This window comes from Anoplophora glabripennis, unplaced genomic scaffold (genome assembly GCF_000390285.2).
Source record: "Anoplophora glabripennis isolate ALB-LARVAE unplaced genomic scaffold, Agla_2.0 scaffold41, whole genome shotgun sequence".
In the NCBI taxonomy this organism is placed as follows: Eukaryota; Metazoa; Arthropoda; class Insecta; order Coleoptera; family Cerambycidae; genus Anoplophora; species Anoplophora glabripennis.
Genome location: NW_019416901.1, coordinates 1,477,326 through 1,586,180, shown reverse-complemented (window position 1 = coordinate 1,586,180; position 108,855 = coordinate 1,477,326). Strand labels below are relative to the sequence as shown.

At 32.9% G+C, this 108,855-nt stretch overlaps 14 protein-coding genes across 17 annotated transcripts in view; 8 read left to right on the top strand and 6 right to left on the bottom strand.

The window, feature by feature from the left end:
- Window positions 1-1,055: 1,055 nt before the first annotated feature.
- Window positions 1,056-6,929, bottom strand: LOC108917179 (beta-1,4-glucuronyltransferase 1-like). Its single transcript, XM_018723662.1, has 3 exons — window positions 6,393-6,929; window positions 2,261-2,839; window positions 1,056-1,472 (listed from the first exon to the last, which is right to left on the bottom strand). The coding sequence occupies exons 1-3, from the start codon at window positions 6,927-6,929 to the stop codon at window positions 1,263-1,265; spliced, it is 1,326 nt and encodes a 441-aa protein (XP_018579178.1). The 3' UTR covers window positions 1,056-1,262.
- Window positions 6,930-9,593: 2,664 nt separating this feature from the next.
- On the bottom strand, window positions 9,594-13,237 carry LOC108917194 (beta-1,4-glucuronyltransferase 1). Its single transcript, XM_018723679.1, has 3 exons — window positions 12,757-13,237; window positions 10,554-11,132; window positions 9,594-10,130 (listed from the first exon to the last, which is right to left on the bottom strand). Exons 1-3 carry the CDS (start codon window positions 13,231-13,233, stop codon window positions 9,930-9,932), a joined length of 1,257 nt encoding a protein of 418 aa, XP_018579195.1. The 5' UTR covers window positions 13,234-13,237; the 3' UTR covers window positions 9,594-9,929.
- Window positions 13,238-15,749: 2,512 nt separating this feature from the next.
- LOC108917177 lies at window positions 15,750-20,108 on the top strand. The gene is made up of 4 exons (XM_018723661.1): window positions 15,750-15,824; window positions 15,959-16,129; window positions 16,480-16,677; window positions 19,734-20,108. The coding sequence occupies exons 1-4, from the start codon at window positions 15,750-15,752 to the stop codon at window positions 20,106-20,108; spliced, it is 819 nt and encodes a 272-aa protein (XP_018579177.1).
- Window positions 20,109-20,216: 108 nt separating this feature from the next.
- LOC108917226 (heat shock 70 kDa protein cognate 2) lies at window positions 20,217-32,197 on the bottom strand. 2 transcript variants are annotated; one of them, XM_018723720.1, is made up of 5 exons: window positions 32,095-32,197; window positions 26,611-26,796; window positions 21,692-22,205; window positions 20,666-21,633; window positions 20,217-20,589 (listed from the first exon to the last, which is right to left on the bottom strand). In XM_018723720.1, the coding sequence occupies exons 2-5, from the start codon at window positions 26,782-26,784 to the stop codon at window positions 20,365-20,367; spliced, it is 1,881 nt and encodes a 626-aa protein (XP_018579236.1). In that variant the 5' UTR covers window positions 26,785-26,796; window positions 32,095-32,197; the 3' UTR covers window positions 20,217-20,364. The 2 variants fall into 2 exon arrangements, with proteins under 2 accessions (XP_018579236.1, XP_018579235.1); XM_018723719.2 differs by lacking the exon at window positions 32,095-32,197 and having other exon boundaries at window positions 26,611-26,908.
- A 116-nt stretch (window positions 32,198-32,313) lies between these two features.
- LOC108917227 (small lysine-rich protein 1) lies at window positions 32,314-36,284 on the top strand. Its single transcript, XM_018723721.1, has 2 exons — window positions 32,314-32,395; window positions 35,927-36,284. Exon 2 carries the CDS (start codon window positions 36,030-36,032, stop codon window positions 36,282-36,284), a length of 255 nt encoding a protein of 84 aa, XP_018579237.1. The 5' UTR covers window positions 32,314-32,395; window positions 35,927-36,029.
- A 1,753-nt stretch (window positions 36,285-38,037) lies between these two features.
- LOC108917198 lies at window positions 38,038-40,806 on the top strand. Its single transcript, XM_018723683.1, has 6 exons — window positions 38,038-38,130; window positions 38,464-38,595; window positions 39,153-39,386; window positions 39,865-40,000; window positions 40,071-40,255; window positions 40,411-40,806. The coding sequence occupies exons 2-6, from the start codon at window positions 38,467-38,469 to the stop codon at window positions 40,648-40,650; spliced, it is 924 nt and encodes a 307-aa protein (XP_018579199.1). The 5' UTR covers window positions 38,038-38,130; window positions 38,464-38,466; the 3' UTR covers window positions 40,651-40,806.
- A 4,492-nt stretch (window positions 40,807-45,298) lies between these two features.
- Window positions 45,299-50,820, top strand: LOC108917203 (myosin heavy chain kinase D). Its single transcript, XM_018723687.1, has 6 exons — window positions 45,299-45,387; window positions 48,114-48,233; window positions 49,016-49,249; window positions 49,878-50,013; window positions 50,149-50,309; window positions 50,380-50,820. Exons 2-6 carry the CDS (start codon window positions 48,117-48,119, stop codon window positions 50,614-50,616), a joined length of 885 nt encoding a protein of 294 aa, XP_018579203.1. The 5' UTR covers window positions 45,299-45,387; window positions 48,114-48,116; the 3' UTR covers window positions 50,617-50,820.
- Window positions 50,821-52,737: 1,917 nt separating this feature from the next.
- Window positions 52,738-56,668, top strand: LOC108917209 (transmembrane protein 135-like). Its single transcript, XM_018723695.2, has 9 exons — window positions 52,738-52,931; window positions 53,047-53,180; window positions 53,479-53,602; window positions 53,691-53,836; window positions 54,041-54,134; window positions 54,332-54,499; window positions 54,641-54,781; window positions 55,373-55,539; window positions 56,513-56,668. Exons 1-9 carry the CDS (start codon window positions 52,767-52,769, stop codon window positions 56,601-56,603), a joined length of 1,230 nt encoding a protein of 409 aa, XP_018579211.1. The 5' UTR covers window positions 52,738-52,766; the 3' UTR covers window positions 56,604-56,668.
- Window positions 56,669-57,917: 1,249 nt separating this feature from the next.
- On the bottom strand, window positions 57,918-70,388 carry LOC108917207 (protein obstructor-E-like). The gene is made up of 4 exons (XM_018723693.2): window positions 70,244-70,388; window positions 59,210-59,437; window positions 58,892-59,080; window positions 57,918-58,837 (listed from the first exon to the last, which is right to left on the bottom strand). The coding sequence occupies exons 1-4, from the start codon at window positions 70,281-70,283 to the stop codon at window positions 58,524-58,526; spliced, it is 771 nt and encodes a 256-aa protein (XP_018579209.1). The 5' UTR covers window positions 70,284-70,388; the 3' UTR covers window positions 57,918-58,523.
- A 17,352-nt stretch (window positions 70,389-87,740) lies between these two features.
- LOC108917235 (regulator of nonsense transcripts 1 homolog) lies at window positions 87,741-97,446 on the top strand. The gene is made up of 9 exons (XM_023455653.1): window positions 87,741-88,084; window positions 88,141-88,371; window positions 90,507-90,686; window positions 90,769-90,981; window positions 91,038-91,429; window positions 92,102-92,756; window positions 93,665-94,080; window positions 94,525-95,502; window positions 96,729-97,446. Exons 1-9 carry the CDS (start codon window positions 87,905-87,907, stop codon window positions 96,772-96,774), a joined length of 3,291 nt encoding a protein of 1,096 aa, XP_023311421.1. The 5' UTR covers window positions 87,741-87,904; the 3' UTR covers window positions 96,775-97,446.
- A 3,648-nt stretch (window positions 97,447-101,094) lies between these two features.
- LOC108917228 (poly(A) RNA polymerase gld-2 homolog A-like) lies at window positions 101,095-105,749 on the bottom strand. Its single transcript, XM_018723722.2, has 6 exons — window positions 105,283-105,749; window positions 105,026-105,191; window positions 103,046-103,331; window positions 102,432-102,600; window positions 102,104-102,376; window positions 101,095-102,053 (listed from the first exon to the last, which is right to left on the bottom strand). Exons 1-6 carry the CDS (start codon window positions 105,695-105,697, stop codon window positions 101,596-101,598), a joined length of 1,767 nt encoding a protein of 588 aa, XP_018579238.1. The 5' UTR covers window positions 105,698-105,749; the 3' UTR covers window positions 101,095-101,595.
- Window positions 103,485-104,686, top strand: LOC108917231 (ER membrane protein complex subunit 3). Its single transcript, XM_018723726.2, has one exon. It carries the CDS (start codon window positions 103,711-103,713, stop codon window positions 104,443-104,445), a length of 735 nt encoding a protein of 244 aa, XP_018579242.1. The 5' UTR covers window positions 103,485-103,710; the 3' UTR covers window positions 104,446-104,686.
- Window positions 105,750-106,909: 1,160 nt separating the features above from the next.
- On the top strand, window positions 106,910-108,681 carry LOC108917229 (sialic acid synthase). 3 transcript variants are annotated; one of them, XM_018723724.1, is made up of 5 exons: window positions 106,910-106,992; window positions 107,284-107,445; window positions 107,606-107,945; window positions 108,002-108,228; window positions 108,295-108,681. In XM_018723724.1, exons 2-5 carry the CDS (start codon window positions 107,320-107,322, stop codon window positions 108,649-108,651), a joined length of 1,050 nt encoding a protein of 349 aa, XP_018579240.1. In that variant the 5' UTR covers window positions 106,910-106,992; window positions 107,284-107,319; the 3' UTR covers window positions 108,652-108,681. The 3 variants fall into 3 exon arrangements, with proteins under 3 accessions (XP_018579240.1, XP_018579241.1, XP_018579239.1); XM_018723725.2 differs by having other exon boundaries at window positions 106,936-107,085; window positions 108,002-108,123; XM_018723723.2 differs by having other exon boundaries at window positions 106,939-107,085.
- The window catches only part of LOC108917232 (probable U3 small nucleolar RNA-associated protein 11), an 872-nt gene continuing 627 nt past the window's right edge, over window positions 108,611-108,855 (bottom strand). The window contains exon 1 of the mRNA XM_018723727.2: window positions 108,611-108,855. This exon is cut by the window's right edge and continues 627 nt beyond it. Coding sequence (XP_018579243.1) covers window positions 108,684-108,855 — 172 coding nt within the window. The 3' untranslated portion in view covers window positions 108,611-108,683.

Genomic DNA, 108,855 nt, shown 5'->3' with positions numbered 1-108,855 from the left:
AAATATTTTGGGGTGATGCTTACTCTTGCTTGGGGGTGAAAGTGGAGGAGTCAAAAATACCAGCAAAGAATGTCCCCCTTTAATATAAAATCGACGGGTCTGAGCGTTTTTCTACAATCTTGACGCAGCTTCTGAAAATGGCTCTGTTTCGTTCTCATTTGTCCACCCTGTATTTTTCTCTCACTTTTATATATTAGTCATAACAATAAAAAATATTGTTATAGCCCTAGAAATAATTAAATTTATACTTAATGGCACAGAAGCATAGAAGGATCACATAAATTTTTATGTTTTAAATTACGACTGTGTGGTTATGTAGGTGTATGTAGGTAGCTTACAACTTGCAATTCCAAATTACGATTTCTAAGTTGAAGTTACTCCTTACTGATACGACAATAATAACATTAAACTGTCGAAACGAATCTAAGCTGGTTTTGCAGTTCCATAGATCACATACTCGATATTTTCAAAAACTTGCAGTGAATCTTTCGGGTTCCTGCGATCAAAGTAGTCAGATAAAGTCTCTGTAGTCTTCAAAAATGTTAACCCAATGTCTCCAAGGAACCCTGTACTTTTCTGTGCTATAAATAGGCTTAGTGCGGCGCGAAGTTTAACAGGACCGTAGTCAGATTACTGTTGACAACGGACAGTATGAGAAATTGTTGAGGCATGAACTATATATTAATATATTTGCAGGAAACTCCTGATATGTACCAGATAAAACTTTACATATGTTTTCCAAAATGGTTTTCAGCAAAAAGGCATATAAATTTGTAAATTCATAAAAAAGATGTTTTCCCTTTCGCCAATAATGTACTAAAAATCTATTTATGGCCTGTGGTCAGTATAATAAACTCATGAAATCTATTTTTTCTTTATTTTTTGGGTATTATACCACTTGCAATTTTTTAAATTAAAGCATTTTTAAATTTTACATGAAAATAAAAGTTTTTTTTAAACATATTTAGTTTTTTTTTGTAAAGTTATGGAAGAGAGGACTTTTTCCAAAAATGACGGCTTTGAGTGATAAAAAAAACAAAATTGGATGAGGACAATGTTATATTAAACCTAGTACAAATACATATATCATTAAACATAACTTCTCCCCAATTTTAGGATTTAAATCCGTAATCCCTTAAAAATATAAATATTACAATAAATATTTAGGTAACTTATGTAATATCACAGTTTTTGAATCTCGAAAACTCGAGTTGTCATCACAGGAACTATTTCAATAAATACATCCCATGTTAATACTATTTTTAAAAGACATTGTGTATCTTGCACTTTTTATTTGGCCCGAAAATGTTTTGCATTTCTTTCTGGATTTTTCGTAGAATGTTATCGTTCTTCACGACCTCACTCATATGCTTCATCACTTGAACTTTTTTCTTTTTAACTCCTGGTTTGTGGATCAGGAAGGCATTGTCCAGAACCATAAAATCGTAATCATGTATACACAGGGCGTAGACCTAAAAAAGGACAACATCGATTAAAGACAAATTTAAACATGAATAAATGTCTGAATGTTAACCCCCCTCTATAACCTTCAAGATTTTTTAATAATATTGAATACAATCCGGTAACTTTGTGGTATACTTTTTTTATCCATGTTTTATCCAGTTCCACCTATTCCTTATTGCATACTCTACGAATATTATTGCTAAATTTGCTTTGTCGGCAACATACAATACATCTATTTGTAAAGCTTGCTGCATTACAGTTCACAATTCTTTAAATTTTGAGTATCTGTGTTTTTCATGTTTTACTGCATAATTTGGTAAGTAACGGGCAGAAAATTCCGAGGAAAGACAAATATATAATATTTGTGTTTACATGACTTAAAATTTTCCATCATTTCTAATCTTAAATAAATATTATTTAATACTGTTACATTCAATTCGAAAAAGCTTAAGATATTTATCAAATATAATTCTAGGAAACTATATTTTCATATGTTAAAAATCGTAATATAATAAATATAATCAGAAAATTCCTTACATATGTCGTTAACATCGACAATAATATCACTAAAAAACAAAAATTTGTAGTAAAATGTAAATATTTATATATCATAACCTCACACTTGAGAAGTAGCTGGGTTATTAGAGAACAAGGTACTGTATTGTAATTTCGATAAATGAACTTGGGACTACTTCTTTAGACTAAACTTTTACATAAACTAAAAAAGTTATTCTAATTAAGTTTTTTCAAAAAAAAAAACAGAAGAGACGTATTTTTCGTAATGTATGTAGTTTACCTGAGACATTTTGTTTCCCTGCCCCTCCCAGTTTAGTCGTTCATCCCATAGTGGCTCCCTGTGGGTACAGACGAAGAAAGGTTCCCAAATGTTATGTGGCCCTTGTCTCTTCGTCACGTTAAACACATTTAAATCTGAAGATTCTTCCGCATTTAACCACTCGCCCTGTCCAGGAATTTTATGACACGGAGTACAGACGCCTTGGTGAAACGCAATGGCATTTTTCTCCTCAAACATCTCATGTAAATGTGTCTTATTTTCTGGCACCTTCGAACCTGCCCGCACCTCAAAAATAGGCAGCACGAACACATTCTTTGCGTCTTTTTGCGCGTATTCCGGGTGCTGTCTGATGAAAGCTAGAAACATTGGGATGAAGTTTCTGGTGGGGTAGAGTTCTATGTCCGAAGGGAAGACGAAATGAGTTTGTGCCGCTGTTCTTGCTATGTTCCTAGCAGTATTTATGGGGTAGGTAAGGTTGTTTTTTTCTTTGTACATGTCATTGTCTTTTAGTACTTCGTACGGAGGTTTCAAGTTGCAGTCGAAAGTGTCTTCGTAGATATCGACTAGTGATGAGTTTTCCTGTAAAAAAATAGAGCGTCTCAAAATCGCACCTTGCCTATTTTGCGGTTGAATCTTTTTGAGAAAATATATTTTTCAAAATTCTACGTTGTACACCTAATACTGTATATTATGGGAAGCATATTTTCAAAAATTTCCAAGAAAAATGTATTTCTTTATATTATTTAATATACCTATAATAGGTATTTATATTATTTTCGTTTCTCATTTGTTTGGTCTTCTCTGAAACAAAATTACTAAATACCGCAAATTTCGATTAAAAATGATATCTTGAGGATAAGGAAATAAAAATTATCATATTCATTTAACTGCTGTTCATTTGATCAACTTTAATAATTTAATATAACAACATAAAAAAAAATTACCCAACCCAATCTTCATATAGAAACGCAGAGTTGTCAGCAGCGAAATACAATCTAGAGAGAGACAGTAAGGATCAAAGATGTAAACAAGTGACAAGTGATATGATATAGCTGTGAGTCACGTGACGTCATTTGTAAGTCTATACCTACCAATTAGGTTTGCATTTCATTTTAAAATTATAATATAGAACCTAAAATACAAGGTCATGTGATTGGAGGCAATAGACCTTTTTAGTAGTGACGTCACATACGCCAAATAATAGGCAACCCCGTAGTCCATATTGACATGAAGGATTTCTAAGTTTTTTACTAGATCGATTTTCGACCTTATGTACTTTGGACATAATTGCCGAAAAAATGTCTTCATTGTCATGACCTTTATGACGATATTCTGGCAATATTAGAAATATTTAAGAAGTTTCAAACCCCAGGTGACAAATTAAAGGAATTATGGGATTTACATATTTAAATTTATTGACTTTTATAGTAAGTAAAAAATTAAAATTATACCAAAGTTACTGAGCATGCGCATTAAAGATAATTTCATGTAAGCGAAATAGCCTCGCAACAGGATATCATTCAAGAAAAGTTTGGTTGTGGTTAAGAGTACGTCTATAATAAACCACTTGAAGAAATAAACACTCGATGACACAGTACAGCACCAAGAAAAAAAAATACTTAGTAGAACTAGAAAATGCCAAGATTAAACAAAAGAAGAGAAAATACGCAATGATGACAGCGATGATATATCAAATTTAGAAATATTCTTGCGGGTTACCTAAATATGTGACGTCACACTAAAAGTGTTCTATTGAAACAACTTCTTTGCTAAGTGTAGAAGTGCATCTATCTATATAAAGGTTATGGAAGTTAAGTTTGGTTAAGTATTTTTATACATACACAGAGCTCGTAAAGTTTGGAATAAATTCGAAAAATCGTTATTGAAGGGTTTTGACAGGAAATCCTCGGACACGTCAACTTTAGNTCATTCAAGGAAAGTTTGGTTGTGGTTAAGAGTACGTCTATAATAAACCACTTGAAGAAATAAACACTCGATGACACAGTACAGCACCAAGAAAAAAAAATACTTAGTAGAACTAGAAAATGCCAAGATTAAACAAAAGAAGAGAAAATACGCAATGACAGCGATGATATATCAAATTTAGAAATATTCTTGCGGGTTACCTAAATATGTGACGTTACACTAAAAGTGTTCTTTTGAAACAACTTCTTTGCTAAGTGTAGAAGTGCATCTATCTATATAAAGGTTATGGAAGTTAAGTTTGGTTAAGTATTTTTATACATATAATAATTAAAAAAAAAAGACAACAGTAAGTAAGTATATTTTTTACACTATTCCTTAATATACTGCAGAATCTTAAAGTTTTTACAGTTACTACTAATCCTAGTTATCTTTAGCATTATGCTTTTAATAGTCTATTAAAACAATTTCCTGTCTTATCATTTTTTTTAAGATAAGGTGATCCTCCAATGTTTGCTTTTCTGTACTAGTAACTTTTTTCCACAAAGTAAACCAATGTGAGAAACGTAATATTTACACATAATAATCATGTATCTATACTTTTATTTTATTTGAAAGTAAATTTGAAAACCAATCTTATGATTTTAGTTTAGATAACGCTAATGTAATGCATAATAATAACTGTTTTTTTTGCTCAGCATAACTGCTTCTGTATTAGCACCAAACAGCAGTTAAGTAAAGCCTTTATAGTAAGACTTAAAAAACTAACATGTTTTTATGAAAATTGCAGCCAGATCAAGAATCATAACAAGCCAGTTGTTCGTAGCCTTAGAAGGATGTTATTCCGCAAAAAATTAATTAGATTTAACAGAATAAGTTTAATAAGTAGGAAATATACAGGGTGTTTCAGAAAGACCTCCCAAAATTCAGGGGGTGATAGTACGACAAAATATAAGATTTTTTTGTCTTATGAACTATATGTCTATCTCCTCTTGTTTTCGAGATACAGAGCGACAAAATAAAATAATTTTTTAAATATAATTTTTACGAAAATTTCCGAACGGTGCGAAATATTTTTATGAAACTTGGTATTGTGGGGTTTTTAAGGACGCCAAATACGCTGATGTAATTATTTTTTGGATATTTCATAGAGGGCACTAGTTACCCTACATTCCTATTACATTTTAGGTTCTAATTTTTTTAAGGTTAGGTTTTTTACCATTCGGGCTCCAATTTCTAATGTACAATTTTATTTTCTAAAAATAATGTACTCTTGTTAGAACTTCCTAATGTGTAATGTTTTTCCTAGAGAAAAAAGGTTTTTAATTGAACTCTTACAATAATACGGTAAAGAAAATAAGTGACTTTTCTCAAAGTAGGCTTATCTCAAAACTTATTGATGGATGTCTCAGAAACAACGCATACACTCTCAGAAATATTTTAAACTCTAATTAACTTTATTCCAAAATTTTTGTGATTGTAATGACTAATTACAGTCACTAAAATTTTGATATAAAGTTAATTAGAATTTAAAATATTACTGACAATGTATGCGTTGTTTATGAGACATTCATCAATTAGTTTTGACATAAGCCTATTTTGAAAAAAGTTACTTATTTTCTACACCGTAATATTGTAAGAGTTCATTTAAAAGCCTTTTTTCTCGAAAATCGTCCACATTAGGAAGTTCTAACAAGAGTACATTATTTTTAGAACCTAACCACAAAAAAATTAGAACTTTAAATGTAATACGAATGTAGCATAACTAGCGCCCTCTATAAAATATACAAAAATAATTAGACCAGCGTATTTGGCGTCCTTAAAAACCCCAGAATACCAAATTTCATAAAAATATTCCGCACCGTTTGGAAATTTTCGTAAAAATTCTATTTAAAAAATTTTATTTTGTCACTCTGTATCTTGAAAACAAGAGGAGATAGACATATATTTCATAAGACAAAAACATCTTATTTTTTGTCGTACTATCACCCCCTGAATTTACGGGAGGTCTTTCTGAAACACCCTTTATACGTGATTAAAATTTTAATAACTAAAGTCAAATTTTCAATTTCTGAACGACAATGACGCTTCAAAAATATATTTTCTATTATTTACTCCCATTTGAGTTAAATATCAGCCTTTTCCAATACAAAAGTTTAGAAGAAACCTCGGTTTTTTCAATTAAAAAGTTCTAATTTGCTAACCTTACCTTCTCTGGCATGTGCTCGAACTCAAAAAACAAATGAAACGTCACAAATTCGCGTACAAGTGGTGTGGTACAAGTCCTTAGGTACGCTATACACTGGAGGGTTGTAAAGAAATCGGACCCAGGCGCGTACAACGCGACACTAATGGGTCCCTCCCATCTCTCCACCAAAGGCACAACGTTATCCAGAAACCTGTAATCCCCAGGGGATGTCAGCGTAATGCTATCCCCACACTTAAACCTAGTTTCCGCCAATACGTAATTTTCGAAAACTAAGAATTGGCCTCTTTGCTTCACTTTCTTCTCGAGTTCGACATCTTCACACTCCACTATGGCCTCAATCGTACTCCTAGCCACGCTGATGTTGCCAACTTCATATGAAGGACAATAACTGGAGTTCAAAACTGTGCTTATTGCTAAAATCGACGCGATAACCAGAGCAAAGCCGATGTTTATACGTCTGTTAAAAAACATTGCGCTGTGCTTATGGGACAAGTATAAAAATAAAGTGTGCTGCGGTATTCTTAGCTGGGATCTCATCGTGAAGTAATCAGATAAGTTATCTCAGAAATTTAAGAGAAATCGTTATTTCCAAAAATAGGATCTGCAAACTATTGTAACAAAAAGTAAAACTGAAGTAGCTGTTTACATAGGAAGCTATTTTTGTTCAGTAATAGGCGGCTGAGAAAATATTTAAAATGCGGTGTGATTTAATTATAGTATAAAAAAAAACAAGTAATCAAAACAGTGGCATAAAAATGCCAATTACATCAGTGCTCTTTAAAGAACTACACACTAGCCAGTAGTCTTCAATGGGCTCTGTACTTTTCCGAGTGTTATTATAAATTTTATAGTATAACCTTATGTATCTAGGATTTGGGTTTAGGGCTTCTAGATTCAATATTAATTAATAAAAATGAGGTACCGGTATGTTTTTGAGTTTCATACATACTGATATTATGAAAATTCTTCTAATTTTTCACTAAATTTGCTTCTCCGGAACAATTTGCATATCGTAACTTATCTTCATCTTTCGGCAGAGTCTTCAATTGTCCAGATGTATTTAGCGATAAGGCAGTTTTATATACCTTTGTTATTGATCTACTATTATCTAGATTGGAAAAATATTTAAAAAATTTCGACAGACTAATTTGTTGACATTATTTAATATTCCATTTTATTAGATAAAAATTACAATATAAGTTTTGGGAATATTGCTGTTAGACCAGTGCTTAAGCCTTCAAAAATGGTAAAAAGTGAAAAAAAATTATAGTAGGATGAAACCCATTGGAAAATGAAGAGAATATAACAGAAATGAAAGGAAAAATAATTTACGGGCGATCTGTGGTCAGGAAGGGGAAGGGGGTGAGTTTTTAAGGGTAAAAAACGGTTTCCCTTGATTTCCGGAAAAACTACAAGTCTTATGGAAAAAAGTTAAATGGCAAAGTTGTAGGTAATAAAAAGATCTACAACTTTTGTATTTACACTTTTTTCACATAACCTCAAAATTTATGTGAAAAATTCAAATAACCAAGTTTTTGGTTTTTTATTTTTATCTTTTAAAAAAAAATTTTTTTTTCACGAAATTTGGTGAAAACTTACCTATTTATGTCCCAAACACGCTGTAATTTTTTTGATTTGAAATATTTATTTTTTCACCTTATTTTTACTTAATATCGAAAAAGCACCCTAATTTTCAATCGAAAATTCTCACGTCAAAATATCTGCTTTTTTAAAAACGTCGGTGGGCTTTTTCTTCGTTGAAATCTCTACTTTCTGATGGTGTAAAAAAAATATACATTACTATGGTAAGTTTTCTCAGGAAATGCAAAGAAACGAAAGAAGATTCTACAACTTTCTCAAAATATTGTAGATGTCTTATTAAATATTAACTTTATTAACTTATTTGGTTGTTAATTATAATAGTATATTTCGACTTGTAATTTTTTTGTTTATCAATGTAACATGGAATCTTACGTTTTTCGAGTAATTAAAGTGTAAATTTTAATAAATAGCTCAAAATTGTACATAATGATTAGAAAAAAATTTTCGGATTCTAGTTCGTTTCTTTGCATTTCCTGAGAAAACTTACCATAGTAATGTATATATTTTTTTACACCATCAGAAAGTAGAGATTTCAACGAAGAAAAAGCCCACCGACGTTTTTAAAAAAGCAGATATTTTGACGTGAGAATTTTCGATTGAAAATTAGGGTGCTTTTTCGATATTAAGTAAAAATAAGGTGAAAAAATAAATATTTCAAATCAAAAAAATTACAGCGTGTTTGGGACATAAATAGGTAAGTTTTCACCAAATTTCGTGAAAAAAAATTTTTTTTGTAAAAGATAAAAATAAAAAACCAAAAACTTGGTTATTTGAATTTTTCACATAAATTTTGAGGTTATGTGAAAAAAGTGTAAATACAAAAGTTGTAGATTTTTTTTATTACCTACAACTTTGCCATTTAACTTTTTTCCATAAGACTTGTAGTTTTTCCGGAAATCATGGGAAACCGTTTTTTACCCTTAAAAACTCACCCACTTCCCCTTCCCGTCCTCAGATCGCCCGTAAATTATTTTTCCTTTCATTTCTGTTATATTCTCTTTCTTTTCCGATGGGTTTCATCCTACTATAATTTTTTTTGGTTTAAACAATAAATTATTATAGAAAATCTGTAAATAATAGATACGCCGTCTATTTTTTCTATAACTGCCATCAATTTAAATGGTTTATAGTTGAAGACAATTATTTATGTGGCATGTAACATAGCATCTTTTAATGTAAAATTATCTAAACTTTATAACCTTCTTTTACGAACATATATCTTGCATTTTAAATTTTTTAACCTTTTTTTAATACTATAAATGTACTTTTATCATTAAAACTGAGACATGTATTGTGCTTTATTGCAATAAAGTATTATATTTCGATATTTAAATTGATTTTATTACTTTTAATAAATGGCGTTCAGTAAGTCTCAAGTCAAACCAGTGGATTTTAGATATGTCGATTTATCTCCCTTAAAACTTGTGGCGACACCACTACAATATACTTATTTTTTTTAGTTTTTTTTTCTTCTTGGTACAAACTGACAATGTGTAAAGGTGATCCATTTAGAATTTTCGAATTATTTATTGTTCATATTTAGTATTGATCAAGGTGTTTTTTGTGTTTCTTTTAAATACATAAAAATAAAAGTTTTTTCATTATGAAATTTTTTAATCATCCTACTCCCTAACTTCTAGGCTTCAATTATAAAATAAAACATAAGACTGGATGAGGAAAATGTTACAAATATTAAGCACTGTACAAATATCGTTAAACATTACTGATAAATAAATCTCATTAAAATCAACTTCAATTCACTTTTATAGTCTATAATCCTTCAAAAATAAAAATATTGTAATAAATATTTACGAAATACATGTAATATCACAGGTTTTGTATCTCGAAAACTCGAGCTATCATAAGAACTATTTCAATAAATAAATTTAATAAATACATCTCCCGTGTTAACTCTATTTTTAATTCACTTGTGTATCAGTGTATCTTGCAGTTTGTATTTGGCCCAAAAATGTTTTGCATTTCCTTTTGGATTTTTGACAGCATTCTGTTATTCCTTTGTATCTCCTTCATATGCTTCACCACCTGAACCTTTTTCTTTTTAACACCTGGTTTGTGGATCAAGAACGCGTTGTCTAGAATCATGAAATTGTAATCGTGTATACACAGGGCGTAAACCTAAAATAAGGACAATATCAACAAAAGGCAAATATAAACAAGTAAAAATTTTATCTGGATGTTAGAACCCTCTTGGTGAAATAGCAATCTCATATGGACTACCATTTTTGATTTAATTCTAATACAAAGCTGCCTACAATTCGACAACACTGTAGTAGTGTAGTATCATTGGATAAGTAAATACTTACTACTACTTATAAATTTACTTATACAATGGTAATATATATTTTTTTGTACCTAAGTTTCTACGTATTCTATTATTGCTTAAATATGCTTTGTCTGCAACACACAATACATCAAATTGTAAAGTTTGGTGCATAAGTTTTAAATTTTGTACAAGTGTTGGAGGGACGTGGTTACTTTCATTAAAAAAACGTAGAAATTTCACCACAGGATACTTAGAACCGTGCGATTGAAAATTACCTGACACATTTTGTTTCCTTGGCCTTCCCAGTTTAGTCGTTCATCCCACAGCGGCTCTCTCTGGGTGCAGACGAAGAAAGGTTCCCAAACCTTATTTCTCCCTTGCCTTTTCGTGACATTAAACACATTTAAACCTGTAGTTTCTTCTGCATTCAACCACTCCTCATGACCAGGAATTTTATGACACGGGGTACACATACCTCGGTGAAACAAATTGGCCTTTTTCTTCTCGAACATGTCGCGTAAATGTGTCTTGCTTTCTGGTACTTTCTCATTTGTCTTCACCTCAAAAATAGGCAACACGAACACATTCTTTGAATCTTTTTGGGCGTATTCCGGGTGCAGTCTTATGAAAGCTAGAAACATTGGGATGAAGTTCCTTGTGGGGTAGAGTTCTATGTCCGAAGGGAAGACGAAATGAGTTTGTGCTGCTGTTCTTGCTATGTTCCTAGCAGTATTTATGGGGTAAGTTAGGTTGTTTTTTTCTTTGTACATGTCCTTGTCTTTTAATACTTCGTAAGGAGGTTTCAAGCTGCAGTCAAAGGTATCTTCAAAGATATCGATCAGTGATGAGCTTTTCTGTAAAAAAAAATAGTTATTAAATGTTCTGTGCTGTTCTTAAAATAGCTATTAAATGTTGTTTCGATGCTGATGTTTGAAGCTATTTTTCTGGGGTCGAATCTAGTTTTGAAGAAAAATATATTTTCGAAATCCTAATGTGTATATACGCAACATTCGAATCCTGCTCATTAGTTATAACACTGTAGGTATAGTGTTGTGATAATATTAGTAAACAAAATATCCCTCTTATTTCTCCCTTTCGCAATTGTAATATGAATGATTAATAGAAGGTGCCTATAATAAATTAAAATTACCTGAATCACACCAAATTGCGCATTGCTGCACTGCACTGCTGGGCAATTTATCAACCACTTGTCAACTACTGAGATTTATTCCCCAGTAGCCCAATACAACGGTGGTTGTTTTCCTTTGCCCGCGCTCGCATTCTTCAACTGGGCGTATACATTTCTACCACTCCCACGTTTAGTTCAACCAGACCTGTATATGGTATGGCTAAATAAATATGGGAACAAGTTTTTCAAATATTTCAATGCCGAGTTGCTGTGTCAGCGACTGAACCTGGTATGTACCTGTCAACCTCTTGGTTCTTCAACTGATATCGGAAAGACTACAATGCGGTATTCGAAGTCTATAATATTTCTGGGAATCATTTGTTTACGAAATTTGAAAGAAAAATATATTCACCTTTATTAAAATTGCAGCCATATAAAAAACTATATCAGTCCAGGTGTTCCCAGTAATGGGAGGTATACAGTTGGGTCCTAACCACAAAAAAATAGTTCCAAATGATTTCACCAGCCTGCGTACTTAAGGGGATGTTAACCCCAAAAGCTAAACATACTGTATAAAAGTATAAAACTTTACCTGATGAGAATTTTTCAAAAAAAAATTTTTTTCTCGGTATTTGAAATATTCACGACTGAAAAAAACAATTATTTAATTATTTTTTTTTTGATATTTGATGACTATTTAACGCGAGATTGTGAGAAAAATAACGCAAAAAATTGTTCCATTTTAATCATTAATTGATGTTTCAGGAGAAACAAACCTGCTCCTTTATTTTTTTTATAAAACTATATGTATTTGCAAAGTAGTCGCTGTCTTTCCAACACAGCGGAAAAAAGAAAACTTAGAAAAGCCCGTAGGAATATGGTTTAACTCCTTCCAATATGCCACGGAAGTCTTATCTCAACACTAAGGTTTATCGGGTAAGTGGTGTTATTTGAATTTATCTCAGTATTTTATCCTCTACTTAGCCTTGCTCTTTGGTAATAGTACTATGTTGCGACATATTTTCTGTAAACATATTAATATTTTAATTCGTAATCTGATTACGGTCCTGTTAATCTCCGAACCGCACTAAGCCTAATCATTAGTTCATGAGATATCGATAATAAAAAAAATAGGTGACCTTTCACTCAGTAGCTGATATCTCAATGAGATATAATCGTACAGAAAATAAAATAAAATCAAATTTAAGCTGATGAATTAGGCTTTTTCCTCGATACGACCATTATTCATGCTTTTAAAAAATCACTAAAAATTTTTTTAAAGTTTTCTGATGTTTTATTATTTATTATTTTTTTTTGCTGAGTAGTATGGAACACTATACATTTCTTACCTCCTTTGGCATGTGCTCGAACTCGAAAAACAAATGAAACGTCACAAACTCGCGTACAAGAGGAGTGGTACAAGTCCTTAAGTACGCTATACAGTGGAGGGTTGTAAAAAAATCGGACCCAGGCGCGTACAACGCGACACTAATGGGCCCCTCCCATCTCTCCACCAAATGCACAACGTTATCCAGAAACCTGTAATCCCCAGGAGCTGTCAGGGTGATGCTGTCCCCACACTTGAACTGAGCTTCCGCCATTACGAAATTCTCGAAGACTAAGAATTGACCTCTTTGCTTCACTTTCTTCTCAAGTTCGATATCTTCACACTCGAGTGTGTCCTGAGTCGCACTCCTAGCCACGCTGATATTACTAATGGCTAGTTTATATAAAGGACATTTACTGGAATTCAGAACTGTGATTATAGTGAAAATGGACGCGGTAACCAGAGCAAAGCCAATGTATATACATCTGTTAAAAAACATGGTGCTGTGCTCACGGGACAAGTACAAAAATAATATATGCCGTGATGTTCTTAGCTGGCGTATCATCCCGAAATAATCAGATAACTTATCTTATAAAATTACTCGAAATCGTTAGTTGTAATAACTGGATCTGCAGAGCTACTGCAATTAAAAATAAAACTGAAGTAGGAAACAGTTTTTTTTTTCAATAAATGTTTAAAATGCATTAAATAGTTCTGCAGGTACTTGGTACTTGATGATAAGCAAGGCATAATTGAAACTATCTAAATCACTTACGTATATTAGTCAACTTATAGGACTTGTTGCTGCAAATTTCGTCTTGTAACTAAAAATGGCGACTTATAACACTTAATTACGTGTTATAAGTATGATTGCGGGTTATAACTTTTACATAAATGCCTTTGGAAAAATTCATAGGTGCAGTTTATTACACAACCACACAAAAAAAAGTTGTCTGTACTTTTCATGCGACGTATGTTATCCGTAGTATTTTTATCTCCTGATCATGAATCCGGTGTCAGAATTGAGCTATCACGGGAATTTCCTAACCTCAAAAAACAGGTCAAAAATTGCAAAAATTCACGAAAAAGTGCTAGGAAAAATACAAAAAATTGTTTTCTATATTTAAATGTTCATTTATATGGTTATATTTTATCAGATCTCGAAATAACGTGAAGAAATCTGCAACTGCGACTAAACCTAAATAATGCGTATCTACCAACAGACGATTCACATTCGGCAATCGAACTCATTATTTATATGTATTTTACTTTTACGCAGATGCAAATACATTTATTTAGCCGAATGATATAACAAGATAAATATTAAACTCGAAAGAAGAAACCTTATTTTGTCTGTACTGGACAATCTACAAATCGTAACTTATCTCCTTCTTTCGACAGAGTTTTCAATTGTCCAGATATATTTAGCAATAAGGCTGTTTTATACAGAGTGAATCACAAACGGTGACCAAAAATGAAACCTCATATTGTTTGGTGAATTTTAAGGGGAATCTTTCGTATAAAGTTTTTATCTAGGACGCTTCGTTAAAAAGATACAGGGTGTTAAACTTCAAAAAATATTTTTAACTTTTTTTAAATAAAATTCACCAAAGAATACGAGGTTTTATTTTTGGTCGCCGTTTTTGAATCACCCGGTATACTGGCGCCTATTTTATTGATCTTCTGTTATCTATACGCAAAATACCTCAAATATTTCGATGTACTCTAATTAGTTTTCGTCATTTAATATTACATTTAAGTCAAAAATTACGTAAAAATTGCAATTAAAGTTTTGGAAATAATGTTGTTTTTATGAATTATTTTTTTAAATAAATTATTGCAGAAAATGACCTTTCAACATTTACAGATGTCACAGGCTCATATCTAAAATAGTCGAAGGTTTTAATATATGGTAGTTTTACTAATTGTGGCGACTCATCAACTACTTCACATTTTAGTAAGTCCACTATCCGTATCATTGTACAATAACAGTCTACATGTCTGCCTCTGATGTGAAGCTACGCATCGATCAATTTATTCGGTACGTATATAGCATCCCCCTAATGCCTGCCCTGAAGTGTCGGTGTACAAACCAGGTTTTTTGCTGAGAGACGTTGACTGTGTACTTAATTGTCGTTTGTGCGTGTGTGAGCAATCATATTAGAAATTATCTACTCCTTATTGCATGTTTTCTTCCGTAAATATTATGTTTATCAATGTACGGGACAGACTAATATGTCACTGATGAAATTATAATAGATGCTTATGTATATCAAAAGAAAATTTGCAAAACTTGTGTAGATAAGGTATATTCTCTGTATCAAATAAGTTTTATTGTATGCCAATTGTGTCCCCTGTATTAAAGGATCAAACTTGAATTGACAAAAGCTATATTTATAAAATTGTTGTTTCAATGGATTACTTGAAAATTTACGATAAACGGGAAGAAATATGTAATCCGTATAATCTCTAATTTGATAACTTGACATCTTTCACAACGTGACTAAGAAACTTGCCCGTTTTCGTAATCATCTATTTCTACTCTAAAATTATCCAAGAAATTTGATTATTTTGCCTTTTTTTCATCAATTATTGCTATTTTTAAACATTGGTAATAAATTTAAACTTTTTTAACTTACAGTATATCAATTCTAAAACTTTTTTCCTCTTCAATATTCTTCCAAAATGCATAGGTTCCAAGATATAAGTAAAAAACTCAGATAAAATAGGTATTTTTTAAATTTTTTTAAAATTTTTGCAATTTTGAAAATGTTCCGGACCTCGCCCAGATCTAGGGATCTACACTTTGATTATGTGAGTTGTACTGAAGATAATCCAGAAAAAATTTGCAAGCCCCCTCTCACATCCACCTCAAAACAGATCCGCCCTGGTAATAGGTAGATTTGCATACATTTCCAACTGTCCCAATCTGAACTGAGTCTGTGACGGCTATGAAAACAAAAATTTGTTTACAAAATTTTGACATTTAACGTGTCGTTTCCGAGATTTTGCGGAATGTGCGAAGAAGACGTTGCATTATCAATGGAAACGGAAAAATCATCCTTCGCTAAGCAATGTGCAGCTAATAAGGTAAAATCACATCATCATTATTTCTAAATGTATTAAAATACGACCAATATGTGTCACTATATTAAATTAGACTTATGTCTGCATTAAGCAGATGGATTTTACTCGGTGATTGAAAATGTTCTGAATTTCTTTAGGGATATAGCCAAGATGTGGAAATTGTTCCAAACCGAGTTTCTTTTGGTCATTCAAAGGAAAAATATCAAGCGCAGTACAGTGGTGTGCGTGAAAATGATGTCGTAAATGAAGAACCCATTGATTTGACAACTTTTAGCAACAAACAGACGAGTAGTCATATGAAAACTGAGGTAAAATTTCAGAATTAAATCATTTTCGTTGAACGTACCAGTAGCTATAATGACTTGAGGGTTAATATGTAGTACATTTTTTTAATTAAAATAATTGGGGAAATAGTCAAACAAAGATGGTAGGTAACAATATTACTTTTTTATTAGGAAATTTCTTGTGATGTGCCACACCCTTCCCAAGAAGTTGTTGTCGGCCAAACTAGTGTATGCTATCCAAAAAAAAGACGCAAAAGGAGAAAGTTTGCTTACACAGCTGACGGGAAACTTGTTTTAGTGAGTAAAATTTGTTTCCAAGCATCAGAAACATATTAATTGTTTCTCCTTTTTTTTTACGGGTCCCCAACGATGAGACCCTCCAATCTCCGGCCTCGTTCTCGGAGTCCAAGCAACTGGAGATCTTGAAAGCAGCCAAATCTCTATTCTCCAAGCGCACCAGAACTTTGTACCATTGGATGTATCCCAACGCGGCGAAGCCCCAGATCAAGGCAGCCGTAAGCAGCTCTTGGGAATCCCTCGGCGCGCAGGAAAAGGATTTTTACATTTCTCAGGTGAGGATGTTGCAAAATCTGCGTCATTGAGTTTCGTTTAATTAAACAATTCATTGAATTGAAGTATTAGGCTACTTAGAAAAATGGTTATCATTTCGACAACAAATCGATGTTATTTGCAAATAAACCGCAGATTGCAAGACAGATTGCGTCTGACTCATACTGATAAGATAATCATAATCATTATTAGTCACCTTATAAGCCAATCAATAGAGGTTTTGTTTGTGACAGAAATACTAGTAGCAAACGGACTGTGCCAACAGATAAAAGACAGTCCGTAGATATGCTGATATGTTTCCTACTCCAATTTGCCATTAATTAATTTTTTATAAACATTTTTAAGCAAAAAAAACATTTTTTTAGTTTTTTGCTTATAAAACTTAAACTAACGAAGCAATCTGAATGCTATACAGAAACAATTTGAAGAGAATCGAAATACGAATAAAACGAGAGGTTGATCGTTTTAATTGTCAGTGTTGCGAGAAACAACTACTCCGAGGGCTATATGCCCCTACCGACATTGAATTATACCCGCAACACCTAGTGCAACAGCTAGGATCGTTCGTCAGTTTAACCCACCAGACACAGACCGGTTTGGGACTTATTAGTCCTCATCAGTGGGCTATAGGTGAGACAACCGACGAACGATCCAGCTGTAAAAAATGCAGCTTATAAAAAAACAAAAAGAGTGACGTCTGAAGACCCAATAGAAGCGGAGTAATAGCTTGTTGAAGGTTGGTTCGTATTCGTCAAACGCCAAAATTGAAAGTTTGAATGTGAAATAACCAAAAACCAATGCATTTTTCAGGGAATACTCATAGAACCTTTTTTAAAGTACTTGGAAAAACCTTTATTTCTATTTTTTATAAAAGTCCCTAGCATCAAACCTAAGCGAGTTATGACGAAAATAAAGTTGGTCCTTATTGTTTTTGGCGACAAAAAACGTGAAAATCACCCCCTAATTACCACCCCAATTGAAAAAAATCGTTACCACTTTACAATTTACTTTATTTATATACTTGTAATAAGCTCTAGAAGTTTGACTGGTTTAAAGTGCTTAGTTTTGAAAAAAGTTCAGCTTGAAGTGAAAAGAGAATTTTTTATTTTTGGAAAAAATTGTCTTTTCTTCAAAATAACTCAAAAACTATTAATGATACGCAAAATTTTGTAATGTACAAAATCATAGGTTTTGCTTTCTTGAAAATTTTGATTTTTTTATTTCTCTGTATGATAAAAATTAAGTAAGATATGGCCGTTTAAAATTTGCATATGTTCGTAAATAGCAACTTGTTCAAGCCCTTTCAGCTCAAACCCTTACAAAAATAAGGGCTAAAAGAAAATTTAACTTACTTGATCTTATAGCCCTTGAAGAAACCTACAAATGGTTTACATTTTTGATTTATTTATATGTTATCTGCAATAAAAAGTAAAATTTTGTTATAAAAATAAAAAAATTTAAATCGATATAAAAATAAAATTCTTATTTTCCCTATTTTGATTGCAAATTTTAATCAGTAGGGTTTTTTTAAGGTTTGATAAAATAAATACATTACATTTTAAATAATAAAAAGATTGTATTATACTATTTTGAACTAAACAAATTTTTTAACTACAGGGTGTTCCTAAATAAGTGTCGCAACGGAAAACTGTAAATTCCTTTTGAAGAGAGGAACATATTTTTCCTCTTCCATTTTTCTCTCCGGGCTTTCGTTTTCGAGATACACGGTGTCAAAACTTTTTTTCAGATTTTAGCCAATATCTCAGGAACCGTTTGAACTACAGGACTGAGCTTTTGTACATAGATTACCACTATTAATAGCTACTTGTTGCAAATGTTGTCAAATTTAATTAAAATTGTTAATTATTACTACCTATCTTTTGAATCACAAAAGATTTTCGAAACGTTAGCAAAATGTTTTTGTTCATAAAAAGTCATTTTTCTTGAAAACGGTTGACTTTAGAGCAATGAACCAAGAGAACTCTTTTTGTGCAAAATTCATTGGCGCTTCAGAATTTGCTGGCACATGTCAATTTTTCCAGTGGCGTAAAAGTTAGGGGGGGAAAATCCTGAAGATACCTTAAAATCTCCAAAAAAAACAAAAACAAAAACAAAAACACAAAAACAAAAACTCAGTCCTGTAGTTCGAACGGTTCCTGATATTGGCAAAAATTTTAAAAAAATGAAAATTTTGACACCGTGTATCTCGAAAACGAAAACCCGGAGAGAAAAATGGAAGAGGAAAAGAATGTTTCTATTTTTAAGAGGAATTTACAGTTTTCTGTTGCGACACTTATTTAGGAACACCCCGTATAATTGTTCGATGTTTTGCAATGGGTGGTTTTTATAAGGGTTGAAACTTATAAATAAATAATAAAAAATTAAAACAATAAAGAAATCTTAATTTAATATCACTATATGATTAAATTATTCCAAGTTAAATTTTCAACATTATTTTTTAATGATTATTGTCATAGGGGGTAGTTTTTAGGGATTGACAATTTTCAATTCATCATAATTACTTATTTAAAGATGATTTCAACCTATTACACGCTCGAATCTATAATTATTTTCGAATAGGGGTAGTTTTCATCCCTAAAAAATAAAGAGCAGCACCCGGCACAGGGTCAACCTTGAAGTAGAGGGTAAGTAGACCCTAAATCCAAATTTTGGTGCAAATCGGTGCTGTTTGGGAAAATTATACAGGTAACGCCGTATTTTACCTTCGATGACTGGACTATAACTCAGATGACGTGGCTGCCAACTAGGCTTGCCAGGTCTCCGGGTTTGACCCGGAGTCTTCGGGTTTTGATGGTACATCTCCGGGCTCCGGGTTAATATGTCATTTCTCCGGGTTAAGACGTCCTACCCCCGAAATTTGTTTTCCTGAGAGATCTGATTGTTTTTTTTTTAGACATCAATTTTTTTTTTGGACATCAATTTCTCCGGGTCTGTCATGAAATAGATCTGGCAACCCTACTGCCAACCCATTCACCGACAAAAACCAGGTCAACCTGCTAACCAAACTGGCAACACTAATTTTCCGTTATTTCTCAAGGTTCTTGGCAGGTTCGGGTTCCCCCAAAGCAGCCTCATGGTGAACCCCCAACTTGGAGGCATCAAAGAGCTACCTCTAATCGCGGAAACCTCTGAAACCAAATCCAAGTCCCGCGAGTTGCAGAGCGCGATATCCAGCATAATGCCGGAGAACCCGATGCCTCCAGAACTAGGTCCCAACTCCCTTACCTTCGAGGAGTTCGAGGAAATCAACGAGCTTACGAAGAAGCGCCGAGGAAGACCACCGGGTAGTTCGAACAAAAAGAACAAGTTTAATTTGAACGGTGGTGCTTTGGCTCAGGATTTTAAGGACGATCCGGAGTTGAGTCAGGAGTTGGAGCAGTTCGCCACTATGTTTAATTTAAATAAAATATGAAATTTTAATGGATTGTGTCTTCTGAGTGTATTCTGTGGTATTTATAATAAAGGAAATAAATTAATTAACATTAAAGTCAGCAGGTTTTTATTTTCAGTAAAACTAAACTTTGCAAATGTACACCTTTATTGTGCAATAAATAAATAAATAACAATTCTTTTATAGTAAGAAAGTTTCAAGAATGTATCCAACATGTTTCCCCTACCAAAAAATTAAAACAAAAGTATATTCGTCTAACCTTGGTTCTGTACCTAATCTAATCTACTTCTTCAACTGTTGGTCCCTTAGCACCTTGAGCTCCCTGATGCAGTTTCATCATGATGGGTTGGCATTCTTGCTGTAATTCTTTCAGTTTGTCCTCAAACTCATCTTTCTCCGCCAGCTGGTTCGCATCTAACCAAGACAAGGCAGCAGAGCACTTGTCTTGCACCACCTTCTTGTCGTCTTCGGTCAGTTTTTCCGCGGGAGCATCTTCAACGGCCTGAAAATTAAACAATATATTATTTTCTTGTCATTACTACCAGTTATTTTAAAACTGTCATGTTGTTTACACTAACCTGTTTAGCGTTGAAAATGTATCCTTCCAACTGGTTCCTAGCCAGGATCCTCTGTCTCTGCTTGTCGTCTTCAGCAGCATATTTCTCAGCTTCCGCTAACATGCGATCGATGTCGGCTTTGGACAACCTGCCCTTATCATTGGTTATGGTGATTTTCTCAGATTTGCCCGTGCTGGAGTCTTTAGCAGAAACATTAAGGATGCCGTTGGCGTCCAGATCGAACGTAACTTCAATCTTGGGAACGCCTCTAGGTGCGGGAGGTATGCCATTGAGATTGAAAGTGCCCAATAGGTTATTGTCCTTGGTCATCGCTCTTTCACCTTCGAACACTTGAATAGTAACTGCGCTTTGGTTGTCAGCGTAGGTGGTGAAGGTTTGTTGCTGTTTGCAGGGTATCCTAGAGTTCCTTTCCACTATCTTCGTCATGACACCACCAGCTGTCTCAATGCCAAGAGAAAGAGGTGCCACGTCGACTAAGAGGACGTCTTGAATTTGAGAACTGGTGTCCCCGCTTAGAATGGCAGCTTGGACAGCCGCGCCGTAGGCGACGGCTTCGTCTGGGTTGATGGACAAGTTAAGAGGCTTTCCACAGAAGAAGTCTTGGAGCATTTTTTGAATTTTTGGAATCCTTGTGGAACCACCGACAAGGACAACGTCGTGAATGGCGCCCTTGTCCAACTTAGCGTCAGCCAAGGCTTTCTCTACTGGTTGTAAAGTGGATCTGAACATGTCCATGCAAAGTTCCTCGAACCTGGCCCTCGTCACCTTCGAGTAGAAGTCAACGCCGTCGTGTAAGGCGTCTATCTCTAGACTCGCTTCGGTGCTGGATGATAAAGTACGTTTCGCTCTCTCGCAAGCCGTCCTCAACCTACGCAGAGCCCTTGTGTTGTTGCTAAGGTCTTTCTTGAACTTCCTCTTGAACTCTTCCACGAAGTGGTTCACCAGGCGGTTGTCGAAATCCTCACCACCTAAAAGTGTATATAATTTTAGCACCATGCAAATTTTTAGGACGTGGTTTTATCTTACCCAAATGTGTGTCACCAGCAGTCGATTTGACTTCAAACAGCGACCCCTCGTCGATAGCAAGGATAGACACATCGAAAGTTCCACCACCAAGATCGAAGATAAGCACGTTTTTCTCCCCTTTGAGATTCTTATCCAACCCATAAGCCAAAGCAGCCGCTGTTGGTTCGTTGATAATCCTCAAAACGTTCAATCCTGCGATAGCACCAGCGTCTTTGGTCGCTTGCCTTTGGGAGTCGTTGAAGTAAGCTGGAACTGTGATCACGGCATCAGTCACCTTGCCTCCAAGGTAAGTCTCCGCTATTTCCTTCATCTTCGACAGCACCATGGAGCTGATTTCCTCAGGGGCGAACTTTTTTATCTCCCCCTTGTACTCCACCTGGATTTTTGGCTTACCGCCGTCGTTGACCACTTGGAAGGTCCAGTGCTTCATGTCTTCTTGGATTTTAGTGTCGTCGAAGCGACGGCCGATCAGTCTTTTGGCATCGAAGACGGTATTCTTGGGGTTCATCGCCACCTGGGAGAAGATTTTGTCATTGTTATTATCTTTGTTTATTATGATGATAATAATAATATCATATCGTAAGGTTTGTACCAGAAGTCAAAGACTTGTGTGGTGAGGTGCGGCATATTAGTATTATTAACCCAGAAACGACTTTCGTTGGTAAATATCCGCCATTATAGAAATGCAGAAGTGATAAATGGTAAAATATGTGCTTTATGATGGCTTCAAGTACTAAGGCAAATTTTATTATTGGTTCATACAACCACTATTACATAAGTCCAGGAATTTTAAATTATTTTCATCAAAAATGTCCATAAACATTAACCACCAAGGTTAAAGATTATAAAAAAGCGGAATTTTCGAAAGTTGAGTAAATTGTGTAACTTGGTGTCTGTTTTTCCAACAGGCTGGCACCTCTCCAATCGGCTTTAATGGTGGCGTGATGAAACGCTCTCAATATAGCCAGGTTGTTTACTTTTTATGAAATGGAAATCTATTTTTAGAAGCCAAGTTGTTAATTTCATTGTAAACATATGTTTCGTATTTGATCTAGAAGCTTTAGACTTTGGCTTCTGTTATTTTTCAAGTGCTATCGTATGAAATTCGTCTTGTACTTGACAAAAAAAGGTACACTAATTAGGTTTACTAAAATCTTAATAACTACTATTTTTATTAAACAGGTAAATATCTTTGTATGTCTTTTTTTTAAATAGATAATGGAAATATTACCCTTTAAAACGGGTGGTAGAATATATCTTGAAATATCTTAAAAACTATTTCGAGATATCTTATTCAGACTTTAAACTTAGATTTAAGGCATTTTTTTAAATTTTCAGTTCAATTTATCAAAATTAAATAACACTTTCCCCTATTGGTCTAAATAGGTCAATATTTTATAGTTATTGCATAAGTCTACCACTTACACAACATGCCTACTGAGTAAATTAATCTCCAGTAGCTCTAAGACTAATAATAAGTTTAAAATATTAATAAAATATCTCGAAAGACCATATAGATATCTCAAAAATATCTAATATCTGCCGCTCTCCTTGCTTTATTATTCATTTTCGAAAAAAAAAATTGCATAAAAAGTAACAGTTATTTTTTACTATCCTTCCTTAAAATATCGAGAGGCAATTTATGTAAAAAAGCACTATTGAACATTATTTTTTCAAGCTTTTACCATATACTTATTTCTCTTTGTTTGTCAATAGAATATAACAATAATTTTTTACGATTTTAACGAGAAATAATGCTAATAAAAATGATAAGTTAAATTCCAATGTCCAATGTCAATTTTTGTAATAAATCAATCGTCTACATTTTGTTTAAATGCTTTCTATATTGTTGATTCTGGTTGCAGATGTAGTTTCATTTTCAAATTGGTCGCCCTGTTACAGTGTTGCAATTGGTCCCATTCCAACTGACATTTACATTATCGCGGTGACGACTTGTTGAAAGTGAACCGAGTCCAAGATTTAAAAACCCATAGTTCAGCGTTGTGCAAACATTCCTCCTCCTTATTTGGACAAACAGCATTTATAACTCTGCTCCGACAAAAATTGCCAGCCAAATATGTGTATATTACAGCGGCTTGACCAAATTACAGGCGCGTATGGTGCTTGCGAAACTCAAAACTAGACTGACTTTTTAAAAAATTATGTTTTTTAATGGAGTCAAGATAGATTTTGACTTCGCGAAAATTACGGAAAGAGAGAACTTTTTATTTTTCGCTTTGTAAAGTTGTCAGAGACAACATATAAAAAGTTACCAACTGTAGAGTGTACGCTAAATTATTTATTTAACAAATTAGTCACAAAAATTTAAATAAAAGAAAAGTCATCCAGCTATCAGAATTTTATGTCTTTAAACTTGAGAAAAAAAAATATATATAGTACATACGTACAAAGTTACGTCATTCTATAATTTTGTACAATAATAATAAAATAGCTGTCATTCTTTTAATTTTTAAAATAAATATCTGTAACTTTCACAGATTACTCTTCAAATGACGATTGAAACAGTGAGCGATATGGAAAAAATCTTAAAAATTTAATTTGAAAAATATTGAGCCCAACATATTCAATAATTTTAAAAAATCACAAATTTGACTTTTTAGGCCATACTTTATAGATCAAAAACTATAGTTGTAAATGTGATATTAAAACTTTATGAGAGCACTTTTTAAAGCTTAAAATCTCTACTTTAAGATGGTGCATTTTATTTTTCTTAAAAAATTGAAATAATAGTTGAAAAACAAAAAATAACAAAAAATAAATATATTTCATGAAAAATCCATGAAATTTATTGTTAAATAAAGTTTAATAATGTACAAAAAATTTTTTTTTGTTTACGAAAACCATCAAAGAATTAAGTTAAGACCTTAAAAAAAGTAAATCCAGCGAAAAATATTTTTTTTATTTATAGTAATAGGTGGAAAATTGTTATAATAGCAAAAAAATAACGTTTTTTGATTAAGTGATTTAATATTCATTTTTAAAAGGTATATTCTGTATCTTAAATTGTGAATATAAGTTCGAAACCTGCTCGGTGAGTACCTATAGTACGCACATGGTGTATACTACTACATAGAAATATGTATATACTTGCGAAGGGGAATTCTGAAAGTTGTGAGCACACCAAATATTTTTTTGTACAGTTTTATTTATTTTAAAAGCGTTTTTCGTTTATAAGAATTTAATAATTATTATTATAAATGGTATAAGAATATGATTTTTATGTTTTCGAGTAAGCTGCAGTTATCAATGTGTTAAAAATTGTATTATTCACATATTTTGTCCATTTTGAGGTTATACTCTCGTACACTGGTAATTCTTTAATGTAATATTATTACTTAATATTACAAATAATCTTCAGTTTGCATTTAAGGTATTTATATTCGTTTCTTTTATGCTAAACCTGTAAATGTATGAGTTTAAAATTTATATATGAATATTGATCCATTTTTAAAATAATTAATGAATAAATATATAACAGGGGACGTTGATTTTGATTTTGTAATTTTGTATTTAAAATCAGTGTTTTTTTTTCAATTTTATTGGCTTAAAGTTTAATTGCCCAGTAATTTTTGAAGAATAATTATTTTGTAATAAATTTATTTTTTAAAAAATAAAACATATTTTCATTAAAATCTCTTTAGCCGTTTATAATTTTCATTTTTCGAACCTCTATATTACAAATATGAACGAGTTTGATTTAAAATCAATAATTGTTAAATAAATTGTTTAAAATAGTCGGCCATATTGGATCAGCCATTTTGAATTTTCAAATTTTGACATCATATTCTTGTTTAGCGACGTCAAAAACCCCTATATTACAAATCTAAGCGAGTTTGATTTAAAATCAATAATTGTTAAATAAATTGTTTAAAATAGTCGGCCATATTGGATTAGCCATTTTGAATTTTCATTTTCCGACTGACTTCATATTCTTGTTCAGTGACATTGAAAACCCCTATGTTGTCAATATGAAAGAATTCGATTTAAAATTCATTGATTTATTTTAAATGTTCTTAAAAAACTACTTATTATTGTTTAAACAATTAAAAAACAATTAATGTACAAAAATAACTTTTTTATAATACTTATCTCCAAGTAATTTCAAAGGGTTTTAGGAAAATCCATGCTTCCCATAATTATTTCGAAATAATGCGTAATTTTAAGGTATCTGGACTCCACTAAAGTTATTTTTAATGGAAACCATAAAACAAAGGAAAAATATGTTCAATTTTATTATAATTGATATTATTTGTTTCTGACTCATGTTTGTCTTAAAACATATGTTTTTCCTTCGAAATTTTTCATAATTTAGAAATTTGTAGATCAACGGGATGTCTATTGAAAATTCCAAATAAATTATGTCATAAATCTAATAATTGTAATCGTAAAATTTAAGGAATTTTCTAAAAATAATTTGGTAACAGCGCACCTAAATGCAAAATTATTTATAGCACTATACGCTATATAGAGTGTTCCATTAAAAATCAACCAAGTTTATGAAATGTCATACTTTTGTATACATCACCATAAACATCTGAAAATTATTTCAATATACAGTATTTTTATCCCCTTTATCTGTCTATTATGCTTCAGTTAGTGGCAGGTAATAAAAATTTTGAAGGTTATGTTATATTAAAAATTAAGTTGCCAAAAAAATTATTTTACAGAAGTTGTTGTTTCTGGAGAGTTAAATGTACGGTTAAAATTGTGGCGCTTATTACAGGGACGCCCAGTATAATATAAATTTGAGAATAAATATTGAAATTATCGTAAATTTTATCATATTTTTCCCAACAACGTTCTTCTATGTCTCATAATAACTGAGACCCCAACGTATCTAAGTCTGGATCACTCTAGAAAAAAGAGGATATTCGTTCGCCTGCCAAACCGACACTCACCTGGCTCTTGGCGGCATCCCCGATAAGCCTCTCCGTATCCGTAAACGCCACATAGCTGGGGGTTGTCCTGTTGCCCTGGTCGTTGGCGATGATCTCCACCTTGCCGTGTTGCCACACACCCACGCAGGAGTAGGTGGTGCCCAAGTCGATGCCGATGGCCGCTACCTTACCCATCTCAACTTAAAACTACGGTATTACAACTATAATACTGAAATTCACGTTCTACTCGTCTGAAATGTGTGGAATTAATTTTCAGTAAACGTACAGCTTATATCTATAGAACACTGGAACTCCCACCGAAGTGAGTGGATTCCGATAGGGGAGAGCGGGACCGCACGTAGGAAGACAATGTTCGAGATACTAGAACTAGTATACTTGAAACGTCAAACTATTTATTTGGGGCAGAATTTTAGTTTTTGTCTGTTTGTTTGGGTATTTGTAAGCCCTTGCGTCAAAAGCATCACCATTGGTTGTTTTCGTGAAATTATTTTTACCTAACCAAATTCTCATAATGAATTATCGTTGAAAATCAGCAATAGTGGGAGTGATATCGAAATGTTAATGCCACAAGAGCCTCAAATAAATTGTTACTCGTAAAATCAGTAAAAACGTACGAAAAATTTTACTCTCAGTTGAATTGGATAGAAATAAGTAAGAATTAGAATTTACTTTTAATAATATAATATAATATATATATAATAAATACTAATTTACTTAGAAAACTGTTTGTTCATAGCTGGCATCTACCTTCGATATTATGGAAGCTTATACAGTTCAGTATAATAGTTCAGACAGTATCTGTTTCAAAAAGTCCATATTTGCGTGAATCGTATATCCACGGAGATTTTTGGCTTTTTGGCTTTCAAATATCACTAGAAATGAAAATTTTTCTATGTGCAAAAATAACGTGGGCTTAACATTTGGTGGCACAATATGTTTAAAAAATTCGAAAAATGTTATATTTGTCTTCCTATTTAATTAAGTATCTTTTCAAGAATTGATTTTAGGCGAAAATGGAAGAGGAAAAAAATGTTTGTAATTAAATAATTTTTTACAAAATATGACTAGTTACAAATCGAATGAATCATGATTTTTATTGTAAAAATCGAAATAATCGCCAAAAATGGGGTTAAAAAACATTATTTTTTAGGGAATTTTTTTGGGGTCTTTAAATTAGGTGAGGGATCTTTATACTTGGCTTAAGAAAACTTCATGTTATGTAGAATCATCACACCAAATTTCATCAAAATCGGTTTGATAGATTTTGCATAATCATTTTGCAATCAAAATTTTGAAAAAATATTTGCAAATTTTCAAAATTTTGCACAGCACAGCCCTTAGATACTTGAAAATTTAATCACATATAGAAGGGTTCTCAAGCTTTCAAACGCTTTTTGAAATATTCGAATCCGTCAATTAGGAGAGCTCTGGCGCTTGTTTAAATATTGGTCGAATTTTTGTGCTTATAAACAATTAGAATAACTGTGAATATTCAATCAAATCAAATTTTTTAAAGCAGGTTTTAAAAGTTGTTGGAAAAACGCTTCTTTAAAAAATAAAGTTGACAGCCCTTCTACATGTGATTAAATTTTTAAGTATCTAAGGGCCTTGGTTTTTGCTGTGCAAAATTTTGAAAATTTGCAATTTTTTTTTCTGGATTGCAAAATTATTATGCAAAATCTATCGAACCGATTTTGATGAAATTTGGTGTGATGATTCTACATAACATGAAGTTTTCTTGAGCCAAGTATAAAGGTCCTATACCCAATTTAAATACCCCAAAAAAATTCCCTAAAAAGTATTGTTTTTTAACCCCATTTTTGCGATTTTTTCGATTTTTACCATAATAATCATGATTCATTCGATTTGTAACTAGTCATGTTTTGTAAAAAATTTAATTACAAACATTTTTTTCCTCTTCCATTTTCGCCTAAAATCAACTCTTGAAGAGATACATAATTAAATAGGAACAATAATATGACATTTTTCGAATATTTTTAACATACTGTGCCGCCAAAAGTTAAGTCCACGTTTGTTTTTTATGCGCATAGAAAAATTTTCATTTCTAGTGATATTTGAAAGCCAAAAAGCCAAAAATGTCACCCAAACCAAAACAGATACCGCCTAGTCTATAAGTGATATTGGATCAGCCCTTTTAGTCAGTATAATTTACAAAATAATATTTATAAATTTGACATAGCAGTACCTGAATATCTTTTTTTAAGACAATATCAAAGTGACATGTCACTTCTAATATTTTCAGATGAAAATTTGCAAAGCTTGTACAAACTGTTTTATTATTATTATTATTCTTTACTTTCTTGTTACAATTTTATTTCTACGAAAACTCTCAGTTGCCTTTTACGTTCATTTTTTTTAAATAAATACACCGCCAGCTGTTTTGAAATCTAACCAACTTCCATATCATGCAGATTGTAGAACCAAATCGGTAGATACGTTGCCCCGCTCGCCCGCTAATCGCGTTTTAAGTAGGCCGAGACATCGAGAATCTTTTCGCTTGGCATCGGACCCGGTCCAAAAATATCCTCATGATTTATCCGAAAAAAATATTTCTGCTTTATCAGTTTATTTGCGTTGACGTTGATATTTTTCTAGAAGGGGGTAAAAATAATTGAAATAGTAAGATATAAGGCTTACGTCAGTAACATGGCAATATATCCGTCGCGTTGCGCGGCAAAGTGGAATAAATTAACCTTTGGCAATATTTACAGAAAAAATAAAATCTTGCAAATATAAATCTAAATGAATACGCCAAAACTATGTGACCTGAAATGTCTTTCTGCAAATCCTGTATAAATATGGAATCACGGTATTAAAAAGGATGTTGACATACGAACGGGTCATTTTTCAAGGGTAGCATCTTTGGCTGCAAATAAATCGGTTTAGATTGAGTTACAATTTTGCTGAGTTTTTTAAAAAATAATGTCTAATTCACTCTCTTATTAAATTTGCAGTTAAAGTAAATAATTTTTAAGATTTAGACTAACCTTTCTGTATTAAAACGTCAATGTCTATTGAGACACAGGTTTTTGAATGCGATACAGCAAAATAAATTTATAGGTTGATCTTTAAATGGGGGTGATTTGTCCTAAATTGAAAAAAAATAATAATTCATTCTCGTAAATTTCGCAAAAACTTTAATTAGACCAGAATACCTCAAAATATATACTTAGTAAAAATTTGTATCAGTTGTTCTAATATAGCCCATTCTTTTTCGAACAAATAAATAAAAAGTTCTATAAACATGAAGTCTAAAATCAAGATCTAGCTCCCAAATAAACAAATTTTATTACATGATGTACAGACCACTATACATATAAAGAATTCAACTGCGGTTTTACTATATCGATAAATTATTGGTACACACCAAGGATTGACTTGAGTCGTGATGGAAAATTACAAAAATTTATTGAAATATACAGGGTGGGCCATTAGTGTGAGAAAGTAAAATAACTCCCTTGTTATTCATAATACAGAAAAAAAGTTTATATAAAAGTTGTACAGAATCAAAAAACTTAAAGGACAAAATTAATTTGAAACGTACAGGGCGATTAGTAAAAACGGGACACGATAAATATTACATATAGATTTCTGAGAAAATTCTATATATGGCAATATAAACAGTTTAACATTTTAGTGCGGGGTTGCCAAGTTATGTAGAAAATTCTTCTAATTTTGGAAAAACATGACCTCGAAGAAGTTGTATTAACTTTCAACTACTAACACTTGGAGCAAAAATATTTGACATAGTTATAGACAAATGTTAAGTAAAGAAAGACTCCTATATTAGCTAATATCGATATTTTATGCAGGGTAATTTTTATAATTCGATCATTTTTAGAAAGTTCAAACTTGATTTTCTAAAATCTTTCAAACACCCTGTATTTTATTGTTCTGTTTTATTCACATATCAGTCCACTTCAACTTTTATTAAGTATGTTCTACACCTAAAGTTGTTAGTTTTTAAGATATAGCAACATTTCTGGAAGAACCTCATTTTTGTTATTTTCGGTCGCACGAAATGGCTTTAAAAAAAACTGTCATATTGTGTCAACTTGCCAGTTCATAATTTATCATTCCATTTTGAGTTAATTTTATTATTTAATATTTATTTGTGGTGTTCTATAAAACAATAAAAATTAAGTTTTTTCAGAGATGTTGCTATATCTTAAAAACTAACAATTTTGATATAGAACATGCTTAATAAAAGTTGAAGTGGAGCGATATATGAATAAAATAATAAAACTACGAAACAAATTTCCAGTTTGTTGAATGAAACTTATTATTGGCTGTGATCTAGAAAAAATATTTTTTTTTAGTTTTCAATGATATATGACTTTACATTTGTATATTTTACCGAAAAATAAATCTTTAGGAATAAAAATAAATCTTCCTTAACAATGATGTATTGTTAAATTGACACGTTAATAGATATTATATACAATATAAGTTTATGGCATCTAAATTTAACGCAATATATTATTAGATTATCTAAATATAAACGATTTTCTCTTTGGTTGTAAACATGAATTACAATGTGTGATAAAACAAAATATATGTGTATAGTAAGCAATAATTTTAGCTAGAAAACAAAAATTTCTTTTAGCAGAAATGTTTGGAATTAGTAAAATAAGAGAATTTTGTGGATAGGTTGTACCTTTAATTGTCCCGATTGTAGGTCAATAACATGATAAGTAAGAAAAAACGAATGAAATTCAAATACTTTGTATTAAATAGATTAATTATTAAAAAAATAAAAATGTAACGATTTTAGGTTTATTTAATAAAATATAAAAAACAAACATTTTATTTGAAAAAAGTTAAAATAGAATAACATTAGATTTAAACAATTTTGATTCGAATGATTTTAATCTTCTAAACTGAGACATTTATGTTTTAACTGAAAGATATTCATACTGTTTGAATATTTTTGGGTGCTTTGCCATCTGTAGCAACATAGGAAATGGGGAAAAGAAAATATTCAAGATTTAAAAGATATTTATTTTCAAAATTGAAATCTAAATTATTATTAGCTTTGACTTGATTTAAAATAAAATTTATTTCTGAAAAAGTCTAAATGTTCAGTGTGAAAAATCTTAAAATTTATTTAAATATCAATCTGGAATTTAAACGCTACCTAGAAAACTGTTTCACTGTTGATTGTCAATAGATTATGAAATAACAGATAAGGTTTTAGAAAATATGATTTAATATTTTCAAACTAATAAACGTATCTTTTATTAGAAACGATGTGGAAAGATTCTGATAAAATAGAAGTTAATTTTATTTCAATGTTATCAAGTAATTATTGATAGGACTGCATTTTATAAAAAATAAGGAAAACTATAACAATAATATGAGGTATAATATGAAAATAACGTACTTCTCTTCATTGAAGTCCTGTTTTTTGTCTGTTTTTGCTCTGTCAAATTTTTGATAAAATCTAAAAGAAATTGAACTTACCTAAGTACTGCCCAGTTTTCCTTTACATGTTTTTGACAAAAATTAGCTGCAACATTGCGCGATACCCCCATAGCTCTCGAACCTTTCTCCGCGTTCATCTTTCCAGCAACCTATCGCCCATAGAAACCAAACAGGTATAGTGCGCCTCATCCAGGTCCTTGGCTAAACATGTTTATTGTTTACAACGTTTATTTCTGGGACATTATTCACACCCGCACTAATTATAGTCCGAAAACAGTATGCATTGCATAAAAATCGTTATGTGTTGACACTTGCAGCGTATCTACGTGCTACAAGAAAGGTTAGTTTGTTTTTCAGAAAGTCTAAAAATACGGTGGTAAATCTTTTGTTATTTACTAAAGACGAAAAAACACGTGATAAATATCTGTAAAGACAAGTAAACAGCGTTCGACAGGTCACACCTGGATTTCGAAATTTATTTTTCATAGAAAATAGATTCGAAGAATCTCGACCACCAGAGCGATCGTTTTGGCAACGTCGGGAGAAACTCGAAAAATTTATTTACCACACGCCTAGTTAGAGATGAACGCAGAACCGATTTGAACTGGAAAATTTACAGAAAACGTTATTTTTGGAATCCAAAAATAACTGTTTTTGAGGATATATCTAGAGCGATATTTTTATTGTGGTGAAAATTGTATTTTTAAAGTATGTCTATTTCTAATTTCTAATTTCTTTCAATCAAACCTTATAAATATTAGTCTTATACTTATAACCCATTAAACGAAGAGAAAAATAGGTTAAAATCTCCGAATAAGTACTTTCGGGGGATCCAATTTTTATAAAAATTTGGAATTAAGCTTATTTCACCCTGTATATGAAAAGTTATATATGCGGTTCTTATTTTAGGGGATGAAAACCAGCCCTTAATCTAAAAAACTGAATAAATATAAAAATAGGTGTTGTATAGACTGAAATCATATCTTAATATATAGAATAAATATTGTTTTATATTGTGGGTTATAATTTACGTTATTTTTATAAAGTTTCAACCCTTAAGAACAACTCTTAATGATAAAAATATAAAATTAATAATTTCTTTGACCTTAAAATATTTTTATAGCACATATATTATAGATAGAAATCTTTTCAATGGTTTATGGTATTATAAATAATTTATTACAATATTTCACCTCTTAAAAAACTACCCCCAATAATAAAATATAATAATCCAATAAACAATGCAAAATAAAAATTTTTTTTCGTAATAACTTTCTCCAGATTTACTTTAATTTATGCAATATTCAAAATAATTATTTCTCAACATTTTTTTTCATGCAGAAAGTCATAATTTAAAATTTATATATATTATTTTATTATGTATACCTATGAATACCAAAGTTGTGAATACCAAAAATATTGATTTGCTCCGAAAATTGAAGCGGTAAGGTACCGTTGGTTTTTCAATGATAACTTCCTTAATTTTAAAGCTATTAAGACGATCCCAAAACGATTTTATAGAAAATTTCGACAGCTAAAAGTACTGTATAATTAAACATTTTTTAAGGCATTATTTTTGAAATTTTTGAAAAACATGACTCGTCCTCAACTGCAAACTTCTAACGGCGACATCTCTATTAATTTTTATCCTCCACAAATAAAAAAAACAAAATATGCTTTGAAAAAAAATCTAAACTTTTGTACTCTTGAATATTTTTCATATCTTTTTTATTTTTAAAGTTATTTTCAAAAATATGTTACCTACTTTTTTGGAATTATTTTTTTTTCTATCAGAACGTAATATTTTCAAAAATATGCATTCTAAACCGTTTAAAATTATATAATATATTGTTAGCGCATAACAAATGTAAATTGTAGATGGATTTATTACCTTTAATTTTAAATCTCGTGAAAAATTCATCAGTTTTTGTACTGATTTTTTTTTTCGAAATAGCGAATTAACAGTTTTATTTTGTTAATAACTTTGTTAATATTTATGCTAACGACTGAAAGTCAAGTTCATTTTATAGATTTTTTAAAGTACTTTAAAAAATGTTCTTTGCATTCTTCCTGAAAAATAAATTTTTTTTAGTTATTTTACGTTAAATGCTTCCAATTTAGTTTCCGGCGGACATAAAATTATCTTTAACCAGCCGTATCTCAGCACCTATTGCACCTACATAAATGAAAAAACTCAATGTTTTTCTTTTTCTATAAGCTTCATTTTCTTCGTGATGTTCTTTTTTCATAGAATGTCTATGTTCCGAGTTATTCGAGAAAAACTACTGAAAAACGTCTATCTTTTAATAAAAACTGTACATTTTCAATCACCAATAACTCAGAAAATATTGACTTATCGAAAAATGTCCATAAGATACTTTTTGCTTCAAATTGATTGTTTTATCGATTCATGGGGTTACTTTCAATATTTTAGCTTCCACCCCCTGGGCAAAAGCGCTCATCGGCACTATATAACTTTTGTTTCTTGAGCTATTTTCTACTTATAGTCACATCAATTCCTGGACTAAGTACTAGTAGTATTCACAAAAGATACGATTTGAATTTTGTACTGGAAAATTAAGCCAATACTAAGTATTTGTAGCTAGAAATATACAGTTCTACGAGACATTAAATCTACCTATAAAAAGTACATGTATAGTTACATAACTTTTTTGTCGGGAACAATTCATGTTGTTTCAAAAAATTTGATACAAAAAACATTTTTTAAGACGAAATTTTTGAATATATAATTTCTTATGTTTTAAATGGGGATTAAATGGATTCTTAGTAATAAATAAATAAATAAATATTTTTTGTCTGATATCCTTGAATATTACCTACTAGTTAGTTCTAAATAAAGATATGGTAAAATAAATATTGTATTAAATTCAATGGAAAATATTTAATACCTGTCGTTTTTGTATTACCTGTCTTAATATTTAATAATGAAATTTCAGAAATAATATATCAACTTCATCTTCAGTACCAAAACGCACGTTTTTTTCTTAATAGTGCACCATACATTTATAAATGTATTAGATATATTGTCTGAAATTAGTTATTTTTGGAGCAGTATTTGGGAAAAAAGTAATGAAATAAACCCTAGAGTATTATCAGTTACGTGTTATTTTTATGGAGCTAGTTTTCTTTAATCAAAACCGTTGATAAAGGAAGACAAATATAAAATCCACTTCATTTTATCACGCACTTCAAAATGGAGACGACGATTTGAAAATTAATCTGTTTTGATTATCAAAACCTGAACACTTCGCTATTAGTGTAATAAAATAAGTTATTTTCCTTTTTCAAAATTTTGGATTTATACGATCCAAGTGTGATCCCAAAATTTGTATTTTTCAAATTACTGTTTTTTTTTTGTACAATTTTTGTATTCGTTAATAATATTTATAAGTCGGGACGTATTTCAAATATAACCCTTATTAGATTCATAAGTTGTGCTATAAATACAGTTTTTTAAACATTTTTTCAAAGTTTCAAAGTTCATATACTTAGTATTAGTCCAAAAAACTGTTCTAATGTCAAATTTGTTATATATTCTCCTTAATTTTGCCAATAATACAGAAATATATGCTATTATGATTCAATTCATTATTTTTATAACTTCTACAAAAAACTTTTACCTAAGGTTAGATTAAAATAAATTTATTTATTCGTTTAAATTTTACTTAGAAAGAAGTTATTCACTTGTGGGATATTTTAATTTCGCACAAAGTAAATTTAAAAAAACCGCTCTATAAAATTTCGCTAAAATTTCACAAATTTTAAGTTTCCATTTTACGAGCAACAATTATATTTATTAAACAAGCGGAAACAAGGTATTTGTTGCTACGTCTATAGTCTTCATTCACAGATTTTGTCACCCTAGAAACGGTTTCCAGGCAACTATTGACAAAACATAATAACCCGGAAACTGAATCACCAACAGTAATCACATTCGTTGTCTTTCGTCCCAAATGGCCGGCAAGGGCAAGAAGAAAAAGCCGAAGAACAACAAAAACGGCGACAAGGGCAAGAAAAAGGCTGGCAAGCCGAAAAAAACCGGAGGTAGAAAAGGCAGGTCAAAAAGTGCAAGATGTACTGTGGATATCTTCACAGAAGCAGCGATGGAAAACGCATACACCACTTGTCACAATGTCCAGGACCTGCTGAGGTGGAGGGGGTTTCCTTGGCCTGACGCACAGAAGAAGAAGAAGAAAGGAAAGAAGTAATTTAATGATTTTTATACATATTGTGTGTACTATTTAATATTTAATAAATCTTGCAAAACATACAACATGTGAAATCCGTGTTTTATCTTACTTTGTGTTTTTAAACTAATATTTATTCTATACACACTATTGTGTATACAAATTTATGGTGTAGTAAAAAATATATGGCAATTTGATGCTCAAATGGTGCTGGCAAAAATCTTTAGGTAAAATATGTCAGGAATCTTGTAAATCTTCTTTGTAATCTGTATATTTTTAGTTTTTATTTAATTAATAAACAATCAGTCCACTTATTTAGATAAATATTAAAACTTTTGATATCCGTTGTTTGCTTTATCCAAGTATACATGATTCCTAAATAAATTTTTGGAAATACCATACATTATTACGTTTTGAACTAGGTCTTGCAAATATGGAACTAGATTATCAGTTTATTGCCATTAAGAATAATTTTATATTTTATTTTCAGTCTCTGATGCTTAATAATAAATTAACAGAGAACAGACTGGTTTTATTCAAAAAATGCTTTGATGGGACTATTTTCAAAGAATGTCTTTCACAACAAGTCTATTTTTCTGAACCTGGAGTTAAAAACATAAAAATATCCATTAATTAATCCACACCTAGTTTTAAGAAACAAATCTGTCTGTTTTTCAACTGTGTAGGTAGGTAATGTAAACTCCTAAAAATTTCAGTTTCTAGTTCTCCTTACCAGTGCTGAAAAAATATACCTGAATTACGAGCATATCTCATGTGATCTGTCACAAAAGTACTTTCCAGATGTTTGGCGGTGTTCTAGTAAATATTTTGATGTTATGGTGCTGAAAGCACTGAAATAAACAAATGCGTAACATGGGCGTAACATGAGGCCGATATTTTTGTTACGCTAACGATAGTTTTCAAAAATAATAAACCATCATGGCTACTAACTGGAAGAAGAGGCGGTATATTAATACTGGGTATGCTATTAGTGTAGAAACAACCTATTTTCTGTTGTTTTTTTGAGAAGCTAGAAATATGGGATGCCACTGATTTAAAAGGCACTGAATACAGCCATTTCGTCATATTTTCCTAATTTGAATACACGAAAAATCAGCTTGACAGGGACATTTGATTTTGTGCGTCCTGTGTAGGTACATAAAGAAATAACTTGGATTGGTGACTATCCGGAGAAGGTTCGCGATGCTTCTCCACCTTCTAGGTGCCTGTATGTCGGTGTATTCACAGGAGCTATATAAATTTAGGCGAGGTTTGTACAGGAAGACATACCATCTCTCGAAAAGGACATAAAACCATTGGTCCCTTATTATAAGGTGAGGTAAGTAAAGGATCCCCACCCTACCAGTTGAAATTAACCCAGCTGTCTGTCAAAGTTTGCCATAGAGCTTGTAGAACACCCTGTATAGAGACAATAGAGGCCGAATTAGGTGTTTTGATGATACGAACAATATAATGATAAGCCCTCTTGACTTCCCAACCATCAGAATAGAGCTGAAACAGAAAAACTATTTCTTTAATTTTTCTGAACGGCGTCTATGAAGTCAAAGAAAATTTACAGCGCTAAAATTAACTCTTTGCCGAATAGGTGCGTTCAACCTCTTGTTTTTATTGCAAAACACTACATTCCGCACCAAAATAAATAAAATCAGTATTGTTTTTCGTTATTACGTTCTTATTATTTATGACCCTGAGCTTGAAGGAGGGTGGGCGCCCAAAAATAACCCACTGAAGTGTACAGCCTCCAGCAAAAAGAAATATAAGGCAGCACCGATCGTTCCTAGACCTAAATCAATTTTGAGAATCGGTGCGACTACAGTGGCTAGTGAAAAATATAAATAAATAATCAGTAAGTAAATATTATGTGGTTTAAACGAAGTACGAGCAAATTTTACACAAAATTAGCCGCGAAGTGTGGGTTGAATTTGTTTAATTTCGAACTTTTGCGGTGTTCGTATTAAAATTAAATTATTTAATAACTTCTTTGACAAAACATCACGAGTATTTTTTTGTTTTGTGTAAAAAAAAACGAATAAACATTTGATTTACGGTAAACTGACTTGTGTTTTTGGCTTAAAAATATCTTCATGTCCAAACATTAAAACAGTATCCGCTTTTTCAAAACAAATATTTTAATCGGTATCCAAACGCTGTAAATATTTTATTGATTTCGTTTTCACAGAAAATGTCTGACCATCTTCATCTTCACATTGGCAACAAAGCCAGTGACGATGAGAAGCATAACATGGATGTCAACGTTGTCCTTTACCATAAAGGGAAGATATATACCGGTGGGGATGATGGTAAAATAAAGGTAATTAAATTAAATCACAACTAACGTTAGTGACAATAGGATCAGTTATTTATAATTAAACTAATGAGTAAAATTCACTGTAAAATTAACGTTTAATACAATAATACCACAAATAAATAATTACAGATAGTACGATTCAATTCTTTAGATGAGGGAGATAGGAGATGCTAGATAATAATCACGTCTAGACGGAATACTGTTGATTTAAGGGCTTGATAAGTACTATTTTAATTATTTTTAGGAGCTGCAATTATTTTTAAAATCGTGTCATAAATAGCGAAGCTTGTCTGTGATAAAATCCTATTTAATCCAGAAGCCTTCTGCGTGTTTACATGCGTAATAAATAAATCATTGTTGATATAAGAACAACCTATAAACAGTCAGGGGACTAGATGTAACTAGTTAGGTATTTCAGTGCTTGGAAAAGAATTATCACAGTAAATTTAACATAAATGTAAACAAATTCATTTGTACATAGAATACTTGTCACTCAACTGTTGTAAATAATTTTTTAAGCGAAGTAACGTCGATACAGTCCTTACATTTAAAACTTGTAGGTATGGAACACCGACGTGAAGAAGGTAGCGGAAGTTACGGCCCACCCATGTTCGGTTTTCTCCCTCGCTGGTAGCGACGACTACCTTTATTCTTGCTCCAACGAAGGCACCATTAAAACGTTCGACTTGAACACGTTGAAGGAAATCAGCACAGTCGTTAAAGACGAGAAGACTGAGTACTGGAAACTGTTCTACGCGGATGGTTTTCTTTACTCTGGCGATAACCTTGGAAACGTAAGTATAGAATAGATTGGATCCAATTTAAATTGTTTTTCTAAAGCTCTAAATATCATATACAGGGTGCTCGTACTTGGATCGTTACCCAGATATTTTAACACCCTTTTGAATGTCGCTGTGATGAAAAAACGTTTAACAAATAGCTTACACTTGAACCTTTAACATTTTTTATAATTAAAATCATAACACTTCAGTCGATGTTCACAAAAATGTAATAAAACAGATACTAAGGATTTTTTACATTCTTCTAATTGTCTGGTCAAGTATAAACAGATATTTAAGATTAATTTCTTATCGCTAGATTTAAGTATCTACACGTGGATATTTCCTATATCTAGAGATGATGCAAAGACCTCTTAACATAACTTACTTAACAAGTATTTAACTTTGGCAGTGGTCTACTCTACACGAAAGTTTGGGTGCTCGCTTTTGGACTCCTTCATAGTAACAATAAAAACTATTTCTTCAATTCCAGATAGTCGTTTGGAAACACGGTAAAGAATTGGGCGAAACAAACATTTTAGAACCCATCAAGGACTTGGCCGTTTCTGGAAAATTCCTCTTTACTGTCAAAGACTCAGACATGGTTGTGACAGAGCTCCATCTCGACAGTAAGTCTTTGAACTAACTCATCTCAAACTGTATTTGTTTACATTACTTTCAATTTGAATTTTTTGCCAGATGTTCGTCTGGACGAAGAGCACAAGAGACAGATCCAGTTTGGAACCAGGGCTGTGCACATGGGCAGGTACCCAGTGGCCCTTATAGGCAAGAAATATGCCGCTTGCGCCGACAGAGACGGGAAAGAAATTGTGATTATTGAAAACAACGAGAAAACGAACTTCAAACAGTTCACTAAGATCGAGGTACGTAAAGTTTGTAAACAAAACAAAGACAAACTGAAGTGGAAGAAATTTGAATAAACTTTACTTTTGATCTGACTCACGTTTCGCCTCCCATACGACCATTATCGGGAGACGTCGGATGTTACCGTCCTATTGATATAGTGTGTATTTTTTAGGGTGCTCATGAAATGTTGGTAAACGCCATAGCCGGCTGCGATTACAAAGGCCAGACCCTTTTGTTCTCCGGCGGTTGGGACAAGAAGTTGAAGAAATTCAGGTTCGACGAGGACATAGTCAAATTGGACTGTACCAGTGAAGTAGGCTTCGTGGTCAACTCCATCGCGATTGGTGGAAGTGGCGAAATCTATGCCGCAGGAGGCGAGGGAAACCTTCTCCGCATCGAAATCGAATGGTAGAGCTTAGTTTCTTTAATATTTTTACCGTTAAGGATATTTCACAGCTTGTGTGAGGACTGCAAGGCTATTTTTCTTACATTTTACTTTATTTTAGGTGTTTGTATATAATGTTCTTTATTTTTGTACAAGGTTTTCAATATAACTTTTACTAATAAATTATTCTCTTATATATTTCCTCCTCTTCCCTCTTTTCCTACAATATGGGGGGCTTTAATTCTAATATTGAGGTGTATATTTATATGTTTTATTTATATCTGCTAAATTTTCCAATTCCTCAAAATATCTAAACAGCCTCATCTAAAAATAAACAATATAACAACAAATAAAATAAAAACGCAATGGTATTTTTTTAGAACGCTTACTATGGTCATTTAAATTGAATTTCAAAATAGTGACTATCGACGCACGAATGAAAAGGATATGAGAGACCTAAAGTGACAAAAAAAATTGTTTTGGTATTAATGAGAATCTTCGAACTATATATGCGAAATATAAGAATTTATGCAAAACTTTAAGTTATTCTGATACCAAGCAGCACAATAGTTTTGATTAACAATTCTCTTTATCCTAATTTTTTTTGACAGTCAACATCCCGCAGACTCCTAATTGCGACGCCACTGATTACTAATGCTTACACGAAGCTTTGAGCAACAAATAGGAAGTTACATACTGTTCTTTAGTTCTTTGTAATTTTTTTCTATGGTTTTTGAGGAACTAATCAAATCCTTATGTTTCATTTCCAATATTCAAAGAATTATATTTTGTGATCAAACACGTATTGATGTACTGTAAATGTAAAATTAATAAAATTCATAACAGGAACTTTAAATCAGGCAACCAACAATACAGTGTATTGAAATAATGGTCATCTAAAATAATTATATTTCAAGTGAGAATAAATGTAAAAACTGACTATTCTTCCTTTTTTAATATTTAAAGAGAAAATTAATAAGTATGTTCCAATTTTAATTTAAAATTTTCTGTTTCTATATGTATACATAATGAAGGTAAGTACATATATGTATATAGTGAGGATTACACAGGCCAACAAGGAAAAAATTCCAGAGATCAGACAATACGTTTCCGAAGGCATTTAGCGCGCTGAATCCGAATCTGGCCTCAGAATTGATCCATCACCCTAGGTTTCCGAGATATTCTAACCTAAAAGTGCAAAAAACACGTATTTTTGCTATTTTCAAGGTTATGTAACTTGGCGAAATTTTTTTTTTTCTCAAAACTGAAAATATCATTGGAAACTACTATCTTTCCCCTTCAAAACGCATTTTTTTATTTGTAAAAAGCTTTATTTTTCGCGGAGATATCGTCGGTTAAAGATGATCAGTATAGGTACCTTATTACCATGGCTCGACCTATAACACAATATCATTAAGCGCTACGAGCCTTATATGTCAGGAAGGTTAACCCCAATAACCCAATAACCCAATAGGGCTTGGGATTAACCTTCCAGACATATATAGGGCTTGGGGTTAACCTTCCTGACGATTAGGGCTCACAGCGCTTAGTGTTGTGGGGTTATAGGGCTTGGGGTTAACGTTCCTAACAATTAGAGCTAGCAGCGCTCAGTGTTATGGGGTTAGCCATGATGTAATAATATAACCATACTAGTCATCTTAAATTGACGATATCTCCGCGAAAAATAGAGCTTTTTCCAAATAAACAAATGCGTTTTGAAGGGGAAAGATAGTCGTTTCCAATGATGTTTTCAGTTTTGAGAAAAAAATTTTTTTCGCCAAGTTACATAACCTTGAATATAGCAAAAGTACGTGTTTTTTACACTTTTAGGTTAGAATATCTCGGAAACCTAGGGTGATGGATCAATTCTAAGGCCAGTTTCGGATTCAGCGCGCCAAATGCCTTCGGAAGCATAGTGTCTGATTTCTGGAATTTTTTTTTTTTGAAATTTTGTCGGCCTGTGTTATTCCAGATGATAAATATTCATTCCATTATAAAAAATTATATGAAATATTTATGCTTTTCTAGCAACCTCTACATCAGTGACGGTAATTGACTTCCATATCAGGGAGGGCCGAAAAATTTAGGTAGAAAGTATTGAAAAAAGTCAAATATTACTTGGGTAGTTTTATTTTAAGTGCTATTTAAATACAGGGAAAATGTGTCTAACATTTTTTATAGTCAAAGTCTTCTGCTTTTCTCCAAATTAAACTTTTAATTACTTCTTTATTAAAGTTTGGTATTTCTCGCACCACCGATTTTTCAATAGATAGCATTGCAGATCTTTACAATCTAATCTAAACTTTTACAATCTTTTTAAAAACACACATAGGTAGGCAGAGTTTACATCATACGTAAACAAATTACGTTTAATAAGCAAATAATGCAGTGAGCAACTATCATTTGGTTACTGGCAGTTTAAACAGAGCCTAAGCTACTCCCACTCCTTTTTTCACTGCTGCGCGACTGTAACTTTGACCATGACCACCGTTGTAAACACTTTCCATATTTAGGGGCGAGCCACGAGAGCCCACGAATTCAGTGCTTTTCAAATGAATTTTGCAAGTTGAGCTTAATTAAATTAAATTTAATTTACTTAATTATATAAAAGAATTTTCTTCTTCCTGATATAAGCATGACGATTCTAATGCCACTCGCCACTGCTGAATAATTTACACCTCCCTTTCAGCTAAACATTTTTTAAATGTCTACATCTACATGTCAAAACAAACATTTCAAAAATAGTATAATCTCTTTACAATGACTTGGCGCGATAATTTGGACCAAAACACTTTTTTTATAAGATGCTGTTGACTTCGCAACAATTTTTTTTAAACCTCCAGTGCATTCTACAGAAGAAGGAAAAACAATTCCCTGGGACGTAGCCAAGATTAAGAAACTTTGGCTACCAATGTTATTTTCTAAATCCGTTGTAGAATCGACTCGAACTATGTACTATATTCGATTATAGGAAGACGGTAATTAGTTGAAATAAACAAATTCATTTAAAGCAACTGTCGAGAGGTGGACGACATTATTTTGATGTTTTTTTACACGTCTCAAAATTCCGAACTACCTAAATAAAGTTCAGTGACAAATAAGTAGTCTGTCAAGAGTAGGTTGCAATACGTAGTTTGTTCCTAAGGATTTATACCTCGATAGAACAAGCCAAATTCCCAAAATTTTTTTTATTAAAGTTACCTACATGAAGATCGGATTATTTATCAGTCGAGGACGATTTTGCGCCCGAGCGGAGCTAGGACTGGCAATACAGTCCGAGACTGGTAAATTATACTTAACTGCTGCGTGGTGTATAACATTTTATCTGCTCCCACAGTTCTTTATCATTTTGACATTATTCGAAATCTTGCAAAGTCGCCTTGGTTGTTTGGGTTTTATCGTTTGTCGTTCTAATGAATTTTGCAAACTTACTTTGAACAACGTCAATTCCAAAACCTTCGATGGCATTATTGTAGTTGCAATTCCAGATTCTAAAAATGGTATGTCACCTACAGTTTACAATTACTTCTCGTCTGGGTTCTGTTTCTCACCTAGAAATTCTCAAGAAATATATCAAGATTAGATTAGAAATTAAAACTGAAATTTCACGCTTTTTTATGCGCTATCAAGCAGATAGATGTTACAACCAACCAATCGGCAATAATACCCTTTCTATGATTCCTAATAAGATTGCACAGTTTTTGAAACTAGAACATCCTGAAACATATACAGGCCATTCATTCCGAAGAACATCGGCAACGTTACTAGTTAATAGAGGAGTTGATGTATTAGCAATTAAGAGACATGGTGTGTGGAAATCAGCTACAATTTCAGAAAGTTATGTTGCTGACAGTTTAAGTAACAAAAATGAAATAGCCAACATGCTGTTTTAATGGATCAGTCAGATAATTTAGGACGATATTGCTTATAACCTTTAAACGGCAAGTAATAAAGAAAAATCTCTCTAATTGAGTTTATTAGAAAAAAGAGAACTTTTTAACAGGAAGAAAATATGGGTATGTTTCTGGAAAAAAATATAACTGATGATGTCATTGTTGCGGTTACAATTTCCACTCTGTATGAATATTGTTAAAACACGTTATTTTCATAATCATTGTGGTTTATTCCAGCAAAATATATCTGGAAAATTATTTCAAGAAGTGAAAAAGTCGATTTAATAACCTTAGCTTTAGTTGCTTACTAGATATTGTGGGTATAATTCACTGCTAGTCTGGGCGTTAGTCCGCAGAGTAGTTCTTTCCCACAACATGATTTGTTAGAAGTTTATTGCGCCTACTGAGACATTGATCATGGTACACACCTGCAAATTATATTTATTTAGAGGAAGATTTCACCGGTACACCACCCATATATTTGGACGGAACAGTTTTCTAGGAACACCCGATACCAATCGGTCTTTAGACCCGGGATAGGGTTACCCCATTAAATTTTGGCTGCGACGAACGACAGCTCCAAGAATAGCCGGACCTTAACTATATTGAACCGGGGCATTGCACTTCTGGAGGTCCGATCCAAATAGATGGCGTTCCACTCGAAACAATTGCCGAGGTTCTCCCCCTAGATATCCCCTATGCAGCGCTAGAAGTGAAGTTAGACCCTGGTCTAAAAATAACCGGGCCTGAGGTATATTGGCCGACACGTCGTACAGCACGTACAACAAGGGATTTAAAAGGACGGTGTACACATCTGGTGGTAGTGCTTGATAGAATTCCGGCAAGTAACAATTGAAGAAGAAACATAGCGGTAAGTAGGCCTTTGACTTACATTACTTTTAGTGTTTTTTTTTCGAACTGTTTGTTTTTTTTTTGAGGTATTTGTTTATTTTTTTCTATTCATTCAATAATCGTGCATTTATTATTTGTTGTTTGTTCATTTTCTTTTAATTTGCCTTTAGTTTGAATTTTTTTTAGTTAATTTATTTCATGCACTATTAATTTGAATATTATTTCATTTAAAACTAAAAAATATTCAATGTTTGCTTTGGTTTTCGAGTTAATTTTTAGTTAGTTTAATTCTTTTACTGTTAATTTAAATATGGTTTAATTATTTCATTTTTAACACTCAAAAATATTTAATTGTTTAATAAAACTTTAAAGAAGAAATATATATTAAAGTATATTGTATCGTTGTGGTATTGTACCTTTCTTTTATAGACATTCTTTGATACCTACCAAATTTTTAAAAGAACAACTAAGGTATTTAAAGATTTTAAAATTGTCAAAAGTTGAGAAAAGAAATAACTAACAGGTACTTTTCGTCAAAGTGACCCATTCGAATTTCGCGATATTTCATGTCTATAAAAGTGACATTACATGTAATAGACCCTATATTTATATTTTTCATTTATTCGACAGCTACAAATTCTTTATCAAATAAATATGCTTTCTGAAAATTAAGCAAAGTAATTATTAAAAGATGAAATTGCATAGATAAAGCAACATATTATTTAGAAATCATTTAAAGACAAAAAGAATTTAATAAAATTATATTAATAAAATAGAACAATAAGTAATATTTAATCTAACATCTTTCTATTATCTACTGGAAAGCATTATCATCATGTGAACATTTCTCTCAAAAACCCAACTGGCTTTTGCAATATTAACAAATTAAGTGTTCATAAAGATTCAAAATTAACTTTGACGTAACTTATCTTTAAAAAATATTTTAACAGCGTTTACATTACCATTTTTTTCACTGGTACGTTTTCGATTGGATAAAAACAGAATAAAATAAACAAACTAATTTCAGATTGTTTGAAAAGCTTTTTTATCTTGCAGTAAGCCTACACTTCCCATGAAATATCATGTGATGTTATTTAAATAACGAAACAGGGAAAGTGATGTAGATTATAAACGATCTGTTTTTTCTCATTATTTTTAGAGCCACTATTGTGTGAAGTTTACAAAAACCATATGTACGAAATCCTACTAAACTACGATTAAATAAATATTTGTATTAGTTACGTTAAAATAACATTATAAATATCTTCTCCAAATGTATTTGAAGTAACGTCAGATACGTTTATTATTTTAAAAATGAGGAACTATTGTAATAAAAAAACAATGACTTGATTTTGCCAAATGTTTTTATTACATGAAATATAATACACATTTTTACAAGTGAAAAGAAGAAAAAATACAAAGAAAACACTTTCATTTATCACTTTGCTGATTCATGCAATATTGTCTCAACCAATACTAGTCAATTTTTTAAAACTGAAGCTTGAGCTGTTACTTTTAACCAACTATATTTTCGATCAAAAAATCTGTTTCAAGCTTGATCTCGAAGTAAACAGTTCAACGAATTAATTAAGGTTAAAATTGCCTAAGCAAATTAACAAGCCAACAAATGAGACGGAAATAAAGAGGTAAATATACTTAATAGTTTCTTCTTTTCTCTCATCGCCATCTTGATTCAAATCGGACAAATGTTTTTTTCATTTGTTCGTCTAGTCATAAAATTCTTATTTTTGTACCTGTTTGTTATTTTTCCACTCTGAAATGTGTTTGAATTGGCTAACGAACCCCAAACAAGTCCGGTGTTAATTTTCATTAACTTTCCAGACAACGCGCTAAAAATAACACGTTGGGAAATTATTTTACTCCATATTTATAGGCACCGAAATTTTATTTGTGATTAAAACGATTATGGAAACATACCGACATTGATTGAAAAGTGAGCCACTTATTACGGACCTGAATTTCTGTAATAAACAACTAAGCAAGTTTAAAATATTTTATAGGCTTGTAAATGACCCAGAACATTTTCGTTTGGCAGGGAAACACTTGATTGAACACCTGGCATAGAAATCCAAGGGAAGTTTCCTTCTAATGTCATGATTTCATGATTACACGACAAATATCTGACTAAAGCTAAGTTTACAGAAAAACAATTTCGACAGAACTCCTAGCATGTTAATCATTAAATGTGTTGAAACTTTTCAAAGAATTCTTTGCTATTCTTGTTTCTGACAACTTGGAACAAATGTCAACACGAAATTCAGCCAAGACAAACGAATTAATCATATAACAGTTATATCCAATTTTAAAGTATGTCGATATATATTCTGCAATCACACAAAACTCTGCTTAAGTCAAATGTAAATAATTTTTCCAATAGATCTAAGACATTTTCTCTCAGTGATATATTATAACATTTTTGTAAATATTAGAACACTTTTCTCCCTATATAAACATCTAAAATAACGTTAGTTTACATTATTTAATGAAACACATATTTCATTGTCCAAGATACACTCTATATATCTTTCAGCAGAATTGAAGGTTTACGCAAATCTTTCTTTTTAGACGTAACTGTAAATATAATTTAGTATCTTAAAAATAAAGAAATATAAGACGAACTTATGTAATATGTATATTTAAAGAGAAGCTTTATATTTACTTGCTTTATTTTTTCATAGTTTCAACAATTCACACTTGGTTGCTAATTCAAAACATTTTTTTTAGAAAATGACTCTTCGTGTTGGGTGCAGAGCTGATGATGCTGACAAGCATGAGTTTGATGTAAATTCTTTACTTTACCACAAAGGGAAGTTATACAGTGCTGGTGATGACGGTAGGATCAAGGTAGGTGGTGAAAACTTAATCAAAACTAATCTGTAAAAAAAGATTAAAATATTTCTTTATACAAATAAAGTAACACGGTGTCCCAAACTGTCAAATGTTTGGCAGAAATACATATTTACTGAGCTATTTATTAAAAGTAACTCAAACTATGCTAACTGCAACTGTCTGAAAATATTTATTTTGATGCGATCTCTAGTGTCAAAGATAAATATAACCAACCCTAAACATACAGTGTGAAGATCCAATTTTATATTTATACCAAATTATTGCTTCGTTTAACTGACGAGTAACAATTATTGTGAAACGTCGATGCAAGTGTTTACATAGGGGTCGTTGCACTGCATTCAATAAAACTTATGCTCTAGAACTTGCTGGATAAACTTTGTACTGTATACACAAACCCACTCAAAATAACATTCACCAAAATAACAGGCGATGACTGTTGCCAAGAAATTTCCTTGAAATGCGAGAATTTCTAGAGGTATGCATTAAATATGAAACATTCTGCATCTTTGAACAGATTCATTTGCTTGTACTCATTCATTCATAACAAAAATAATATGTATTGACACATGGACACATTTTAATGAAAAAAATAAAATGTACAACTCTTTTTTTTTGACTATTTCATGTAAAACATATTTGACTAAAAAATTAAGTAAGTACATGTTTTCCTAAAAAAATTTACTAGCTTTTATGCAAACCTGTCATTAGTTGTTTTGGACGTAGATATGTCTTTTATTGTTGGATAGAGACGGATAATATTGTTAATATTCCTCCAGGTATGGGCTTCGGATCTCACCAAGCTGGGAGAAGTCCAAGCCCACCCTTGTTCCGTATACTCAATTACAGCTAGCGATGATTCTCTTTACTCCTGCTCAAACGAGGGTACCGTCAAATCCTTCGATCTGACCACACTCAAAGAAAAGGAAGTCTTGGCCCAAGACGACAAGAATGAGTTCTGGAAGGTCTGCTACTCCAATGGGGCTCTTTACGCAGGAGATAATACTGGAAATGTGAGTAGTAAATGTTCCTAATAATGGTAGATGGATAATATTGTATACCTGACCGTAGTTTTCTATTAAGATCACCTTTTCTTACAATTAATAACGATTGTCGATATTGTAAAAAAGGTACTTTACTCTTGAGCAAAATTTACATTTTTCGACAAACCTCGTATACTACTGCAAAAAATTGAAATCTGATTATAACGTTTTGGGTTAGGCCATGCAGAACTTTTTATCAAGAATACCTTTTTTTCCATAAAACCAATAATAAAAAAGTATCCCATATGGTGCCGACTTGATTGGACACATATTGTATATATATTAGGGGGTCTCCAAAAATGGGTAACCTTTATAATCAAACAGGCTGTATAGACTCGGCTCAATGCAACCTAACTGAGTTAGCTTAGGTATAATATTAGGAAAGTTTTGGAAATTCCACACGACTGGGATCTATAAACTGAATGTTTGTATTTTGGTAATAAAATTTTATTTTAAGCCTTGTGAAACAGTAAAACTCTTGTTATTGTTGGGCATCTGGAGCTATAAATGAAAACCAATCAATTCAGATTGCAAACTGAAAACAATGACTCAGAAACTGTTCCAAATATATAACTACCAATCGAGAAACTTTTTTCAGATCATAGTTTGGAAAGACAACAAAACCTATGGCACCCTAAACGTAGCAGAACCTGTTAAGGACATGGCTGTGTCTGGAAACTTCCTATTTTCCGTTAAAGACACAGATCTTGTCATTACTGACGTCCATCTTGGTGGTAAGTCTCAAACTGTATTTATTTTTTTGGCATATATATTTTATTATTAGCCCTAGCATAATAAATCTGGTAAAAATGGATATTGAAAGGAGTTTTCCGAGTGCAAGAGTTACACTAAGTGCGAATTTCTTACAGGTGAAAAAATACAGTTCGGCACCAAAAAGACCTACGTAGGCAGAGCCCCTATAGCCTTAATAGGAAAGCAACTCTTCGCCTTCGCTAGTAGGGAAGGCAAAGACATTATCGTCAACGAAAACAATGACCAGTCCCATTTCAAACCCGTCAGTAAAGTCGAGGTAAGGAATAGTTCGCCAAATTGACAATTTGACCATTTAAAATGTGCAACAATGTACTACCTTTTTTAAGGGAGCCCACGAGATGATCATCAACACATTGGCTGGTACCACGTGGAACAACAAGAACGTCCTGTTTAGCGGCGGATGGGACAAAACGGTGAAAAAATGGAACATCGACGACGACATCATCAAGCAAGACGGTTCCTGTGACGTGGAGATCGTCATCAATTCCATTGCGATCGGCGATAAGGGGGAAGTCTATGTTGGTGGGGGTGACGGGCATATCGTTCGCATTGAAATTGAGTAAGCTAGGAGTTGGATGACAAATTTATTTATATGTATTTAATTTTTTTAATACGTTAGGTAGGAGATATAGGAAAAGTAAAAAAAATGTTTCTAGCTACCTCAGTGGTAGCCGTAGATGAGGCGGTATTTTAATAAATAGTATTGTCTAATACGTTGTATTTTTAAATGTAGCTTTTATATGTTTTGTAATTAAAAATTACATGGTGTTATTTTTTATTTGTTAGAGCGACGTGAGTGTGTTTTATTTAATTTGTATGGATGATTTAAACAAATGTAAAATTAAATAATAAATTCGATAAAAGTGTCTTATTTTCGTATACAAATAACAGAAAGTCATTGGTTAGTACGAATAAAAGGGATCTTGATCAAGATCTACAAAAAGCAATAGAACCTCTGATTTATTTAACAATATAACATACAGAGTGTTTCTGCAATAACTGCATTCCTTGAAAATGTTGATACCACAGAGTGAAAATCATTATTATTTAATGCCTGAATCCTTTGTACATAGGAGAGTGTAATAATTGTTCTTGTGATACACGCCACACGGTACTGTTAGATGTCAAGGCGCCAATGTCGCGAGTACTGCGCCTCGGGTGTTCCTCATCGAGGTTTTTTGTGCCCTTTTCAAGGAACTTATTTCAGAAACACCCTTTATAGCATATAATTCTGATGGTAAGGGTATTTAGAAATGACCCGTCTATAACAATCGAAAAGGACCAGAAGATCACAGGCCAGTGACTTCACTGTGCACCACAATTGACACAGCAAATAAATACTTCTTCTAACGAAGAGAACGATATATTTCTGGAAACTGCCGCGGAAAATTGCAAACCAATTTAAATGGAAAAGTTTTATTAGCTTCATTTAATTGCTCACTTTTACTTGCTTGTACACGTACTTTGAGCAAATGCTTAGTTTTTATTATTACGAGCCATTGGAATGATGAATTTTAAAATATCTGCTGTTAAGTTTTCAACACTGTGAAATAAAGACGGAGTTATTTAGAATTTGTGCTTGTGGCAATATTAAAGTTGACCTTCGTTTATAAAACAATACTATTAGAATTTATTATAAATGACCATGAATAACATCTATAACTTATAACCGTCTTGTTTCGAAAATAAGAAATTAAATTGAAAATGAATATTCAGCAGAAGAGATAACATCGAAATATTGGTAGTGTAAATTTCAATTATGTCGAATTTATGTATTTGAACGTATTTTTTCCCTCATTTAAACTAAAGCACCGTCAATTAAAATACGTAACTAACTGGTAACAATTATTTGAAAAAAAAAAATAATAGAAATTGTCTCATGAAGTTTCGCAAACGAGTTTCCCAAATTCGACGATATTCAATCTGAGGCAGGGCAACAATAAGAAACTATCTCGCCGAAAGACAAGCCCATATACCTACTAGTTCGGAGCGAATTCATGCCAGAAAAATATCCTAAGGCACAAAGAAGTCAAATTCTAAGGCGAAGATCGCTGTAGGAACACTTTAATTACGTATTCTTCAAATACATAATTTGATTAAAAGTTCCTGTTTTAAAAGGTTCATAATTACTAAAATTAGAGCTAAAATTTAAGCACAACACTATCTTCGTACTCCAAAATCAATACATTTTATTTTATTTACTTAAAAACTGGAAAACAATTGTCTTGAAATTTACTAAATGTTTCACAATAATAGTTGTTTACATTTTTTACCGTAGGACAAGTTCGAACTTATTTGGTTTAACCTTATATATAGGTCACCTTATAAAGTAGGTATGTAATACTATGCTTTATGAATATAACTGTTACAAAAATTGGAAAACAGTAATTATATTTACTCTTTGTCACAACTGTTAAAATATATAGTTGATGTCGATATTATTTGCCAATTAAGTTATGCTTCATATTTATGTCTATTTTTCAAGTTTTTCCATAGCTGAAATTTGACTTGACAATTTAACAAGCTCTGTACAATTATTAACTTGTTAAACATTTTGCTTTGGTCGCCCTATTAAAATCTTTGCATATTTAATTGGTTTGTACAAAGACAATGCTAATAGCAATACATATTCATCGAAGTACTGGATCCAAAGTAACGTAGAAATCTATTTAGTTTACCCTACTTCGGGATATAGGTATAGCAGATTCATGCCATGTCGGCTATCAGTAAGGAGTTATTTTATAGAAAGATCGACAAAAATGCACATTGCAGTGACTTGCATTACTGGGAAAGCAGCTGCCTCAAAGCAGTAATCTCACCTTATTTTGTGTCTAATGTAGTCAAAGGAACTGCAAAGTTTTTCTTCCCCATCTATTTGGTGAGTTCCAAAATATAATCTGACTTTCTGCATATAATTTACTAAAATGCTAAACAACAAAATATGTCCATTTCTGTTCATGCAAAATTATATGAGTTTTTATTGTACTTTTCAGTTAAAGCTAATGATCAACTACAAGAAAATAAAAGATGTAGAATTTATCAAAAGTTTAGTCTTAGCAGAAGGTACTGCCATTTTATATGGTGTTGGCTTGGGGTCTTTAGTGATAGCCACACTTTGCACGCTAAGGTAAATTTTACAGTACCAACATGTATTTTTGTGTTTTCAGATACTTATCCAAAATGTTTATTGTTTTCTCCAAATTTAAAGAGAGACCGCATTGGCCTTGACTAAAAACAAGTGTACTACTAAACAAATTTGGTGCCATTGCTATACATGACTGTATGAATGGGCAAACACACATTTATGAGCGCGTTCATTTTTAGTCATATTTATGAAAATAAGTACAACGAAGACTTTTTATTTAGACTATCTTTAGGAGTAACTGTATTTTATTATTATAACTCAAGACAGACCTATTTTTCAGAAAAATATTTGGGAGGATCCACTATTACAATGTGGTCGTTTTTCCTGGAATAGTCTCCGGTTTATCCTTACTAATTGAAACAAAGGAAAATCAAATCTTGAACACCCTAATATTTTTTAATTCGGTAAGTATCTACACACGAAATCTAAACACTTATACATAAAAATAATACTATTTCTATTTATTTAATTTAACATTACTGTAGATGTCAGTTTGTAGAAACTTTATTAAATGATGTCAACTTTTCGCTCTTCGAAATAACAGAAACTAGGGAAGTTTTATTGTTTATGGCAGTCAGTGCCGTCTTGATGTATCTTTTGGAAAACCGAACAAATGAACTGAACATGATATATTTTTGGTAAGTAACATTAATTTCAAACTTTCCACGTTGTACAATATTATCGTAACAATATTATCGTTGTATTTTAATGTAATCTTGAACTTATTGTTTTAATCATTTAATTGCCTACTGAGGGAAACAAAATACTGTTTCAAACAAAATTACTGGTCACATCACTTTTTCCATATGCAAAAATTATTTTTAATAATAACGTTTTTGTAGGTTTTATACTCCACCCAGGAGGAAAATTGTCGATAAACCTGATGAGGAAAAAGCCTGCGATCATCCCAGCAGCTGTTGGAAGTTTTGGAAAGATGTACGATTTATTCAGGATTTATAAAAGATCTTACAAAACATTTGAGTATTAATTTCTATTCTTCATACTCTACATTTACATTTGTCTAAACAACTTTTTCATGGGAGTTACAAAACCATACTTAAAAAAACGGGATTAATTTTATGCTTATTTCTGCTACTGGTTAGTTATAAACTCAGAAATTAAACAATTTTTAGGGATTCGTGAAATACTTCTCCTTAGGGTATCTTGTAAATGTGGTTCGAGGAGCAATTCCCAAAATAGGAAAGTTAGCTAGAAATCCTCGGACTTTTATTAATTTATTATTGAGCACATCCAATGTTAAATTTGGCCTATTCATAGGTGGCTATGTGGCGGTATACAGGGTAAGATCACAATATTATAAAACTGTAGTTTTACAAAAACTCAAATTTAATTTTAAATTTATGAAATACATGTACTAATTTGTCTAAAGAATGCATTTGAATTGTATATGTTTCTTCATCTCCTGTTCTGTCTTTTCCTAGATGTTAACTTGTTACTTACTCAAGTGGGGCAAAATAAGAAGGAAATTTCACGGTTTATTAGCTGGACTTCTTTCTGGATTAACATATGCCATCTCGCCAAATATTCAAGTTGTAGTTGTAGGAATTACCACAATTTTACAGGTAAAAATGTTTTACACAGAAAAAAAATTAAATCTCGTCAAGAAAATATTAATACATTTTTATGAACGTACTAAGCGAAGACTTGCTTGTATTAAGTAAACTCTTTTGCAAGAAAAAACATTTAAAGGAAGCAATTCAAGATGGTAGTATTCAAAACAATATTTTTTTGTGTAACTATCATTGTTAACAAATTTTATCGAATCTAAAAGAATGTGGATATAGTTTTTGTTGAGATATAACACGGTGCTGCTGAATAATTCTTAATTGATGATTTTGCAGGAAACAACTACTTTGCCTACCACTGAATTATACCTTGTAATCAGCATCATTCGTCAGCAGAACCGTCAGACATATACCGGTTTTGAAGTCATTACTTTAAATCTATGTATGGTCACCGTTAGTCAATGTCTTGGCTTCAATATAATAATAATTTTGAAACCGGTATATGTCTGATGGTTCTGCTGACGTGAGACCCTAGATGTTTACTAGATTTTCGAGTATAAATCAATGCTGATCGGAGCTTTAGTCCGCAGAGTAGTTGGTTCCCGCGGTATCATCAGCTGAAGAAAGAGTCCTTGTCGATATTTTCAGATTCTCTATGCCAAGCTGAGCGATAGATTGAATATAAAGAACAACTTTTGGCCACGACAGCTGTTGTATATGGTCTGCCATGGAGTGCTTTTACACAAGAAGATATTTTACCCAAACCTTTGTTCTTCGTACTACAGTAATATGATCGACGCCTGTACGAATAATGTGTAAGTACATATATTTTGACCAACCCCTTTAATTTTTTTGTTTTAAGAGACAAAAAAATGTGAAATTCGAAAGTTGCACGAATTTACAAACAAAATGACCGCGGATGTTAACTTTGTTAATTTAAATTGAACACCCCGTATACCTTTACATGTTCGGATAGAACGTGCATCTTTTGTATTTCACGTTTTTTATGACTCAAAACAACAAAAAAGTTAAGGGAGGGGGTCAAAATATAGTGAATCACCCTGTACATACAGACTTTCTTATAATTTTTTCATTTAATCGCGTTTTCCACTTATGTACTCATTTCCAGTATAAGTATCTTTTATTATTCGAGTTGACAGTACTGGAAAAAAATATACTGTGTGCACTGAGTGAAAAAGTACAAATAAGCAGTAGCGGCTGGGGGGGCTCTGGGACGCTGCCTCTCCTAGAAATTTTCATGGTAATACAATTTAATTTAAAATTTAGTTTACAATGTTATAATAATTACATTAATTTATGAAACGCTAAAAACACAATGTTAAATTTGTAATGTGCAATCATCACCTCTACATCTCTAAAGTGTTTACAGCGGTGGTCACGGTTAGCGATGCGTAGCAGTGCAAGACGAAGTGGGAGTAGCGCATATTTACTATTCAGTTTGAGCTTTGTTTAGTTTGTTTCTTGTGTATTTTTTAAAAAGTTGTAAAAGTCTAAAATGGTTGTAGGAAATTCAATGGTGCGAGAAATACCAAACCTTAATGAAAAAGTAATTGAAAAGTTTAATTCAGACAAAAGCAGAAGAATGGAATTATACTTGATTTTTTTCCGATACGCTATCGGCGATACCTACTTTGTACCTAAATTTTTCCGCCCCTCCCTGGTATCGAACCCAAGAGCCGCCACTGCAAATAAGTCAAAAACGCTGTAAAATTAGTACAAAGAATACTCCCTTCTCATTGCTAGGTATTTTACCAACGGTTGTTTCAGGATTCCTCAGATATATGAAAGGATTATATCAAAATACTTCTTTGAAGAAATTGGTAGAAAGCACGCCTTCAAGTACATCGGTAAAGCTTAATTTTCAAGCGCAAATTATTTGTAACGTGTATGTAATTAATAATGGCAATAAAAAACAAAAATATATATAACACTTTATTTAGAAATAACTATATTTTACACAAACTATAATTAACTTATATATGAACTATTCACATTACATAACGATGAAGAAACAGAAATTAAGTAAGGAAAGTTCTGGCACTAGCAAATAACGACAGGGTGTTTAAAAATTACTCACCAAAACTAAATTGTAGATCAGAATTTTTATTTAGATATACCGACCACGACTGTTCTATTTTTTTGTGATTAAGCCCATGAATGTAGTACGTAATACGATAGCGTTCCCGGTACCACCCTGTATGAGGAAAACTTTTACATGCAGAGAAAGGTTGCGACACAGATCGAACCAGTGAAAGTTACCTGCTACATACGAGTAAATATGAGTTAGTACCTACTGTGAGAATAGAAATAAATTAAATTTTATTATATTATGCAACGACCTGGGTAGGATCTTGCAAGGATGCATACCCGTGTGAACAATTTTATAATTACTGGTGTTGTGAGACAGCACGTAAAAATTTCTTCAAGTACGAGTGTTATCCCCAGGTATAAGATCGTGACTGTTTCTAACAATTTTTTAACTGAATGGCATTATTCCTTTTTTCTCGAGACAGTTACACCAAACAATGGCACATTACGTTACGCTTTGGTAATATCAATTTTAAAAGCAACAAATATATTTTGTGTAAACTGGGAAATGTTAGAACTAGACTTGATGAGGATGTATCAGAAACTGAGATGTGACCAAAACATGAAACGACATTCCTTTTCAATGCCAAAAGTGGACTAGTTTTCCTGGAAATTTAAGACCTCTGAAGTCACCTCAGGGAAACGAATCTAACAACATCTAAGAACACTCTTTTAGCAATAATTTGATACACCGTTCTTCAATAACGGTAGCTCCATTCGAACCTTGAGTCTACTGGTCTGCCCAGTAACTTGATATATAAACCAAAAATCAGTGTGGACAAGGAAGTAGATTTTTTTGTAGCGTAGTAATAATACATGTAAATATACTTTTATAAATAATAATTACATATTCGTCAATTCTCTTTATAAAAAAATGCTAACGCGACTACCGTCTCTTAACCTACAATTTAAAAAAATAACCTAGTTCCTCTGCCTGTTCTTGGCTTGCACGGGGATAGCCCCGGGAGGAAGATTGGGCAACTCAGCTTTTCCGGGCCTGTNTTCGCCATATTTGATCGAGTTTAAAGAACAAGAAACTCAATTTAAAATTTAATTTTCTATACGGTCATATTTTTTTTGTCCAGGTAATAATTTCTGTAAGCATTTCTCTATAATGCTTGGACTATATAAGATCGTGACTGTTTCTAACAATTTTTAAACTGAATGGCATTATTCCTTTTTTCTCGAGACAGTTACACCAAACAATGGCACATTACGTTACGCTTTGGTAATATCAATTTTAAAAGCAACAAATATATTTTGTGTAAACTGGGAAATGCTAGAACTAGACTTGATGAGGATGTATCAGAAACTGAGATGTGACCAAAACATGAAACGACATTCCTTTTCAATGCCAAAAGTGGACTAGTTTTCCTGGAAATTTAAGACCTCTGAAGTTACCTCAGGGAAACGAATCTAACAACATCTAAGAACACTCTTTTAGCAATAATTTGATACACCGTTCTTCAATAACGGTAGCTCCATTCGAACCTTGAGTCTACTGGTCTGCCCAGTAACTTGATATATAAACCAAAAATCAGTGTGGACAAGGAAGTAGATTTTTTTGTAGCGTAGTAATAATACATGTAAATATACTTTTATAAATAATAATTACATATTCGTCAATTCTCTTTATAAAAAAATGCTAACGCGACTACCGTCTCTTAACCTACAATTTAAAAAAAATAACCTAGTTCCTCTGCCTGTTCTTGGCTGGCACGGGGATAGCCCCGGGAGGAAGATTGGGCAACTCAGCTTTACCGGGCCTGTTCTTAGGATTGTTCTCCGGCAAGTTGTCTTCTTCCTCCTCTGGCTGTGGCGGTGGTGGGGTACTGGGGATGTCGCAATCGTCAGTTGGGGGTACTACGCATCTCAAAGAATGACGATCGAACACCAACATGGCGGGACACCTTTGCAGGCGCGGGTAACCACCCTGGCACTGCCAATAGCGGTTGCAGGATTTGCCCAGTGGTACGTTTCCGTTGGGATCGTCGTTGCAAAGAGCTGACAATGAAAATCGTCATTGTTTGGTTAGAGAGGAATGTGAGGTGTACTTACGGTGCTTTTGGCATCCCTCCACGTTTTCCGGCCAGTCGCAGGAATGCGTCCTCTCGTTGTATAAGAGTCCTCCTATGCAGAGTTGTTCTGTGGCGGTACCATTCCAGCACGTCCAGTATCTGGTACAAGACGTCTCGTGGCCGAAGATGCCGTACAACCAGGCGCAATGCTCGACGCCAATTGGTGGATCTAAAATGGGAAGTTAAAGAAGTTATTGGAAAGACAAATTTCCATTAACAGAAACTTCATTTCAGTATTTGAAGGTGGATTTTGGCCTTCATCTATTCAACTAGGTAATGATGACCCTTTGGTACTTACTGGCTTGCTGCTTTCCTTCGCAGTAGTTCGACCTCCATGGGTAATCGCATCCCTCTGTCACCCCCCTGTTCTTACCAGCGAAAACTAACCCATTGGGGCAGTCGTATAGCTCGGGTTGTCCGTTCACGCACTCCCAGTACCTGTCGCAGTACGTTTCGTCCCCTATCACTCTCGACTTTATTTTGCAGGGGTCTTCTTGGGTACCCCTCTGTTGACAGCTGACATAACCTAGAAATATAAACAATTGTTGCAGTAACGGAAATCTGTACATTTTTGTATATAATAAGTGTCCCAAAAGAAACACAGGCTTCGAATGTGAGCGCTAGCCAGCGAGTGAAGATTCTGAAAATTAATTTACAAGTACGGAGAGTGTGTAGCTGAGATTGTGCGCAAATTAGGTGCCAAATTTGAACAGACAATTACATATTTAAAAAAGCACAATGCAGCGGATTGTAACGACAGGATGAAGTTGCAGATCTTGCAGTGTTATAAAGGAATGTTGAAAGCAGTTTGATTAATTTTTCAGTTGTATTTTCTAGTGTTTATTGTTTAATTTAATTTAAATTCTCTGGGATGTAAAACGGTTAAAATAACTAATTTAATGAATTCTTTCCAAGGTCGCCAATGCCAGAAAAAGTAAAAATACTCTTGCATTAAATAATAGTAGTTGACCGTGAATACGTTAGTTAATCCTGTTTATTATAAAATAATTTTATAAAACTGGTTTATCTTCGGAATATGTATAGTAGATGATCCATTACAGATGATATAATAATGTGATTTCCTGTAACTGATGATGTCAAATTGACTGTCTCACGTAGTGACTGACTTTATTCAAGCACTCCTCAAAATGATATTGAAAATATGAACCAGTATATGTTCAGTATAGTCATTGTTTTTTAATTATATGGTACTGAACAATTGAAATGAATGAATTTCATGGATCCTATAAAATTCGTGGTAAATGAAGATGTAATCTTTCATACGTGTGATTTTACGTAATTTACATTACAAACCAAGATTCTGCGAAAAAGAAAGTAGTTAATCTCTGTTTGGATTTGGAACACATGTGTCTATCACTAAATTCAATATAAATACCTCAGACAGAAAAAAAAATTATATACCACATGTGAGGAATTACCTTATTGTTAGCGAAAGCTTTTAGCAATTTGCAATAAAATATTTACTTTCTATTAAAGAGAAGGACATGAAATATTTCAGGAAACGAATTTGATGACAGGTAATATAGTAAACATTATGGTTTTCAGTAAAAGCAATTAACACATAATTTATAACTTAAATAATAAACATAACCACGTTTTATTGAGATGTTGGGTGGCTTTTGTAGATTTCGCAAAGCTATGGAAACCCCATTTTACAGGATCAGAAACTGTACGTTTTCCATGTTCAGTTCTTCAAATAAGGCGTCTTTTTTTTCTCAAATTCGAGGTAGACAATAATGATCCAATGTTAAGTCGAAGTGTGTCAAATATGTACTGGAAAAATTGAATACTTTAATTTAATTTCTGCAATTATAAGAATGGATTCATTATTGAAAAAAAAAATGTATTTTTTCTATAAATTTTTGTCACTGGGGAATTAATTTTCGAGATAAAAGACATAAAAGTTTTGAAAAAGTAAATAATCTTTCGTGAAATCTTCAGAAAGTATAAAACTTGTTTTTTTCTTCGACGTTAAGTAGCAGCAAATCAAATTAGAATAGAAAAGGCATTCTGTGTCACCTCGCGTGTTGTTCCACCCATATTGCACAATAATGATTTGCTCAACTTCTACTGGGAGCATATCTTACTCCAGTAACATGATTAACAAACATTTATTTAACAGATAGTTTGTTTAGTCATATGAATCAACGCACCCAAATGCTGTCCATTCATATTTTATTATCTATATTAGAAAAGACAATGAAAACTACTTCTTTATTATGTAAAAGAGTGGCAAAATAACACTAGATTATTTACCTATTTATTTTTTTATAGGTAAATATATGCAGGCGCATCGAATTCGAAATCTTTAAATCCTCTTTTTACAAACAGGTTAGTAAAGTTTTTGACAACCAAAGAAAACAACAAATATCTCAAAAATTATAAATTTAATCTTTACAATGGCCACATTAGACAAAAAAAAGGTGATGTAACTATACAAAACTTTAAGCAAAATAAAGAGAGTTCGATTTGAAATAAAAATGTTTGAAATTGACGAAATGTAACCGGAAAAATAGAGTGCTTGGTCTATTATTATTGAACTTATGTAATTATTACAAATTATAAAACTTCGCCATCTGCCAAAAAGGTATAGATTTTTGCAGCTATCAAATCTGAATTCAATATTTCTGTTTTTTTTTGTATATTTATTCCAAATGTGCAAAAATATACAGTATATTTAAAATAAAGAAGTCAAAGTCATCCTGGTGCACCTTGTACTAAAGAAAGGTCGTAATAAGTATATGACAATATTTGAAAAGTATCAACTGAACATTCTGTGCAACATTCAACAAAATCATCAGCTTATTTTCGAAGGTTTGGATAACAGCTACAAACTAACACTACCTTCTAATTGGAGAAAAATACACCCAGAGCAGTTCTGAACGTTGAATATATACTTTACTTCCTGTATATTAAAAAAATCCGTGTTATGACGTACTCATTAAATCATCAATTACATTAATTAAATCATCGCCGTAACAGTGTCCGATATTACTCAACAGCACTGTTAGTTATGCGTTATTATTATGTACAGTATTGAATAAATAATTAATTACATATAATTCTAGCGGACTTTGATGAAAATAACAGTATAATTTTCCTATTAGCTTGCTTGATTTTACAACTTTCTGAGCGTTTGGTTATACAACGCATTCCTACATAATATATTTTATTGAACATCCTATTAACTCGCTTTTAATTTGAATATCCAGACGAAAGATGCTGGTTACGAAAGAGAAATAACTACTGAGTAGAGGTGTAAAAGTTGGAAAGAAAGTTGAAAAGTGGAAACTGTAATAACGCACAGCGTTGCTTTCATAATTAAAATTCTTTATACAATGTCATACTAGCATAAAACAAAGTCAGTAAATGGCATAATTATTTTTTTGTTCTTCATATTTCGTTGAAATTACTAAAACTAATATTAAAGTAAAGGTGGCCCAACCTTTTTGAGACACTGTGTATACTTACTTTAAAACACGTAAATTATATATACCTATGTGATTCCTTCTCGTATCAAATATGAAAAAAATTGAAACAAATACAGCTTGATTATATTTCACTAATACGGAACCAGCTCCTTCCGAAACAGTTTAGCTTACCAAAAAAACGTAACTGATTTATATTGGCAACTTTTTGCCTGGAAATAGCATTCGCGGTAGCCATGAGATTACTTTTTTTTAGTTAAATTACTTAACGTTAGAACGGGTTTCCGAGTACAATAATAAAATGCAAACAAAACAAAATTGCAACCAGTTATTTACCTAGGATTTTTTCCTGTACAGTTCCTGTGCGAGCTGGCAAGTTCTGACTGGAATATAAATAGTTTCTACAATTAATGTCTCATTCTCGGTATTGCGTCTGTCGCTTGGGGCGTTAACCGCTAACTGTTGTGGAAAAATTGTTAAAAATTTCATCACGTTGCATCGGGAACAATAGTCACGGTTGAAAATGGCCAACAATGGAGTTATTTTTTACGTAAACAATGTTTCAAACCAAAGGCCGGCATCAGAATGCTGATAGGTTGTTCCTTTTATAAATATTCGAGTCTCCAAGATTTTTCCTAATAATCAAGTATGCCATAAAAATAACACATAATGTTAATGACGGTGTTATACGACATGGCGCCCAACGTGGAGCTCGATCGTCCGCAACTCCAAGGGAATGTGGAACAATACGACAGCACGCCTACAGGTAACACCATTCGTGAACGCCCCGTATACCTGGAAAGGATTGCCTACAACTTTGAGCTTTTACCGGCACTAATTGCCCATAATTTTTTTTTACTGAAATCTTTTCCTTGATATCAAGTAATACTTGTTGTACATTATCTTAACCGTTTAACGTTTTCTATTTTTCTTTCAAATTTGTTAAGTAAATTCATTAATATTCGCCGGTCGCTAGTAATTTATTCACGATCAATGAAAGACTCTTACTTTTCACTGCACCTTCGAACGGCTTTCTAAAACCATGGGCGTGGAAGACGAACTAAACTGTACCGACCGTCTACAACTTTTAAGGACAATCTTCGTGCGGAATCTGGGTTTCGCCATCGTTGTGTTGTAGATAAGTTGATGAATGAATCCACTAAAAGTTAAATGACAGTGAATCGTGTTCTGGTCACATGAATGTAAATAACGATTGATTAAATATCTTATGAATGCTTTTGATTGACAGCTCTTTGCTTATGAGAAATGTAAGTTTTTCCTTGTCAAACAAAGATGACGTGTGACCTTTTGGTGGTTTTAATGTCAATGAAAACTTCTTGTATCATAAAAAATCGTTGCTTAAGACATGTTTAATTGTTTGTATACTGTAAAAAATTTCACTCAGATTTCACTTAATTTTACTCAATAATATATTAAGATATAGTGAAATTTTCACTCTATTAGTGTGGGTACAGCTGAGTGAAACTGTTGCATAAGAAATGAGTGAGATTTACTCAAATCCGAGTTATTGCTAACTATCAATTTGACTCTATTCTGAGTATATAAAACCTATTTAGAGTCGACTTTTTCTCTAATATGATTTAAATTTAACTATTATTGTGTCATTTTTTACTCAGACTTGATTTTTAATTAACTAAATATTGAGTCGAATTAATTAGGATATACAGTGTTGAAATTAATTCACTTCGCGGGGCCTCCTCATGTCCTGGCTGAGAGCCGCCAGCTGAGACCCGCCGCCGACGGCTAAGGCCTATTTTCCTGGCGATCACGCTTTTCTGGGACATCTATCGGGTCCCTATCAACTGTGGTAGAGATTACAGAAGCAATATGTAACTGGTGACATCTTCACGGCGCCATTCTACTTACTCGAAATTAATATACATTTAAACTGATTCAGTAATAAGGACATTTACTCTGATTTAGGTACAAGTGCACCAGATACGAGTTTGCGTGAAGAAGGAGTGCCTATATTTAAGTGAAAGTACTCAGTTTTAATCCAAATATTATCACAAATGAGTAAAATTATGAAAATGCTCAATATTGAGTGAAAGTGTACTCAATTATTTCACTCAATGGATTTATTATTTATTGCTTTCACTCAGACCAATTTCTTTACAGTGTAGTATTTAAAGGTAGGTAAATATTTCAACTAAATAGTTTGAGGTTTGGTAACCTTAAAATCTCTAAATGACGTCTTTTTTGGACACCACACTAAGGTAAAAAAATCAAAAATTGCAAATTGCGAACAAGACAATTATACATCAAATTCTGTACAGTGCCCAGAAGGATTGGCTATTAACAACATTTATAATAAATTAATTGTAAATGGTGCTACTCCATATACTGTATTGAATATTTATTGGAAATATCCACTGCTTCAGTTTGCGTCGCATTCGAAACATTAGCAAAATGAATGCTCGCTCACACGCAGGGTCGGTTACCTTCTTTGCTTCTTGTATTGTTCTTGGCTACACTTAACATTGATTCAAGAGAAATGCCAGCTTTCTCCGTCTGCTGTGGACTTTCTACTGGCATCTTTATCATCATTTGCATTAATATATTACGAGTTTTGGATCATATCTTACAGCATTTCACACCTGTTCACGCAATATGTTCTCGACAGCGTTACATAAGATAAAGACACAAGTAACGGTAGTAAGAGCTATTGTTCGCTTAAAAGAGTGGAAAAGTTTTGGGCGATGCGATCTAAAGAAGAAGATTAATATCCTTTTTTATTAAACTAAGTATTTTATTTTCTTCTGAAATTTGGGATTCATATCTACATTTAGTTTTTGGTCGATCTTTTCCAAGAAGATTAATTACAGATAAGCGTTTAATTACTTACAACTAATTAATATTAATAGCCCGCTGACGATACTCATCAGCTAAAAATAATGTTCCCGTGGCCTTGCCAAAATTTTTCGAACGAATACGTATGTAATTAGACGAAACAACGGAACCATTCAACTAAGAGATTAGAGAACGATGACTAGGTCAATGTGCAATAGGAATTAAAAGTAAGAGGATTCGTATTTACTCAGCCTTGAAGGTAGTTGCGTTACATAAGTAGGTGGCACTTTTTTGCTATTGCTTCCAAGATATGTTGTTTTCAAAGAAGATTTATGTGCAGGATAAGTCACGCAAAATATTGTATTAGATTGTAACTTTGTTACACTGTTGTTCCTTATAGTAAGATAGATAAGACCAAAAGAATGTCTAGCGTAAGATTGTCATTAGTTCCTAAAGAGCCATAACTATTTTTATATTTTTTTCGATCATTTATCGAATCAAATAAATCATAGTATACAAGGTGATTCATAAATGGTGACCAAAACTGAAACCTCGTATTCTTTAGAGAATTTTAAGGGGTGTCTTTCTTATAAAGTTTTTATCTAGGACGCTTCGTTATAAAGATACAGGGTGTTAAACTTGAAAAAATATTTTTGATTTTTTTAAATAATTTAAAAACTAGTAAGTAAAATAATTTGAAATTGGGCACATGCATTTATGTAAACATTGTTCAAAATCTGACGGCTTTTCCTAATGAATCACAACAATTTATGTCATAACATTATTATAAACTGTTTAAAAAGTTACACTATTATTAATGGATACATTATAAATAAGTGATAATTCTTGCATAGGTAATTAACGGTGATCTCATATTCTCAAAAATGTAAATAAATAGTAGAGGATAAAAAAATAAGCACATGTATAATTAATTTTGGAAAAAAACGTGTTTCGTTTATGTAATCACCTAGGAAAAAAATAATAAGTTTCCGTAAAACGGTTCATCCTTAAAAGGATGGTATTAAGCATTACTCACATCATCTTCGCCATGAATAGAACTTGAAAGTTTAAGGTTACGATGTTTCACCAACAGTTCCTCCTTTATTTATATTGTTGTGAATCACCAGGTGGTGCAATCGAATTTTATTGATATGTCGGCGTGTATGACAGAACAACATCCTTGAGAAAGGAAAAATAATAAAAAAAATAAATTGCAGAGGTTCGTACAAATTTAATAGCGACAGAACCGGTCTAGGGAAGGACAGGTGAGCAACAAATAAAACCGAAAGAAACATAACAAAAAAAATACACTGAGGTGCAAAAATATATTAAGCAAAACAAGAGAAAATACTTTATAGATGACAGCGATAACATATCAACAAGATGTCACTTGCGTATGAGGCTATTCTTTCCGTGCATGCGCATTACGAATAACACTACAAATGTTGAATTTTTACTTTATTTAAATTTAGGAATATTCTTTTATGTCGTTTTTTGTAAGTTTTAAGCACATTAGTGTGTCTATTTTACCAAACACGTGTTGGTTGTTCTTAAATACTTCCAAATCCTTGTAAAAATAAATTAATTTGAAGTTGTTCATTTTTATAGTAGCTATGTAAGTAGTACACAAGGGTCAGATTCGTTCTGTACAATTTCAACTATGACAATTTGTTGCGGATTGCCTAAATATGTAACGTCACACTAAAAGTGTCTATTATCTTAATGAGCAATAAACAAATCTTAAGCTGACGAAATTAGTTAAAACAAATTCTAAAACAATTCTATAAATAAATTTCCCAACAGCGTGGGCAAAACGGTATTTTAAATAAAAAAAAATATATTCAACATAAAAAAATACGAAATTTTCGAAAAGCCTGGTGACTATCGTCACTTTTTAAATTCTTCATTCCTGGACTGAATCTCAGGAATGTGATGCAATTTTTATGTATCTGGAACATAACATGCAATAGCCTGTAAAGGCAATTTCAAATCGTTGGCTAACGCTGTTTAATCTACAAATAAATACATACGAGGGTAAATAGCAGAAACCTTTTACTTTATTTCGAGTTGCTCTAGTAATCTTGCTATATTTATTACGTTTGTAATGACTGAAATACATACAAAGTGAAACATTGGAACGCGTCAAAAATGAAACAGGTTTTTCGGTTTATATTTATTTGAGCTTATAAACATACAAACATATGAACCATTTGAGGAAAAGTAAGTTGCATGTTTTCTAGATACACCACTAGTTGGGACTGAGACTTAATTTTATCGCATTGAATTCCACTTTACTCATATAAATTTTGTTTCAATACTTTGATCTAACATTTTTTTTTATTTCAACGCAAAATACTGAGAGCGTGCGGTTGCATTTTGGTATAATTCCAATAGTATAAACTAATCAAGTCTACATCATGAGGTGCCAAATCCACGCTATTCAACTCAGCTATGCGGATAATTAGTTGGTAAATGTTCATTTAGATACCAGAGTTACCGAAGCGATTCGCGTACAATAATAATCGAAAGTTCAGGGTCAGGTGACTTTCTCTATATAGTTCACGATTTATAATGATAATGAATAACAATTAGCCTTTTTTCCCCCTAATCAGATCGGGCAGATGTCTCGCAAATTACTGATTTCTCTTTGGAAAAAGTATGCTTGGCGCGAAAATTATGGACTGGAGACGGTGATCATGGCTGAAAGACTGTTAACTATTAGTAGATGCCAATCACCAGCGACCTTAAGTGCTAAATAAGCGTTTTACTATCTCCTTCCCAAAGCAGTGCGAATTTTCTAATAAAAAAAATAAGAAATTCAGAAAAGTCGGTATCAAATCAGCACCCGAAATCTATATGGGAAAAAGTTATGAAACACCGGTGAGTGTCCACCTCGGGATTTGGCGGAGCCATCAACAGGTGTGATGAAACGTCGACTCTAATTTTCTGCAGTTAATTAATCTGGGCAATGTCCCTAGCTAGTGCGAAGTAAGGCAATTTACAAATATTATCTTCTGAATACAGCGTCAATTTCAAGTAAATAAACATACATATACAGAGTATAACTAAAATAGGTGACAGTGGATAATTTTGTCTAAATATTCCACTGTTGAAATGTAATATTTCCTATGTACGACGACTGTGATTGTATTATTTCACAGAACAGAAAAGCAAAATATCTAAAGCAGCTCTTAATTGATATATTAGCTTCGCTGTGGGAAACCCAGCGCACAGAATTCGTCAAGCGTCACCGCAGAATCATCAAAACATTACTGACATAATTTTAAACATCCATTCACTGGATGCTACTCTGCCATGATAATGTCATTCGTTCTCTTCGTCTCCGATAATTTCATCGCGTCGAATCGTCGAATTAAAAAAAAATCGTTAATGAAATCAAGAGCAATATCCGAATGTTACAAATTGTACTCATGAAAAAGTTGTCAAGCAAGAATAAGCGCGAATTATTTTCAACAGTTACAAAAGTTTCGACTTGGCAAACTTCAATTTATATGTTGTAGTTAAGTGAGCGAAATCGTGTAATAATTAATACTCTAGTAGGTCTTTATGAACGTTTACGACAAGCTATATTATCGTTTTCGCTATTTTAATTTTATCACACGATTTCACTTTAAAGCAACAACCCCTTTCACAAATGCATGTGTACATGTTTCATTCGGGTCAGTGCACATGAAACAAAATTATAGGGTAACTGAAACCAAATTTAGTTCTGCTATTCGAAGTGTCAAACTCAAAGAGTAGAAGTGTTATTGGTACACTCTATATATCCAGTTCAATGGATTATGTAGTGTAATTACAATAGACTCGAGCATCTGGTCGTTAGCATTGATGTTTTTTTTTGTACTTTCTACATGTATGTTCTATCGTTAGGCTACTTTCGCAGTTGTAAATTAGATTATAATGCTAATAATGCTCGTTCTAGTTTTAACAATACCCGGTGAAAATGTTTTAATTGTTATTCGCTCAGTGAGAGTTGTCCAAAATTCATGAGATGATGTTATCATCCGTTTGGAAAGGTTCTTTATCTTTCGTCAGATTCAGACTATCTTCACTGTATTTCCAACTTACAATAACTGGAAAGTACTTGCTGCAGGAATGGTATGTGTGTATATGTTAAACTGTCCAGTTGGTTTTGACCTTAACAAACCTACTGCTTCTGTCTAGATGACTGTAAGAATGATTTTCTCAAAATAGGTAATGTATGTCTCTCGCTCCCCGACTTGTTTCTATTGCAACTGTAGCTACTTTTCCTATGCCATATGGGTATATTGGTATAGAAATCAGTTGCATAAGTGCCTGTTTCAAGCTATGAATAGAAGTGGATGTCAGTAGCCTTATTATTAGCACATCGTAGTACGATCGAGAAAATGCGTCGATTTAAATTTATTAACGTTATTAAATATCTATCATATCAAATAAGATAAAGAATCTTTTTTTAATGTCCAGAATGTGTCGGAAAGCATGTGCGATTGTCCTTGAAAAGATTTGAATATAAGACAAAACATTCCTTTCGACTTAAATCGATTTTCGAGGTACAGAGTTTTTAAGTTTTTGTTTTTCTTTCGAAACAAGCAAATGTAAGTTGGTGATCGCTATTGTCTTGATTCTATTCAGGTTAATTTTATTTCACTTAAATTCTTCTGAATGACTCGAAAAGAGTTATCTGCACTTTTGCACAAAACATTTTTTGCACAAGTAGTCTTAAACAATTAAAAAAGCTAGTAGGCCTCTCCAAGGGCATCAGATTTCTTTAAAAAATTGCTAATGCGTTTTTCCAAAGATTGAAACATGTATGAAAAATGATTTAGAGTTTACAATTTTGAGGAAATTATAGTTTCCGTGTTCATAAAAAAATATATCTGTATAATTTGAATTTCCATTCATAAAAATCGATGATATTTTTGTTATAGGCAACACCTTGTATAGCCACGAATGGACTACATTAAAAAAACTATCGTTTGTTGTTCCTTGCTCTTTAAAAAATCAGAATTTATAAAAAAAATACTGCCATCCTCAAACAACTTGATAAACGGTACTATTCTGTTACTTACCGAAAAAGGCTAACGCCAAAACACAAAGTTCACTCCTCATTTCGCGAACTCAAGTCACTGTACCCGTAAATGCACTTTAGTGTACCGCTCGCGGTGTAGTGAAGAACTCTTGGTCGATCTTCTGGTTTTCAAACTGGGCAAAGACGGCCGAGTGGTTGCTTTGAAAGTGTTCCCACCACCGCGCCATGCAGCGGGATGATATAACCGCGGTCGGGTTGGGAGGGCAGGGGATTTGGTTTTCCTTCGCTTTTTAAGGGGATTTAATCGTCGGCGGTTGGAAAATTATAGCCAAAAAAAAATTGAGATAAAATAAAAATAATGAAGTCAAGAAGTATGTCGAGAAAAAGTTGGTAAATGCAATAATATTGGTTTTAGTACTTGCTAGACACAGGGAAGGAGAAGAGAGATAACATTTCTGATATACAGAGTGTTTAAAATATATGTACAGTGTGTCCCAAAATAAAGGAACAAAATTCATTTTTTTTTCCAGTAGAGATTTAAAAAAATCACTGAAACAGTTCTCTTAAATCCAAACCAAAGAACTACCTTGTGAGTAAATGTTTTTACAAAGTAGCTGATATATTTACTTGGTAACAATGTAATAGATTTTTTATATTTATGTATTATTGTGTTGTTATTGTACATTATTTGTTTGTATCTTTGTTCATTGTTTTTACATTATTGTTTGTAACAAATATTTGTATTGACCTATCCAATGTCATTTTTGATCTCAATGGATTAAATAAATTCTATTATTATTATTATTAAGATTATAAGGGTCGACGCTCGAACAGCTGCTATGACGAGTCCGCAGAGTTCCTATAGCAGTCTCCGCCATAGTCTGGACATTTTGCTTCTCCGGATTTTGGTCATCTTTAGAATTTGTCCGCCTCAACCGGATTGTTGACTTGTAACTGGATATGGTAGTTTGTGTTCGTGTTGCTCTACCTCAGTTTGAATTTTCATGAATTTGGGAAACTTACTTTTCACTAAAAGGAGTATTTCTTGATCTTTTAGATATGTCTGTCTTACCATTTGAGATATACCCATTCTATCTAATTAAATTCAAATATAATACAACATAATCCAATGCTTACTTAGGAAAAACCGTAATGTCTGTTATTAAAATGAAGGAAACAGAAGAATAGACATTTCCAAATTGAGGTCAATTATTATGAATAGTTGTTTATACCTACAACATAACAGGTACAACATGCTTGCACCTATGTGTTATTATTGTTAGTTATTGGTAGCTATTTATTACCCCTATATATCAAGTAGGCATGTACCTATCTGTCTTAATAATTCTAGGTATTGCCCGATGGCATTTAATAATATTTTTTTCAAACTACCGTATTAATATAGCTAAAGTTGATTATTTAAATCACTGAAATAAGCTTTTGACATGCAGATAATTTACTTGTGCGTAACTACATAATTTATATAAAAAAATTGGGTAAGGTTAATTCAAAATTGCAGAGATCTTGCTTTCTTAAATGTCCCACCCCGATCACAGGAGACCATAAAAAAGCACTTTTTTCAAAATATCACCGTGCCTAACATGGAAAACAGATATTACCGCGTGCAACAATGAATTACCTTGTCTTGGTTCCCATCTTATCAACAGGCCATGAGGCCATTATTGCCTGTAAGCTGGACATGAATTATTTAAATCTTTCCCAGTATTTTCGACGAATAATGCTTATAATTAACTCCTATCGCGGTCAGCCTTGAGTGCTGAAAAAACTCGAATATACGACCAGAAAAGCAATCTTTCGATACGAGGATGGAATAATTTGCCTATAAATATGCGCGCTTTTTATTTTTTATCTGTTGCATCCTTGTTTTGGAAAAAGAACTGGTTCCTTCGTTTAAAGCAGAACACAAACAAAGCATGACAATTTCGAAAAGTTCTAAAATTTGTATGATTAGATAAAATACTACCATGGTACTGAATTTGGCTTATAATGTTTCATGTATGACACAGTAGATGGCGAAATGAATTGCATAAAAGAAATGACAGATGGTGTTTCATAAACACACATTTTCAATTCTATATCTTTCAGCTTGGTCAATATTTTTATTTATTTAGTAACTATATTGTTATTATTATATCGTTAATTAATTGTTGAATTACAATGGAATGTTTATAACGTTGTAACAAGGTAAAAAGCATGGCAAGTATGTGCGCAATGGGCTGTTTAATGTCTTATAATTTTAAACAGGCAGCCACTTTTTCGTTTAATTTGATTTTAATGATAATGAACCGTATAAAATAGCAAACGGATGACTAAACAACTATCTAAGCAAGCTATGGGGAGTACTGAGGATTGTTAAAAGAAATACGTTTGTGTGTTAAATAAATATTGTCTATAATGTCTGGTAAAATAAAATGTTATACATTTCTCTTTACATAATCGTGTTGGTGAAACAGAACACACTGTATATAACCTAAGACATTACAAACGTTAATTTTGCAACTGTTACAACTAATTTAATGAGTTCTTTGGTTAAATATTAAGAGCATGGATTTCTAATTAGCCTAATTTCTTTGAAACGTTTAAATAAATGTGGTGTATTTTTCGATAAAAGCTTTTAACGATCTTGGTTATCGTCAAACTGATTGTAAAGGAATATATGAATATTAAAAATTGGCAATAACAATAAAAAGATAATGGTGAACTGTTCGTTGCTAGAAACATAATGTTTTTGTAATTATATACAGGATGTTTTGCAAAAAATACCATACATTAAGGGGCTGATAGACCATGTAGAAATAAAAATATTATTTCCGATGGACCATTGTCCTATCGTCTTTTGTTTTCGATGAGAAAAAAACAGTAGGCGAAAAGATATATGATAGGATATACGAAAGATGGGTACTTTTGGAATAGGTTTGGAATTTTATACAATTATTTCCTTCTCAATTGAATCATTGAACAGTTGAAAAAATGAAAGGACAATTAAAAAAGAATACGTTGCAGTACATCACTTACCTGTATCTAAAAATAAACTATTAAAAAATTCTCATTGAAATATCGCTGTTGATTAATATTCAGTGCTTACGATGCCTACAACGAACATTTCATGGTCAATTGGATGTTCAATATCCATAAAAGAACCCGGCGTGTTTTTCTAAACAAATCCTCATGATAATATGCAAATACGTATAGGATTGAATCGAATCGAGTAAATTTCTAATTTCACTTTTTTAATAAATGTAAGTTTTGCAACGCCGTGGTGGTTTCGACAGCTCCAGAGGTTAATGTAAAAGTTTGTTGACACAGGTAAGTGTCGGTTTTCAACACGACAGTTGCTGCGTAAGTTCAAAGTATGTTATAATACGACCAAGAAAAATGGATTTAGAGTTTTCTATACGGGGTGTCCCAGTGTCAGCGTAAGGTTAAAATTCTTATAAATTATTTTTTCGCGGTGCACTCTCATTGAGTTACAGGGTGTTGTTTAGAAAAAAATAATAACAACTTTCCGCAATAACTCAAAAACCCTTTCAGGAATTTTAAGTAAGTTTTGGGTGAAGTGCACATCTATTAAAGGTCATTAAAACTACATGGTGCTTATTTCGATCTGACGCCAGGGGAGGCCTAGGCCGACTTGTCCTCAAGGTTATGTCTTCATAACTTTTGCATATCCTAGTTTTATGTAATTTGATTAAGTTTTCCTGAATCCGCAATCGATTCTGATCAAAAAATGTGCTCTTGTTTCATAACTCAAAAATAAACCGATTCCGAGTAAACTGCATTAATTCGTAGAAAAATTCATGCAAAGATTTTATTTGTTGTTATCTAGTAGGTACCTGTCATTATAAAAAACAAAGTTATTTACAAGGATACATGTCAAAATTAATTACAGTATTCGAAGTTATGAGAAATTAAGTTTACAAAACAACAAGATATTAAGTATTATCAAATTTTCCAACAACGAATATGCGGATATGATATTTGTCTACGGTTCCTGTGATGGAAATTCATTGGTGGCCTCACGAGAGTATCTACGCAGATTTCCAAACAGAAGGCAACCTTCACAGCACGTATTCCAACGAGTTTTCCAAAGAGCCCGTGAGACCAGGAGTGTTAAAATTGGAAATACCAAAATAAGAAACAATTTGGAAGATACAAACATTTTACTCAACCCCCAATGCCATTTAAATATTTTGGGGTGACGCTTACCCTTGCTTGGGGGTGAAAGTGGCGGAGTCAAAAATGCCAGCAAAAAATATCCCCTTTAATCTAAAATCGATGGGTCTGAGCGTTTTTCTACAATCTTGACGCAGTTCCTGAAAATGGCTCTGTTCCGTTTTCAATTGACCACCCTGTATATTATCAACTGTTTAAACTTTAAGATTCGTTTTCTTTAAAACTATTATGTGATAAATCTCCCTTTTCTCATGTGTAGTATGTGGGAATTGAACTGAAAAATAAACTTTTTTCTTTGACGATGTTTGAAATGATGAGATTTATAAGAATTTTTAAATAAGTAGGTATACGTATTTTAATTTGTTAAAATCCGGGCCTGTAAATTTCGTCACCGAGCGTAAAATTTTAAGCGACTGGGAAATAGGCTGTCGGCCGATTGGCAACAAAATTAAAATTTCATAAGTCTCCGAGGAAAACAATAGAGCTTTCTCAAAACATTTGTTCTCTCATTAAGATTTTTATCTTGTCTATCTCAGCAAAGATGGTCGCGCTGTACAAGGTGATCACGCAAAACAATTATTTCTCGGAGAAGCAACGAAACGACACAATATAATATTTTTGCCAGGTTAATATACAGGGTGATTCACAAATGGTGGCCAAAAATTGAGTTTTAACTAGAAAATCAGGCTTTTTTCGAAAAGCATAAGAGAGTAGTAATTTGTAGAAAATTGAAAGACGAATCAGAAAATATCATGGTTGTAGCAATGGCGTACTACTTATTTTATTCAGAAAAATATGCCATTCAATCAATAATTTCCAATTTACACAAGAACTGTTGAGTTTGGGTATAGCGAACTATAGTACCATTTTAAAGTAAATTTAATTGTGCATCCATTAATGTAATAATATACAGGGTTTACCGGTTGAAATATTTGAGTAACTTCAACTTTAACATCACTATATTGGCCACACGTTTTTAAACACTCTGTATGAATTTTTGCAAATTTGACAAAAACTGGTTAAATTCCATTGCTTTTACATTATCAATGCCAAATTTCATTAACAAATAAAGCTAAATGTCGGAGTTATTCTGTTTTCAAAAATCACTTGCATCCCTCAATTTTTTTTTCGAAAACTGATAATAACTTTAAAACTGTCACATTTTGGCCTTATATGAAAATAGTCTAGAATTTGCCGTAGAATTAAAAAATGCAAATATATAATGCAAATATATACAGAGTGTTCCATTTGAAATAACAGAGTTGATTATGACTTCCGGTATAACCGGAAGTGCGAGAAAGTTGACACTATTTCCATTGAACAGACCTTTTTGATAAACCCCTGTATACAAATTTTCAGATTTCAATTTTGACTACTTTTTGAGATAATCCTACTGGGCCCTCTCCGTGATACACCCTGTATATGCAAGTATTTGCATAATAGTATGAAACAAAAAGGGGCAGTGTCTATTTTTCTACACTAACCACTTCACGGGGAACTTACCATAAAATATATAATACGTAATAATAAGTACCAGCAAAAGTTAGCAAACTAATAATTTCTTACTCATAAGGAAGAGATCTGTAAATGCCCATTTCAAAAACGAGAATGACCGTTCAACATTTACCGAGATCACAGACGCATATCTAAAATAGTCGCAGTTTTTAATAGATGCTATTTTTACAAATGGTGACGAAGCATCAGCACTTACAACAAATAACATGTACCTATATGTCTGCCTTTAATCTGAAGCTTCGCATCGATCAATTTATTCGATACGTATCACTCTAATGCCTGCCATGTCGGCTTGGTGTGCTGGTGGATTGTCCAGGTTTTTTACTGATAGACGTTGGCCGTGTGTGTAAAGTTTGACACTTTGCTGGTAGAGTACTTATATGGCGCGTGTTTTTATGGCAGTCAGTAGCATTGTGCGACGTGAGCATAGAGCGGCACAAGTCTTGATCATATGTTTAGCCTATTTCTGCTACTATAGCATAATATAGATTACTACTGTTTATTTATTTCAATGTCGCCACAAAGTTTTCGATGTCTAATAATAACGTCAATGAGAAAGAGAAGAATAAAAAATAAGGAATATAATTATATTTTTATTTTAGTATACGTACAGCTGACCCAAATATGTGCAATATCAAATACGAGTACATGAAAAAATGGTGTAATATGTGGTAGCTTAAGCAAATTAAAAAAACAATGTGTAAATTTCATGGTACAAATTTAATTATCCAGTAGTTTTGGTTTGTCTATATAATTTGTTGCACCCAGTTGCGCTAGCTGGAAAGAGAAATTTTAATTAATTAGGAATGTGTTTTTTTTCTCATGATTATTATATTAATGTGAACCTAGACAAGAGCCAACACACATAATGATTGCTGCGGAAGGTTCAGACAATAAAGAGCTTTCCTTAATTTTTTTAGTAAAAACTAAATACATACCCAGTTTCCTTAATTACAAAGTTTTATTCGCATGGCAGTACAAGGTCCAGAAAATAAGCGAAATTTATTTTTTTAAACTTTATTATTAATTTTATACATTACTGGTCCTGGTCTTCAAAGTTCGGTTACTTTCTGAACATACCTACACAATTAGTGTATAGAATACTTTAAAAAATATGAAATAACATACAGAAAATTGCTATTTCGAAATGTATTTCGATTATTTTCATTCGAAATGCTTAGTTTATTCCATTTTCTCCGCCATACCCCTACGAATCTGCCTCTCCACGTCCTTTAACTTGAGTTTCATCCTGGCAATTCTAAAATTTTCATTCGTTTTTCCTTCTTTTTCCTCTGCCTTTCGTTGTTTCCTTAAGGTCAAATAGTCCGTCACTGGCCGAACGAAGAGATAATAGAACGCTTGCGTTATACTTTGGTAACTGACGCCCAAAAAGAAACCTAAGATACCTCCAATCGAAACTAAAAAAAAATCGATTGAAAATAAGGACATTCAAGCAATTTTATCGCATGAATCGTTCAAAGACTCATTTGAGATGAAAAAACCGCGGAGTGCTATTAAATTAGAGGGTGGAAATTAGAGATAGGGGTGAAAATGCACCCTTTTCAGTCTTTTAATTGTAGCTCGAAAACGAAACAAAATTTCGGTATAGTTCATAGGAAAAATTATTTAGAGAATTGAATTTCCCATCGAAATAGCTTATTTAAAGAATTTAAAAGGAATATTTTATGCAAAAAAATCGTTAATAAACAATTTGAAAAAAGAAAAAAATTCTATTTTCTGATTTTTTTTTTACTTTTTTGCCTCCAGTTTTTTTGAGTAGAGATAGGTACAGGCATTGCTTCATAGAAAAAAAGAAATAGCTCATTTAACAATTAATAATAATTTGAAAATAATTTGTGAATTTTTACTTTAATTTTACATTTAAATCGTAATTAAATAGCTAACAAAATATTGAAAAAACAAGTTTACTTTGCCTTAATATGTAAAAGAAATAACTTTTTAAATGAACGATAGCTTCATTTATTTATTTAATAATAGTAAAATAATTCCGAAATTGAAATTTTAATTAATATTTCTTTTAACAATAATTTTTGTGACATTTTTGTAAATTAAAAAAAATNTTAGATTAAATATACAGGGTGCTCATAAATTAAAAAAACACGAAAATACTCAAGAGAGAAGTACCATTATTTATTATTTTATACAACATTTTTATAAAACAAATCTGTTTATCACCTCAAATAATGTCCTAATACAAATTTTAAAATAAAAATTTCAATTCTGATTTTTACTCTATATGTATAGCTACTTCCCATCTCAAAAAGTGAAATTTTGATTTTAAAATTTGTATTAGAACATTATTTGAGGTTAAAAACAGATTTATTTTATAAAAATGTTATGTAAAATAATAAATAATGGTACTTCTCTCTTGAGTATTTTCGTGTTTTTTTAATTTATGAGCACCCTGTATATTTAATCTAAGATATTTCTATGACAGTCTCATTTTTTCGAGGGGCAGAACTTTTTATAAAGAGTGACATTTTTTGATAATCAAAAACAAAAGAGTTTTCCCTCTTCTCAACTCCATCCGTGGACACACTGTATATACATTATTAATAAACTTTATTGTACTTAAATTCTCAAGTTTTTACTAAATTATTTTATTAAAAAAGTAAAAAAATAAAAAAATCTTATTTTTTGCTTTCTTTAAAATTGTTTATTAACGATTTTTGCATAAAATTTTCCTTTAAAATTTTTTAAATAAGCCATTACGATGGGAAATTCAATTCTCTAAATAATTTTTCCTATGAACTATAGCGAAAAACTGAAAGGGGTGCATTTTTACCCCTATCTCCAATTTCCACCTTTTAATTTAATAGTACTACGCGGTTTTTTCATTAAAAATGACCATTTGAACGATTCACGCAATAAAATATCTTGAACGTCATAGTTCCTTTTAAAATTCTGTATTCAATAGCCTGTAAATACGGGTATCCAAGTTGAAATTATTGAAAACGTTTTTCACTTTATTTAAAACCTAAACTTTGTCCTTTCTTATACAAAAATAAACACATACAAAACTGCAACTGTTGAACAAGTGTTTTTGACAGCGCCGCCGTTCGCCTGTCAGGAACACTTATTTTTCGCACTTGTTGAATAAATAATTCAAGAATTTTAACTTAGTATCTTAGTTTTGTCACCAGCTAAAATTTAGTTTATGTTACTTGAAGTAGCATGACTTACCAATGAAGGAAAGTGGCGATTTCAAACTATAACGAATATATCTCAGTGTTGGTGCTGGTATATCTAGTGTGAAAGACAGTTTGGTAGCTGCATCCCTGAAAGGCGGAAGCATTATACATGGTAATCCATTAACGATACGCAACGGCTGTATACAGGGTGATTCACAACTTGTCCAAAAAAATTTGGGAATAGATGCGGCATGAGAAATGGAGTCAATATCGTAAAAAAAATGTAAAATCCTTATAGTTTCCGCGAAAAAAGTTATAGAAGTTGTAGTACATTCAACCATTACATAGCTGGACAAATGTAGTCTCTAGCGTCATTCGTAATACGCTTGGAGAGCCACGTGGCCTCAGCGACTCCGAATACTGAAATCCGATTTTACAATCGTCGTTACCATAGTGTTTACCTGTTACCTGTGGTGTTTACAATAGTTTTTTAGTAGTTAGTGTCAAAAATGGTTTGCGTGTACATCAACTCGGAGTTGATTCGTCTTAATGTATGGTGAAGCAAGACAACATTTGTATTATGGTGAAGCATTTGTGTTATGGTGAAGCAAGACAACATTTGTGTTAGTTCGTAGAAATTGAGTAAGGCGGACTCAAATGTGTTTACACATCGGTGGATAACATTTTGAACAGTTGTTGTAAGATCAGGTATGTCAAATTATTTTATTTAAAACCACAAATTAATTTTATTAATTAATAATAACAATAGCGGCAAAATCAGTTGAATTCGCTGTCATAAAATATGGGCTATAAAATTCTATTTATTTCTTTCCTTGCCAAAGTTTTTGTTCATTTTTATCACACTTTGCCGCCATGCCTTATCTTTGGATAAGTTCTGAATGACCCTGTATAGGAAACTAGACATGCAACGATTATGGGATAAAAAGTCTACTAACAAATGCGTCCAAAAGAAATTGATTTAAAATATTTTCAAGTTTGTAACGTCACCGCTAGAGGGCGCAACTGCTATATTGTTGTCGCTTTTTCGAAATTTCGCTTATATAACCTAAGTTGAAAATGCACTTTTTAGATACACTGTTAAACCCTTTATAAGTTTTGTTTGAGCTTTTGTATAAATCCGTAACACTAATATATGAGATTAAAAGATCCCTTACCGGTTGGCTTTAGTCATTTTCAATAAGTATTCCTTTTTTGTTAAAAAAAGTCCAATATTTCATATTTTGTTACTAAATGCTGTATACGGGGGTTGGCAAAAAAGTTACTACATATTCAATGCATAACGTTGCCTGCAGAGGGCTCCTCGTAATCGACACACAAAAATCATTATTATATTATTTTTCCCAACATTAAAAAACCTCTCTGTTGAAAATTTGAAACATTTCTGACTAAAATTATAGATGTTATTAAGAAAAAACCATTTTTTATTTTTCACTTTGACATCGTGTATCTTTTTATTATGCGACTTGGGATATAGGCATGTTACGTTAAATCGACTTATTTTCAACCAAGGCATCCCTGGTATCATTTGTCCATTAAAAAATACCCTGCATAAAATCATGTTCTTAGTGACCAGTCTTTAAAAATTCAGTTGAAATTGGATAAAGAAATTAACTTTTATTTTTATTCCTAAAACTGCGGAAATATTTTAACTTGGGTATCGCGGCTCAGTTTCCTGTAGGCCTTTTTTTTGATAACTATATATTAAAATTTCGCCCTATGAGATAACGTAGGTATAAGGGTTGTGATAATAAAAATGTAAAATTTAAAATATTCTTAAACTTACCTGAATGGGGCCCGCATTCTCCTGTCGTATGTACCGACTTTATGAAGTACGGTGTTATTGCAGTCAGAAAGACAGCCGCAATCTGCATTTATGGGAATTTTAACCGCGCACGAGAGACTATCAAAATTACAGTGTACAGAAGGATCTGCGAACATAGAAAAATACATATCAGCACGACGGGACTCCACCCCACAAGGCCAGGATAACAGGCAGGCAGCAATATTTAGATAACACTTTCCCAGAAAAATGGATTATGTTTAATGAACCTATTCAGTGGCCTTGAAAGTCACCAGATCTAACACCCCTCGATTTTTTTATGGGGAGGTTTAAAAAATAAGGTTTACAAAACACCTTTGCCAGCTATTAATCATTTGAAAGAAAAAATCACAAACGCTTGTAAAATAGTGTATTATTTTCAAATGCTTATTAAATAAAGCAATACCCTAATCTGTCGTAAAATACTTGACGAACATTTGACAAAATTTCAGGAGTAACTGATCCTAAAATATTTCTAATTTTAAGTCGTAATTCGTCCAAATTTGCGGCTCTTTCGTGTCGATGTTTGTAGAGAAGTTGCGTTAAATAACCCCAAAAAAAGAAGTCGCAGGGTGTCAGATTTGGAAATCGAGGAGGCCAAAATATGATACCTCTTGTGGAAATAAGCCTAGGACTAGGAATAATTTCTTGAGAAGTTTGCATTTTATAGGCTTTGTAACCATTCTTTTTTAAGATGCGACGAACTGTACGACTTGGAATGTCAAGTTTTTCACTTTTTCGGAAATTTGGCAGGAAGAACACGGCTCATTTACTTCCAGAAAAGCATCTCTTTTCTCTCCTAGCTTCAGGAATTTGACGAGGTTCCTGATTGCTACATTTCATACACCGATTAATAGCCCAGTTACTGTAGCTGAAAATATAGTAATACCTCCGAATATTTCACAACCGCATCGATTTTTCTAAAAATTTAGAATTAGGCTCATCTTACCCCCCACTTCAAAACTTATATATGCGCTAGGTGTGCTTTTTGTTCTTAAGGGGTGAAAACCACCCCTTATTGGAAAAAAGAAAAATTACAAATTTAAGCATTTTATGTAATCAAATCCTTTTTATTTATGCAGCATGAGTAATTTCATGTGCTATCTAACATGAAAATTAATGTATCCCAAATTTTCAACCCAGAAAAACCTTTAAAAACCACCCCTTTGGATGAAAATAATTTTCTTCAACTTGAAACGTTTTAATCATTAATTTTTATCAAATTAAAATTGCCACATTCAGAAAAAATTTCACGTCTATCGGTTCAGTTATAAAGAATTCGGAGGTAAAAACCCTGAGTAACTGGACTATAACACATCCACATTCCTCGAACTTGAAAAATATTCAAAACAGTTTTAGCAGTGGGGACTGGTTCGTCGGGATATGAAAATATAAATCGACCAACGACTACCTCTGCACTTTCTGCATGACAATACCATTTAATAATAATATTTTTTTGTTCGACACTGTACACCATTTTTATTTGGTAATATTCCGTCTATTTCTTACCAAAGGTTTGAGTGGAATAATAAAAATAAAACTAAACAAACAGTAAATCGTTTTAGGTATTCGGTCGGTTCACAAAAAATGCAACGGGGCACGTGCGCTCCCACAGCCAACCAATTATGAGAGTCCGAGTCGTAGCCTCGATGATATATGTCATGTCCGACCCCTTTCACCCGAAGTTGATAGGCGTACAATTTTCTTAGTCTATGCGAAAGAATTACCTGGACAGATCTGTAGGTAGAAATATATACTCAAGAAAAAACTTAGGGGAGTATAAAAATTTTCAAATTTTTTTAGTGAATAATGGTCTATCGAGAAAAAAAATAAATTTTTTTTATTTTCAAAATTTAATGAGTATAACAAGAAATTATGAGAAAAATAACGCAAATCAATTTTTTTGGAAATTTGGAAATTTGGAAATTTTTGTGCTCCCTTAATTTTTTTTCTGAGTGTAGTAACACAGCATGTATTTCTGTCCTCGGAACTTACCAGCAGGATAATTATGCAGTATGCATCCGCACCTTTGCATCTGATCTACCATGGCACACTCCATAATACAATTCGAATACGAATAAAAGTCGAAATACTTCAAATTATTCTCATCGGAAAATCTGCACGACCTCTCTTCAATTGGCACGGACCTCTCTTCATCGAAAGTTACAGTCTCCTGGAATTTGTCCGTGTCAGGTATGCCAGGTGGCCCAAGAAAAGTTTCCACCTTATTTTGCAACTACTGATTTTCCACTTTTCTTCTTCTTAACTTAGATTTTACTTTAGCATAATTTTATTTGGTTCAAGTTTAAGAAAATAATGTTAAAAGAGGATTAAAATGTACTCAAACCAAAAATTTAAGTTTAATTATCTGTCAAATTAATTCAAGTATGCAAACGTTTGTTTTCATGGCCTACCTACCAACATAATCCTTTCCCATTCCTAAGATTATGTAATAAAACTTTAAAATCGATTTTTCTCTAAAACGAAGCATTTTATCGGAGTAAATCAAGAGTACATTTTTTTTGTGAAAATCTCATATCTATCATAGTTTGATGATTAAATTTGAAAATATTGACATGCGAAATATTGGGGGCGCATTTTATAAACAGTTTTCGTGTAGTTCGTTAGAACATTCATTGAATGTCCATCATACCAAAGTTCATAATGGATACGTTGACTGATTTTGGAAACATTTTGAAAAATATGATCTGTTAAGGCCCCTTGTAGGGGGGCGTAGCTCCTTTGCTTATGGCAAAATATAATCTTATTTTTGATCGTAGAATCTACTGCTAAAGTATTTCACACTAATTATGGGACACGTGTATATCAGCACCCAGTGGTGTTTTGCGAAATTTAGAAATTATTATTTACAATTTCTGACAACTAGTAACTTTAAATTATGAAGCATTTAACATTGGCGGAGGCTATGACTATGAGGATTGAGGCTATGACCCGTTTGTATCAGCTTTTATTTGGTTGTTTTTGCAGCGCTTTGGAGACACTAAAACTGACACAACTTTGGAGACACTGCGTCCAATCAAGCATAATATAAATGTTAATGTTAAAGCAGGTGGAAACTCTTCTTTGAAATATCATTTTAAGGTTTAAAAAACAATTCACGTGTTTCTTTTTATAAAATAGTGGAATATATTTTGCTGTCTTTTAAATAAATTTATATTTATCCATTTGGTGAAAACTGAAGAAAAGTTGATTAACATACCTCAGCGTTAAGCCTGTAGTAATACTCGTTATCAGTAGTCAACTGATTCTGATAGAAGGCATTTTGATTTTGATGGTGAGGTACTTCTAATGGATGGACCACGTAAATTGCTAATTCTATCTTTTTTAACTCAAAGTACAATATACCCTGACTCCTACTCGGCTCCCGCAAAAAATGCCGTTTTATTGTCTGCACACGTCTGCCGTTCTTGTCTCTAAAAAAATAAGTAGGATATTAGTGACTAACTAATTCCAATGCACGGATACCAGTGAATGCAAGTTACGGGGAAGTGGAGTGTGCGAGGTAATCTGACCGCGCATACTTTGGACAGGTCCGGATTAAGCAATAGTTTTACACTTATGACAAACATTCATTTTTCAAGCTTGGAATTCAGAAAATAATATATTTTAATGTCTTGCTTATATTAAATAAACCTAGAAAATAATTTAAATATATTTATTGTCCTTTAAGTAGTGTTAGTTTATTTTATATTTTTCATTTCGTAGATTTTACTGAAATAAATATTTTGACTTCATGATCTATTCTCACATCAATATACTTTTCACATACAGTCCTTGAGTCCTTACAAGTTCTGTTAAATGATTACACTTGTTAGGGAAATTATCAAATTGATGTTCATCACTAAAATGTTTAGGTATATAATTTTTTCATTATCCGTGATATTCAAAGTTGACATCAAATTTCTATAATATTTGTATATAAAGTATAATAATTACTTATTATTTCTGGTAGATTTAATGTGGAAATTGCATTTTTTGCTAATTTGCGGACTACGTTTTTGTTGAAAATTCAAAAATTTTCTTCCAAGTGGTTAGAAAATACATATACGTAAATTTTGATGGTACCCAATCCTGTTTTTTAAAGGCTTTCGCCTATCTGTAGAAATCGATAATATGTACCTTGGATTTTTTAAATAAAAATATTCTTATTTAGAAAAAAAAACGTTTAGATGCTAAAAGTCCTTTTTGTTCTTACCTTCCTCCGTAGTTATTAAAACCAAAACATTTCCCATATGTAGTATTAACTAACAAAAATTCTGTACAGCAGTCGAAAGGTTCGCCATTATACTTGCAGAATGTAAATATATCGACACACGTACTTCTTAACTGAAAAAAGTGGTTTTCAAAGACATGCTGTCGTATATAAACACTTTCTTCGAGATTGTGTGAGATTTTTGGTTAGGCAAAAATAATTTATTAAAAATAACCCTTGACTAATTTTTTTTCACAGGTGTCAAAATACCCAGTAAATAGAAAAAAAATAAGAAACAATTTGAAACAAAGAGAGAGAAACAAATGGGTATTCTTCCCATTTGAATTAATGCAATTATGTACTTCGATTATTATATTAAAAAATTACCCTGAATACAAATATCAACTGTCCAAATTTTATTTAAATAAATGCAAAAAACTAAATATTTTTGTTACGTTTGACACTAAGGGACTAAATGAAACAATTTCAAATTGAGACCAGCTTTGTTAAATTGTCATTTACGATCCCAAGAATATGAGATAGTTGCATGTATGCGAAATATTGAGATACTCTGAGGATACAAACACGGTAGCTTTGGTACCAGTAATTTATTATTACTTACTTATTTTTGTAAGTGGCCTGTCCTTACCTCTTCCGATAAAATAGAATAATTCCCCTTGGGGCATTCATTAGCTTTGCAAATGGAGTTAAGTGAACCTGTGTAGGCCGAGGAGAAGAAAGCAAATTGTTGAATCCTCATCTTGAAGTCATCAGATGCAAGCGATTTGTTGTAGTTGATCCTATCAAGATATCTATAAAGAGGAAAGGTACAATGGATGCAATACTATCTGATTAGCAATTAAAACTAATGTCTGCAGAACAATGCATTTTAAGAATTCATTATTGCCATAAAGCGGCACTGCCCCAATGCGACGCGGGCTATATCCACTACCCGCTATTTACTCTCCACGTGACGTCACATGGCCGTGTGTTCTCGCAATATCGTATTTCTTAGGCCTTGTATCATGCAATTACAAATAACGTAGTTGACTGAATATTGTATTTACACCCGTTAAAGGTTTTAGATCTAACTAATCTAAATAATTTCTCAAAGTTTTGATGTGAACAAAATATAAAAAAATAATATTACTTGTCTACAGCTCTCTTTTGCTTCGTTGTGATCGCATCACTTTTCTTTTCGCAGACGACAACTGATGGATATGGTGTAGTCCAATCAAGATAGTCGGTGTCAACTTTATACATAGGTTTTTGTCCTTTGTATTCGAACCAAGTCCTCGACACCACATAATATGTTCCTCCCTGAAAATAAATAAATAAATGCGAGACCATATAAAGAGAAACAAAATATGCTTCAAAAAATATATAATTAATAGGATTTGTATTGCTTATAAGTGTAAAGCCTGTTACTGATTTGGTCAGCGTTGCTGATTCTTTCAATATTTATATTCATTATTACCGTACTTAATTTTAAAATTCTTCAAAAACTAGAAGCATATCTTCTTTTTAATTGAGTAGGTACTATTTATTTTAAGTAAACAGTAAATTTGCACAAAACTAATTAAACTATGACAGTCATCGGGAATTATACTTATTACACTGGGTATATTATAGTTATATCTAAATGAATAAATAGGTACTTACTAAGCTTGCCAAAATCGCCATTAACCAAAATATTCTTTCAGTCCAATGCAATTTTTTGTTGACTAGATAGTGGACACAACAAATGTAGGCATTTTCAAAATACTCTTGCAGAATTGCCATCTTGTGTGCTATTTATGGGTGCATTACTTCGTTCCCAAGTAAAACGACGTAAAATGCAGTCAGTTTAAATATTTATTATATAAATGCAGTAATATGGCATGACAATTTTTATGCTCTCAGCCATAATATATCTAGATAATAAATAATTTAATTCCATTCGAATATACGTATTGTACCCACATAGAGAGATAACTAAAGCAAATTAATATTTTAATTGTAACTCTGTAACACGCAAATATGTTTTAGAGGGCTTTAATTTGAAATCAATATCACGGTTGTATATTAAACTTATTTGTAACATTCCTAACATAATTTTTAAAAAATAAGTAGCATATTATACAGAATATCTCAATTAAATGAGGTAGTGAGCGTCATCTAGTGGCTGACTTTAATATGTCATACGTAACAGAATATGTAATAGATGGCAGCACTTCAAGATTAGAGCTGAGAAAGTACATACATATATTTAAAACAAAAATATAAATTTAAATCAATTGTAAAGAAAGAACTATTGGTTGATGTATATGTAAATTTTTATTGAATAACTCGTATTCGTCCATCTGTTTAGAGGTAGGATACGAGAAGTGTTACGTCGCCGTCGTATTACGTCATCTAAAAGAATTTACCTACCTATCCAAAGGCCTTCAATAACATTTCAAATATACTAGAACTGAAATTTCAAATGAATGTCAAAACTAAAACATTTGTGACAGTTATTGATTAAAATTACTAACGAATAATTTAAAAATCTGCTAATAAGAACCTGAAATATCGGAGTAGTCAAATTTCCCGCCGAGCTGACCCGGAATCCGGAAGTAGGCAACCAGTGACAGTCAAAAAAACAAATGAGTAATCAGATATGGCGCTTGCTGTCGTAAGTGAAGTTATTTTAAAATAAATCTCAGCGGCTGTCAGTAATTTGAACAATTCAACCATTTTCAAGCGCCCTACAAGAGATTTATTTGAAACAGTAAGGACGAGCGAATCAAATAAGAATTCGAAAAAATGAGCGTGGATGCGTATGGCCCCAGTTCGCAGACCCTCACGTTTTTGGACACGGAGGATGCGGATTTGATAGGAGCTGACACCCAGGGCTCGGAATGCGACTTCACCGATTTCACCATCCCCTCGCAGACGCAGGCTTCCCAACACGACCACACCGGCCCCAAAGTTTCCGGGGTACAGGTTAGTTACATGCCAAGGTCAAAACCTCGGTTTGGTGTCATGTCATATGATTTTAGGTGAACAACAATATTGTTAATAAAATCGCAGCCACTACCAGTGCCTTAGGAGAGTTGCAGTTCGAGGAGGACGATGAGGAAGGTTACTTCAACGGGAAGGAATTGCCCGATTACGCTTGTAAGTACTGTGGCATCCACGAGCCGAACTGCGTGGTTATGTGCAACTTGTGCAAGAAGTGGTTCTGTAACGGCAGGGGGAACACTTCCGGCAGCCATATTATCAATCATTTGGTAAGTACAGTCATTTCTTTGATTTTTTTTTTATTTTTCTTGTAAAATTGTTTTTAATATCGTTGGTGTTCGGTATGTGCTTATTATCGATATAGCATTTATAATTTATAATGTATAGATTTTAAACTTGTTAATGTATGTTACAGTATTGAAAAACCAATAATCGAAATCATTATGTGGTTAAATATATTTTTAAATCAATTCCATTGTCCCATAAAGAAATAAATAAAAATCACAATGAAAACACCTACACAATAATAAAATGTTCTTATATTATCAAAGGTTATTATTTAAATAAAGTGAAGACATATTTTTCTGGTGACTTGTAAAAATCAGTATCGTAAAACGTTTTTATCACATTTATTTTAAAGTACCTACTTATATATTTATAGTTATTGCAACATGTCTTTTATATAATATAAAACAAGGCATGTGTTGTTGTTTAACTTGAATTTACTTAATTTCAGTTACAAGCGAAATATAAATAATGAATTGATGCTATCAAAACTAGACAGGTATTAATTATTAATACTTGTACAATCTTGTTTGATGACGTGACAAATTAAGTATTTCTGTCTTTATACACGGTGGTCCAATTTTTTTTTATAAAACCATAGGAGTAGTTACATTATAAAAATAATTCGATAAAACGTTTACTTTTTTTAAATATATTTTAAATTTACAGTTGTATCGATGTAAATATAGGGGGTGGTGGGTGTCGATTATTTTGATTTTTATCGTAAATATAACGTGTTTCTAAAATGAAATTTTGACCTAGTTTTTGTTTATAAAAGTAATTCAATGGGAAAGTCAAAAATGCAATAATACACGTGTTCTTTGGAAATATTTACATAAAGCAACTTTTTTATGGAAATTTTTTCATATTGTCAAAATGAATTAAACTAGTCAAAAAATGTGTTTCAAACGGTATAACCTGTTATTATGTCTGTTATTTTTATGGAATGGAAAATATTTGATTTTATTTTTTGGTCAAATTGTTTAATTTCTTGTTCAAAATTTTCTTTGAAGATCATGATTTTCCAAGTTAGTTACTTAAAACTGGTAATTTTAATTGTGGTTTTATAAAAAAATGATTAAATCGTCTCAACCCTGATTACCGTCATTATCAAGCTTAAAGGGATATGGCTTAAGACACACCTAAACGTTACAGAATAAAGAACATTTATAACAAATATGTTATATTTGGAAAGGACACTGCACTTTTCTTATGAAAAAGTGGTTTCAGTTAATGTGGCTGAAATTTTTATATGTTACATCTCTTAACCTGCCGATCACAAGTCCCCATTGGCGCAATATCCAAAAGTTCATAATTTTTGAATTACGTTCACTTCAGTTCAATAACTTTGTATTCGAAACTGCGAGTAGTTCTTTTGACTGCAGATTTCCGTTACAACTATTCTAATTGATGACATAAAAACCTATTAGATTTTATAAATTGTAATAGAAAATTAAATATTTTATTAATTCTTTTATGTTCATGTATCTGTCACATATTAATGCAGGCATTGACCAAATCAAGATTCAGGGCTAAACTCAACCAATTTTCACGGGTAAAAAAGCTGCCCCAAAGAGGTGTTAGACCGATTTTGCAACCTGCACATGGTACACCTTGGGTAATGCAAATGCAGACGGCAAAAGATATTAAATAACCTTTTTAACCCTTTCGAATACAGAGTTATTGCTCTGAAGTCAACATAACTCTAAAATGATGAACTTTTGGATATTGCGCCAATAGAAACTTTTGATCGGCAGGTTAACAGCTGCAACATAAAAAGAATATATTTTACTAAGTGAATATTCTACTCAAGATTATATTTCTATTTTGTTGATGATAGAAATTAGGGCATTTGGAATAGATCAGGGTCATTTTTATTATTACGAACAGTATTTTTGTTTCGTTTTTTTATCTCTTCGATCCCGCTACCGCTATCTGTCTCCAACATTTTAACAAAGCATGAAATGAATACTGTTAAGGTACAATATTTCACATATTTAATTGATAAGGTTTGGATTTTTTAAATATAATGTATGTTACTATCATTTTTTCCGATAATTTAACTGATCCTAAAAATTGACACAAAAAAAACAACCCGTTGCGTTAATATTTCTTCTAGGTCAGAGCAAAGCACAAGGAGGTGACTTTACACAAGGACGGGCCGCTGGGAGAGACCATCTTGGAGTGTTACAGTTGTGGAGTGCGTAATGTGTTCGTTTTGGGTTTCATCCCGGCAAAAGCCGACTCCGTCGTTGTGTTGTTGTGCCGGCAGCCCTGCGCCGCGCAAAATTCCTTGAAGGCAAGCATAAAATTCCTTTTAACTAACAACCGTACATCGATTTTAATTGTGTAAGTTGACACATTTTTATGTTGTTTGTTAGGATATGAATTGGGATCAAGACCAGTGGAAGCCCCTCATAGCAGACCGTTGCTTCCTTACCTGGCTCGTTAAAATACCGTCTGAACAGGAGCAACTAAGAGCCAGGCAAATATCCGCCCAACAGATTAACAAACTGGAGGAGCTGTGGAAGGAAAACGTCGACGCGACGTTCCAAGACCTCGAAAAGCCAGGCGTGGACGAAGAACCACAACAAGTAACTACAACGCAATCCCTGAGTACTTCTATTTCCATTCACTGTGATCTTTACAGGTTCTTCTGCGTTACGAAGACGGATACCAGTACCAGAATATTTTCGGTCCGCTGGTGAAGCTGGAAGCGGATTACGACAAACGCTTGAAGGAGTCTCAGACCCAGGAGAACATCGAGGTGCGTTGGGATGTGGGTCTAAACAAAAAGACGATTGCATATTTTACGCTCGCGAAGACCGACGGCGACATGAAACTGATGCACGGCGACGAGCTGAGACTTAGGTACGTCGGCGAGATGCACAAGACGTGGGCGGGGGTGGGGCACGTCATCAAAGTTCCGGACAATTATGGCGAAGACATCGGGATAGAGTTGAAGAACGGGTCCGGCGCCCCCATTGATTGCAACAGCAATTTCGTCGTTGATTTCATTTGGAAAAGCACGAGCTTTGACAGGTAGGTGCAAGCTAATATAGGTTTTGGAAATATAAATTGATTTGATGTGATTTTGACTTGAAATGCTTTTTTTTATGTTACCAAAGCAGTATTGAAGTAAAAAAACATTCTTTCCATCGACCACCATAAAATGCAGTTTCGCAAACCCATTTTTGTACTAATACCGTCACTTTGTAGATGTACTCTTTCACATCTGCAAATATTTCACAATTATTTCACGTCTGCCAAAATTGGACGTATTGATTCCGGGGTCGTGAAGTAAAAGTGGACGTGAAGTGATTGGATACATGAAGATTTTGAGGACGTAAAATAACATGACATTTAAAAATTGACACCAAATTAAAGATTAATGAAATTGCAGAAGCAGATTTGTCCATAAAAATGTAACTTTTTGCCGGAGCAAATTACAAATTTCTTTACAACAAAAAGTAATTTGAGTTTCAAATTAACTCCATTTCATAGAAAATCTGCGTTAAAATGGGGGAAAGTCTGTTATTTGTGCATTAATTCATATTTAAAAATTTTGAAAAAATAGAGAAAAAATTTTAAATACTGATCAAGAAAATTGTATTAATGCTTAGGTTAGCCTGAAAAACATTAAACGTTAAATAGAAGTTATAACGTTTGCGTGCTGTAAAAAATATTTCTGATATTAAACCTACCCTTTGACAGAATGCAATTAGCTTTACGCAAATTCGCCGTCGACGACACCTCCGTCTCCGCCTACATCTACCACCGCCTGCTGGGGCACGAAGTCGAGGAGGTCCTCTTCCGTTGCCACCTGCCCAAGCACTTTTCCGCACCCAACCTGCCCGACCTGAACCGATCCCAAGTGTACGCCGTGAAACACGCCCTACAACGGCCCCTCTCCCTAATCCAAGGACCTCCCGGCACTGGAAAGACCGTGACGTCGGCCACCATCGTCTACCAGCTAGTCAAGCAGAACGGCGGCCCCGTCTTGGTGTGCGCCCCAAGCAACACCGCCGTGGACCAACTGACGGAGAAGATCCACAAGACCAACTTGAAAGTGGTCCGTTTGTGCGCCAAATCCCGGGAGGCCATAGACTCGCCCGTTAGCTTCTTGGCGTTGCATAATCAGATCCGGAAAATGGAGGGGAACACGGAGCTGCAGAAGTTGCAGCAGCTTAAGGACGAGACGGGCGAGTTGAGTTCGGTTGATGAGAAGAGGTACAGGATGTTGAAGAAGCTGGCCGAGAAGGAGCTGTTGGAGGCCGCCGATGTTATTTGCTGTACTTGTGTTGGTGCTGGCGATCCGCGGTTGGTCAGGCTGAAGTTTCACTCGATACTTATCGATGAAAGTATGCAGGTTAGTACTTGTGGTTGTTGCGCTGTATATTTTTTAAAGGCGATTTTGAGGACGTAAAATAATATGACATTTAAAAATTATTATTAATTAAAACAGTATCAAAGTAAAAAAACATTTTTTCTGTCGACTTCACCTTAAAATGGAGTTTTGCAAACCCATTTTTGGACTAATATGTCGCTTTGTAGATGTACTCTTTCACATTTGCAAATATTTCACAATTATTTCACGTCTACCAAAATTGGACGGATTGATTTGGGGGTCGTGAAGTAAAAGTGGACGTGAAGTGATTAGATACGTGAAGATTTTGAGGACGTAAAATAACACGACTTTTAAAAATTGACACCAAAGCAGTATCAAAGTAAAAAAAAACATTTTTTCCTTCGACTTCACCATAAAATGGAGTTTTGCAAACCCATTTTTGAACTAATACTGTTGCTTTGTAGATGTACTCTTTCACATCTGCAAATATTTCACAAACAATTATTTCACGTCTGCCAAAATTGGATTGATTCAGAGGGTCGTGAAGTAAAAGTGGACGTGAAGTGATTGGCTACCTGAAGAATTTGAGGACGTAAAATAACATGACATTTAAAAATTGTGACCAAAGCAGTATCAAAGTAAAAAAAAACATTTTTTCAATTTTATTCTGCAGAAAAAGCCAGTTGCGCGTAACTCTTTCGAGCAGTCAAATATAACAAATTTTTGAAATCAAATACAATAGCACCTTTTTAAAAATGTCGTATAACGATAGAAAAAGAGAGCTATACAGTCTGTTTCATGAAATTTTTTAAAATTCTCTATATAATGGTCTATTTATGAAATTTATGATAATTTTTACTCGTGCGCTTTTATCCCCAGCTTTTTACGAAAATAACCGTTATCCACTTTACAATTCTCCCTTCCGTTAGGCAACCGAACCCGAGTGCATGGTCCCGGTCGTCCTGGGCGTCAAACAACTCATCCTCGTCGGCGACCACTGCCAACTGGGGCCTGTGGTGATGTGCAAGAAAGCCGCGAGGGCCGGCCTCTCCCAGAGTTTATTTGAACGTCTCGTAGTCCTCGGCATCAGGCCGTTCCGACTGGAGGTCCAGTACAGGATGCACCCGGAACTGTCGAGGTTCCCGTCAAACTTCTTCTACGAGGGTAGCCTCCAGAACGGCGTTAGCGCGGAGGAACGGAAACTGGCCAAGATCGACTTCCCGTGGCCGATAGCCGACAGACCCATGTTCTTCCTCGTGACTCAAGGCCAGGAGGAGATTGCCGGTTCCGGCACGAGCTACTTGAACAGGACGGAGGCTTCCAACGTGGAAAAAATTGCCACGAGGTAGGAATTAACGTTATATTATAATTTTTTCTTGTAATCCTTTAAAATTGCAGTATTTTTATTATTCATTCACCGATACTCGCTTTTCATGTTCGATTTCCCTGATACGCGTTGTTTGTCATACAATATTCTCGATCTGTACTGATACCCGCACACGATTTCATTTTTAACAATAGTTATTGAAGTAATTAAATAATTTCGCCCACTTGTACGCTTATGACGCTCACTGACACACCACGATTAAAAATTCCAACAGAAGACAAAAAAATGTTTTATAAGATTAAGAAATCGTGCAAAGATATATGTTGGTTTATTTATGACTCTACTGTCTACTGTTTTGGCACTAGGACACAGTGATAGATTTATTATCGCGTGATTTTAATCAAAATATGCAAAAATAGAGATGGCTAAATTCCGCCCTTGTAATGTATACTTTCCCTTCAGATTTCTACGATCAGGAGTAAAACCGGAACAAATAGGCGTGATCACCCCCTACGAAGGCCAAAGGGCCTACTTGGTGCAGTACATGCAGTACCAAGGATCGTTACACAGCAAGCTGTACCAGGAGATAGAAATAGCCAGCGTCGACGCGTTCCAGGGTCGCGAAAAAGACATAATAATAATGTCCTGCGTGCGTTCCAACGAGCACCAGGGCATCGGCTTTCTAAACGACCCCCGCCGACTGAACGTCGCCCTAACCCGAGCCAAGTACGGAATAATCATCGTGGGCAATCCGAAAGTCCTCTCGAAGCAACCCCTCTGGAACCACCTACTGTCCTTTTACAAGGAGCAAAAGGTCCTGTGCGAAGGCCCCCTGACCAACCTCAAAGAATCACTGATACAATTCGCCAAGCCCAAAAAGCTGATCAACTCGGAGAATCCGGGCTCCCACTTTATGACCACCTCCATGTTCGACGCCCGCGAGGCCATGGTTCCGGGCTCGGTGTACGACAGGACCAACACCGCGATCAACGGCCAGTTCAACTACCCGAACCGCGGCATGCCCCTGGACATGTTCAGCCGCACCCACGACCCCATCAGCTACATCTCGCCGGAGCGGGCCCAGGCGGGCATGAACCTGCCCGTGCCCGTCGGCATGTTCATGAACATGGCTCACATCCCGCCCCGTTTCTACAACCAGCACCAGCAGGCGCTGCAGGCGCGACAGCAGCAGAACCCGAGGAACCGCAAGCCTCCCTCACGTCAGAAGGGCAAGGGCCTGAGCCAGGACCAGACGCAGCCCTTCAGCCAGAGCCTTCAGCTGACCCAGGGCATGTCCCAGCCCGGCCTGTCGCAGCCCGGGTTCAGCCTGAGCCAGCCGGGGCTGTCGCAGGCGGAGCTCAGCCAGGACCCGTACATGGCCGATTACCAGTCCCAGATGGAAGGATTACTGTCCCAGGATTCCACTTACCAGGGAGATAGGTGAGTTTTTAAAAAATTTTGCCCAATAAAAAAATATCGGAACCTTTACCTTGTAAAACAGCAAAAGGTGTAAACGTTCCACTTAAATAACTTTTTTTTTAATTTAATGTTTCAGTTATCTTTTTTTTTTTTTCTTATATTTCCTTATTATTGGTAATAAATTGCACTTATAGAAAAAAGCATCAAAATTCTTAGGCCTTAAGAGATTAATTTTATGGAGCCGTAAAATAGGATCAAATTTTGGCCGACGTTAAAATTTCGTTCCTGTACGGATCGGCAACCAATTTTCATTTGTTATGACGCGATTTTAATTCAGTGTCACTCTGTTATGTTTATAATTTCCAATTTTAAAGTTCGCCGATTCAATATTACCTTCAATCCGTAACTAAACTAAAAGACATTTGAACTACTTCATCAAATTTTTCCTGCTAAGAATTATTTTGTCATCAATGCTTGCCTTAAATTTGGATATAGAGAATATAAGCCCGTAATTGATATAAATTTAACAATGAAAAGCAGAAGATAGAAAATTTAAAGTCCATTAATTCAATATTATCAACAATCTGCTAAAACAGACGTTTGAACTACTCGCATCAGAATTTTTGTAAAAATTTAACAATGAAAAGAAGAATATAGAAATTTTAAAGTACTTATTCAATATTACCAACAATCTGCTAAAACAGACGTTTGAACTACTCACATCAGAATTTTTGTAAAAATTTAACAATGAAAAGAAGAATATAGAAATTTTAAAGTACTTATTCAATATTACCAACAATCTGCTAAAACAGACGTTTGAACTACTCACATCAAATTTTTTGTATAAATTTAATAATGAAAAGCAGAATATAGAAATTTTAGTCATTCAATATTATCCACAATCTGCTAAAACTGAGACGTTTAAACTACTCGCATCAGAATTTTTATATAAATTTAACAATGGAAAGCAGAATATAGAAATTTTAAAGTCCAGTCATCCAATATTATCCAGTCTGCTAAAAGTGAGACATTTGAACTACTCGCATTAGATTTTTTTGTAAAATTTATACCTATGTAATTGTAGCAGAATATTTAGGAAAGCAAATATTAAAAAAACTAAAAAGGTTAATGTTATAAGTAATCCCTACACTTTCTGGTCATAATTTCCGGACATACGTCTCGAATATCTAAACTTTGCTGTTAATTTGAAAAAAGGTGTTGGCGTGACGCGTCTCTCGATTTTCCAGGTCTGCATTCTACCAGCCTAGCGCGCAGTTCTCCCAACCCTATTGATGTGTTGTGAAGGAGAAGATATATCGAATCGCGGGAGCGGTCTTCTGAAAATTTGCAAGTGAATGATCTGATTGTCAAATTGTCAGTAACGCAGCATATACAGGTCACATGATGTCGACTACGGAATCACAAAAAAAAACACATGATAATAAATGAGAGGTTATCAAGTATCGTGACACGAGAAAAATGATACTTATTACCGGAGAACGGTTAATCGGTAATCCTGTAGATGACGTTTCACACCGCCTGTGACTAACCGATTCATTACTTTTTTTGTAATTAGTTTATTTTAAATTTAATCTGTTCACCGTTGGTAATATTACTTCGATCTGGGTCGGGACGATTCTTTTTTCTTTTTTTTTTTTCACTGCTGTAACCAGACGCTTCGACTCGCCTTGAAAGTAATATTATTAACGTCCCCCATATGAGTTATTTTATAAATCATGACCATTTCACGTGGTAAAATTAAAATAGTTTTAGTTTTCTTTATTTTTTCTAATTATTGGCATTGTATTAAAAGGGTTATGTATACCTATTCGTCTTCGGGTACTTTAGTTAAAATAATGTTAAATTTTTCGCTTGTTAAACCTTGCTTTTATTTCTATCAGTATTTTTTGTGTATTTTATACACAAAATCAATAGTTTCTGGAGCATAATAAAATTTTTAGTGTTCGATGGTTGTTTTATTGGTTTAACGGAAACATGGAACATCTTTTGCCTTCGCTTCGGTGCGTAAATAAGGCAGAATATCGACCCAGTGATGGAGCAGTAACAAAATGTCTTTGTGAAACGATCTTATTGGTGCGATGTATTGAATCACCTCTTACAGCTGCCGTACTGGGTATTTTTAATATAAGGCGGAATTTGTGCTTTCAATGGGCATAATATTTGCACAAATGTGGCTGATGATGAACCATTTACATAATTTTGGCAGAAATACGTAATTTTGAAACAAAATATGCCAAAAATACGTGTGCGATAACCAGAAATCCCTGCAAAATGTGTCTGAAATTTGAAAGGTTGATGGAAAAATAATTTGAGATCGTTGTGACTGACTGGGACTCTGTGAAGGCACTTGAACACCGAACTTAAAACTAAATCAGTCTCAAAAACTGAACTGCACTGGCAAATTCAGAAACGAAACTGGCAAAAATAAGATTTTGCTTATATTTATATTTTGTAGAGATGGGCACTTTTTGGAAAAGTGTTACAGACATGTTGATGAAATGTCGGGAAAAGTACTTTTGACCTTGAATCTAATAAGGCACCTGACATGTTTTCACAGGGTACACAAAGCACAATATTTTTATTCTAACGAATATGTGTCGATATATTTTACTTATTACCTACCTTTAGACTTTTTTTATAAACTGGTTTTTAATTTTCCCCGGCCAGCCAATACACTTATTTAAATGTTTTTCCATCCTACTGAAATTCTTAAAAATTGTTTTTGAACAGAAGTTACATTTATAATGATTTCTACTCAAATCAGGAAAATATAACCAAACTGTTGATTTTGGCGTCATACTTCATTTATAAACTGTTTGTGTATTAAATATTAAATTAAGAATCAACTGATTACTATTTACTAATCGTTAACTTTGCCAAAAATAATAAAATATGGACATATAAATGAGGTTATATTTTTAAAATGTCAGTTTTTCAGTTAAACAATTACCAACTAAATTACAAGAAAATGACTAAATAGCTGCTTTCTTTCGGGTGCCGTTTTCGGATCTAAACGCGTTATTATCCCAAAATCATGTTCTTAGTTGTTTTTTTGTTTCCGGATCACATCAGATTATATGATCAGGATCGGTAATCACCCCTTTCCCCTAGGAATCAAACTTTTTATGTGATTCGAACTTTTGATCACGATCAGATATTTAATATAACCTTAAAATTGTGGTGGTTTCTTTACTCAAATGTCAACATTAAACAAAATCCAGTTCTTTTCGAAATTAGATTCATATATCTAGTTCGTGTTTGTCTGATCCTGATTCAGTGATCATGATTCAAAGCTGAGAGCAAAAAGAAAACGGCTATTATCTTTAATTTTACATGTACCAACATCAAAATTTTTTGCGGGAATTATGTATATGCAACAAATAATTCCGCGTATACGCATACAACTTTCAATCCTGAAAAGTGTCCTCAGGACATATCCACTTTTCACATGTCCACGGCACATCTCTATTTATTATATGGCGGAATTTGTACTTTCAGTGGGCATAATCAGACAAATATGTGACTGATAATGAACCATTTATATAATTTTCGCAGAAATATGTAATTTGGAAACAAAATATACGGGTGCGATAACCAGAAATTCATGCAAAATGTGTCTGAATTTGAGAGGTTGATGGAAAAATAATTCGAGAGCGTTGTGACTGACAGGCTCTGCGAAGGCACCTAAACTTGAACACTGAACTTAAAACTAAATTGGACTCAAAAACTGAACTGCACTGGCGAATTCAGATACTGAATCCGACGGATTCAGAAACCAAACTGGCAAATATAAGATTTTGCTTGTATATTTATATTTTGCGCCATAAGGGTCTATGTAAAAAAAAATTGCGTCGTAAATGAACAATTTTCTAGAGGTTGGTCAGCGATTTTAACTTTGGACCAATGAAGGTGAACGGTCGGTCACACCCCTGACCAATGAGATTTCAGAATTTGGATATAGATAATACTTACAGATGTGTTCCGCGGGCTTAAGAGGGCTCTATAGAAAATAGACAACTAGCAATACATTTTTATAGATTTTATTACACAGCTTGGCTAAATGTAAATTAATGGACAAATAACATACTTTACTCTAATCTATTTTCTATAAAATGGACTTTGAAACTCAAATTACTTTTTGTTGTAAAGAAATTTGTAGTTTGAATCATAAATTACAAATTTCTTTACATCAAAAAGTAATTTGTTTCAAACCAACTCCATTTTAAAGAAAATCTGTGTTAAAATGGGGGAAAGTCTGTTATTTCTGCATTAATTCATATTTACACAAACTGTGTAATAAAAAATTTATAGTGTATTGCTGGTTTCCTATCTACAGCTTAAACGTAATCCTGCAGTTACTCACCCCAAGTTTTTTCCTACAGACATTTATTTCTTTGGTGGAAGAAAACGCAAATGTTATTGGAGAAATACAATGATTTATTTATTCACTTTATTCAATAATAAATTTTTACAATGTTCACAAACAGCCGACGGAGTCGAATTAAAAAATAAACTCCATCGGCCTTACAAAAAGAGAAACGGAACAATTGAACTTACTCTATGAATTTAAGTATGAAACGTTTAAGTGTTACATCTTTTTAAAGACTGTCGCTGAAAGAGTTTCAACAGTGCTGAAAAAAATGTATTTTTCCGCAGTCTAAAGAACAACAAAGAAAATCGCAATAATATATGTTCATAAGTTATTTATTGTTTACGATTATTGTATTCGACTTTAATATTGTCTAATAATTTACAATAGATTTAGAATAGACACTATAATTATATAACTTTTTTTATTTTTTGGCACGTAGTGATTATTTTACGCGAGTTTTAGGGCCACGATTTTTGCCGCTTGGCATGCAAAAATATTTGTGTGAACGTGAACATCTTTTTGCTTCCAGCAGCGCAGCGACAAAAACGTGAGCCCCATCACCTATATGAGATCAAATATATATTAAAATCACAATATCAGATGTCTATAAATAATATCAATTCGTGAGAATTTCCATTAAAAACAACTTGAAAATATAAAGTTCGCTGGTAATAATTATTAAAGAGAAAACACCAAGAAATTGTATACACTACCACTCACAAAACATGCAACGACAATTTAATTATATGATCTTCATTTTAACAAAAACAATTAACGTTCTATATCGTTGCTATATGTTCAATTATTATCGGGCGTTACACCCATTACGTGATATGTATCATTTACATTTTTACGAATCCCGATGGACCCGTAAAGTTAAGCGTACTATCGTAGCTTATACTTACAAACGAAACTCGGACAAAACAATTAATCTAACTAATACTGTTTTTTCGGCAACAGCGAGTTTTTATAAATGTTTCGACGTTGCCATTTTTCCCAATTTTTGTATTTTTTTGTGTTATTCATATACATATTAAAATAGAGAAAACTGACCACATTCTCATTTACAAGCTCAATGAAAAAAAATTACAAAAATATTGGATTTCTTATTTTAATATATACTTCGTATTTTTCTATGGCTGCATCGCAGGAACCGTATTAATTAAAGTATCGCTTAAATAATTGCAAATTATTCGCTCAGTGTACCGCACTTGAAAAAAAAATATTCAGTACACATCCGTACAAATTAAATTATGCAGCCACGTTTATTTATTGTACATAATTTTAATTTCTCATGTACTAACATGTCCGATACCCTCAAATTTTAATTTACGAGAATAAGTGTAAGAGCTAAAGGACTTCCAAGGAGCAAAATCCTGAAACGTTTACATCAACGATAACCGATGAAGGTGGTGGGATGTTAATGCATGAGAAACGCACAAACGAACAAAATGCCATGGTCAATCTGAACACAAAAAGAACGAACACAAACTACAACGATTCTTCCATCCAACCTAAATATACCATCGCGGGCATTCCCCATTTTCTATTTCGAGACCATGTAATAAAAAAATATTAAAAACCACTTATACTAATAAAGAGTGTATAAAAAGTTGTTTTATATTTTGTATATGCTCCTTATTCTAGATGGAATGTACGTTCATCCGCCGTTTAACCTAAAAGTAAGAATCCTCCCATTCACTTACCGTTATTGCACTACATCATCTTTGGTTCTGATTCAAGCTCACCGGCAGAATGTTATTAAGCATTTTAGTTCTGAGCAGCTCCTGATACGAACAGGATATAATTTCTTTTATGTGCCTGAAAGTTTCCACGTCAAACACCGATCTAGCCGTGTTCGTGAAATCAAAAGGCTCCTCGATGCACAGGTACTTCCACTGGTGGGGATCGTTCTTGGGGGCCTTCGTGTAGCGACATTCGTCGATGGGCAGCCTGCAGCCGGCACGGACAGAGATGGCGTACTGATTGTAGTTGAACATCGAGTAATACTGAAAGAACCCGATCAGTAGCTCTCCCAAGCATATCCTGTTGTCCGACTTGAAGTTTTTTATGCTGGCTATTTCCTCTTGAACATCCATGGTGTGGTTAACGTTGTCCGAATTGAACTTTTCCGGTACTAGGCCGTGTAGGCAAGGCAATACGGGTGGTGTTACGCCACCTAAGAAACGAGGAATATAGTGAACGTACTTTTTAATTCAATTAACTCACATTGTAAGTAATGTATAACCATAAGCGCCCAAGAATAACTGGAAACTGTCATGTTTTTTGCATCGTTGATGTGGTTGGCTTGCGCCCAGAGCTTCACGATGATGACTAAGGGGCGGACCCTCCAGTCTAGACGGGCGTAAGAATGCAGGAGATGGGTGTTACGTATTCCCACGGAATTGTTACAGTTAAGGTCGATCTCGAAACCGGTTTCTTTGTCCTTGAATTTTAGGATCGGCACCTTTGCTAAAATAAGTTCTGGGACATCCGTTAAACCTACAACACTTTCTCGATGCATTGTTGATTTTAACGATTTTACAAAAAAAATTACCATATTTTATCAAGAGGTGTCTAATGGAATTCAAGTGATGCAAAGAGTCTAGTCTGGGATCGTTAGTGCAGGGTTTCGTTAACAAACACATATCTATGTCACTGCTCTCTAATCCAAAGCCCGACATGGTCGACCCAACCATAAAGAGTCCATAACTACTTAAACACTTCTAAAAAAGAAAATTAAGTACCACCGTTAATATATTCGCCAAAATAACAGAAGTAGTGACATCTATTATGTTAATTTAAAGTCACTTTTGTAGGGATAACATTTAGTTTTGTATTTCTTATTATATTTCTTAGTCAATATATTTTTTAACTGTACAAGTCAAAGGAGAGAAAAATAATAAATCAATCAAAGAATATAAAATACAGTAACAGAGGAATGTGACATGCAAAACACGTTCCCGATATTCAAATTTATGATTTTCGAGTGAGAACAGTGCCATCTCTTGGTTGCTTTATTTTCATCAATACCAAAATTGGATTGTTTGCCTTGACACAAATCAATAGCATTTTTGTACACTTTAAAAATACATAATTTTTACTTAAAAACAGATCTTACAAATTCATTAGAAAACAATTAATACATAAAATCTCCTTTATTTAACTTACCCTTATGTACAAAAAAATATTTTTCCACAGGCTAATCTTACACTCGTAAGTTTTCTCTTTCTGAGCCTTACTACTAAACACGTCCCAAATGGCCTGATTTAATTGGTCCCAGGGTCCGCCATTCAACAATTCAGGTGGGTTGGGATTAATTCTCATCAGTTCGGATCGGGACTTGAACCTTTCCACTAATCCGTGAGCTCGCCTGACCATAATGTCCATTCCGTTCTTGTTGTGGCCATTGTACGAGTGATGATTATGTTTCTGGCGCGCTGTGTTGTTACTGCCGCTATTGTTTGCAAAATATCTAAATAATTATTCACTTTAAAAATTAGCTATTTAAATAGTGGTTAGTAGAATTGGTCCGATTGTTTCCGCTAGTAGTCTTTCTGTATAACAACACTTATAACATGTTGATCTTTGTAGAAGAGGAAGAAGAGTTCTTCTTGTCGAACGTCAAATTTTGACGTCCGACAATTTGACAGAAGCTGACAGTATTGATTATTCATTATAAGTTTTTTTAGCTTGTAGCAGATTTTAACAATTTAATTACAGTGCAAAACAATAGTACATACAACATAACACTATGGAATAATTGAAATCCGAAAAGTACCGTTACTGTAGAATACTAATTGAGGTTAGATCTGATAACAAGAACTTGCTTCAAAATGACTGCAGATTTGATAGTAGATCCTCAAATAAGATTTTGGGTGTTCTTACCGATAGTGATAATAACGTTCTTGGTGGGGATCTTAAGACATTACGTATCGATTTTACTGTCTAGTCAAAAGAAGGTGGAGATACAACAACTAGCAGATTCTCAGCTAATATTAAGAGCAAGGGCTCTGCGTGAAAACTCTGGGTATATCCCGAAAAATTCCTTTTTGATAAGGAGACAAGCCTTTAATAAAGAAGATGGATATTTGATGCAAAAACGTCCTCCGGTCACTCAGAACATGATGACAGATCCATCAATGATGACGGACATGCTGAAAGGCAATTTAACAAACGTATTGCCCATGATAATCATAGGGGGTTGGATAAATTGGATGTTCTCTGGATTTATCACCACAAAGGTACCCTTCCCTTTGACTTTGCGATTTAAATCTATGCTTCAAAGGGGGATCGAGTTGTCTCATTTAGATGCTAGTTGGGTATCGTCGGCGTCTTGGTATTTCTTGAACGTTTTTGGATTAAGGAGCATTTACACTTTGGTTTTGGGTGAGAATAATGCAGCGGATCAAAGCAGACAGATGCAGGAACAAATGCAAATGACGGGGGCAGCATCGGTTATGCCCGCTGATCCCAAAGTACCATTTAAGGCTGAGTGGGAAGCTTTGGAAATCGTTGAACATCAATGGAAATTAACAGATGTAGAAAAAGAATTCTTACAAGATGAATAAATTTTAATATATGTATAATTTTATACTTAATTGAATTGGACAAATTGTCCTTGTTATAATTAAAATTGTTGTTATTTTAATTCCTTTAATAGATATGTTATAATTGTTATATGATTAAGTAATTTAATTGTATTTTAATTCCATATGTAATATTGCCTGTTTTGTTTGGCATTAATTGATAATTGATAAAATATAAAAAGAGAAAATTTAAATAAACTAAATTACTGTATTAATACGTAAATGTACCCACAATTAAATAAAAACTTATTCTCACACAAACATGTAATCCACTCACTACACCTGCTCATGATAATTATTACGAAATTATTGGAATTTTTCTTCATGCGACTGACATGTCTATCGAGTTAGTTTTCTCATGTTAAGACCTTTTCAGTTAGAAAAATAGCTTGGTTTCAAATAAAATTGTGCAAATGGATTACAAAACAACATCCCAAACAATATAAATCAATTCTGTTAGAATTAAAAAAAAATGTGACATGCATAAAAGTATTGTCTATTTCTATAATAATTAGATGTAAAAAAAAAAATATATAAAGAGGACATCACACAACAACGTTACCTATTTTTGTTGAAATTTCCATTACTATGACTATTGTGTTGTGCGCTAGACGAGTACTGAATATTAGAATGAAAAACGTTGGGCGAACTCTGACTGTATTTACCAAACATGATAGTTTGGTCACTTAATCTATTCATTCCATTTCTTGAATTGTTAAATCTTACCCCTTAAACACAAGTCAGACACGTGCAAGAAGAATATCGAAACCTGCTTTCAAAAATGCATATTTGTAACGGAAAATTAATAATTTTACTTACCGTAACTGTCAGGTGGAGTGCCCCTAGAAGAGTAAGTGGTGCAACTCTCGTCACTATCATACCCCTTTGGAGATATAGGTCTATAACTATCTCTCTGTCTCGTATTGTCTCTAGGTTGGTACCTCTTTATAACGTTATTATTATTATTATAATTGACGATTTTGTGAGGTGGTGGAGGCATCATGTTTAATGGCAACTTAACCAGCTGGGTAACGTTTTGGTTAATCATCTCTACATTATTCACACAATCGGGCTTACAGTTATTTACTTTATTATTTATCGTGTTCAAGTCATCTTTTTCCGAGCTGTTATACTGATTCACTGAATAACCGTTCTGAGAAAGTATATCGAAGAACATGGTTTCATGGAACATGTTAATATTATTAGCTGCCATAATTTGCGAGTCCAGCTCCATTCTTTCAGGTGAATAGCTAAGCAGTGACTTTATTATCAGTAACAATTTTATTGTAACAGGCAAATCTCCTTAGTATACACAAAATATATTCACTCTTTACTAAAATATCTACAAAAAACACCACAGTTTAGGTTAGAAAAGAACATTCCGTTATTTAAGGACAAATAACGTTAAGGGGATCACTGCTTATCGCCTTACCATGATAACTTTTTATTTTGGACAAATCGGGCTTATGACCTTTTTAGGCAATTATATGAAAAAAACAATGACAGTTTCTCATTCCTCAACTACTACATCTATAAAAAAAAAAAGTCAAGTTGAACCGCCAAATGCGGTTGCGCTTATTTTTTTGTTGTTGCCAACATTGCCAAAATAAGTTACTAGGATTTGAAATTCGATATAGCCTCAGAAAATTTATTATAAGAAGGCATTTCTCATATGTTTATGTTTACACCCGAGTGTGAACAATTTCCCAGATTAATAAGGAGGAATGGAGTGTTAAAAATAGAGCCCATTGGGCATCTCACTTTATTTTTTTATATAACGGTGCGATTCAGTTATTCATGAATAAAGGCGGCTTTAAAATTATTATCACTAATTTCCACAACCCACAGATAAACTAGAAGTATATATATGTACATAACTTATTCAAGAATTCACAGTTATTGAGATAAATTTGATACCAATGATTAACAATAAAAATGTCAGTCATCAATAAGTATATCAAATATCATCGATTCATCAATAATTGAATACAGAAAGAAAGTGCGGCAAGGAATTTCCGTTTGAATCCATTATATTTTTTATAATCGAATAGCAACATTTCAAATAAGACATATTTAGTTAAATTGTCATAATTTGACGTCAGTATAAGCCCTTTTCTTTTACTCATGATTTCGGAATCATAACGTGTTACGATCCGATGGAAACCAATCAGATTGCTAGATTTCGGATCATAATGCGTTATGATTCCGAAATCATGAGTAAAAGAAAACAGCAATAATCTTCCCTTAAGTGGTGTATCAGTATCAATGAATCACCCTGTATATTCAAATGAAATATTTCGTCGTTTGTTTTCTGTAACTGAATGTAGTCAGCAAATTGTTCTCTATAAATTAATTGAAAATTCCAAAAGTTCCCGTTAATAATTCCAAATACCGTTATTAAACCAATCGGCATACTACCAGAATTGGTTCATCTAGTTTTATTCCATGAATCCATGGCCATACCCATTTCTGTTCACGATCACGACCGTTGATAAAAATGTATCGATGAGTCGTCCAGCAGACATATAAGTACGCAAAAAGTAGTCCTAAATTCTAAATTGAACTATAAATTTAAATGACGTTATTTTAATTAGCCGCCTTGATCGATACCTAAGATAAGTCGTAAGTTGATGTAGATTTGCAGTTTTTAAATCAACTCTTAACTGCACAATATGCACAGACCAAATTTAATTTAGAGCACATGATTAAAACGGGAAGCTATTATGTTTAATATTTACTTAGATAAGCTCACAAAAAACACCGCCACTTGCCTCAGGCTTATTAAATAATTTACGTTCAGTAATAGCTTCTTTGTTACAGCCTTCAACTTGAGGTAGAGCTTGACTACATTTTAAAATGTTTAAATTCAAAGAGCTATGTTTACCTGCAAATTTCGATCAACAAACTTTTATTATTGCTGAAATAGGGCAAAATCACCAAGGGGACATTAACACCGCAAAAAAATTAATAGAAGTCGCGAAGGTGAGCGAATTTCACTACAATCTTCTTTTTATTTACTTATTCTTCTGTATCTATAAAATATTTTCTTTATTAAATGAAATATATACGAATTTTATAGCTAAAAATCTGTTTTAGTTAATTTAATGAGTAATTTAACACTGACTTGTTCATTGGCTTCTAGAATTGTGGCGCAGACTGTGTGAAATTCCAAAAAACCGATCTAGAAGAAAAATTTAATGCGAGAGCATTAGAGAGGCCATATGTGTCTCCAAATTCTTTTGGTGAAACTTACGGAGAGCACAAAGCTTTTTTAGAATTCAGCGAAACAGAATTTATTATTCTACAAAAGTATGCTAACGAGCTCGATATTATTTTCGCAGCTTCCGCTATGGATGCACATTCCTTAAAGTTTTTGGCCGAAATTAATGTGCCGTTTATAAAAATCGGTTCGGGCGATGCTAATAATTATTTGCTTATAGAAAAAGCAGCAAAAACTGATATCCCGCTGATCATATCCACAGGTAATTTTTTATAGTATAAAGTATTTTGATAACAATGTTAAAAAAAACATTTCTAGGTATGCAAACAATAGAAGCAGTTAGAAAAATTTATAAAATCGTGTCGAAATATCACAAAAACTTTGCTCTACTACATTGTGTATCTGCTTACCCAACACCTTACGAGGACATAAATTTACAGGTCATCAATTTATTTAAAGAAGAATTTCCAGATGTAGCTATTGGTTATTCGGGGCATGAGTTAGGCACACATATCACGGTCGCAGCTGTGGCCATGGGTTGCAAGGTAACACGAATTAAATTCTTGCATTTATCGACCGACTGATCAGCCTTTAATTTTCAATTCTTACAGATTGTTGAGAAACACATAACTCTAAACAAGGGTCAAAAAGGATCTGATCACAAATGTTCCTTGGAACCACATGAATTTAAAGAAATGGTCGAGAAAATCAGGACCCTTGAGGCGGCTATGGGTAGGCCCATAAAGGTCATGCAAAATTCTGAACTGCCGTGTTATGAAAAACTGGGGAAAACGTTAGTGTACACTAGAGATTTACCCAAAGGCCATCAGTTACATGCTAACGACTTAAACATAAAAGTTGCTGAACCCAAAGGCATAGATGGAGCCAAATTTGATGACGTTATAGGAAAGATTTTAATTACTGAAGTGGAAAAAGATGATTCTGTATTAACACAACATTTAAATTAACATTTTTAAAACATAAAACTTGAATAAGTATTTTACTTTTTTCTTTCGTATTTCCACACATACACTGGAGCACGATCCTTGGTACCTTTCTTGACTTTTTTAGGGGGTAGAATGCTCTTTTTATTCTCTACAGCCTTAGAAATTTCAATTTTTTGTTGTATTATTGATAATTCTCGTTCCCTATTTATTCTGTTTCCTAGTTCT

Bases quoted from the DNA above. Each gene is read 5' to 3' on its own strand.
- LOC108917229 (XM_018723724.1), top strand. From the start codon at position 107,320: ATGTTTAAATTCAAAGAGCTATGTTTACCTGCAAATTTCGATCAACAA. The intron at 107,946-108,001 runs GTAATTTTTTAT...AAACATTTCTAG, and splicing joins CCCGCTGATCATATCCACAG to GTATGCAAACAATAGAAGCA. The intron at 108,229-108,294 runs GTAACACGAATT...CAATTCTTACAG, and splicing joins CTGTGGCCATGGGTTGCAAG to ATTGTTGAGAAACACATAAC.
- LOC108917209 (XM_018723695.2), top strand. From the start codon at position 52,767: ATGTCGGCTATCAGTAAGGAGTTATTTTATAGAAAGATCGACAAAAAT. The intron at 52,932-53,046 runs GTGAGTTCCAAA...TGTACTTTTCAG, and splicing joins TTTTCTTCCCCATCTATTTG to TTAAAGCTAATGATCAACTA. The intron at 54,782-55,372 runs GTAAAAATGTTT...CGATATTTTCAG, and splicing joins GAATTACCACAATTTTACAG to ATTCTCTATGCCAAGCTGAG.
- LOC108917227 (XM_018723721.1), top strand. From the start codon at position 36,030: ATGGCCGGCAAGGGCAAGAAGAAAAAGCCGAAGAACAACAAAAACGGC.
- LOC108917177 (XM_018723661.1), top strand. From the start codon at position 15,750: ATGTGCGAAGAAGACGTTGCATTATCAATGGAAACGGAAAAATCATCC. The intron at 15,825-15,958 runs GTAAAATCACAT...GAATTTCTTTAG, and splicing joins AGCAATGTGCAGCTAATAAG to GGATATAGCCAAGATGTGGA. The intron at 16,678-19,733 runs GTGAGGATGTTG...TTATTTCTCAAG, and splicing joins AGGATTTTTACATTTCTCAG to GTTCTTGGCAGGTTCGGGTT.
- LOC108917228 (XM_018723722.2), bottom strand. From the start codon at position 105,697: ATGGAGCTGGACTCGCAAATTATGGCAGCTAATAATATTAACATGTTC. The intron at 105,192-105,282 runs GTAAGTAAAATT...CTTGTGTTTAAG, and splicing joins CACTCCACCTGACAGTTACG to GGGTAAGATTTAACAATTCA. The intron at 103,332-105,025 runs GTAACGTTGTTG...TGCAAACAATAG, and splicing joins GGAAATTTCAACAAAAATAG to CGGCAGTAACAACACAGCGC.
- LOC108917203 (XM_018723687.1), top strand. From the start codon at position 48,117: ATGACTCTTCGTGTTGGGTGCAGAGCTGATGATGCTGACAAGCATGAG. The intron at 50,014-50,148 runs GTAAGTCTCAAA...AATTTCTTACAG, and splicing joins TACTGACGTCCATCTTGGTG to GTGAAAAAATACAGTTCGGC. The intron at 50,310-50,379 runs GTAAGGAATAGT...ACCTTTTTTAAG, and splicing joins AACCCGTCAGTAAAGTCGAG to GGAGCCCACGAGATGATCAT.
- LOC108917231 (XM_018723726.2), top strand. From the start codon at position 103,711: ATGACTGCAGATTTGATAGTAGATCCTCAAATAAGATTTTGGGTGTTC.
- LOC108917194 (XM_018723679.1), bottom strand. From the start codon at position 13,233: ATGTTTTTTAACAGATGTATATACATTGGCTTTGCTCTGGTTACCGCG. The intron at 11,133-12,756 runs GTAAGAAATGTA...TTTTTTTTACAG, and splicing joins TCGAGCACATGCCAAAGGAG to AAAAGCTCATCACTGATCGA. The intron at 10,131-10,553 runs GTAATTTTCAAT...TCCTTATTTTAG, and splicing joins AAGGAAACAAAATGTGTCAG to GTTTACGCCCTGTGTATACA.
- LOC108917235 (XM_023455653.1), top strand. From the start codon at position 87,905: ATGAGCGTGGATGCGTATGGCCCCAGTTCGCAGACCCTCACGTTTTTG. The intron at 92,757-93,664 runs GTTAGTACTTGT...CCCTTCCGTTAG, and splicing joins TTATCGATGAAAGTATGCAG to GCAACCGAACCCGAGTGCAT. The intron at 95,503-96,728 runs GTGAGTTTTTAA...TCGATTTTCCAG, and splicing joins TCCACTTACCAGGGAGATAG to GTCTGCATTCTACCAGCCTA.
- LOC108917207 (XM_018723693.2), bottom strand. From the start codon at position 70,283: ATGAGGAGTGAACTTTGTGTTTTGGCGTTAGCCTTTTTCG. The intron at 59,438-70,243 runs GTAAGTAACAGA...TTATATTTCTAG, and splicing joins TTTGGCGTTAGCCTTTTTCG to GTTATGTCAGCTGTCAACAG. The intron at 59,081-59,209 runs GTAAGTACCAAA...TTCCCATTTTAG, and splicing joins CGAAGGAAAGCAGCAAGCCA to ATCCACCAATTGGCGTCGAG.
- LOC108917226 (XM_018723720.1), bottom strand. From the start codon at position 26,784: ATGGGTAAGGTAGCGGCCATCGGCATCGACTTGGGCACCACCTACTCC. The intron at 21,634-21,691 runs GTAAGATAAAAC...ATACACTTTTAG, and splicing joins TGCTGGTGACACACATTTGG to GTGGTGAGGATTTCGACAAC. The intron at 20,590-20,665 runs GTTAGTGTAAAC...TTTAATTTTCAG, and splicing joins ACATTTTCAACGCTAAACAG to GCCGTTGAAGATGCTCCCGC.
- LOC108917179 (XM_018723662.1), bottom strand. From the start codon at position 6,929: ATGAGATCCCAGCTAAGAATACCGCAGCACACTTTATTTTTATACTTG. The intron at 2,840-6,392 runs GTAAGGTTAGCA...ATTTTTTTACAG, and splicing joins TCGAGCACATGCCAGAGAAG to GAAAACTCATCACTAGTCGA. The intron at 1,473-2,260 runs GTAAACTACATA...GTCCTTTTTTAG, and splicing joins AGGGAAACAAAATGTCTCAG to GTCTACGCCCTGTGTATACA.
- LOC108917198 (XM_018723683.1), top strand. From the start codon at position 38,467: ATGTCTGACCATCTTCATCTTCACATTGGCAACAAAGCCAGTGACGAT. The intron at 40,001-40,070 runs GTAAGTCTTTGA...ATTTTTTGCCAG, and splicing joins GACAGAGCTCCATCTCGACA to ATGTTCGTCTGGACGAAGAG. The intron at 40,256-40,410 runs GTACGTAAAGTT...TGTATTTTTTAG, and splicing joins AACAGTTCACTAAGATCGAG to GGTGCTCATGAAATGTTGGT.